The following is a 121327-nucleotide window of genomic DNA, read 5'->3' as shown; positions in this document are numbered from 1 at the left end:
TCCTGCATTTGTCCCGTTTACTGTGCTCTTTGTCTCTCTCTGTGACCTGGCTTCGCTTCTAGAGCGCTCCCTTGTCCTACTAACCGAGCTGCATGCACGTCCAATAGCAGAAGTGCCGGCTGGGCTCTTCCAGAGTCTCCCTGAAATGCTTATGGTGTCAGGACGTCAGGCACAGTCTGGAGGCGAGAGCGACCCAGATCTGAGAATGGGTAGCTGCTTTCCCACCTCATTAGTCGGCATGATGTCAAACGACAGGCAAGATGACCTCCCTGTAACTCAGGTCAGGAGTCATGTCTCAGTGCCTGTGATCTATTGGGCTGAACTGTCCTGGACTTGCTAATGTTCTGGTTTCTTGTTGAGTGGCTAGGATATTTATAAGGCTTTCTCATTGAAACTTCTCTGTTGAAATGTGCATCAATCCCGATATGATTAAATTTGGTAAGGTAAAAGGCGTGTGGAAGACTGGTCCCTTCCGTGAGCAAAAGAGGGTAAATTTAACTTCCGTTCAAAGCAAGCCGGGATTTGAAATGAGGGCTTTCAGTATTTCAAGGTGGACCGTCAGGTACCTCAGGCGTATGTCCCCAAGGGCTTGTGTCTGTGCCATAAACTGGATGAGGTGAAAACGGGGTCAGCCACGCCAGGTCCCTTTCCATTCTAGGGTCCTCCAACAGTTCCTCCTCTGCTTGAGAGAACAGATTGGAAATGTCCTTGTGGCTCTGCTCTGTCCTACTTTTGTCTTTTGGGTAAAAGTTACACAGCTCAGTGTTTCCCGCCCCGGGGGGGGCAATCCTTAGAAGAGTCATCTGGGAGGGTTGGTACCAATCAAGTTCACAGTCCTCACTTGTAGCGATTCTGATTCAACGGGCGGAGGTGGGGCATGCAATGGATTTGCTGAAGTCGCTCAGATGTGAAACAGGTTGAGGGCCCACTGCTGTCATCGACCTTCCTCACAGTTTGGGATGATTATTTCAGATACATTATTAATTCTAACCTTCACCATCGACTTGTGAGGAAAGCATTACATTTCCCTGGTTTGCGGATGAAGAAACCAAGGCACAGAGAGGGTGTGTAACTGGCCCAAGGTCTCCTGGCTGTAAGGGCTGAAGCCAGGGGTCAGGTAGTCCCCCTCTGCCCCCAAATCTTCTTCCCACATTTTCCAGTTCATTCTCGTGTCATGTCTTCCCTAGGAGGTACTTTCTTCGCCTATACCTCATTGCTACCAAAATTTTCCTGAGTTTAATTTTTTCATCCAATATATTGTTCACAAAAGGCTAACAGCATCATATTCTGGCCACTGGTTATTCATTTGAGACACATTGTTTCACGAAAATACAGGGCATGGGACTGTGCAAAGTCACATTGCTGCCTTATTATCATCATCAGGGCATAATTCATAAACAGTAAAATTCAGCATTTTGTGTACAAAGCAGTGACTTTCAGTCTATTTGGAAGGTGGTGAAACTCTCACCACTACCTAATTTCTGAATGTTTTCATTACCTCCAGAATGAAACGCCATACCTATTGGCAGTTACTGCCTATTCTCCCATTCTCCCAGCCTTTGGCAACCACTTCTCTACCTGCTCTCCCTATGGACTTGCCGAATGTGGACATTTCTTGTAAAACGAACTATTCAACATGGGTCTTTTGTGTCTGGCTTCTTAGCATACTGTTCTCAAGGTTGACCCATGGTTTGGCATGTATCAGTACTTTTACTATTTTCATGCCTTAATACAATTTCATTTATGGCTATGCTACATATTGTTCATTCATCAGTTGATGGCTATTTGGGTTGTTTCTACTTTGGGCTGCTATGCATAATGCTGCTATGAATGTTCATGTGCAAGTTTGTTTGTGACCACATGTGTTCAGTTCTCTTGGATGTATACCTAGGAGTGGAATTGCTATGTCTACATCAGCTCTATATTTAACCTTGAGGAAGTGACAAACTGTTTGCCAAAGCAATTGTGCCCTTTTACGTTCCCACGAGCAACGCACGAGGATTCCAGTTTCTCCACATCCTCCTCAACACTTGCTATTCCTGTCTTTTAATACATCATAGTAGTGGTTGTGAAGTGGTATCTCATTGTGGGTTTGATTTGCATTTTCTTAATGACTAACGACGTTGAGCGTCCTTTCATGTTCTTATTGACCATTTGTGCATTTTATATGGAGAACTGCCTATTCAAATGCTTTTTCCATTCATAGATTATTTGTCTTTTTACTGTTGCATTGTAAGAGTCCATTAAATATTCTGGGTACTACACACTTACCGGATACATGTTTTGCAGCTGTCTTCGCTGATTCTGTGGGTTGTCTTTTCACTTTCTTGTTGGCATCCCTTGAAGCACAGAAAATTTTAATTTTGGTGAAGTCCAGTCGATCTACTTATTTCATTGATTGTTTTTGCTTTAGCTGTCAGATCTCAGCAATCATTACCTAATCAAAGGTCACAAAGATCGAAACCTCTGTTTTTTTCACCACACTGCTTTGAATTAGAACTTTCCTGGGTTAGTATAGGGGGACATTTTTGAATTTTGATTCCTATAAATTGATATATATTTATATCCTTCTTGATTGATATTCACAGGCCTGCCCACCACTCCGATGGAGCATCCATGTACTAGAACAGAGATCTGGGGGGCCGGCCTGGTGGCGTAGTGGTTAAGTTCGCATGTTCCGCTTCTCGGTGGCCCGGGCTTCGCCACTTCGGATCCCAGGTGCAGACATGGCACTCCTTGGCAAAAGCCATGCTGTGGTAGGCGTGCCACGTATAAAGTAGAGGAAGATGGGCATGGATGTCAGCTCAGGGCCAGTGTTCTTCAGGCAAAAGAGGAGGATAGGCAGCAGTTAGCTCAGGGCTAATCTTCCTCAACAAAAAAAAAGAACAGAGATCTGGGAAATGGTATTTATTGACATCCTGGCATTGATTCAGGAGAGAGTTCTGGTTCTGTGCTTCAGCTTCTCCTTGACTTCTCCTAGTTTCAAAAATTGTTCAATATCTTTAGATTGGAGCAACTGATTGTTTTTGTGAGAAACCCTTGGGAGCCCTGATTGTTCTGGGGCTAGAGTGGACGCCCAGTGGTTCCAGGCTTCTGTCTCCATGGCAGGGTCCGAGCAAGAACTGAGGGCTGGCCAGGATGCATCTGGGCAGTCTGTCACTTCCCTCTCACCCTCATAGGTGCCAGCAGCTGGTTTGGTGCTCTCCTCAGGCGCTCTCCATGGCCTGGGGACTGCCTAGCACCACCAGTCTGGCGCGCTTCTGCCAGAAGCTGAACCGGCTGAAGCCACTGGAGGAATCCACCACGGAGACGTTGCAGCAGCGCCACCTGACCATGCTGGATCTGATCCTGCTGGGCATGGGTGCTACGATGGGCTTGGGCCTCTACATGCTCACGGGCACTGTGGCCAAGGAGATGGCCGGCCCTGCGGTGCTCGTGTCTTTCAGTGTAGCTGTCATGGCCTCCCTGCTGGCAGCCCTATGCTACGTGGAGCTGGCAGCACGTGTGCCCCGCAAGGGCGCTTCCTATTTGTTCACCTATGTGTTCATGGGTGAACTGTGGGCCTTCCTCATTGGCTGGATATTGCTCATCCAGTGTCTCATTGGTGGGATTGCCATGGCCTGCACCTGGAGCAGCTCACCTGGACGCCATCTTCAGCCACCACATCCGCAGCTTCACCATGACCCATGTGGGCTGCTGGCAGGTGCCGTTCCTGGCCCAGTACCCGGACTTCTTGGCTGCTGGAGTCATACTTTTGGCCTCCGCATTTGTCTACTGTGGAGTCCACATCTCTTCCTGGCTCAACCGCACCTTCTCTGCCATCAGCTTGGTTGTCATCCTCTTCATCGTCACCCTGGGGTTTGTCCTGGCCCGTCCGGAGAACTGGAGCACTGAGGAGGGCGGCTTTGCGCCGTTTGGCTTCTCTGGCATCATGGCTGGTGCTGCCACCTGCTTCAATGCCTTCTTGGGCTTTGGCGCTATTGCTGCCTCCAGCGAGGAGGGCCAGAACCCCAAGCGAGCTGTGCCTATGGCCATCGCCATCTCAGTTGGCCTGATGGCTGGTACTAACATCCTCGCCTCCACTGTGCTCACCCTCATGGTGCCCAGGCACAGCCTAGACCCTGACTGGGCACTCGCTGATGCCTTCTACCAGCGGGGCTACAGCTGGGCAGGCTTCATCGTGGCGGCTGGCGCTGTCTGCGGTAAGAGGCCCTTCTGGGTAAGGTGGGAGAGGACAGGGTGGTGGGGCCCTGCCCATAGCCTCCCAAGATGACATCTCCATCTGGGCCTGTGTTCCCAGTTGTGTCCTGGGCCCAGGAAGGTGCTAGTGATTAGACTCGCCACCCAGGCTTTTTGGGAGGGACCTGCTCACCACCCCTCCCAATCGTACACAGAATGTCAGTTCTGGGCATGTGCTGCCAGGTCCTTTCCTGGTTTAAGGACTCAGCCTTCATCAGATTCTCCAGTGGGTCTGTCACCTGAACTGGGCTGTCCCATTCCTGGGTGGTGGGGGGGAACAGTTCAGTACCCTATCTACACTCAGGCTCACTCTGAGAGCCCAGATAAACTCATTCCCCTGTTACCAAGGGGTCACCCATGCTCTGGCCCCGATCAGCGACCACAGGTGGGCTTGTCCACCATGCTGACTGGTCTCCCACCCTCTGCCATAGGCATGACCACTGTCCTGTTCAACATTCTCTTTGCTGTGCCACGCATCGTATATGCCATGGCCACTGACGGGCTCTTCTTCCAGATATTTACCCGTGTGCACCCTCACACACAGGTGCCCATAGTGGGCATCCTGGTGTTCGGGTTCCTCATGCCCCTCTTGGCGGTGCTGCTGGACCTTGAGGCACTGATCCAGTTCCTGTCCATTGGCACCCTGGTCACCCGCCCTGTTGTGAACACCAGCATTATTGTGCTACGCTTCCAAAAGTCTCCTCCATCTAGTCCCTTGGGCTCAGTCAGCCCTGGCCCTGTGGCTGAGGGGTATGAGGACTCCTCAGGACACAGACAGCTGGAGGACACTGAGCAGCCCTCAGCCCCTGAGCCTGGGCAGCTGCGACCAGCCCTGAGGCCCTTCCTTGGCTTCATGAGTGGATGCAGACCTGGAGTCGCTGTGGCCTGGGCACTCCGTGTCCTGGTGGTGTCAGCCATCATTCTGGACTGCGTGCTGATCTTTGGGAAGTCGGCCCTGCACCTCCCACCCTGGGGCCACACCGTGCTGCTCCTGCTCAGCTCCGTCATGTTTCTGCTCAGTCTCCTCGTTCTGGGGGCCCACCAGCAACAGCGCCGGGAGGACGCCTTTCAGGTACTTCCTCCAGCCAGCACCCCTCACTCTCAGCCCAGCCAGCTCCCTTCGCCCCTTCCTCCTCTGCCGTGCCAGGATACGCCAGGGTTCACGGAGTGGGGGCGGCCAGTACCCCATTCCCCTCTTTCTACATGGCGAGTGGTCCCTTGTCTCTGGAACCTCCACAGGTGGAGAAAGTCTCTGTGGACTCCCAAGAAATCATGCCCTGGCCCAGCAGCCCTTCCCTGCAGCCCAGCAGCCCTGCCCTTGCCCCCTCAGGTTCCCATGGTGCCCCTGATTCCAGCCCCGAGCATCCTCCTCAACGTCTTCCTTATGCTGCAGCTGAGCTCCCTGACCTGGCTGCGCTTCTCCGTCTGGCTGCTGATTGGTGAGTAGGGACCAGGCTGGGACCCTGGGTTGGCTGCAGGAGGAAGCAAGCAGGGAAGCTGGGCTGGGACCTGGCCCTCAGGCCTGTGCCATCCTTACAGGACTTGTGGTGTATTTTGTCTACGGCATCTGGCACAGCAAGGAGAATCAGCAGGAGCTGCCGGGGTTGACTGCCACACGTGGCAGCCTAGAGGAGACGGTGCAGGCCCTGCCGCCCCTCAGCCAGGCCCCTACCCATGAGCCTGGCCACATGGAGCAGCCTGCCAGTCTATGAGGACCCCTGGGGGCCTGCCTGCCCTCCCCTATCTCCTCAGGAGGCTGGTGGTGGTGGTGGCATCCCCTTCTATCCGGGGCAGCTCAGGTTTGCAGGCCTGTCCGTGCCAAAGGGTCCTCAGGACCTCAGACCTTAGTCCAGGTGCTGAACTTCGAGTCTTTGGGAGTGGGCCACGGCCACTTCTGGTGGTGGACTCTGTCCAGCACCTTCCAGTTTATGACCAACTCCATCTACCTGGGCAGGTGGAGTAGGGTGGGCAGGGAAGAGGCCCGCAGCCCTAGGCACCCAAAGTAATAACTGCTCAGCCACCCACATGGCCTGCTGCTGTGTCCACTGTGGCATCTTTTGTGGCACTGAGTCCTCACCTGACCTCGGGAACCAGGTGATTGTTCCCAATCCACTGCAAATGTACCAAGGTTCTATAAGGGGGAAGCACCAGTACAGGGAGAGCTCAGAGTCAGGGACATGGCCAGTCCTGGGACCCAGGGTCCTGCCCTCAGGGCAGTGCCACTGTCTAAGCTCAGAGGGGACCTAACACACGCCAGACACAGACGGGTCCATGACAGGGCAGGTGCAGGCTCCCCACATGTCCACTTGGGAGTGGATCCAGAGAGCAGAGCCTAGACCCCAAGAAGGCCGCCTAGAAAGGGCAGCGGAGTTCTGGGGTTCCATGAGTTTCCCAGGGCTCCTAGACTGCAGGGCATGTGCCTGAGGCCCCGGGATGTAGAGGCCCACCTGCCCAGGTACATGCATACTCAGGCACAGGCCCACATGGCCCACACGACTTCCCTGGGGGTGCACACCCACCTGCAGACTGAGGCAACAGCTATTTCCAAGCTCAGGGCCCACAGCTCCAGCTGCCTCTCTCTCTGCCACCCCGTCAGAGCTTTGTGATAACAGCGTGGGGTTGGTGCACGAGCGCCTGGGCCCCACCTAGTGGCTGTAGAGCCTGACCCTGGGGGAGTCCCCAGGCCCACCCTGCACCCTCTCACCCTTCACCCTCACTGGTCTCTCCAAGGCCATGCTACGTCTACCATAGACGCCTCCAACTCCCTGTTCCTGCCTGTGAGGACTACACAGGAAGCTGCTGGCTCTGGAAGCTTTACTCCTCGACTCTCTGCAGTCTTGACATCAGCTTTCTCTGGACCCCGAAGACAACCAGGCACACGTCATCTCGCTCCAGTAACCAGGCCTCAGCGCTGTGATATCTCACCCCAGCCCTTCTGACCCCACCTCCCATGGACACTGCTCTGGGGATTGAGAGGCACTAGGGACCCCAAGGTTTTGCTAGGCTCCAGGTTCCAGATGATTCCAGGTGCTTCCCAGCCTGGGCTCCAGCCTTAGGCCTCCCCAACCTGGCCCATGTCACCCCACCAGCAAGCTGCCAGCATGACCTGGTCACCAGGGACCCATGAGAAGGCAGCCCCTTGTCTCCCTGGGTTGGGTACCCCCCCAAATCCCCACCCCTCCCTGGGACCAAGAGAGGGCTGGACTCCTGCAGCCCCCGTCCCTCCCCTCCTGACCGTGGGCCTGGGGACATGGGGAAATTCTCCAGCATGCAGGACTCAGGCCCCCAGGAGGATGCCAGAGCCAGAACCAGGCCAGCCTGCTGGGGGCTTCCATGGGCTCTATTACAGGCATTGTCTCTGGCCCCTGGTCTGCACATGGTGTCTTGGTCAGAGCATGGTCCCTGTGCAGTTGCCTCAGGCTGGGGTGGCCAACTGCCCAGACACGCTGTCGTGTGTGACCTTGGCCAGCAGTGACATGTGCAGATATACAGCCTCCCCATCCTATGGCTCCCAATAGCTTGGTGAGCAGCTTCCTGGGCATTGGGTTGGGAGTCACAAGGAGACAGATAGAAGGTCCCAAAGGACCCCATGCCCACCAAGTCAGCCCCTCTACCCTCCTCCCCATTCAGCCCCCCACAGCCCAAGGGCTGCCACCAGGAAGGCCCAAGGGCTGCCACCAGGAAGGGGCTGGTGCTCATAAGCTGAGCAGGTAAGGGCCCAAGAAGTGCCTGGTATCCTAGTGGGGGTTAGATCATCTGCTCCCTGCACTCGTCATTCCATGGATGAGGCCCAGAGCTGGGAGGGGCCCTGCCCTATGACACCAGGACCAGAACAGCTGTGACAACTCTTGTCAGGCTTCTTTCTCCCCCACCTTGGACTCTGGCTGCACAGACCCCCGTGCAGGGTAGCTGAGAGGGCAGGGGTTCTACCTGTGGTGGCAGTGCTGGGGGGGGGGGGAGGGCTGGGAGCCAGGCAGGGCCGGAGTTAACCACAGCCAGGGTGGTGGACAGCTGGAGAGCAGGGAGCTGTTGGGAACACTGGAGACAGAGCCCGGGAGAGCGTTTTCCAGCCCCAACAGGAGCCCTACTGTTTCCCTGCAGGTCTCCATACAAAACTGGCTTCTGTGATCTCCAGGGAGCACCCCGCCAAGGCTAGAGCTGGGGGAGTGACAGTCTGTGTGGGAGCTGAAGGGTAGGATTTTTCCCCCACCCCCTGCCCTGGGCCTGCTAGGGCTTCATCCATGAGTCCGCTAGGCAGGGCCCCCACCCTTGCCAGCCCCTATCTCTCCCCCCAACTCTCAACCCCCAACCAGCAGAGAAAGGCTACAGGCCTCAGGAAAGGGTGAATGAGTGGGTGCCAGGGCCACCCTGGTGACAGTGTCCAGCTCCCCGCAGGTGGGGGTAGGTAAGGGGCAGGCTCTGCTGGTCCTGGGACCCTGCCCTGGGTGTCAGGGACACTTACACTGGCACAGTGTCACACTCCACACGGCACCAGCCCCGGATCTCACAGGTCCTGCGGGTCCCATTGAGCACCACACACTGGCCCGTGTTTATGCCTTGAAAACACAAGGCAAACTCCGGGCCCTTCAGTCTCCACAGGGTCTGGGAAGGGAGTGGCAGGGGGCTGTTGGAGAAAGAAGAGATGCAGAGGCACCACCAGACCTGCACGCTGCAGCCACCCGGGGTCCCAGCATGCCCCTCTGAACCCCCATCCCAGTGAAGGTGCCAGAAGACAGGGCCCCCAGCTATGTGGCTGTGCATTCCCGTCTCCCCTTCAGAACAGTCCTCGTCAGCCCGGCAGGTCCCCAATGGATGGAGGGTGCTGAGGTGGTGAGAGAGCAGAGCTGTCCAGGCCCAGGAAGTGTCTCCCCTTTGTGACCCAGCCTTGCAGTCCGCAGGGACATGCCCCTCCCCTGCTTAGCCCCCAGGGTTCCCTGAGTTTGGGGCACATGGGAAATCTGGAGGGTGCAAATAAAGGGAGATGGTTAGATGGGGAGGGCAAGCAGCCCCTGGCCAGATAGGGGTGCAGTGCTGTAGCCCTAGTCAGAACGAGACTCCTCCTCCTGATAGTTGTCACTCCGGTGGGGGCGAAAGTGATTCCTGGAGGCCCAGCTCTTCTAGTCCAATTCGGACAGCAGAAGAGGGAAGGTGGAGGGACTCGAGGGTGGGGGGGGGTGCCTTTGTGCCAGGGTAGAGGTGCTGGGTGTGGCAGGCAAAGCATGGGACCATTGTCACAGGGGTTGTAGGGAAGTGGGACCCCACACACTGGCCAAGGACCACAGGCTAGGCCCCTCCTGGCTTGTTCTGCTATCAAATAGGACACTGGTACCTGCCCATGGTCACAGAGTTCTGGGTATCAGCCAGTAGGGGACAGTGGCGAGCTTTCTGGGAGTCCCAGACCCTGGAGAGGGAGCACCCTCAAGCATCAGGCACTTCCACAGACGTGGTTCTGCAGGTGGAGGCTGGACGCCGCTGTCCAGGGCTCCAGGGAACACAGCACTAGGGTGACAGGAGGGGCTGGGGACTCTGACAAGCCAAATGAGATCATGGCACTTTGTGCAGGATGGGACTGTGAGAAGTGAACTGAGTTAAGCGTAGGCTACTGGCTCTGCCTCACTGTCCTTACCTATGTTCTGAGTCTGCCCCTCCTTTTCACCTGGCTGGGCCGCTGTCATCTCCAACTGGGTCCCATGTTGACCACTGCGGGTCCCACCTCTGCCCTCATCCACACCTTCCCGCAGCCCGCGTGGTCCATCCCAATGCACAGACGATTGAGCGCCCTCCCCGGAGCCCATCTGTGGCTCCGCTGATGCTGGATCCACTTCAGCTCCTCAGAGGGGCTCACGGGGCCTCTGTGACCTTCGGCTACCCCTTCCCTGGCCCAGTCCCAATCTAGGGACAACCCCACTCAGTGCCAGGAGCCCTGGAGGGGGCCTCATCTCGCACTGCTCACGGCCTTTGCCCACGCAGCCCCCTCTGCCTGCACATCCTCAACATCCGGCTCCAGCCTCACACCCTGCGGGAAAGCTTTTCTGAGGCCCTGGGTTGGCTGTCGAGCCTCCCTGGTTCTCCCAGCTGCAGCTTCTGTCCCCATCACAGGCCCCCCCACCTGGCTGGGCTGTCTGTGCAGGAACTCCCTGAGGTGGGGAGGGTGGAGTTTTGCAAGCCTGGTCTGGGGGAGGCTCGACAGGTGTTTGCTGGAGGCTGTGACACCACAAGGACACAGTGCATGTGCTTGGAGGGGCCAGATGACCAGGACCCCTGAGGAGCTGGCAGGAACTCTGCTATTTAGGAACTCAGGAAGCCTGCTTGTCAGACCTGATGAGTTACTTCACAGCCCCAGCAGTTTCGAGGGAAGGGCGAGAAGGCAGGGCATGGGCAAAGAGGAATCAGATTCCAGAAAACACAGAACCGTAGTCCCAGCACAATTTCAGGACAGTCTACAAACCAAATATTAAATAGACGTCTTACGAGCTTTTAGAAAAGGAGGGACATTGTGTGTGTTTGCTGAACGCCAGCACATGCTTTGTGCACGTGCCTCACCTCGTTTGTGCACAGGGCCAACCAGAACATGTGGCACCCCCAGCAACTGAGGTGAGACCAGTGACCAGGACCCAGGGGACAGGGACCCACACAGTTACCTTCCAGCCCAGTAAGCGATTCAGTGTTGAACTCAATTAAAGAAAGATGTCACCATGGAGGTAGGCTTCCCGGTCTATGTCCTGGGACCGAACTGTTCAGAGAAAATCCACAACTCAGGGGAGGACAGCCCAGTAATGTAGTGGTTCAGTTCAGTTTGCTCCATTTCAGCAGCCTGGGTTCAAGGGTTCAGATACCAGATGTGGTCCTATACCACTCATCCAGCCATGCTGTGGTGATGTCCCACATACAAAGTAGGAGGAGATGGGGGCAGACATTAGCTCAGGGTCAGTGTTCCTTGCACAAAAAGAAAAGTGGGGAACTCTACACATAAAAATGGTTAAGATGGTAAATTTTATGTTACGTGTATTTTATAGCAATAAAAGAAATTGGAAAAAAGTCCATTGCTGAGGAGGAGAACAAGTGTGCTCTGTGACAGACACTGGATTCCTGGGACATCCCCAGGAAGAGGAAAAGGTGAGATTTCAGAGAATAGTCTGCATTTCTGCATGAACAGGCAAGAAGAGGGTGGGGCACTCTGGCTTGACCACACTTGTGAAAAAATACCCAGAGATCATAAGTGACCCTGTGCTTCGCAAAGGAAGGAGTGTGCTGTGTTTGGAAAATGGAAGCTGTCCTGGGAGACGTTAACAGACGCTGGGCATAGAGAAGGGGAGGTGATCTTTCAGCTTGGCCTTGCTATTAGAGCCCAGCTAAGCACTGTGCCCAGTTCTAGGTGTTAAACTGACAACCTGGAGAGTGCTGAGGAGGGACCAGGATGGGGAGGGGCCTGGACACCTCACGGAGAACAACAGTAGAAGGCTCTGGAAGCAGACTGCTCAGGGGGACAGAGTCCCGTCACCCACAGGCTGGAGGCCTCGTGGAAGTGACTCAGCATGGCTGAGCCCCAGTCTTCTCCTCTTCAATGGGGCCTGCAGTACCTCCTGCCAGGCAGGGTGTTTGTGAGACTAATGAAATTATTCATGAGAAGGCTTCAGCTCAGTGCCTGGGCTACAGCAGCACATGCTGAGCCCTCAGTCACCTGGGAAGGAGGGGGGACATGGCTGGTGACCCAGGGCTGGTGGAGGAACCAAGGACCCACTGGGAGGCTCCCAGGCAGCCTTGCCTCTGGGCATCTGCCCTGAACTTGATCTGGCGTCACAAGGAGATTGGTCGCCGAGAACACGTTCTCCACCTGGAAGGCAGGTGTCAGGGTTGGCCACCGCTCAGCTCCATCGAGGGGAGAGGACAGGCTGGCAGCTGGGTTTGTGAGGGGAGGAGGGGTCCTGCCCCATCGAGCCATCAACCCTGTGCCCCAGGAAAATGCCCCCAGTGAGGTAAGTTGAGGCAGAGACAGGAGGTGGGCTGGCTTTCGGGCCATTTCTGAGCCCTGTCTGCCCATCCAGTGACTGCACGTACACCCAGGGGCAGGGGAGCAGGTGGCAAGCTCTGCCTGGGACAGAGGGAGGGTGGCTGTGCGGAAGAGGAGCTAGCACCGTGTGCTGCCTGTGACAGCTCTGCACGTTTCGGGGGATGCACACCCAGGAAGCAGAGGGCAGGGCTGGGCAGAGGGCACAGGGGGTGGCAGCGGTCAGGATCTGTGGGGACTTGGTGGCCACCATCAGGGAAAGGGAGCTTTCCAAGGTGGCAAGCAAGGGCTGGCAGGCTCTGATGGTGTCACCTGTGAAAGCTCGGCCTGGCTGCTGCATAGAGCACAGCTGGAGACCCACAAGAAGACCACAGGGACAGCATGGGCAGCACGGAAAACCTTCAGGAGGTGGAACGGACAGGAGGGAGGGACAGGGAGGTGTTGAACCGGGTCCACCTTTGGCACTGGGAGATGTCATGGCCTCATTGGGTGAAAAGAGGCCACAGTGGGAGAAGGAGGTTTCTCTTTGGACGTGGTGGGAGTGCTTCAGGACGCAGCCATGCTGTGGGCAGGTGGTCACTGGGCTACAATTTGGGCATCAGCAGAACAGAGGTGTACCCTGGGGCTGTAGAGGATGTGGGTGAAGGGAGAAGGGGCCGGAAGTGCAGCATTGGAGGCACAGAGGAGGAGCCAGACCGCAGGATGCAGGTGATGGAGGGGAGCATTCAGGAGCCCCAGGCCCTGGCCCCCAGGCTCCTCCAGCCCTCCCTCAAGCTCAAGCCTTGAGTGCCGAGACCCTCCGCTCTCCCGGATGCACCTGCATAATGCGGTGCCTCTGGCCTGTCTTCCCGCCCCGCCTCTTTGTCCTCCTGGAAAGCTCTTACACACCCCCTGAGAGCCCTGTCCAGGGCCACTCCTCTGTCAGGCAATTCCTGAGCCCGGCCCTGTAACAGTGCCCATACTCCCTCTGTCATCACATGTGCCCCTGCACACACACGCTGCATGGGGGCGATTAGAGGTGGCAGCGCCTGGCAGCAGCACCAAGGCACCACCTGTGGCGGCTTCATGAAGTCGGCCACCTCCCACAGCCGGTTCCCCAGCTCCTTCCTCTGGGTCTAGGAAACCCCATTGAGTTTGGAGATGATGGAAACCTGGGGGTCCAGGTCCTGCTCCCGGTAGCCTTTTTTGGTGAGGAAGGCCCACCTGGGGAGGAGGCGATGGGCAGTGTGGTGTGTCCCCAGCACATGGTGAGCAGTGGCTGAGTTGGGCCCTACCCACTAGGTCCCTACACACCCTATAGGCTCCCAGCACAGCGTCTAGGGCCCCCACCTCTTCTGCAGCCTCATTTGCCACCCCAGACACCCTGCACAGACCAGAAGTCCCGGCCACGCATCGGAGAGCCCATGCTCTCAGACTGAGGTGCCTGCCACCACCTCCTTCACCGGCCTTCACCCGCCCCCTGCAACAACCATAGCCAGCTCCTCCTTAAAGGGCCCTCTGACCCAGCCACAAGTGGTGGTCTTTCTCGGGGGCCTTAGGGCTCCAGCTCTCACAGGTGTCAGGGACTACCTCCTGCTCCTCCTGGGGCCTCCTGGACTGGGCTGAGACTCATCCTGCTCCATGCCCAGAGCCCAACACGGGGCTGGGGACCAGGCCCAGGAAAGGAGGCAGGTGGGCGCACAGGAGGAAAAAAGCACATGGCTTGCTCTTGTCCCTGCTGGCCTCTAGACAGACGGAGATCCTTCCTTCTGTCCCTACCCTGTCCCAAACTGCCCCCTCCACCACCACCAGCCCCTGGAGAGTCAGACCCCAGCCCTCAGCCCAGCAGGACCAGTCAGGATACCTGCAGCCAACCTGCCCAGGTGCCATTCTCTCACCCACCACATAGGCCATGACCCCGAGCTGCAGCAGCCTCTGCAGGGCGCCCAGCCACCAGTCCTGCTCATCACACGCTTCTCAGTTTTGTAATCCAGAAGCCCCCAGCCTGTCCCGGCCCCTGGGGAGCCAATGCTCTCAGCTCCTGCTGACTGCCCGGGTGCAGGAGTCAGCACAGCAGCTGCAGCCCCAGCTCAACAGGAGGTACAGCAGGCGCCCAGGCCAGGCCAGGCCAGCAGCTGCTAAAGGGACACTTCTACTCAGGGTAGGAGCCAGCCCACCCCAGCCCTGGGCTCAGGCCAAACCCCCAGCTGTCCTGGGCCTCCCTCCCCCTCCAGACTCCCTCTACTGGGTCGTAGGGCACAGAGAGGAGCAGCTCCTCTCCCCTGCCCTTTGGCCTCACTTCCTTGGGGACACAGGGGATGACAGTGTTGTAGGTACTTTGAGAGGGCTGTGGGAGCCCAGAGGAGGGCCTAAGGAAAGCTTCAGGAAGTAGGGACCTCTGAGCTGACACTTGTAGATTGTGAAGTTCCACAAGCAACGCTGAGGAGGAAGGTTCCTGGTGGAGGAAGCCGCACTTGCGACACTAGAGCATGAGAGAGACCTGGGACCCACAGAGTGACAGCCTGACTCTGGCTCCAGAGAGGAGGGTGGCTGGCCCTGCAAGGTCCCCCAGGCCCTCCTGTGTGATGCCCGGTAGAGCTGGCCCACCCCACAAACGCAGAGACTAAAGCACAGCTGTGGAGTCAGGCACGTTCCCCAGTCCGCGGAGGGGGCCGATGCGGGACCCACACGGATGGCAGCGGGAACAGGCCCCCTCAAGGAACCCAGCCTTGCGCCTGGCCCGTGGCGCGCGTCCTTCTGCGCTCTCCCAGGAGCAGGCTCAAGGTCAGCACAGGCCAGCAGCGATTTCACAGCAACCAGCAACACGGGGTTGCCAGGCGACAGCCGCCAGGAGGGAGTGTCTCCTGGCTGCGGAGGGGCCTGTTCACTGTCCGCAAAATTCGGTTGGTCCACCCAGCCGGCGGGTCCGCCCACATCCCCGGCTGTGCTCTAGGTGCCCCTGGCTCAGTCCCAGCCTCAGTGCTTGTGACTGCGAAATGGGTGTAACCATGAGGGGTCCTTGCGAGAGGTCTGGGGAGAATGACCAGCAGGAGGGGAAGGAGGCAGCGGCCGCTGGGTGTCCTGCAGGAGTCGCGGAGCCCCAGGAGGGTTCGGATGCAGATTGAGACTCGCACCTGAAGACAGAAGATACCGTGGGCAGGGGGTTCAGTTCTGTCCCATCACCTTGGGGGCTTCTAGGCAGAGGTGGAGGGGGCAGGCTGAGGCCGAGGAGGCAGGGGACCCCAGTCCAGCAGAGAGCACATCCCTCTGTGGGACACCTTCCGGGCAACCCCTCCAGACCTGTGCCCTTCTGGAAGTGCTCTTGGCAGCATCACTTGTTCCACCATTAGCACAAGCTTCCAGAAAGATGTTACAATGCAAAAACCTAGCCAAAGAGTCTCAGAAGGGGTTTCCCACCCCATCCTGAAATGGGATCAGGGCTAGGTTTTCCCAACCCTCAGGAAAAACTAAGCTAATGGATGTATAGAACTCAGAATTGTTTCAGGATTTTCCTCTATAAAATGCTCATAAAACACATGTGGTCTTCGATGCAATAGAAAAGACACAGCATGCGCTTCAGTGTCAGACAGGCAGGGCCCTCAGTCTGGCTCTGCCGGGATCAGCTACTACTAGCTGTGTGACTTTGGGGAAAGGATTTGCTTTCTCTGAGCCTCGATGTCCCCATCTGGATATGGGGGCAGGATTGCTACTAGCACAGAAAGAAATGCCTCTAGAGGGGAAACAGGCTGGGTGGTGACAGAGGGCAGTGGAGGAGGCAGGCGGCTGTCCCTGGGGAGGGAGCAACATTTACTCCCTGTCACCTATCCATGGGCTTGGAGAACTGGTCAAGGACACCCTCCCCCTGAGGTCTTGCCGGGCCCATAGCATTGTGCTTGCCTCCTGCTTTCTGCACCAGGGAAGCGCCCCAGAGCTGAACCTGAGGCATTGTGGCCTGGGGACCCAGGTACCCCTGGAGGGACCCTGGGCCAGGCTTGGAGGGGGAGAACTTGGGAGTCAGCAGCCACGGGAGTGGCCCTCCGTGAGCCCATCCCACACATTCCCTGGCCTTGCTCTGTGCCAGGTATGTCCCGTCTCCCACATCTGGGCAACAGATGGGATCCAGACAATGACGGAGATCACTAAAACGGCTGGGGAGCCTGCAGGAGGCCCCTAATGCACTGGGGTGGGGGAGGGTCAGGGAAGTCTCCAGGAGGTCTGGTGGAGCCCAGAAGGAGAAGCAAGTATCCCCTGGGCATGTGGGAAGAGGAAGACCTTCCAGTTGGAGGGCAGCAAGTAGACTGAGCCTTGGGAGCGTGAGCCAAGGGAGTGAGCAGCTGTGTGTGGGGCCTTTAGCCCTGGGAAGGACCAGGCCTCTCAGTCCCCTCTCTCTCCCAGGGGCCCCGGGCTCTGGCTTCCCCATTTACCTATAATCCCTATGTCAAGCAGCTGGACCTTCAGGACAATGGGCTCTGTGGGGCTGGTGCAGAGGCCCTGGCAGGTGCCCTGAGCAAAAGCAGCAGCATCTGTGGTAGTTGCGAAGCCTGGGACAGGTGGGCAGACTTGAGTTCTCCCTTTCTTGAGGGGTGTGGGCCTCCCCACTGCCAGGCCTTCTTCTGCTGGTGTTGCTGGGGGAGGGGCCTCATCAGAGGGTGGGGTGGGTGGGGGTGGATGTAGACCCTCTGGGGTGCACCCAAGGCTGGATGCCACTCCCTTCCAGTCCCATCCCACCCCTCTGCCCCTTCCTCTGCTGGCCAGCACCACTCCGTATATGGTGGCCTCCCAATGCCTGAATGCAGGATGGGAGAGTCCTTCAACACAGAGAGGCAGGGACTGGCATTGTGAGAGGAGGGAGGGCTGGGTGGAACTTTGATAGGGCTGGATCCAAATGACATCTCTGCCACAGAAGAGCATAGTGATGCTGAAAAGCCACCCAACCTCACTGAGCCTCAGTTTCCAATCTGCGAAATGGACCCAACAATAGCACTTAGCCCTTGTGGTTGTGATGAGCATTATATGCTCAGCAGAGGCCTGTGTATGTGCTCTGAGCATGGCCCCTTAGACTGTCCTTGCCAGTCCCCAGAGGTGCAGTAGTGAGGGCTTCAGTGGGGGGTTATGTTGCTTCCAGGCACGAGTCATCAACGAGGTGGCTGCAGCTCCATCATAGCATCCTCCACAGCACCACAAAGCAGGTGGCTTTAACCCCTTGACAAAGAAGCTCCTTTTCACCTGAGGTGGGGGTCAGTGTATCCAGCTGATGGGCTGCAGAGTGGCCTTGCAGCCCCAGGACAGTCCATCTGCAAAGCCCCTTCCACTGCCTCAGGCCTGGAAGTTTGGGGGATGGTGGAGGAGGGTGGTACCTGACTTTGGATCCCACCGAGTGAGAACTGGTGCCATCTCCCAGATGTGGACCTGTCGGAGAATGAGCTGGGAGTGATGGGCACCCAGACTGTGTGTGCCACTCTTGCAGTGTGCCTGGCCATGCAGAAGTACAGCTGGCAGAGAATGGCCTGGAGGAGCAGGCGGCCCAGTACCTTGCTGAACTCCCAACGGCCCACACTGGCCTGAAATCCCTGGACCTGAGCTTTAAGCAACTGAGTGACCAAGAAGGTCCCATCTGATCTGGTCCACTGTGGGGCCTATCTTCCTGGGGCAGGTGTGGGTGCAGGTTGGCAGGACCACTCTAGCAACCATGCTCTGGTGCCTTCTCCCTACTTCCCACTTTAGCCTGCCCCTTTCCCACTCCTTCCACATGGAACTCTTACTCCATTCCCTGGATGTGTCATTGCCCACTCCTGCCTGTGTGGGATGCTGATTTAGGCACTAGCGACGCAGCATGAACAAAACAGAGGCCCTGGCCTCAGGGAACACATGTTAACAAGGTTATTCTCCATAATTACTGATGCTACAATAGAAACAAACAGGGCATGATTCTAGAGAAGAAAGGGGCTCCCTGCTTTAGACAGATGGCCAGGGTGGCCTCTGTGAGGAGGTGACATTGAAGCTGAAATGTGCAGCATCAGGAGGAATCAGCCATGGTAAGGCCAGAGGGAGCACATTTCAAGCAGAGGAACAGTGAACACACAGGCTTGTTTCTCAGACTGACAGACACCGGTGTGACTGGACTATTGGGCCAGGGAGAGTAGCCAGGCTGTGGGGTGGAGAGGGGCAACAGGGGGCTGCAGGGCTACAAATCATGGCAAAAGGCAAGAAGATTTTATTCTGAGTCTATGGAAGACATCAGTGAGATTCCTTGATCTCACCACTTTCTCTCATGTCCCAGGGCCTTTGCATGAGCTATCTGCTTTGCGAGGTACATGCAGTTCTACCTGCCTATCATCGACCACTCTAATCAATTGTAAGAATCATATGGGACCATGGGTTAGGAATACAGATTCCTGGGCCTTGGACCTGCTGAACCAGACTCCTGGGGGGGGGGGGGGATGCCTGTGCATTTGCATTTTAGTGAGTGCCCAGGAGATTTGTCTGATTGAAAGTTTGGGAGTCACTGCTCCGTCTCAAACTGCGTAGAGCAACATGGGGTGGCACCAGCCTTGGCCTGTGGGAAACAGCACTGGAATCTAACTGCCAGAGAGCCGGTTCACCTTCTAAGAAAATTATTGTGAAAAGTCACTGAAATTAAAAGAGAAGCTCGTTTCAGACTTTCAACAAACCAAGTATAGGCATCCCTCTGGACGTGCATGGTCAAAGGGGCAAGCACCAGAGAGGTGGCCAGGAGGGAGGGGCTGAAGGTTAAGGCCCTGTGTAGGCTGCACAAATACAGGAGGGGGCGGTCTTCAGCCTGGAAAAGCACAGACTCAGCAGGGCCATTTTGTTTCCCCCAACTGGGGCTCTGTGGATGGGCCTGACACCCTGAAGGGGTGAAGGAGCTTGAGTCCAGTCTCCCCACCTGACCCATGGTGATTGTAGCACCTGCCACATGGTTGGCTGCAGGGGTCAGGAAGACCAAGCATTGGAACTACAGGTGGCTGATTCCTGGGTGTACAAGAACCTTGTCATCCTCGGGCTGTTCAGCAAAGAAGGGGCTTCCCTACAAAGTGGGAGACCACGGCCCTCTCATCCCCGCCCTGGAAAGGTCTGAGAGCCTGCGGGGTCAGACCCAGCGCTGTGCAAGGAGTCTGAGCCCTGTTCCCAGGGGGCGGCGCAGGGGTCGCCCCTCCTGCCGGGAGCTCTCCACGGTGCTGAAAGCGTCTGTCCAGGCGTGTCAGGCCCAGGGGGCCCGCTCAGCACTCTGCTCAGTCAGGGCATCTGTTTTCCTCTGTGCATTTCTTCAGACCAGCCTTACTAGACCTGTGCTCAGTGCTGGAACCATGGAGAAGGGTCAAATTCAGATCCATGAGTGACTGCCCAGGCAGAGAGAGGTCTAATGGCCAGATTCTAGAAGGATGGAAGCACAGTAGACATGGGGCCCAAGGCAGCCCAGCCCAGCCAAGCAGGCAAACCTTCCTGATACCGTGACCCCAGGTTAGCAGGATGAGGACCTGTTAGCCAGGTGAAGAAAGGGGTCAAGTGTTACACACAGGGGGACAGCCCAGAGGCATGTTGGTCCCAGCACTTTTGAGACCTGGACACAGGTCAGACTGGCTGAGTACTGAGGGAGTGGAGAACAGGGTGGATGGGTGGGTGGGGCTTCTGCCCATTTTACATGCTGAATATCTCTCAGGGTTTCTTAACCCCACACGGCCCGCACTTTCCTGTTCCTACAACCACAGTCTCCTTTCTACCATAGCTGCACTAGCCTTGTCACTTTTTGCCTATAGACTATGGCACAAGCCTTCCAACAGTCCCCTAGCCTCTCGTCTCTGCCCCTGCCCACCCCACTCCATCCCCTACAACTGCTGCTAAGGAATCCAGCCTTGTCACTTCTTAAAGCCCTCCCTGCCTCCTCACCACTGATACGCTCATGCCAGGTTCCTGGTTCTGGCATTCAAGTCTCTCAGCATCTCTCTGGTGCCCATAGTTCCTCCCTCATTTCACTGGCTCCCCCACCTGCCACCAGAGCCAGGCCTGTGTGCATTTCCACCAGTGCCGTGTGCTCTCTCGGCCTCCACACATTTGCTCTTTCCTGTGTCTGCTCTCCACTGTGCGTGCACATGTGTGGGGAGTCCCTCAGTCTTCAAGGTTATCTCCTCTGTCCTCACATTCCTGACCCCACCAGGCAGGGTCAGCCCCCACTCTGTTCCCATGCCTACCTTTTTGTAGTCTAGAATAGCTTACATCCCATTAATTTGTATTTATGTCTCCCCTATTAAATGTGAAATCCTTGAGGGCAGAGCAGGTCTATGTTGGGTTCAACTCTGTGACCCTTGTGCCCAGCAGAGACCCTGGCACACAGCAGACATCAGTATCATTTTTTGAAGGAATAAACAGTGAATAAGAAGGTCTCTCTTGTCGTTTCTTAATGGAAGACACTTGGACCAGCCCTGGCAGAAAACATAGGACTCACCAAGCTTAACATAACACCTGTGAGGCCCATGAGTCATGGCCTTTGCCAGGGGAATGGACATATGAGGCCCCCGCCTGTCAGCCCCTCCGGCCTGTCTTTCGGGGCAGGGCTCCCAGATGCCTGCTCCCTATCTTTGCAGCTCTTCACAAATGAACCTTGGATGTTTTCAGCAGAGCTTCAAGAATATTTCTTTAAGTGACTTTAATTTTCCCAGTTCCACTTAGTGACGACAATGTTCCATCTCTCTGTGTCCACTCTTACGTCACTTACTGAGGCGTCAGAAGCTGACTGTCACACACATTCCCCAGATGTCACAGACACTCGGCTGGTGGGGACATGGTGCAGTCTGGTGACACATGCTCACTGTTGGGCATATGCAGATGCTTCCTGAGATGATGCCCTGGCACCCTGGGGTCCCAGACACTCTCAAACAGCCCACCTACTCCCTCGGATGTAGTGGCTTGTAGGTATCAGGAACAGGTGGCTCCAGCCCCTGCCAGGATGGCAGAAGGCGCCAGCAGGTGCCAGCTCCCTCTGTGGGTCCTCCTAAGGAACAGCAGCCACTGCTTTGCCCTCTGACAGGGGCTGACCTCGGCTCCGGCCCCAGAAGGTGGCAGGTCAGGCTCTGTCTTCCCAGCACATCCATAAGCTGCACCCTTCTCCCCATCACAACCCCCAACAGCCCTTCACTGGAGCCCTCCTGGGCCCCTGAGCCACTCCGTGCCTCAGGGCCCCTGCCCTTGAGAGGCCCCCAAGTGGTCATGGGATCTGATCGCTGTGTCTCTGCGGCCTGCTGTCACATGGCAGCTCCCCAGGCTCTGAGGGTCATTCACATCCACACCCCTCTCTCCACTGTACTTCCAGGGGTTCGGCCCCGCTGCTCACCACCATCCAAGACACAAGACTCTAACCTGGACTCTGCCCTTCCACACTCGGTCCCTGCTCTTTTCACCTCGGGCCTCCTGGGCGCTGAGGCTGTGGCCCCTGACTTTCTCCATCATCACATGTGGTGCCACGGCTTCCCTCTTTTGCATTCCAGGTAAACATCTTCCTGAGATTCCTGGGCTTCTCATACAAGGGGTTGGACATCCTGGAGCCTCCATGGTGGGTGAGGCACTTAAGACCAACAACATGTTGGAGGAACTCATAATGAGGTGGGGAGCACAGGGTGCCCCCTGTGTCACAGTCTCTGGGCCCATAGCCACCCCAAGGACCAGGGGCTCTGTGATCTTGCTGCTGTTCAGCACTTTAATTCCCAAACCTACCACAGTCTACCCATGATGGGGCCTGAGCCGCAATCTGAGAGCGCCCAGCTCCATCCTTCTCACTGGAGTTCATCATTCAAACACTGGGGCTCGTAATTCCCACTGCACGGGCAGGGGGCTGGGAGCTGCAGACGTATGTGTAAAACCTCTTCAGAGGGCCTGGTGCAGGGTGGGTGCTCACATGCTCTGCTCAGCACATGACTGCTGGGGGCCTGCTGTTTGGGGGCTGCTCCTTCAGGCCCAGGCAGGGTCCCAGGCCTCAGCAGGTAACCAGAGCAGGAGCTGCATGCCAGAGGGAAGGAAAGAGGCAGAGGCCCAAGAGGTCGTGGCTGCCAGAGTGAGCAGGGCCTACTCGCTGCAATCTTGCCCAGCTCCGCTCCTCATGGAAGGAGCCAAGGCCAGAGGAGGCCACGGGAGATGCTGAAATTCAAGGCCAGAGCTGGGGTCTGAGAAGTCAGAGAGAAGTGAGACTGATTCCCAATGTGACCAAGAGCTGTGCTGAGGTCTGGTGTTCAGGTCCAGCAGAAGCAGGAGGAGGAGGAGAGGATGTGGAGAGGCAGCTGGTTCCAGAACAGAAGCTGTCATGGTGATAAGGACAGGGTGCCAGCTGGGGCAGAACACGGGGGAGCACCTGCTGAGCTCTGAGGGCCAGGGAGCAGCTGCAGGTCTCCAACAGGGGGGAGGGACACTCTGGGCGTGTTGCTGGGTGATCTCCCTGAACACTGGGAGCCTCCAGTGAAGCAGGGTCATTATCCAGCTTTTACTCACTGATCTGCCCAGGGTGGTCCCCTGCATGTGTGTGGAGGTAGGAGTATGAAGTCTGACCCTGTGGATGCACCAGCAGCTCCAGCTGGGACCCTGGGGAAATTTCATTGCAAGATAGCACAATGCAAGTGTCTTTCTGTTGCGGCAACAACTGCATCTCTGTGGTGGGAGCCATGAGCCTGGGCCTGGGGCACTGGGTCAACCAGACACTGAGGATTCTTGTTGTGAGTGCTAGCCTGATGGGGGAGGCCCCAGCACAGACCTGCCTGTGCCTGTCCACACAGATCCCTCCTCTGTCACCTCTCGCACTCCAATGGCAGCAGGGTACACAGTTTCCAGAGCCCCAATGGGAAGTGCACCTCCTGGCTTCTTCTAATGACCCCTTCTTCCTTTTGCCATCACTCACGCATTCCTGGCCTGGACGATGCACTTCTGCAGACTCCTCCCCTCTTCGTCCTTCCCTCCCAGCTGTCCTTCCTCCTCCTCAGCCCACTCGAGAGCTGCTCTGCTGAAGACGGCAAGGACACCCTTGCTTCCCCTTCCCCTTCTCCCCTGCTCTTCCTCTGGCCTTGCAGGACCCAGGCTCAGACCTACCTGAGGCCTTCTGTGCACAGCATGGTTCCTTCCCCCAGGGATGCCAGTGGGGAGGGAGTGGCTGAGCAGGGCTGAGAGCAGAAGACAGAGAAGAGAGGTGCAGTCGAGGGTGGAGCAGGTCCACAAGGACCACTGTGGCAACAGCATGTGCTCAGAGGACAGTACCACCAGCTCCAGGGGATCCAGCCCTGCATGGCCCTCAGCTCCCTCAACTGGCAGAGGAGCCCCTGTAGCACCCCGTCCCCAGCCTGAGGCTCACCCCTCTCCAGCCCTTGGCTGGAGCCCAGACTCTCTCTTAAGCTCTGGATCCCCATTTCCAGCCGTCTGCTGGACGGTCTTCAGATGGCCCTTAGGCGCATTGGATTCTGAGAGTCTGACCTGAACGCATCACCTCCCTCTCCCGGCTGCCTCTTGGTCGGGGAAACATCTTCCATCAGAAGCTGGGCCCAGTGCTTGTCCCAAATGTATACACTCAAAAAAAAAAAAAAAAAAAGAAGACCAAAAGAGCCCTTGGCGTTATTAATAATGCTTATCTCTAGGTTGTGGGTTCATGTATTTTTATCTTGTTTATATTTTTCTGCATTTTCCACACTTGCTATTCTAAGTATGCATTACTTTTAGAGCCAGAAAAATAAATAGTACTTAAGAACACAACATGGTGCATGCTACAATTCAGCTGTGTGCATGGCATGCTTGGAGCCCTGAGGAAGGAGGGTGCTACAGACTGATGGTTTCCCCAATATCTCATATGTTGAAGCCCTACTGTCAATGTGAATGTATTTGGAGACAGGAATTAATTAAGGTTAAATGAGGCCATAAGGCTGGGGCCCTGACTCACAGTAGAATTAGTATCCTTACCAGAAGAAGCACCAGAAAGCTTGCTCTCTCCCCTTCCCCCTTGTGAGGACACAGCAAGAGGGCAGTCCTGTGCAAGCCAGGAAGAGTGGCCTCACCAGAAATCAACCCTCCCAGACCTTGATCTGGGACTCCTGGCCTCCAGAACTATGAGATGTCGATGAGGAAAAGTCCTCTACAACTCAAGTAGCAGATGTTTATTTGGGCAACTAGAATTGCAACATGGGAGACTTAGACTCGGGCAGAAACCCGAAAGGTCTTCCAAGGAAGACAAAGGAGGCAAGGGTTTATAAAGGCACAAAGAGAGAAATTACACAGGATGTTTTGCAAAATTTGTGACTGATGCTTGCAACAACTGTTGCTTCTTGGCTATACGTGATTGGTTGCTAAGGCCATCTCCAAGGCAGAAAGTTCTTATCCATGGGAGTAAGCACACCTCTTGAGAGAAGGTCAAGATGACAACAATGAGGCACAGTTCAAATTGGCATTCCCTCTGAGTAGAGACATGCATAAGTAGAGGCCTGCATAAACCGCATTTCCTTAGTGGCCTCTCAGTTCTATTTTAGAAGCCTTGACATATGTTACTCCATTTTGTTGTCACGGTGCACATTTTGAACACAAAGCATTGTAGATCAACTGTTTGAAATACTGATATTTCCCTCATTGCCAGGAAGGCTCATTCCTGGGAAGTCATGTCCGTCGTGGCGGGAAGCGAGGTGCTCAATCATCAATAGGAGTAATGCAGTCAGAGGCTCCGGCTGCATCTGAGCAACAAGGAGACAGTCAGGAAATACGTCTTACGCATGGTCTCTATCTGGAGAAAGTATCAAGTCCTTTTTTTGGAGTTTCTAGATTGGTTGATCATCTCAAGTCGCTGAGCAATCATTATTCTGGAGGTAGACACATAGCATTGAGAAATGCAAATGCTTAGTAGCTTGAAGGCTACAAAGATCGTGCAAATCAGGACCATAGTTATGAGCATAACTTGGAGCAGATCTGAGTGAGTAGTAGCATAAGAAACTTAAATGCAAGTACACATACAAGAATTCCAGTAGTAATCATAAACCATGTTTGAAGTCCTGGTCTCATCCAAGCCCCTCTGCCTGAAGGAAGCCAGCTGAAAACACTGATAAGGAACCAGAGGGTGTCATTGAAAGACATTGGACAGGAGACATCCTGTGCTATTTTTATAAATTTTCCAAGTTCTAACTCAACTTCACCAGAAGAGTTGATGCAAGTACAGCAGGAGGTGTTGGCTACAAAACAGATGCCACCCTATTCTGCAAGGAGATAACTGAGTGCCATTCGATTATCTAATACAACCCTCGCTAGAGAATCCAGGGGTCAGTGTTATTGTGCTAAGGCTCGAGAAATAGAATATGCCAGTTTAGCTATAGTTAGGGATACATTTTTTATCAAGAGCTCATTACAGGCAACGTCAATCCAAGGGACAAAGCCTTTGGCAATGGCAATCAATGAAGAGAGGAAGGGGTATAAAAGGGGTCTCCAAGTCTCATCCGGACCTATGAGATGGGGTTTGGGTTTCTTTTTAAACAAGAACTGGAAATGGAATATTATGATATCCTAAAGGGATTATCTTGTCATATGCCAGCTGTCTAGACATTCATAAGCCCATGGTTCCCCACAGTAATCACACACAAAGATGTACCCAACAGGGGGCACACAGAATGCAATGCCTTCTAGTTCACTAGCAGTGTCAGTGGTCAGGAGCACGTGGTAAGGCCCTTTCCGATGGGGCTCAAGGGCTTCCTCTGATGATGCTTCCAGAACACCCAGTCACCAGGCTCTAGACTGACCAACAGGATGCTTAAATTGGAATCTGGGAAAGGGTCTTTAACCTGTTAATAGGTTGAGCATAGGACTGTAGAGACTCCCAGTAGCTGGTCATAGGTGCATAAGACAACAGGGGAGCAGCAGAAGCCTGTGTGCCAGCAGACACTGATCTGCTGGTGACTGCTTTGTGCAGTTGGTTTGTATTTTCCAAAGAGAGCACAGCGCACAGTCTGCAGGACTGAAGGCAATACCTTAGGCCAGGGGGGTCCAGTCCACAGTATAGAACAAACCACAAACACAATTAACAGGACTAGAATCTAATATGTATAAAGGTGCAAACATAATTTTTCTCTCTACAATTACCCTCAACTCTTTTTTTTTGCCGAGGATAATCACAGCAAAACTAACTCATTTATACTAAAAACTTGGCCTGATTATTTGTATAAGTGAAAATAAGAATACTGAGAGTTTCTGAATTCGGGAGGGATCAGAGAGGGAGGAAAGGTAAATGTTTCATCTTTGTTCACAAAGCTATGTCTTACCAAGTTGTTGGTAGCTTAACAGAAAAGATCTCTTTAAATCCAGAAAAACAAAACATTAGAACATCCTCCTCAGTTAATGTAGTCCCAGGTAATTAATATTTGTTCTGCTTGACCTCATTTTTTCATTAGTTTTCATGACTTTGCCTGATGATTGAGGGAGATAGGGACAGTGATAATCCCAAGAAGTTTGCAGAGTTTTCATTAAGGTTCCTATGATTGCCCAGTGAAGTGGGTGCCTTTGTCACTGGAGGATGTGGAAGGTGCATCCCAAGTGGGAAGCACGTGTTCTAACATTTTCTTTGCCATTGTGAGGGCATCGGCTTTGTGGTGAGGGAGAGGCTTTAACTCATCCAGAAAACACATCCAACAACAAGAACATACTGATGAGCCATAGGAAGTGGCAGTTGAATGAAGTCCAGCTGCAGGTGCTCAAAGGACCCAGAGGGAGGAATCCTGAGGCCTCTGGGGATGGAAATAGTTTTTCCTCTATTGGGTGAAGGAGTGTAAAAAATGAAAAATGGGACTTTTCAGAGAGCTTGGAAGAACCCAGTGGCCATCTTGGGTTTTCCTAGCCCTGACTGTTGAATTTACAGCTGTTGTTTACCCACCTTCATTTCTCTGCTCCAGGAGCAGCCTGTTACCTTGTTATAAGGACGTCAGTATGGCAAAATTCTGGCAGTGCGGGACTATTCTTTGCAGAGGCAGAATGGACTTCATCCACATGTGCCAATCTTTGTAGATTCTGTGGTTGCTGCCTTTGCATGAAAGTCAGCTAAGGAGCTTTCCTGATGTTTAGTGTCAGCCTCAATTCTGATGACAGACAGCATTTTATCCCAGGACATGTTAGACTCCCAGGAATTTCATGTAATTTCTGGAACTCATAACATATACTTGTACAGATATAACATAAAGAAGCTTAATTGCTATTTGACAGTGCTTCCAATGTAATTTAACATATCAGAGAAGCCTAATTATTTTAACATCCCTCTTTTTATATGGAGAGAAAGTCAATCTTTCGACATGTCTCAGGGATCCTCTGAAAAATTACAATGTGAGCTAGAGGTCAAAAAAGACTTCATTTAGAATCTGGTTTGGGGAAGTTTGACAAAAATATCAAAGAAGGGCTTCGAATATTTGCCTAAGTAGGATCACACATCATTATGAAACGATATTTAATTATCCATTTAACCAAGTTGACAAAAAGATTTCAAAGGCAAATATAGAAGGTTACAAAGCTGCAAAACCTTAGCTCTTTGTAATGGAAAGACTCAGCTTTTAACATAAAGCACAGCAAGTTATTTTGATAAAACATAAAATCCCTGCCTTTTGGCCAGATTACTCAAAGACCAAAAAACCCTTTTCATTATCTCTTTATCAGGAGTCGATTAAAAGCCCAAGAGACCTTGTCCTTATAACAAACACACAGAGAAAACCAAATTTCAATGTTGCACAAGATTACTTTTGATATTAAAACTTATTTGCTTAATTGAATTCATTCAATCTTAGCCAGCTTGACCACACACAAGACTCTTTCCTCAGGATTCTTCTTCCAGAAACTTTCTTTTTTACCTTCAGAATTCCACCTTTCTTCTTTCTCATAACCAGTGTTACTTTAGGACAAAATTACCATCTTACAAAAATATCTCCATTCCCTGTACCTGCTTTTACTGAAAACATATATTTCTGATAGCATAAATTTTTTTGAGGTGACATGAGATTTTTTTACTAATATATCCAAACATCGCTTATTTTTTCTGTAATAAGAAGCCAAAAGTCGGTCAACCCCTGTGCAGTAACTACCATTTTCCTGTTTTAGCTTTTCTGAAGATCTGTTTTATGTTTTCAAGATGTTCAATGAATTTCCCATCATTTACTTTCATTTAGCAAAACTCTAAGGTTTCAAGTTGGCAAAAGATTTGGAGAAGCTATTTTAAAGTACACATACCATAAAACATAATTATTGCACTTAAAATGCCTTATTTCATTAACATCTATATAATACAGTAGTTCTTAACAATCATACTTAGATTATTCATGAAAATTTCATGAGACATTAAACCAGTTAGCTATCATTTTAAGTTAATCTTTTCTTGCTGAAAAATTTTATGGGTGATAGCATGAGCTTATTTGACTAATAACCCAGGTATAATAAAAGTTGTATGTTTCCATTATGTCCAATGCTGATGATTCTGAAGACATGTTTATTTTAATTAAGCCAACAAACTTAAGCAAGCATTCATTGACCATGATTTTGAGGAATAAAAATGGCAAGCATCCTGGGGGATGCATCATACTGTGGTTTAGATTTGCATTTCCCTCATGACTAATGACCTCAAGAACCTTTCTATGTGCTTATTGGACATTTATGTGTCTTCTTTGGAGAAATGTCTATTCAGATTCTTTGCCCATATTTAAATTTTGGAATTTGTGTTTTTACTGTTGAGTTGTAAGTGTTCTTTGTATATTCTGGATAAAATCCCCTTATCAGAAATATGATTTGCAAATATTTCCTCCCATTCTGTGGCTTATTATATTTTCCCTTTCTTGATGGTGATATGGGCTTGGCAAGCCAAAGCCTTGAAAGAAATATTTCTTGGACTCTCAAGGCCTGGTAGTAGTGCTCTTTTATTCAGAGAATATCATAGGAACAGGATCCATGCGCAGTGAAGAGCTGCAATCGGTTGAGGGTAGGGCTAAATTTATAAGACATAGGTATGTGAGTTATTTATTTACAAGACAAAGGAAAGGCCAGGTAAAACAGTCATTAAAATTGTATCAGTGCAGGTGATATCTGGCTCTCGGGTGCTCTTAAAACTTTGGATATGAATCAGGTCGAATCAGGTCAGAAAGTCCTATGCTTCCTGGAGGATGATATAGATCGATATACACACCAGGACACCTTGGGCTTCTCTCCCTGGGGCAGCCTTAATCTTCCTCATAAAATCCCCCTGAACCCGTTTGGCCCCAACCTCCTTTGGGGATTTGGATGATGGTCAATCTTGTGTAACTACTTCCAGCTGTACAAGGTCATAGATCTGTCCCTAAATTGGGCCATAGGGGTACAGGCAGGAAATTCAGTGGACAGGAATGTTGTGCCCATGGAGTCCATGGCAGACAAGATACACGGATCCCCTGGAGACAAGAGGATCATTTGAGAAGAAGTGGTCCAGGAGGCGAAGATTTGTTGACATGTGGAAGACAAACAACGAAATAGACAACAAACTATAATAAGAAATACAAGCAATATGATTAATGCAATGAATAAAGTTTTGACAGTAGTCCAGAGACCTGGACCTGACCAGGAGTGCAACCAATCATTTACGGATAGGGTAGGGTCAGACATGGATTTAATTTGGTGACTCATACCAGACAGGAGGCCGGAGATATTTTGATAATAGTCAGGAATATAGACACAACATTCAGTTTTTATAATGGCACTAGTGCCTCCCTGTGCTGCTGTCAAGACATCCAGTGCCATTTGGTTTTGGTGGACTGCCTTACGCATTTGGGATGCTTCTAAATTGAGCAGCAATTGGCTATGTTGTGTATCCTTTAATGCCTTCATGGTAAATTTGTTTAAGGCTTCCATGCGCCAGATGACACTTTCAATTCCTAATTGGTGAAGGAAAATTGAGGCAAAGTGATCATACCAGTAGAAGACAGAATGAGTCCAACGTTACTGTAGATTGGGCAGGTTAGCAGCAGGAGATAGAGAAAATGTAGTTCTACCTTGCATCCAGATGAAACCTAGTGTGCATCACCCAATGCTTCCAGGCAGTAGCCAAGGCCATAAATTGGGGCCACATAACCACTAAGTGCCATTAGGGACTAACCAACGTGTGCTCGGCTTTTTATCCTGGTCAGTCCCAAACCAAATAGTATTTTTTAAGGCTATGATATGAAAACACATGTAATGGTGAATTTGTCACATGGATCGGATGCTATTAGGCCAAGTATCACAAGTGTGATTGGTTTGTCCCCAGCATAGAGTGGCCTTTTGACTGAGTTGACCACTAGGAGGAGTGAGCCTAATATATTCACTCCAAATTTGTTATAGTCCATCCTGTGTGTATCAATAGTTTGGGGACTTTACCTCAGGAGCTCATTGTTTATGACCCACCTGTGACAAGGTGAATCTAGTTAGTACTTGGGCAGTAGAGTTGAAGGAAAAGGTTCGTTTGTGGCCAGGTAGCTCCCAGGTATCAGAGACGGATGGCCACAAGGAGACATTATGATTAGTAATAAATGAATCTCGTTGAAGAGAAGAGATAGAATCTAATATCTATGAATGTGTACTATAGCTTCCACTGAAACAAAATTTTTCTCTCTAAAATCACCTTCATTTTTTTTTTTTTACAAAAGATAGACAAATTAAGAGTAACTAGGTTGCAAAAGAAGTGTAGTTTCCGTAAAACTTGGTTCAATTATTTACATAAGTGTGGCAAGAATAGCACTTGACTGTATAGGCTCTTTTAAATCTGCTTTGCAGGAATTTTTTATGAGGAATCTCAGATTGAACTGTAAAGGCCTCTCAAGGCCAGAAAAGCCAACCCGAGGACTTGCCATGAGAGTTTGCTTGCAATGTCTACAGATTTGGGTGGATTCCTGTCTTCTTGAGGTCCTGCAAAATATTTTGAGGTTCCAGGCAGCTGCCAGATAAGTGACCTTCCTTACTTACCAGGTAAAATTGCTAGAACCTCTGTAATCGAGGTACCAGGCCAATATTTCCAAGTGGCTTTGTTTCAGAAAGTCAACCATATTCCTCAGAAGCCGTCTTGTCATATCTGAGTCTATATCTTTCTCTCAAATATGACATGCCAGTCAAAGCCTTGTTTATATAACCAATGTTTCCAAATGTGTCCTGTTATAAGGAGAACAGATTCTTCATGAACTTATGCAAATAACTATACTGCGATGAAATAAACATACTCACACACTCACTGAGTTTCCAAATTTTGGAGTGTTCAGGTAGGGAGAAAAAGGTAAATGTATCAGTTCTGCTCACAAAGGTAGAATTTCACCAAATTGCTAGAAGTCATTGTTAGCATAAGAGAAAAGGATTTCCTTAAATCTGAGAAAACAAAACAAAACGTCAAAAAGTCAATGATATTTCCAACAAAATCATAAAAAATTATAATCATCCTCATCAGTTCATACAGACCTGTATAATCAATTCTTGATGTTGATCTTCTGTTAGCAGATTTATGAGGTCATCACTTTCTCTGTTAGAATTCTATAATATCTTACCCAGTTCAGTTTTATGATCTGAAAGTTTATAGACACCTGTGTGCTAGAATCCTGTGTCAGAATCCTTTGCATGAATTTCTCTGAAGATGAAACATATTTGCAAAAGCAAAAAGCATCAGGGTAAAACAGCAACTATCAGCAAGTGACGAAAGACTCAAAAGGGCAATTGACAAGGAAACCTGCCTACTTCTGTGACATGCAACACTTTAACATAATAACTAGGATTATGGCTGACAACCAGGACATATCAGAATTGTAAGAATGTTATATAATTAAAAAAATTTATATCAATAGCATTCACCCACATAATACCACCAAAGAAAGTTTATCATCTCTTATTTGACAATGTTTCCCATGTAATTTAATAGACCAAATAAGCCCAATTGGTTTACTATTCTGCTTCTTATAGGAAGAGAGAGCAAATTTCTTTGGGAAGTCTCAGGGCCCCTCTGAAAATCCTCAGAGAAATTTTCTTCCTTCTACCAGGTCAAAAGAAAGCATTCATTCAGCATTTGAATTTTTCTTTGAATGAGAAGCTTGTCTAAAATGTCAAAAGGTTTTAAAACACTTGTTCTAATAGGAAACAACACTTACTGTCAAACAATTCTCAGGTCTATATTCAAAATGAGAACGGAAACAGTCAAACATCTTAACAGAGTGACCTCAGTCCTTCTGAACATAGGAAATTATTTTAATGAACCTAGATTTTCTGTCTTTTAGGTAGACTTAAAGTTAAAGGAAAACCTTTTATAACCTCTTTATTAAGAGCAGACCAAAAGTTCAAGAAAATTATCCTTTTGAGAGAGAAAACCAAATTTTAATTTTTGCACCAGCTTATTTTTTACATTAAAACTCAGTTACTTAATTGGATCTACTTTAATCTTAGCCAACTTGACCAGGCATAAAACTCCCTTCAGAATTTCTCCTTCACAAACTTCTACAAGTGTCTTTTTACATTCAGAATTGGTCTCATGCTTGCTTTCTTCCCTACTAGTATTTTAGGACAAATTTATCTTTCTTAACCCAAAGAAACAAAAATACTTCCATTCTTTACACCTTCTTTACTGAAAACATACCTTTTACTTTGCGTGAATACAAAGATGTTCACCTTACTAAGTTCCAGTAGCTTTAATTACATATATTAATTAGAATTTCTAACCCTCACAGCCCCTAGCAAAGAGTAAAAAGTAAGCCATTACAGACTTTTGTATCAACATTCTAAACACCTTATAATTTCTAGAAACATGTTACTTCATAGTAATAAAGCACAAGCATGTTTACTAATAGACCCAAACAACCTTTAGCCTCTCAGCAATAAGAAGCCAAAAGTAGATGACTTAGATACTTTTAGCAAAAATGTTTCAACGTTCCATCCTATCCGAAAATGACTCAGATACTCAACAGATTTTTATCATTTAACTTAATTTACCAAAATTCTAAAGTTTTAAGTTGCCAAAAAGAATTTGGAAGCTGTTTTTTCCCGAGTATACAGGCCATAGAACAATTATTGTACCCACAAACTTTTACCCATTTCCATCTCTCCAAATCACTTCTTTCCAACAATTATGTTCAGATTACCCGTGAAAACAACATGAGACATTAGACAAAATTAGCTATCGTTTAAAGTTATTATTTTGCTGACAAATTTCTAATGGACAACATGAGCTTATCTGACTAGTAAACCCAGGCTGCATGCCTGCATCATATCCAAATGCTGACAACTGTGAGAACATGCCTATTTCAATCAAGACAACAAACTAGAATGAGTTTTCATCTACCAAAGATTAATCTATATCATGTTAGCTTAAAAGACATTGGGTTAATTTCTATTACATTTGGAATTTATGTAAGCACATACTTTAAGCCAATTAGACAGAGCTCTTAATTTTGGCCATATCATCCAGAGGTAAAATAATACACACATATAACATACCTATAGACACACATACACAGAGTCTCCACAGCTATTGCTTTTAAAATTACTGCCAAGAATCAGGTAGAGTATTACAAAGCTCATCACTTATGAATCCAAATTTTGTTTGAGCCTTTTTACTAATATTTGTGGAGAAGTTATTTAAGATGCCAGATTTTTTGGCAAGGGCATGCTTATGGCCATTTTTTCCTTTCTCCTTTTTTCCTTCAGTCTTAGGAATTAGTGATGGCCTAGACAGTCCCCAGAGGACTTGCAAGCTCTTTGAGATCAGGGAAATGTGTGGAACCTGAACTGCCTCTGGAGCTGCATTGCCAGTCTTACAAGGATTTTGTAAGGACTGCTGCTCTTGATTTCTCCGAAATGGGTTTGTAATTCATATGAGATTATAGGTTGATCTAGCCTGTCCAGCTACATCATAAAGGGACAGAAAACCACTCAAGTTTTCTCCAAGATGGAGTTTCTGGGGCATAACCCTTCCAATTGAAAGTGTTTCCAATTAGTTAAAATGCACCATAGGGGTGAATATCTGGGGATGCTTGGGGTGTTCCCCATGGCAGTAAAGCTGGTGTCTGACTGACAGTGGGCCTGGAGAAGGGTGCAGAGCCTGACTTCAGGCATCAACACAGTTATAAGATTTAAGCAAGTTCTGCTCAGCCCAGGCATTTAGTCCCTGAGCCAGCACAAGGTGAGCCAGGGAAGCAGGAGGCAAAGGCCTAGAGTGGGCCAGGGGCCAGGGATCCTAACACTGGAGCTGAGAGTTCAGTCCCTAGCAAAATGTTTAAAATTTTACAGAAGGTCCAGGTTCTGCTCAGGTCCAGCCTGAACTTAACCTCAATATGCTGATAACAGAGGAGGTGATGAATGAGACAGACAAAGAAAGGAAAAGAGAAGATTAGGCCTTGCCCTCGTGGCCTCTTCCCAAGGGTTATCAAGATAAGGGTCACACAACAGTTCCTGTTCTGGGGCACCCCACCCCACCAGGACAGTTCACAGAATAAATCACAGGTCTCCTGTCTTCATAAGTGACTCAGTAGGTGCCTAAAATACTCAGTGAGTCAACCGCCAAGAGAGGGCTCCCCACTTGGGGTCACTGGGGTAATCAGGCCTGGAAACCAGGAGAGGGGGTATTCTCAGGGGTGGAGCTCTGACTCTTTAAACATTTCTTTGTTTCTCTGTTGCAAAGCTCAAAAGGAGCCAAAAATGGCCACTGTAACTCTAAGAGAGATGAAAGAAAAGAGTCCATTACCTTGAAATCCCCCCAGAACCTAGGACATCGTCCTACCCATTTTTCCTCTGTGAGGTTCCTATAGCAAGGGGTGATGAGGGCATCCCCCTGCATTGCATCTCTTGTATATCTTCCCTATTATGCCTGGCAGTAATAGGTTCCTGGTGAATGGTCCCAGAGATAAAAGAATAGAGAAAAAAAGTGAAGAATTTTCTGCCATTCTGGGCAACATTCTACCCAATTGCATCCTGGAGCTGTTCTTCCAAGAAGGGGTTCCCATACTCAACCAAATGTTAGAGTTTGGTACGTACCTTGAACCAGAGTGCCGATTGTGACTTTTCCGCAGTTCAGAGTGTGGTCAGGATCCATAGGGGGGATAGCAATCCAGCCTTAGGAAAAGAAATCTGCCATGGGCGGCTTGGAGATTGGCAACTGTCCTAATGACTTAAGTGGTCAATCCACGCCCGTGTAAATTTTATATATTAGAGATAGGACTAGCAAAGAATGGATCAATTCACTCTTCATCACCCTCAGGCTTAAGGTACTGATTCTGTTTGGGCTGATGCCATGGTTGGCTCCATAGAGTAGTCATGGGCAATGTGGGGATGTGAAATTGGCCACCCCAAGATATGTCTCTTTGGCATGATGATTATTTGAGGCTAGTTACTTTGCAGAGAGGAAAGCAACTGAAAAGTAGAATTTACTTGCCCTTTGTAAGAGACATTTACATTGTAAAGGAACTCTCCATCTGTAGAAATATCTCCCTCTGTACCAGGAAGAAGGGGAGATGACCTTGTCTCTAGAAACTCTTAATCAATGGGGAAGACAGGGACTTAAATCTGCATTTGTTCATTTTGCTTGTCTGGTAACCTCCTGTACTGACTTCCCTCCCCCTCCCAACATTGGCATTTCTTTAAGCATTAAGCATATTTCCTTAGGCTAGGAACTGATTACTGCGCTCACCTGTGACCACCCAGCTTGAGACAATAGACTTGCCTCCTGCTACACCCGCTGAGATAACAGACCCACTACCTGCTATGTCCATCAAGCGCTGTGTCGACAGGGCAATCTTGTGACTATTGTGGGAGGGACATTTCAATCATAATGTGAAATAGCCTATTTGGGGGTATATAACCACTCTGTGCACCCCACTTCTTTGGTGCCCTTTCTTCCTTCAGGAAGAAAGGCCCCAGGCCATGGTCCTCATAAAGCTTTGTTTAATTTTCTCTTGCTGTTCTGTCTCATGTGAATTTAATTCGTTCTCTGGCTAGACGAACCCACATTAGGTAGAGGAAATGTCTTCCTCCCCTACAGCAGCAAACTTGGATTCATACAGCTGTCCGAGAAGGTTCCTGATGAAAAAGTGAGTTTAGATGCATCTTTGAAAAAGTAGAAGGCCCAAGGAAGTGCCAGAACTTAAGCTCACAAGCCCGTGAAGCAAGATCCTCGTATGGGCGACCAGAAGAAATGATGAGGGCTCAGGTAGCCAAGGAGTCAAAAGAAAGATTTCATGGACTCTCAAAGTCTGGTAGTAGTGCTCTTTTATTCAGAGAATAGCATGGGGACAGGACCCATGGGCAGTGAAGAGCTGCAATGGGTTGAGGGTAGAGCTAAATCTATAAGGTATAGGTATGTGAGTTATTTCTTTACAAACAAAGGAAAGATCGTGTAAAAAACGTCTTTAAAATGGTATCAGTGCAGATAGGGTCTGGTTATCAGGTGGTCGTATAACTTTGGAGAGAAATCAGGTCAAATTAGGTCAGGATGTCTTATACTTTCCAGAGGGTGGTATAGGTCGGCGTGTAGGCCAGGAAGCCTTGGACTTGTCTCCTTGGGGTAGCCTTGATCCACATCAGATGGTGTCCTTTGAAGCACACAAGTTTTTAATTTTGATGCAGTCAAATTTTTCTATATTTTTCTTAGGTTGCTTGAACTTTTGTTGTCATATTAAAGAAACCATTGCAGCGATGAAGAAAAGGGTAAAGGGGGTCAATTATATGGTGATGGATGGGAAGTACAGTTTTGGCGGTGAGCATGCTGTAGTACATACAGATGTTGAATTATAATGTACACCTGACAGCTATGCACTGTAATAAACCAGTGTTACCTCAATAAAAATAAAAAATAAAAGAAAGACAGAAACCAATACCTAATCCTTGGTCATGAAGATTTACTCCTACATTTTCTTCTAAGAGTTTGTTGGGAGTTTAGCTAAACTACTCCATAGCATTGCTGCCTCAGCATGCATTTTGTGTGGCCAAGTGGCCTTCAAGGACCTTGAAGTGACACTAGCCCCTCCCAAGAATGCACGCCCTAGATAACCACCAGCAGAGTCAGAGTTCATGTCAGGTCCTGATATGACTCCCATAACTGTGCTTGTGGGAAGCATTCTCCCTACCTCCCAGGGCCTTCCCCTTGTGTGTATCTTAGATAAGACCCCTGGGAACCTTGCCAGAACTTGTTTTTGGTTTGAATTGACCAGTCCAGACTTAACCTGGGAACCACAAAGCACTCCACCTGTGGACTCCAATAAAGGCGTATGCCCCAGGTCCCACCTTTTTCTCCGCCTGCATTTTGCCTTAACCTCCCAGTGTGGCCCCTTGAGGCGTGCTGAGGACCTTCTCCAGGAGCCGTGAGTAACAAACTTTTCTATCTCAATTCCTTTGTGGTCTGTTGTTGAAGAGAGGCTCACCATCCAACACCCCCAGGGCTCTACCTAGCAAATGTTAATTTGACATCTTGGCAACACCTATTACAGACATATGCTTTTTATTGTGCTTTGCAGAAATTGAATTTTTTACAAATAGAAGGTGCAGGGGAAGAGGGAGAAACCCCCTTTTTCCCCTCCTGGTTCTTATGGTTGACCAAAGAATTAAAGATGACCTAAGGCAGATTAGCAGGAGAAAATCAAGCCAAGTTTAATATGTGTACATGGGGAATTCACATAAGCATGAAGAATTCCAAAGACAGTCAGGCAAAATGAGGTATATGTGTCTTTCTGGACTAAGGAGAGGGAGATAGAGGTCTGAGACTTCAAAGAGGGAGAAGGCAATTTACAGGAAGATGAAAAGAGTTCACAGGTGGTAAACACATGTTTGCATTGTCCCATTTATAGACAATGGGACTTTAAAGATGTCTTTGGATAAAACGGCCCTGGCTAGTTGCCTTCCTGCTTATCACACTGAGAATTATCCATGATGAGAGCTTCTGCTTGGGACAGGCCTTTATATCTTAAATTCTTTTAGGCAATTTAGGGCAAGGTGAAATGTTTTTCCAGCATCTTCTGACCTTGATTGTCTTCAGCTTGAAATAATCTGCATACCAGTGTGGCACACCTTTGGGTAATCTTCCTTGAACCCCATCAAAGGCTGATGGTAACCCTGTATCAGGCAAATTTATCAGCGCCATTTTTCCAACAGCATTTACTCACTTCATGTTTTTGTCACATTTTAGTAATCCTGACAGTGTTTCAAACTTTTTCATTATTATTAATTTGATGTGGTGAGCTGTGACCAGTGATCTTTGATGTTAGTATTGTAATTGTTTTGGGTTGCCACGAACTGAACTGATATAAGAAGGCAAACTTAACTGAGAAATGTTGTGTGTGTACTGACTGCTCCACTGAATAGCTGTTCCCCCATCTCTCTCCCTCTCCTCGAGACCTCCCTACTCCCTGAGATACAAAAACACTGAAATTTGGCCAGCTAATAATCCTGCCGTGGCCTCTAAGTGTTCCAGTGAAAGGAAGACTCGCACAACTCTCAATTCAAATCAAAAGCTAGAAATGATTAAGCTTCCTGAGGAAGGCAGGTCGAAAGCCAAGATAGGATAAAGGCTAGGCCTCTTGTACCAAACAGTTAGCTAAGCTTTGAATTCAAAGGAAAAGTTCTTGAAGGAAATTAAAAGTGCTACTCTAGTGAACACACCAATGATAAGAAAGTGAAGCAGCCTTATTGCTGATATGGAGAAAGTTTTAGTGGTCTGGGTAGAAAGTGAAACCAGCCACAACATTCTCTGAAGCTAAAGCCTAATCCAGAGCAAGGCCCTAACCCTCTTCAATTCTGAGAAGACTGCGAGAGATGAAGGGGCTGCAGAAGAAAAGGGTGAAGCTAGCAGAGGTTGGTTCATGAGGTGTAAGCTTAGAAGCCATCTCCATGACATAAAAGCACAAGGTGAAGCAGCAAGTGCTGATGGAGAAGCTGCAGCAAGTTCTCCAGAAGATCTAGCTGAGATCACTAGTGAAGGTGGCTGCTCTAAACAACAGATTTTCAATGTCTATGGAACAGCCTTATATCAGAAGAAATGCCATCTAGGACTTCCGTAGCTGGAGAGAAGTCAATGCCTGGCTTCAAAGCTTCAAAGGACAGGCTGACTCTCTTGTTAGGACTAATGCAGCTGGTGACTTGAAGTTGAAGCCAATGCACATTTACCATTCTGAAAATCCTAGAGTCCTTAAGAATCACGCTAAATCTATTCTGCCTGTGCTCTACAAATGGAAAAAGCCTGGATGACAGCATGCCTGTTTACATCATGGTTTGCTGAATATTTTAGACCCACAGTTGGGACCTACTGCTCAGAAAAAAGATTCCTTTCAAAATGGTACGGCTCATTGACAATGTGCATCGTCAGCCAAAACCTCTGATGGAGATGTGCAATGTCCATCAGACACTGTTTTCATGCCTGCTAACACAACACGGATTCTGCAGGATCTGGACAGTGATTTTGACCATGGATCAAGGAGTAATTTACTTTCAAAAGTAAATATCCAGTTATCACAGCACAGTGTGTTGAAAAGATTATTGTTTCCCCCAGTGAGTTGTTTTGGCACTCTTGTCAAGAATCAACTGGCCATCGTTAAAGTTCAGTGCTCACTGCTTTGGCAAGCTGCGTTTGTTCCCCATCACAGAACAACACCACCTGTCTGTCAGCTGCCATGCTGTGGTGGCAGCTCACACAGAAGTACTAGAAGGACTTACAGCTAGGATATACAACCATGCTCTGGGGCTTTGCTGAGAAAAACAAAAGGAGGAAGATGGGCAACAGTTGTCAGGTCAGAGCGAATCTTTCCCCACAAAAAACAAGAAAAAAATCAATTACTCACCAAGAGAATGAGAAAACAATGCATACACCAGGAGAATATATTTGTAAAAGTCATAACTTATAAAGAATTGTTATCCAAAATATGCATAGAACTCTTAAAAATCAACAATAAGCAAACCAACAACCCAAGTAAAAATGGGCAGAAGGTCTGAGCAAACACCTCACCAAAGAAGATACACAGCTGGCAAACAAGCCAAAGCGAAGATGCTCCACATATTATGTCATTAGGGCACTGCAAACTAAAACAACAATGAGATACCACTCCACACCTGTTAGAGGGGCAAAAATCCAATTCAACAACACCACATGCTGAGGATGCAGAGAAGCAGGAACGCTCCTTCATTGCTGGTGGGAACGCAACATGGCACAGCCATTTGGGAGACAGTTTGGCAGCTTCTTACAAAACTAAACATACTTTTACCACATGATTCAGGAACCACACTCTTTCATATCTACCCAAATGAGTTGAAAACATGTTTACAAAAAAACCTGCACATGGATGTTTACAGCAGCTTCATTCATAATTGCCAAAACATGGAATCAACCAAGATGTCCTTCAGTAGGTGAATAGATAAATGAACTCTTTGTGCAGACAAGAAACATTACTCTGCTCTAAAAACAAAGGAGCTATCAGGCCATGAGAAAACATAAGACAACCTAAATGCATACGACTAAGTGAAACAAGCCAATCTCAAAAGGCTATAGACTGTGTGATTTGATTACCAATACACACCATTCTGGAAAGGCAGAACTGTGGAGACAGTGAGAAGATCAGTGGTTGCCAGGGGTTAGTGGGGAGGGAGGGATGAATAGGTCAAGCGCAAAGCATTTTTAGGGCACACCCTAACAGTGTATACACACTATACATTTGTCAAAACCCATGGAATGTACAACACCAAGAGTGAGCTCTAATTTGCACTATGGACTTTAGGTGACTATGAGGGCTCAGTGTAGGTTCATCAATTACAACACATGTACCAATCTGCTGCGGTGTGTTGAGAGTGCGGGAGGCTGTGCATGTGCAGGGGCTGGGGATATATGGGAACTCAACATTCTGCTCAATTTTGTTGTGAACCTAAAACTGTCCTAAAAAATGAAGTCTATTTTTAAAATATCAATTGACCATAAATGTAAATTGGCTACAAACTTTAAAAAGTTAACTGCCCTTATTTTTTGACTCTCAATTCTATTCCATTGATCTATGTGTCTATCCTTTTGTCAGTAACACACTGTCTTGATCCTGTAGCTTTGTAGTCTGTTAGAAATCAGAGAGTGTAAGTCATCCTTCAACTTTGTTCTTCGTCAAAATTGTTTGGGCTGTCCTGGGTCCTTTGCATCTCCACATGAATTTTAGGATCAGCTTGATAATTTCTGCAAAATAGCACTTGGGATTGTGACAGGGATTGCACTGAATCTGCAGTCCGATTGGGGAGGATTGCCATCTTGACAACATTAAGTTCTCTAGTCCAGGAATGTGGGATGTCTTTCCACTCATTTAGGTCTTCTGTAATTTTTTTCAATGATGTTTAGTAGTTTTCAGTGCACAAGTCTTGCATTTCTTTTGTTAAATTTATTCTAAGGCATGTTTATACATAAATTTATTCTTTTTTTTTAAAGATTTTATTTTTTTCCTTTTTATCCCCAAAGCCCACCAGTACATAGTTGTATATTCTTCATTGTGGGTCCTTCTAGTTGTGGCATGTGGGACGCTGCCTCAGCGTGGTTTGATGAACAGTGCCATGTCCGCGCCCAGGATTTGAACCAACGAAACACTGGGCCGCCTGCAGCGGAGCGCGCGAACTTAACCACTCGGCCACAGGGCCAGCCCCTAAATTTATTCTTTTTGATGCTATGGAAACAGAATCATTTTCTTAATTTCATTTCTGGATAGTTCATTGCTAGTCTATGGAAATACAATTGATTTTTGTATATTGATCTTGTATCCTGCACCTTCACTGAGCTTGCTCATTAGTTCTAACATTTTCTGTCTGGATTCCTTAGTATTTTCCTCCATAAGATCATGTCATCTGTGCTAGAGGTAGTCGTACTTCTTCCTTTCCAATCTGGATTCCTTTGATTTCATGCTCTCACCTAATTGCCATGGCCGGAGCCTCCAGTGAAATGTTGAGGACAAGTGGTGAGAGGACATCCCGAGGTTGTTCCCGATCAGAGGGAAAGCTTTCAGCCTCTCACCACTGAGCACAGCAGCCGAGGGTTTTCCTAGATGGTCTTCATCAGTTTGAGGGCAGTCCCTTCTACTCCAGCTTTGCTGACTGTTTTTCTCTATGTCTGTTGAGATGATCAGGTGGTTTCATCCTTCTTCTATTAGTATGGCATATACTACCTTGATTGATTTTCAGATGCTAAATCAACCTTGCATTCCTGGGATAAATCCTGCTTCATCCTTTTTATATGTTGCTGGGCTAGATTTGCTGGTATTCAGCTGAGCAATTCTGCCTCTATATTCATAAAACATGTTGGTCTGTAGATTTCTTTTCCTGTGATGTCTTTGTTGGGTTTGGTGTCAGGGTGATCCTGGCTTTGTAGGATGAGGTGGGAAGTGTTCTCTCTTCTTTTTCATGTATTTTTTAGTGCTTTCTCTTCACTGCATCTTCATGGTGTTGCTCTGTGTAACTGCCTTGCTCAGTGGGGTGCAGCGTTTGGCCCAGCCATATCCCTTGAAGTTTACAGTTTACTGCATCAACCATGCTTGGCCACAAATATCCATTGGATGTTGGTGCCTGTGAAGGGGTGTGGTGAGAGGCCCTCTCTGGGTAGATAAAGTCAGGGCTCCGAACGCCTGCACACCAGCTCTCAGGTTGTCATCAGCAAGGCCTTGGGGGAGCTCCTGTTACAAAATTGTGGAACCATCTTGCTTGGAAATGGATTCTTCTGGATTTTTGTGAGGGCATTTTAGAGCAAAGACAATCTGCTCAGTTACGTTTGGGCCACAAAAGAGTGAGCTACAGGAGCTGTCATCCCCGCAGGAAGTGGGAGCCCATCTGAGAAGTTCCTCAAGACGATGTCAGCCAAACACCAGAAGGGGGCAAGGGGGCGGGCTAAGGCAGAGCGTTCTAAGTGGCACCATCTTGTCTGGGAGTCCACCATCCTGTCACCAGCCCACTGAGCCCGACAGCCTGCAGGTGACCCTAAAGTGCTATTCCACAAACCACATGTAAACCTGACAACACGGAGAAAGTTCTGGGGGATGAGGATATCTGTTTTGGTTTTGCTTTGCTTGGAAGGATTGTCATCATTTTGCTGTAAACAAGTTAACACGCTGTCACACCAACCTTTCCACTTTCAAAGAAGTGGAAAGAGCAGAAAGACAAAGACCCCTCAGCCCCAGGAATAAATCAGCCTGAGGGGGTAGGGTTGTGATGATGGTCACGTGATGAGACCCATGATGTGGAGACTGGCATGGAGTAGATGCTCAGTCCATGGTACTTCTTACGGATATCCACAAGTGGGGAGCTGCCGTTAGGGTCCCCAAGGGTGCTCCAGGCTTGACATGTGCTCCTGTCTAGAAAGGGCTGTCATTGGTGTCTGATGGACCCTAGGGGTATCCCAAGTTGGAGGGCTGGAGGTGGTCCCCAGGAGTATGCCTGCCTCCTTTCAGGACATTGCCTGTAGCTGCGAGCTCAGAACAGCCAGCGTGAGTCCTGCCAATTCACTCCCCAAAGCTGAGCACTTCCTCATCAACAGGTGAGGATGCCTTACTGCCATCCCATTTGCCCAGAGGTCAGGCACTGCCCAGGGCCTCTCAGCCAGATTCATACCCTCATCTTACCAGAGTCTTGCCTGATGCTCACAGCCCCATAGCTCCCAGTGTTGAGGGGCCTGGATGGTGCTCAGCTGGTGGAGTACATGTGTTGGGATGAAGGATCAAGGAGCAGTGTAAAGTGGGTGGGGTCCAGACCCCCCACCCCAGACCTGGACCAGCCTCCCAAGGCCACCCCGGTGACCTGGGCTAGTCAGTTACCTGGTGGCCTGGGCTTCCTCAACTGTGAACCAGACACTGTAATAGGGTTTCCCTAGAACCTGGGGATCTCTGGTCTTGACCATGTGAGGTATGGGTAGTGTCGGCTAAATGCCTGTAAGACCAGGATATAGGGTCTGGTGCCAGATCTGGCACCAAGGAGTAGGGACCAGTGATGGTGGCAGCGGCAGCTGTGGTGGCAGTGAGGGTGACAGCAGGTGAGCTGCAGGAAGTCCTGCAGGACAGACTCAGGCCAGAGAGGAGGTGATGGCTTTGGTACCTGGGGACAGGGTACCTGGGGACAGGGGTATGGTGGAGGTGTCTCTGGCCACAGTATGGAGACAGGTCGCAGGGCCTTGGCCTCAGGCACAGGGCCCAGGGTGTCCCCGACTCCCACCAGGCACTGATACATAGCCTGGCAGGGCTGGAAGTGTGGGCATGAGTGCTGCTGTCTGAGGCCAGGTGGCAACTGGGCCAGAGTTACTCCTGTTCCATGTCCTGGAGCCCTGGCCCAGCTCCCAGGAAGCCTCGGGCTTCCACCCTGCCCTGGGATCCCAGACCACTGGAGCAGTTCCTAGTCAGACTCCCTGGGGCGGCCCCCTCCCCACCCTCATGTCTCCTCCCAAGCATGCCCAGGTCCCCCTCCACCAGGCTCCCTTCCTTGCCCAGGAGGCAGGCCAAAGAGATCTCCATGCTTCCCTGTGACCTCCTGCCTCATCCAGCCCTCCAGGCAGCCAGTGGTTCCAGGCTTCTGTCTCCAGGGCAGGGTCCGAGCAAGAACTGAAGGCTGGTCAGGATCCATCTGGGCAGTCTCTCACTTCCCTCTCACCCTCATAGGTGCCAGCAGCTGGCTTGGTGCTCTCCTCAGTTGCTCACCATGGCCTGGGGACTGCCCAGCAGCACCAGCCTTGTGTGCTTCTGTCAGAAGCTGAACCGGGTGAAGCAACTGGAGGAGTCCACCACGGAGACATCACTTCAGCGCTGCCTGGCCACGCTGGACCTGACCCTGTTGGGTGTGGGTGCTACAGTGGGCTCAGGCCTCTATGTACTCACAGGCACCATGGCCAAGGAGATGACTGGGCCTGCTGTGCTCGTGTCCTTCAGCATCGCTGCAATGGCCTCCCTGCTGGCAGCCCTATGCTACGTGGAGTTTGGGGCCCGTGTGCCCCGCACAGGCTCTGCCTACCTGTTCACCTACGTGTCATTGGGCGAGCTGTGGGCCTTCCTCATTGGCTGGAACGAGCTCCTTGGGTACCTCATTGGTGGTGCCTCTGTGGCCCGCGCCTCGAGCAGCTACCTGGACGCCATCTTCAGCCACCGCATCCGTAACTTCACCATGGCACATTTGGGCATCTGGCAGGTGCCTTTCCTGGCCCAGTACCCCGACTTCTTGGCTGCCGGAGTCATACTTTTGGCCTCCACATTTGTCTCCTGTGGAGCCCGTGTCTCTTCCTGGCTCAACCACGTGCTGCTTGCTATCAACCTGCTCGTCATCCTCTTCATCATCATCCTGGGGTTTGTCCTGGCCCGCCCGCACAACTGGAGTGCTGACGAGGGCGGCTTTGCACCCTTCGGCTTCTCTGGCATCATGGCCGGTGCCGCCACCTGCTTCTACGCCTTCCTGGGCTTTGGCGTCATTGCTGCCTCCAGCGAAGAGGCCCAGAACCCGAAGCGAGCCGTGCCTATGGCCATCATCATCACTCTCGGCCTGGTGGCTGTTGCCTACATCCTCGTCTCCACTGTGCTCACCCTCATTGTGCCCTGGCACAGCCTGGACCCTGACTCAGCACTCGCTGATGCCTTCTACCAGCGGGGCTACAGTTGGGCGGCCTTCATCGTGGCAGCTGGTGCTATCTGTGGTAAGGGGCCCTTCTGGGCAAGGAGGGAGGGGACAGGGTGGTGGGGCCCTGCCCTAGGCCACCCAGGGAACATAGCTCCATCTGGCCTGTGTTCCCAGTTGCATCCTGGGGCCAAGACGGTGCTAATGATTAGACTCTCCACCCAAGCTTGTTTGGAGGGACCTACTCACTGACCCTCCCAATCGTACACAGAATGTCAGTTCTGGGCATGTGCTGCCAGGTCCTTTCCTCATGGAGGGACTCAGCCCTCATCAGAGTCTCCAGTGGGTCTGTCACCTAAACTGGGCTGTCCCATTCCTGGGTTGTGAAGGGGAACAGTTCAGCATCCCACATACACTCAGGCTCACTCTGAGAGCCCAGATAGACTCATGCCCCTGTTCCTAAGGGGCCACCCATGCCCTGAATCCAAGCAGCGGCCCCTGGTGGGATTGTCCACCTTGCTGACCAGTCTCTCACCCTCTGCCACAGCCATGAACACCGTCCTGCTCAGTGACATCTTTACCCTGCCACGCATCGTATACTCCATGGCCTCCGACGGGCTCTTCTTCCAGGTGTTTGCCCATGTGCACCCCCGGACGAAGGTCCCCATAGTGGGCATCCTGGTGCTCGGGGTCCTCATGGCTTTCCTGGCACTGCTACTGGACCTCCAGACACTGGTCCAGTTCTGGTCCATCACTGTACTGCTGACCTTTACCTTCGTGGGCACCAGCATTATCGTGCTACGCTTCGACAACTCCCCTCCAGCCAGTTCCCTGGGCCCAGCCATCCCTGTGGGCACTGAACAGGCCTCAGCCCCTGAGCCTGGGCAGCTGCGACCAGCCCTGAGGCCCTACCTTGGCTTCCTGGGTGGGTGCAGACCTGGAGCCGCTGTGGCTTGGGCACTTGGTGTCCTGGTGTCCTCGGCCATCACTCTGGACTGCGTGCTGGTCTTTGGGACCTCGGCTCTGCACCTCCCTCCCTGGGGCCACACCCTGCTGCTCCTGCTCAGTTCCGTCGTGTTTCTGCTCAGTCTCCTCGTCCTGTGGGCCCACCAGCAACAGCACCGGGAGGACGCCTTTCAGGTACCTCCTCCAGCCAGCACCCCTCACTCTCAGCCCAGCCAGCTCCCTTTACCCCTTCCTCCTCTGCTGTGGCAGGATGCACCAGGGCTCGCAGGGCAGGGGAAGCCAGTACCCCATCCCCCTCTTTCTGCATGGCGAGTGGGCCCTTGTCTCTGGAACCTGCAGAGGCATAATAAGGCTCCGTGGACTCCCGAGAAATCAGGCCCCAGGCCAGCAGCCCTTACCTGCAGCCCAGCAGCCCTGCCCTTGCCCCTCAGGTTCCCATGGTGCCCCTGACTCCAGCCCTGAGCATCCTCCTCAACGTCTTCCTCATGCTGCAGATGAACTACCTGACCTGGCTGCGCTTGTCCATCTGGCTACTGATCGGTGAGTGGGGGTCAGGCTGGGACCCCAGGTGGGCTTCAGGAGGAGGGCAAGCAGGAAAGCTGGGCTGGGATCTGCCCCTCAGGCTTGTGCCACCCTTACAGGACTCATGGTGTATTTTGGCTACGGCATCTGGCACAGTAAGGAGAACCAGCGGGAGATGCTGGGCTTGACTGCCATACGTGGTGGCCTGGAGGAGATGGCGCAGGCCTTACAGCCCCTCAGCCAGGCGCTGGCCCAGGAGCCCGGCCACACGGAGCAGCACGCCAGTGCATGAGGACCGCTGGGGGCCTGTCTGCCCTCCTGCACTTCCTCATGGGGACAGAGGGGCTGGCAGCTCCTTTTATCCAAGGCAGCTCAGATTTGCAGGCCTGCCCATGCCAAGGGGTCCTTAGGATCTCAGACCTTACCCCAGGTGCCGAACTTTGAGTCTTTGGGAGTGGGCCGTGCCCAGTGCTGCTGGGGTGGACTCTGCCTAGCACCTTCCAGTTTATGACCAACTCCAGCTACCTGGGCAGGTGGAGCAGGGTGGGCAGGGAAGAGGCCTGCAGCCCCAGGGATCCACAATAACTGCTCAGTCACCCACGTGGCCTGCCATCGTGTCTACTGTGATGTTCTTTGTGGCACTGAGTCCTCGCCTGCTCCTGGGAACCAGAAGATTGTCCACAACCCACAGTAAAGTTGGTGAGGTTCTGTAAGGGCGAGGCACCAGCCCTGGGACAGCCCTGAGTCAGGGACATGACCAGGCCAGGATCCCAGGGTCCTGCCCTCAGGCCAGTGCCCTCTGCCCAGCACGGGGGGGGGGGCTACACACACCAGGCACAGAGGGCTCCCTGACAGGGTGGGCCAAGGCTCCCTCGCAGGTTCCCCACATGTCCCCTTGGGGCCGGCTGCAGCGAGCAGAGCCTGGACCCCAAGGATGCCGTTTGGAAAGGACAGTGGTCCTGGGTTCCCTCAGTTTCCCAGGGCTCCCAGAGCAGGGCATGTGCCTGAGGCCCCAGGATGTGGAGGCCCATCTGCCTGGGTACACGCATCTCTCAGGCACAGGCCCACACGGCTCCCCTGGGGGCGCACAGCCATGTGCAGACTGAGGCAACAGCTGCTTCCAAGCTCAGGGCCCGCAGCTCCAGCAGCATCTCTCCCTGCCACCCCCTCAGGGCTTTGGGACGAAGGCTCAGGATGGGACACACGCATGCAGGTGGGTGCACGAGTGCCTGGACCCCACCTGGTGGCTGCAGGGCAATGTCTATGGGGTTGCCAGGCCAACCCTGAACCCCCACTGGGCTCTTGAAGGCCATGTTACATCTACCATAGATGCCTCCAACTCCCTGTTCCCGCCTGTGAGGACCACACAGGAAGCTGCTGGCTTTGGCAGCTTTACTCCTTGACTCTCTGCGGCCTTGACATCAGCCTTCTCTGGGCCCCAAGGACAGCCAGGGACATGTGACCCCACTCCAATTACCAGGGCTAAGGGCCATGAACTCTCACCCCAGCCCTTCTGACCCTGCTTCCCATGGACACTGTTCTGGGGATTGAGAGGCAGCAGGGACCCCAAGGCTTGGCTGGGGCTCCAGGTGCCAGATGTTCTAGATGCTGCTCAGCCTGAGCTTCAGCCCTGGCCCTCCCCAACCTGGCCCATGTCACTCCACCAGCAAGCTGCCAGCATGATCTGGTCACCAGGGACCCATGAGAAGGCAGTCCCTTGTCTCCCTGGGGTGGGTACCCCCAAACCTCTGCCCTTCCCTGGGACCAAGAGAGGGCTGGACTGCTGCAGCCCCCGTCCCTCCCCGCCTGCCTGTGGGCCCAGAACATGGGGGAATTCTCCAGCAGACAGGACTCAGGCCCCCAGGAGGATACCAGAGCCAGAACCAGGCCCGCCTACTGGGGGCTTCCATGTGGTCTGTTACGGACATTCTCTCCAGCCCCTGGGCTGCACCTGGGGTCTTGGTCAGAGCATGGTTCTCGTGCAGTTGCCTCAGGTTACAGTGGGCAGCTGGCTAGACACGTTTTCAGGTGTGACCTTGGGTAGCAGTGACATATGTGTCCACATATACAGCCTCCCCACCCTATGGCTCCCTGCAGCCTAGCGAGCATGGTGTTGCATTGGGGTCACCAAGGAGACAGACAGAAGGTCCTAAAGGATCCCAATGCCCACCAACTCAGCCCGTCTACCTTCCTCTCCACCACCAGCCCCCAACAACGCAAAGGCTCCACCAGAAAGAAGTTGATGCTCACATGCTGAGTGGTTATGGGCCCAAGAGGTGCCTGTGCCCTTGCCTGGGGCCCCAGGGGGTCGGATCATCTGCCCACTGCACTCATTCCATGGATGAGGCCCAAAGCTTTGAGGGGACATGCCCTAGGAACCCAGCACCAGAGTAGCTGAGACAGCTCCTTGTCAGGCTGCTTTCTCCCCTGCCTTGGACTCTGGCTGCACAGAACCAAACTTCCCTGCCTGAGAGGTCTGGGCTGAGCTGCTTGGCTGTGGCTGTCACCCCTGACCACCCCTCACCCCTGCCCGCCCACACCCACCCTGACCTGGCCCCTCCCTCCCCTGTGAGGAGGATGGTGAAACAGACCTCATAGAGCTTGGGCAGGCTCCAGGCCTCTGCACCTGAGGCCTCCCCGAGTGAGTGGCTGTCCTGGGGGCAGGAGAGTCTACTGGCCTGCTCTGCCCACTCCTGGGCTGGCCCGGCCCTCACAGGCCTCATCTTACTCATCCACTGACTCCATCCACCCCCAGCCTAGTCCTGGGTCTCAGCCCTGTGTCATTGCAGAGGACACAGGGGACAAGCAAGCTGGGACCTGCCTCTCAGAAGCTCCCTGCCTGCTGAGGGGACGGGGACAGAAGGGTCCCTAAACAGACACCGGCAGTGGGGGTGGAGGGAGGTGGGTGCAGGCCTTGGCTGTGGGGTCCAGAGAGGGGACTCACTCCCCCCAGGAACCAGGGGCTTCCTGCCAGGAGACTGTCAGGCTGGTTTTCCAGGCGTCAGGAAGGAGTTCGAGGCAGAGACGTGGGGCGGGGAGAGCACAGAGGGGAGGGGGCAGGGCGTGGGCAGGTCCAGCCCCACATGGTTGTGAAGGGCTGGGGAGGTCAGCAAAGCCAGGCCAGGCCGAGCTCAGCAAGCTGTCAGGGGCCATCACCTCCAGGTTTGGTGGTTGTGTGCACATATGTGCTAGAGTGACGAGGTGACATGTGGTGGCAGAAGGATGGGAGACATCTGCTTAGGAGACTCAGACATGACATTACCTGCAACGCAAGATCCTGGACTGCATCCTGGGTCTGAAAATAGAAAGATCTAGGATTATTATTGGCACAGCTGGGGAAATTTAAATGTTCGATTTATCTGCCAATGTTAGACTTCTTGAGTGTCACAAGAGGACAGTGGTCACCAGGGGACAGTCCTCACTCTCAGGACAGCGTTGAGAGCGGTCAGTGTCCAAATATCTGCCACTTACTTTCCAATGATTTTCTGTGAAATCTATCTAAATATATCCAGGTCACTCCAGAGAGGGAGAGAGAAAGCAAATGGGGCAAAATATTGCGGGAAAAACAAAAAACAGCCCTGGTGAACCCAGATGAAGGCTATATGGGTTTTCACGATACTAACCTTTGAAGTTTTCTATAGATTTTGTAGTTTTTTAGATAAAACCTTAAGGGAAAAGTAAAAAGGAAAGCCCCCTGTGGCGTGGAGGGAGATGCTGGAGGAGGGTGGAGTGCAGGAGGGGCTGGGGTAGGGGTCCCAGCTACAGCAGGGGTGTGGGGACAGGTGGGGTGGAGGCCAAAGGGCTCAGCAGGGAGGCTGGACGTAGCCTGTGCTGGGGACCTGGAGCTGAGAGCACCCCTCCTGCCCTGGGGCCCCTCACACACACAGCAGACCGTCCAGAGGGACTGGCCAGGGTGTGGTCTGTCCCGTACGCCACGGGAGGACAGGTCGGGGAGGACTTGGCTGAGGAGCAGCAGGCGGGCAGTGGGGCCGCACCTGAAGTAGTAGCTCCTCTCCTGCAGCTGGAAGGAGTTGGGGGACTGGCAGTCAGAGCCCCTGGCGTCCAGGTCACAATCCCCGGGGCTGGGGATGCCCACAGCACCGCCCTGCACACAGTGGGTCACTGTTCCACCAGCACACAGGCCCCAGCACTCTCTCCCTGAGCCCTCTCAGAACCCTGCCCCCCAGAAGCCCACCAGCAATGCCAGGTCCTCAAGATCCCTCCAGCTGTGGCCATAAGTCCCTGATGGGGAGCACAGGGCTGTAGGGGCTGAAGCGTGGGTCATAGCAGCAGCACTTGAAGTAGGTGGTGTCCCAGGTCTCCAAGGCATTGGACCTGAGATAGGTGAGGTCAGGGGTCAGGCCCGGCAAGGGAACAAGGAGGATCTGAGGTCAGCCAGGACCAGCCGTGCTTACTTGGAGAAGTTGAACTTGCTGAAGGTTACAGGTTTTTGAAAACAGCGTGAAGGTGTCAGCCTCACCAGCAGAGGCTTCTTGCAGGTGGGGGGAGGTAAGGGACAGGTTCTGCTGGTCCTGGGACCCTGCCCTTGGTGTCGGGGACACATACACTGGCACAGCGTCACTCTCCACGGGGTACCAGCCTTGGATCTCACAGGTCCTGTGGGTCCCATTGAACACCAAATGCTGGCCCATTTTTATGCCTTGAAAACACAGGACAAACTCCAGGCTCTCCAATCTCCATAGGGCCTGGGAAGCGAGTTGCAGGGCGCTGTCGGCAGAAAGAAGAGACACAGAGGTATCACTAGGCCTGCATGCTGGAGCCACCCGGGGTCCCAGCATGGCCCCCTGAACCCTGAGGCCCCGAGTTGGCTGACGTGCCTCCCTGGGTCTCCCAGCTGCAGCTTCTGTCCCCATCGCAGGACTCCCACCTGGCTGGGCTGTCTGTTCAGGAGCTCCCTGAGGTGGGGAGGGTGGAGTTTTGCAAGCCTGGTCTGGGGGGAGGCTCAACAGCTGTTTGCTGGAGGCTGTGACACCACCAGGACACAGTGCATGTGCTTGGAGGGACCAGAAGATCAGGACTCCTGAGAGGAGCTGGCAGGAACTCTGCTATTTAGGAACTCAGGAAGCCTGCTTGTCAGATCTGATGAACTACTTCACAGCCCCAGCAGTTTTAACGGAAGGGAGAGAAGCCAGGGCATGGGCAAAGAGGAATCACAGATTCCAGAAAACACAGAACCGTGGTCCCAGCACAATTTCAGGACAGTCTACAAACTAAACATTAACTAGACGTCTTTGAGCTTTTAGAAAAGGAGGGACATCGTGTGTGTTTGCCAAATGCCAGCACATCCTTTGTGTACGTGCCTCACCTTGTTTGTGGACAGCGCCATCCAGGACCTGTGGCACCCCCAGCAATTGTGGTGGGACCAATGACCAGGACCCGGGGTGGGGGTACAGCGACCCACACAGTTACCCTCCAGCCCAGCAAGCGATTCAGTGTTGGACTCAATTAAAGAAAGATGTCACCATGGAGGTAGGCTTCCCGGGCTACGTCCCAGGTCCCCAGTGTTCAGACAAAACCCACAACTGGGGAACCTCACAGAACAACAGTGAAAGTTTCCAGAAGCAGACTGCTCAGGGGGCAGTCCCGTCACCCACAGGCTGGAGGCCTCGGGGAAGTGACTCAGCGTGGCTGAGCCCCAGTCTTCTCCTCTTCAATGTGGCCTGCAGTACTTCCTGCTGGGCAGTGTGTTTGTGAGACTAAATGAAATGACTCACGAGAAGGCTTCAGCTCAGTGCCTGGGCTACAGCAGCACATGCTGAGCCCTCACTCACCTGGGAAGGAGAAAGGGGCACATGGCTGGTGACCCAGGGCTGGTGCAGGAACCAGGGACCCACTGGGAGGCTCCCAGGCAGCCTTGCCTCTGGGCATCTGCCCTGAACTTGTTCTGGTGTCACTAGGAAATTGGTCATCAAGAAGTATATATTTTCCCCCTGGAAGGCAGGGGTCAGGGTTGGCCCCTGTTCGGCTCCCTCGATGGGAGAGGACAGAAGCTGGCACTAGGTTTGTGAGGTGAGGGTTCCTGCCCCATTGAGTCATCAACCCTGTGCCCCAGGAAAATGCCCCCAGTGAGGCAAGTTGAGGCAGAAACAGGAGGCGGGCTGGGTTTCTGGCCATTTCTGAGCCCCTGTCCGCCTCTTTGGGGCAAGTTTTTTCTCACAGTCACTCTCATTCACTCAACCAGAATGTTCCAAGAGCCTCCTGTATCTAGGCACTGAAGATCCAGAGCTAAACTGCACTGGGTGCCTGCCAAGGCTAGGGGGAGAGGTCATTTCATTGCACCATGGCCGGGGGCCAGGGGAGCGGGTGGCGAGCTCTGCCTGGGACAGAGGGAGGGTGGCTGTGCGGAAGAGGGGCTGGCACCGTGTGCTACCCATGACAGCTCTTTACATTTGGGATGCTGCACACCCAGGAAACAGAGGGGAGGGCTGGGCAGAGGTCACAGGGGGGTGGCAACAGTCAGGATCTGCAAGGACTTGGTGGCCACCATCATGAAAAGGGAGCCTTCTCCAGGTGGCAAGCAAGGGCTAGCAGGCTCTGATGGCGTCACCTGTGAAAGCTCAGCCTGGCTGCCGCGTGGAGCACAGCTGGGGACCCACAAGAAGACCACAGGTACAGCGTGGGCAGCACGGAAAACCATCAGGAGACGGAACGGGCAGGAGGGAGGGACAAGGAGGTGTTGAGCCAGGTCCAGCTCTGGCACTGGGAGATGTCATGGCCTCATTGGGTGAAAAGAGGCCACACTGGGAGAAGGAGGTTTCTCTTTGGACGTGGTGGGAGTGCTTCAGGAGGCAGCCATGCTGTGGGCAGGTGGTCACCAGGCTACAATTTGGGCATCAGCAGAACAGAGGTGGACCCTGGGGCTATAGAGGATGTGGGTGAAGGGAGAAGGGGCCGGAAGTGCAGCATTGGAGGCACAGAGGAGGAGCCAGACCACAGGGTGCAGGTGATGGAGGGGAGCATTCAGGAGCCCCAGGCCCTGGCCCCCAGGCTCCTCCAGCCCTCCCTCAAGCGCAAGCCTTGTGTGCCCAGACCCTCTGCTCTCCCAGATGCACCTGTGTAATGCAGTACCTCTGGCCTGGCTTCCCAACTCACTCCTTTGTCCTCCTGCAGACCTCTTACACACCCCCGAGAGCCCTGTCCAGGGCCACTGCTCTGTCAGGCCGTTCCTGAGCCCAGCCCTGTAACAGCGCCCATACACCCTCTGGCATCATGTGTCCCCCTGCACAAACTCACTGCAGGGGAGCGATGAGAGGTGGCAGCGCCTGGCAGCAGCACCAAGACACCAGCTGTGGCGGCTCCATGAAGTCAACCAGCTCCCATAGCCAGTTCCCCAGCTCCTTCATCTGGGTCTAGGAAACCCCTTTGGATTTTATGATGACAGAAATCTGGGGGTCCAGGTGCTGCTCCCGGTAGCCGTTTTTGGTGAGGAAGGCCCACCTGGGGTGAGGCGATGGGCAGTGTGGTGTGTCCCCAGCACATGGTGAGCAGTGGCTGAGCTGGGCCCTACCCACTCGGCCCCTACACACCCTATAGGCTCCCAGCACAGCGTCCAGGGCCCCCGCCTCTTCTGCAGCCTCATTTCCCACCCCAGACACCCTGCACAGGCCAGAAGTCCCGGCCATGCATCGGAGAGCCCATGCTCTCAGACTGAGGTGCCTGCCACCACCTCCTTCACCCGCCTTTGCCAGACCCCTGCCCCGGCCATACCCAGCTCCTCCTTAAAGGCCCCTCTGACCCAGCCACAACTGGTGGTCTTTCTCAGGGGCCTTAGTGCTCCAGCTCTCACATGTGGCAGGGACTAACTCCTGCACCTCCCGGGGCCTCCTGGGCTGGGGTAAGACCCATCCTGCTCCGTGCCCAGAGTCAAACATGTAACTTGGGACAAGGCCCAGGAAAGGAGGCAGGTGGGTGCAGAGGAGGATGCAAGCACGTGGCTTGCTCGTGTCCCTGCTGGCCTCTACACAGAGGGAGATCCTTCCTTCTGCCCCTACCCTGTCCCAACCTGCCCCCTCCACCACCACCAGCCTGGTCCCTGGAGAGTCAGACTGCCAACCCTCAGCCCAGCAGGACCAGTCATGGTCCCTGCAGCCAACCTGCCTGGGCGCCATTCTCTCAACCCACCACTTAGGCCGTGACCCCCAGCTGCAGCCGCCTCTGCAGGGCGCCCAGCTGCCAGTCCTGGTCATCACACACTTCTCAGTTCTGTAATCCGGAAATGCCCAGCCTGTGGGCCCCTGGGGAGCCCATGCTCTCAGCTCCTGCTGGCTGCCATGGGCCAGGAGTCAGCACAGCAGCTGCAGCCCCAGCTCAACAGGAGGTACAGTGGGTGCCCAGGCCAGGCCAGGCCAGCAGCTGCTAAAGGGACACTTCCAATCAGGGCAGGAGCCAGCCCACCCCAGCCCTGAGCTCAGGCCAAACCCCCAGCTGCCATGGGCCTCCCTTCCCCTCCAGACTCCCTCTACTGGGCCCGAGGGCACAGAGAGGAGCAGCCCCTCTCCCCTGCCCTTTGGCCTCACTTCCTTGGGGACACAGGGGATGACAGTGTTGTAGGTACTTTGAGAGGGCAGTAGGAGCCCAGAGGAGGGGCCAAGGAAAGCTTCAGGAAGTAGGGAGCTCTCAGCTGACACTTGCAGATTCTGAAGTTCCACAAGCAACGCTGGGGAGGAACGTTCCTGGTGGAGGAAGCCGTACATGCGACGCTAGAGCATGAGAGAGACCTGGGACCCACAGAGTGACAGCCTGACTCTGGCTCCAGAGAGGAGGGTGGTTGACCCTGCAAGGTCCCCCAGGTCATCCTGTGGGATGCCCGGTAGAGCTGGCCAACCCCACAAGCACAGGCATTAAAGCACAGCTCTGGAGTCAGGCGCGTTCCCCAGCCCGCGGAGGGGGACGATGCGGGACCCACACGGAAGGCAGCGGGAACAAGCGCCCTCAAGGCGCCCAGCTCTGCGCCTGGCCCGAGGCGTGCGCCCTTCTGCATCCTCCCGGGAGGAGACTCAAGGTCCCAGCAGGCCAGTGGCGGTTTCCACAGCAACCAGCAACACGGGTTACCAAGTGACAGCCGCCAGGAGCGAGTGTCTCCTGGCTGTGGGGGCGCCTGTTCACTGTCCGCCACATTCGATTGGTCCACGCAGTCGGCGGGCCCGCCCACATCCCCGGATGTGCTCTAGGTGTCCCCTGGCTCAGTCCCAGCCTCAGTGCTTGTGACTGCGAAATGGGTGTAACCATGAGGGGTCCTTGCGAGAGGTCTGGGGAGAATGACCAGCAGGCGGGGAAGGAGGCAGCGGCCGCTGGGTGTCCTGCAGGAGTCGCGGAGCCCCAGGAGGGTTCTGGTGCAGGTTGAGACTCGGACCTGAAGACAGAAGATACGGTGGGCAGGGGGTTCAGGTCTGTCCCATCACCTTGGGGGCTGCTAGGCAGAGGTGGAGGGGGCAGGCTGAGGCCGAGGAGGCAGGGGACCCCAGTCCAGCAGAGAGCACATCCCTCTTTGGGACCACCTTCCGGGCAACTCCTCTAGCCCTGTGCCCTCCTGGAAGTGCTCTTGGAAGCATCACTTGTTTCACCATTAGCACAAGCTTCCAGAAGGATCTTACAATGCAAAAACCTAGCCAAAGAGTCTAAGAAGGGGTTTCCCACCCCATCCTGAAATGGGATCAGGGCTAGGTTTTCCCAACCCTCAGGAAAAACTAAGCTAATGGATGTATAGAACTCAGAATTGTTTCAGGATTTTCCTCTATAAAATGCTCATAAAACACATGTGGTCTTCGATGCAATAGAAAAGACACAGCATGCGCTTCAGTGTCAGACAGGCAGGGCCCTCAGTCTGGCTCTGCCGGGATCAGCTACTACTAGCTGTGTGACTTTGGGGAAAGGATTTGCTTTCTCTGAGCCTCGATGTCCCCATCTGGATATGGGGGCAGGATTGCTACTAGCACAGAAAGAAATGCCTCTAGAGGGGAAACAGGCTGGGTAGCGACAGATGGCAGAGGAGGAGGCAGGTGGCCTTCCTGGGGAGGGAGCAACATTTACTCCCTGTCGCCTATCCATAGACTTGGAGAACTGATCAAGGACAGCCTCCCCCTGAGGTCTTGCCGGGCCCACAGCGTCATGGCTGCCTGCTGCTTTCTGCACCAGAGAAGTGCCCCAGAGCTGAACCTGAGGCACTGTGGCCTGGGGACCCAGGTACCCCTGGAGGGACCCTGGGCCAGGCTTGGAGGGGCAGGACCTGGGAGTCAGCAGCCACAGGAGTGGCCCTCCATGAGCCCATCCCACACATTCCCTGGCCTTGCTCTGTGCCGGGTATGTCCCGTCTCCCACATCTGGGCGACAGATGGGATCCAGGCTATGATGGAAATCAGTATAAGGGCTGGGGAGCCTGCAGGGGGCCCCTAATGCACTGGGGGGGGAGGGTCAGGGAAGTCTCCAGGAGGTCTGGTGGAGCCCAGAAGGAGAAGCAAGTATCCCCTGGGCATGTGGGAAGAGGAGGGCCTTCCAGTTGGAGGGCAGCGAGTAGACTGAGCCTTGGGAATGTGAGCCAAGGGAGTGAGCAGCTGTGTGGGGGGCCTTCAGCCCTGGAAGGACCAGGCCTCTCAGTCCCCTCTCTCTCCCAGGGGCCCCGGGCTCTGACTTCCCCATTTACCTCTAATCCCTATGTCAAGCTGCTGGACCTTCAGGACAATGGGTTCTGTGGGGCTGGTGCAGAGGCCCTGGCAGGTGCCCTGAGCAAAAGCAGCAGCATCCGTGGTAATTGCCAAGCCTGGGACAGGTGGGCAGACTTGAGTTCTCCCTTTCCTGAGGGGTTGGGCCCCACTACCGCCAGGCCTTCTCCTGCTGGTGTTGCTGGGGGAGGGGCCTCATCACGGGGTGGGGTGGGTGGGGGTAGATGTAGACCCTCTGGGGTGCACCCAAGGCTGGATGCCACTCCCTTCCAGTCCCATCCCACCCCTCTGCCCCTTCCTCTGCTGGCCAGCACCACTCCGTATATGGTGGCCTCCCAATGCCTGAATGCAGGATGGGAGAGTCTTTCAACACAGAGAGGCAGGGACTGGCATTGTGAGAGGAGGGAGGGCTGGGTGGAACTTTGATAGCGGCTGGATCCATATGACATCTCTGCCACAGAAGAGCATAGTGATTCTGGAAAGCCACCCAACCTCACTGAGCCTCAGTTTCCAATCTGTGAAATGGACCCAACAATAGCACTTAGCCCTTGTGGTTGTGATGAGCATTATATGCTCAGCAGAGGCCTGTGTATGTGCTCTGAGCATGGCCCCTTAGACTGTCCTTGCCAGTCCCCAGAGGTGCAGCAGTGAGGGCTTCAGTGGGGGGTTATGTTGCTTCCAGGCACGAGTCATCAACGAGGTGGCTGCAGCTCCATCACAGCATCCTCCACAGCACCACAAAGCAGGTGGCTTTAACCCCTTGACAAAGAAGCTCCTTTTCACCTGAGGTGGGGGTCAGTGTATCCAGCTGATGGGCTGCAGAGTGGCCTTGCAGCCCCAGGACAGTCCATCTGCAAAGCCCCTTCCACTGCCTCAGGCCTGGAAGTTTGGGGGATGGTGGAGGAGGGTGGTACCTGACTTTGGATCCCGCCAAGTGAGAACTGGTGGCATCTCCCAGATGTGGACCTGTCGGAGAACGAGCTGGGAGTGATGGGCGCCCAGACTGTGTGTGCCACTCTTGCAGTGTGCCTGGCCATGCAGAAGTACAGCTGGCAGAGAATGGCCTGGAGGAGCAGGCGGCCCAGTACCTTGCTGAACTCCCGACGGCCCACACTGGCCTGAAATCCCTGGACTTGAGCTATAAGCATCTGAGTGACCAAGAAGGTCCCATCTGGCCTGGGCCACTGTGGGGCCTATCTTCCTGGGGCGGGGGTGGGTGCAGGTTGGCAGGACCACTCTAGCAACCATGCTCTGGTGCCTGCTCCCTACTTCCCACTTTAGCCTGCCCCTTTCCCACTCCTTCCGCATGGAACTCTTACTCCATCCCCTGCATATCTCATTGCCCACCGCTGCCTCTGTGGGATGCTGATTTAGGTACTAGTGACGCAGCATGAACAAAACAGAGGCCCTGGCCTCAGGGAACACGTGTTAACAAGGTTATTCTCCATAATTATTGATGCTACAATAGAAACAAACAGGGCATGATTCTAGAGAAGAAAGGGGCTCCCTGCTTTAGACAGATGGCCAGGGTGGCCTCTGTGAGGAGGTGACATTGAAGCTGAAATGTGCAGCATCAGGAGGAATCAGCCATGGTAAGGCCAGAGGGAGTGCATTTCAAGCAGAGGAACAGCGAACACATAGGCCTGTTTCTCAGACTGACAGACACCGGTGTGACTGGGCTATTGGGCCGGTGAGAGTAGCCAGGCTGTGGGGTGGAGAGGCAACAGGGGGCTGCAGGGCTACAAATCATGGCAAAAGGCAAGAAGATTTTATTCTGAGTCTATGGAAGACATCAGTGAGATTCCTTGATCTCACCACTTTCTCTCATGCCCCAGGGCCTTTGCATGAGCTATCTGCTTTGCAAGGTACATGCAGTTCTACCTGCCTATCATCGACCACTCTAATCAATTGTAAGAATCACCTGGGACCATGGGTTAGGAATACAGATTCCTGGGCCCTGGACCTGCTGAACCAGACTCCTGGGGGGGATGCCTGTGCATCTGCATTTTAGTAGGTGCCCAGGAGATTTGTCTGATTGAAAGTTTGGGAGTCACTGCTCTGTCTCAAACTGTGTAGAGCACATGGGGTGGCACCAGCCTTGGCCTGTGGGAAACAGCACTAGAATCTAACTGCCAGAGAGCCGGTTCACCTTCTAAGAAAATTATTGTGAAAAGTCACTGAAATTAAAAGAGAAGCTCATTTCAGACTTTCAACAAACCAAGTATAGGCATCCCTCTGGGCCTGCGTGGTCAGAGGCAAGAACTAGAGAGGCGGCCAGGAGGGAGGGGCTGGAGGCTAAGGCCCTGTGCAGGCTGCAAAAATACAGGAGGGGGCGGTCTTCAGCCTGGAAAAGCACAGACTCAGCAGGGCCATTTTGTTTCCCCAACTGGGGCTCTGTGGGTGGGCCCGACTCGCTGAAGGAGTGAAGGAGCTTGAGTCCAGTCTCCCCAACTGGCCCATGGTGATTGTAGGACCTGCCACATGGTTGGCTGCAAGGGTCAGGAAGACCAAGCATTGGAACTACAAGTGGCTGATTCCTGGGTGTACAAGAACCTTGTCATCCTCGGGCTCTTCAGCAAAGAAGGGACTTCCCTACACAGTGGGAGACCACGGCCCTCTCCTCCCAGCCCTGGAAGTGTCTGAGGAAGAGGAAAGTCCCCGATTCTGAGAGCCTGCGGGGTCAGACCCAGCGCTAGGCAAGGAGTCTGAGCCCTGTTCCCAGGGAGGCGGCGCGGGGGTCGCCCCTCCTGCCGGGAGCTCTCCACGGTGCTGAAAGCGTCTGTCCAGGCGTGTCAGGCCCAGGGGGCCCGCTCAGCACTCTGCTCAGTCAGGGCATCTGTTTTCCTCTGTGCATTTCTTCAGACCAGCCTTACTAGACCTGTGCTCGGTGCTGGAACCATGGAGAAGGGTCAAATTGAGATCCATGAGTGACTGCCCAGGCAGAGAGAGAGTGTAATGGCCAGATTCTGGAAGGATGGAAGCACAGTAGACATGGGGCCCAAGGCAGCCCAGCCCAGCCCAGACAAACAGGCAACCCTTCCTGACACCGTGACCCCAGGTTAGAAGGATGGGGACCTGTTAGCCAGGTGAAGAAAGGCGTCAAGTGTTACACACAGGGGGCCAGCCCGGAGGCATGTTGTTCCCAGCACTTTTGAGACATGGACAGAGGTCAGACTGGCTGAGTGCTGAGGGAGTGGAGAGCAGGGTGGATGGGTGGGTGGGGCTTCTGCCCATTTTACATGCTGAATATCTCTCAGGGTTTCTTAACCCCACACGGCCCGCACTTTCCTGCCCCTACCACCACTTCCTCCTCTCCACCATAGCTGCGCTGGCCTTGTCACTTCTTGCCTATAGACTATGGCACAAGCCTTCCAACAGTCCCCTAGCCTCTCGTCTCTGCCCCTGCCCACCCCACTCCATCCCCTACAACCGCTGCTAAGGAATCCAGCCTTGTCACTTCTTAAAGCCCTCCCTGCCTCCTCACCACTGATATGGTCATGCCAGGTTCCTGGTTCTGGCATTCAAGTCTCTCAGCATCTCTCGGGTGCCCATAGTTCCTCCCTCATTTCACTGGCTCCCCCCACATGACACCAGAGCCAGGCCTGTGTGCATTTCCACCAGTGCCCTGTGCTCTCTCGGCCTCCACACATTCGCTCTTTCCTGTGTCTGCTCTCCACTGTGCGTGCACATGTGTGGGGAGTCCCTCAGTCTTAAAGGTTCTCTCCTCTGTCCTCACATTCCTGACCCCACCAGGCAGGGTCAGCCCCCACTCTGTTCTCATGCCTCCCTTTTTGTATTCTAGAATAGCTTACATCCCATTAATTTGTATTTATGTCTCCCCTATTAAATGTGAAATCCTTGAGGGCAGAGCAGGCCTATGTTGGGTTCAACTCTGTGACCCTTGTGCCCAGCAGAGACCCTGGCACACAGCGAGCATCAGTATCATTTTTTGAAGGAATAAACAGTGACTAAGAAGGTCCCTCTTGGCGTTTCTTAAGGGAAGACACTTGGACCAGCCCTGGCAAAAAACACAGGACTCACCAAGCTCTACATAACACGTGTGAGGCCCATCAGCAATGAGCTTTGCCAGGGAAATGGACATATGAGGCCCCCACCTGTCAGCCCCTCCAGCCTGTCTTTTGGGGCAGGGATCCCAGATGCCTGCTCCCTATCTTTGCAGCTCTTCAGAAATGAACCTTGGATCTTTTCAGCAGAGCTTCAAGAATATTACTTTAAGTGACTTTAATTTTCCCAGCTCCACTTAGTGACGACAATGTTCCATCTCTCTGTGTCCACTCTCACGTAACTTACTGAGGCGTCAGAAGCTGACTATCACACACATTCCCCAGATGTCACAGACACTCGGCTGGTGGGGACATGGTGCAGTCTGGTGACACATGCTCTCTGTTGGGCATATGCAGATGCTTCCTGAGATGATGCCCTGGCACCCTGGGATCCCAGACACTCTCAAACAGCCCACCTACTCCCTTGGTTGTGGTGGCTTGTAGGCCTTGGGAACAGGTGGCTCCAGCCCCTGCCAGGGTGGCAGAAGGCGCCAGCAGGTGCCAGCTCCCTCTGTGGGTCCTCCTAAGGAACAGCAGCCACTGCTTTGCCCTCTGACAGGGGCTGACCTGGGCTCCGGCCCCAGAAGGTGGCAGGTCAGGCTCTGTCTTTCCAGAACATCCATAAGCTGCACCCTTCTCCCCATCACAGCCCCCCAACAGCCCCTCACTGGAGCCCTCCTGGGCCCCTGGGCTACTCTGTGCCTCCGGGTCCCTGCCCTTGAGAGGCCCCCAAGTGGGCATGGGATCTGATCGCTGTGTCTCTGCGGCCTGCTGTCACATGGCAGCCCTCCAGGCTCTGAGGGTCATTCACATCCACAGCTCTCTCTCCACTGTACTTCCAGGGGTTCGGCCCCGCTGCTCACCACCATCCAAGACACAAGACTCTAACCTGGACCCTGCCCTTCCACACTCGGTCCCTGCTCTTTGCACCTTGGGCCTCCTTGGCTCTGAGGCTGTGGCCCCTGACTTTTTCCAGCATCACATGTGGTGCCATGACTTCGCTCTTTTGCATTCCTGGTAAACATCTTCCTGAGAGTCCTGGACATCTCATACAATGGGTTGGAGATCCTAGAGCCTCCATGGTGGGCGAGGAACTTAAGACCAACAACACGGTGGAGGAACTCAACATGAGGTGGGGAGCACAGGGTGCCCCCTGTGTCACAGTCTCCAGGCCCATAGCCACTCCAAGGACCAGGGGCTCTGTGATCTTGCTGCTGTTCAGCACTTTAATTCCCAAACCTACCACCCTCTACGCATGATGGGGCCTGAGCCGCAATCCGAGAGCGCCCAGCTCCATCCTTCTCACTGGAGTTCATTAGTCTAACATTGGGGCTCCTAACTCCCACTGCATAGGTGAGGGAGCTGGGAGTCCCGAATGTATGTGTAAAGCACCTTCAGAGAGCCTGGTGCAGAGTGGGTGCTCACATGTCCTGCTCTGCACGTGGCTGCTGGTGACCTGCTGTGTGGGGGCTGCTCCTCCAGGCCCAGGCAGGGTCCCAGGCCTCAGCAGGTAACCAGAGCAGGAGCTGCACACCAGAGGGAAGGAAAGAGGCAGAGGGCCAAGAGGTCCTGACTGCCAGAGTGACCAGGGCCTGCCTGCTGCAATCTTGCCCAGCTCTGCTCCCTATGGAAAGAGCCAAGGCCAGAGGAGGTCATGAGAGATGCTGAATTTCAAGGCCAGAGTTGGGGTGTGAGAAGTTGAAGAGAAGTGGGACTGGCTCTCAGACAATGTGGCCAAGAGCTGTGCTGAGGCCTGGCATTCAGGTTCAGCAGAAGCAGGAGGAGGAAGGAGGAGGAGAGGATGTGGAGAGGGAGCAGGGTGTTTTTCTAGAACAGAAGCTGTCATGGTGATAGGGACAGGGTGCCAGCTGGGGCAGAACACAGGGAAGCACCTGCTGAGCTCTGAGGGCCAGGGAGAAGCTGCTGGTCTCCACTAGGTGGGGAGGGACGCTCTGGGCGTGTTGCCAGGTGATCTATCTGAACACTGGGAGGCTCCAGCGAAGCAGGGTCATTATCCAGCTTTTACTCACCGACCCATCCAGGGTCCCCAGGGTGTGTTTGGAGGCTGGAATGTGAAGCCTGACCCCGTGGATGCACCAGCACCTCCAGCTGGGACCCTGAGGAAATCTGTGTGCAAGACAGCACAAGGCACATGTATTTCTGTTGCAGCAACAACCGCATCTCTGTGGGGAGCCGTGAACCTGGGCCTGGGCCTCCGGGTCAACGAGACACTGAGGATTCTTGTTGTGAGTGCTAGCCTGACGGGGGAGGCCCCAGCACAGACCTGTCTGTGCCTGTCCACATAGATCCCTCATCTGTCACCTCTCCCACTCCAGTGGCAGCAGGGAACACATCTTCCAGAGACCCGAGGGGGTGATGGGATCCTGGCTTCTTTTTGTGACCCCTTCTTCCTTTTGCCATCACTCACCCATCTATGGCCTGGCCCATGCACTTCTGCAGACTCCTCCCCTCTCCATCCTTCCCTCCCAGCTCTTCTTCCTCCTCCTCAGCCCACTGGAGAGCTGCTCTGCTGAAGATGGCCAGGGCATCCTTGCCTCCCCTTCACCTTCTCCCCTGCTCTTCCTTTGGCTTTTCTGGACCCAGGCTCAGACCTACCTGAGGCCTTGTGTGCACAGCATGGTTCCTTCCTCCAGGGATGCCAGTGGGGAGACAGTGGCTGAGGAGGGCTGAGAGCAGAAGACAGAGAAGAGAGGTGCAATCTAGGGTAGAGCAGCTCCACGAGGACCACTGTGGCAACAGCATGTGCTCAGAGGAGAGTACCACCAGCTCCAGGGGATCCAGCCCTGCATGGCCCTCAGCTCCCTCAACTGGCAGAGGAACCCCTGCAGCACCCCGTCCCCAGCCTGAGGCTCACCCCTCTCCAGCCCTTGGCAGGAACCCAGACTCTCTCTTAAGCTCTGGATCCCCACTTCCAGCCACCTGCTGGATGGGCCCAAGATGGCCCATAGGCACATCGGATTCTGAGAGTTTGAACTGATTGCAGCATCTCCCTCTCCAGGCTTCCTCTTGGTCAGAGAGACATCTTCCATCAGAAGCTGGGCCCAGTGCTTGTCCCCCCATCTTCCTCCTTCATCTCACCTCCTACAGAGAGTCAGGCTGCCTGCTCCTCCTTCTCACCTCCCCTCCTCTAGGTCTGTGGTCCTGCTAGTTTCTCTTCTCTGGCCCTTAATTCCTACCTACTCCAAGGTGATTTTTCTAACCCAGAAACGTGCCCCTGTCCCTCCCTGCTTTAAACTCGTCAGTGACTTTCCTCTAGATGAATCCAAGCTTAGCGGTGTGTCATTCATAGTTTGTCCCCAGGATCTGGGCTCTGCCAACCCTGCTCTTCTCTCCTGTTCTGAAATCCATCCTCTCCCTCCAAGCTGCCTGGAAGTATCCATGCACAGGGGGCGGTTTCTCTCTCTGTGGTTGCTCCTGCTGCTCTTCTTGCTGAAATGCCCAGCTCTGCCCACCTCACCTGTAGAAGTAAGATCAGGGGTTCTGTCCCCACCTAACCTTTACTCCCAGGAGAGCTGGTGCACACTCCCTCGCTGCACTCATCACACTGCATTTTTGTGATGTTCCTTTTCCTCTCTTCCCCGCAATGGGTGAGATCTTTACGGGAAGGAGTGTGTCTTGTGTGTCTGCATCCTTGTCCTTGGCACAGAGCCGGGCCCTGGGTGGGCACACATCCAGCACCCACTCCCTTCCTCTCTCCTAGCCCTGCAGCCGCACCCAGGACATTCTGTCCCATGGAGACACCTTCTGAGCGGAGGCAGTGGGGCTGTGCTCGGCCAGGTCAGCAGAGATGAGGAGTCCCTCCTTCTGTGTCACGCTGCTCTCCGGGACTCCCTGGGCTCAGCTGGTCTCAGTGTGTGTGCGTGTGTGCGTTTCTTCCATGTCCAGGAATCCCAGGTGAAGTGAAGGCTGCTTTGGTGTTCTCACGTCTGTACAGGAGGATCCATGACAGACCGCCCTGGAACTGCTGGATTTCTCTGTAGGAGGTTTTCATGAACCCTCCCTCAGATTCTCCCAACAGCCATTTGAGGGGTTTTACAGGGAGAAAGTGGGGATTAGGGAAACAGTGTGCCCTGCCCAGGTACACAGCCTGACGGAGTCAAGTTGCAGCCCAGGACTGAAGTGGCTTCTGACGCCCCTCCAGCTCCACTCCTGCTCCTGAGTTGGGTCCCGCCCTGGCCTCACCTTGGACCCCTGCCTGGGTTCTTCATCAGCTGGGAGAGAAGAGCCGGCTCGGAGGCAGGATGCTCGCTGTTCACTGACATTTGGATTTGCAGGGTCAGCACTTGCAAGGCGGCCGCCTCCCCCCAGCCTGTCCTGCCTGCCGAGGGATCCTGGTGCTGGAAGATTCACTGTGTGGCCGAGGGGGAGATCAGGACCCCTTTCCATTCAATTTTACCTTTTTAATACAGAAAAAAATGTCATTTTTTTCTAAGGCAGTTAAACACTAAGGAGAGACTTGCCAAATACAAAATACTTTTATTAAAAGAAAGTCTAGTCACAAATCACTGCTTATTCTAACCCTGCTTTCTTTGAATCCAGACTTGAGTCAAAGCCTCTCCAGAGATGTGTTTTCACAGTTCCAGTCTTCAGGCTTGAGGCACCTGGTGACAAATATCCTTGTTTAGTATAATGGAAACCCAACAGGAATTGGAATCAGACAGGCCTGGAAGCAAATCCTGATCCATCAATGTTAGATCCTGGATTCTGAATCCGAGATCAACACTAGTCTAGACACAATGTTCTACTTCCTCTTCCTTCCCTGTTATCATTAGTCTCCTCTGCCTGGCCCAGATGCTATCCTCAGCTTTAAGGGAAATACTTCTGAATCCTTACAGTCCATGTAAAAGCCTTCCCAGGAGTCAGCCCTGTGTCCATGTGAAACATGGCTGATACCTACCAGGCAGGGTCACTGTGAGCGGGGATGACATGACAGAGCCCACAGAAAGGGCCTGTGCAGAGACAGACTCAGTGCTGGTTCTCTTCCCCCAACCTCTCTGGTTTTCATTTTTTACTGAGGAACAACATTTATGCTGCAAAGTGCACATGGATTAAGGGCAGGGTCTGGTGAATTTTCACAAACAGCATCCACCTAGGTAACCAGCCCCTAATCAAGAAATAGAGCAGGCCCCCAGAAGCCCCCTTGTGCCCCTTCCCTCCTCTGTTTTAACCGTTTGGGGAGTAATGACGTTGTCATCCATAGGAGAGAAGCTGTCCTAAGGAGCTTCTTCGAGGCCCTGTGTGTGTAAGTGAAAGAAGTCAGGTTCTTAGAAAGTGACGATGTGCTGCCTGGTCCTGGGTGTCTCCTCAGGACGTCCAGGTGAGCAGAGGGTTTGAGGACCTCACCAGCTCAGTGAAGGTCATTCTTCCAGGGCTTTGCATAAAGACTGCTGCCTACAGAGTGGAGTGCCAAACAGAGTTTCTGCCAGTCTTCAGACCGTCCCCACCAGCGTCTGCCCCTAAATGACTGTGGAGTGTGGCTTCCTCATCTTCCATTGGCCACTTCACTTTCACACAAAGGGTTCTGGCCCTCGCCATGCCTTGTTACTACTGAGTCTGCCCTGAGTTCCAGTGTCAACTGCTGGTAAGTCCTATTGAGCCAGACTTCATGATGACTCAGACACCCGTACGCTCCTCAGCCCCCATGGTCTGTATAGTAACCAGGGCCATCCTCTGCTCTCCCTTATTTATGTAACATGAAGTCACATGATGTGCTGCACATTGGGCTGGGCACAGGGTCAAGATGCCCAAAGTCCCTGCCCTGGTGACCTCAGGAGACAAAATAAAAGCTGGTGTGCCATTGGTATTCCCACACTCAACATGTGGGAACATAACTGACACAACTTTTTGGGAAGGCAATTTGTCCTTATGCACTGAGAGCCTTAGAACTGCCTGTGACCTTTGACCCAATGGTCTGACTAATCTGCTCTACAGAAATAACCAGAGACACAGAAAAAGATTGATGCCCAACGACGTCCACTGAAATACTGTTTATAACACGAAAATTGGAAATAATCTAAATGCCCACTAACAAGGATTGTTAACTGAGATTTGGAGGTCTGCAAACACTAAAGCCAAGTTGTCAAATATCATTTAAGAATTTGTGATAGTGCACATGATTAATAAACTGGGACACTTTGGGTAAAATTCACATGGTTTGTCTGGCAGGTCCTCAAAAGGGTAAACATGGAGGTGAGCATGTGACCCAGCAATTCCACTCCCAGAGAAATGGAAACATATGTCCCCACCAACACCTGTACTCAGATGTTCATGGCAGCGTTCTTCCTAATAGCCTCAAGGTGCAAATGTCCACGAGCTGATGAAAGGATAAATACTGTGGGACATCTATGCAATGGAGTATGATTTGGCAATAAAAAGGAATGAAATTTGGGGTGATGACAATGTTCTAAAATTGATTATGGTGGTGGTTGCACACCTCCATGACAACACTAAAATAAATCGACTTGTGTGTTTTAAATAGGTGAATTGTATCTCAGTATAGATGTTTAGAAGACAATGGAATGAAGCAGCATGCTACTGCGGGAACGGATCATGTAGTGAGGGGCATGTGTCATGCTATAACATGGATGGACCCTGAAAACATTATGCTGAGTGAAAGGAGTCAGTCACAAAAGAACATCTTGTACCATTCTGTTTATCCAAAGTGTCTAGAATAGGCAAATCCACAGAGACAGAAAGTAGAGTAGACGCTGACCTGGACTGGGGGAGGGGAGGGATTGGAGACTGACAGCCAAAGGGTCTGGACTTCTTTTGTAGGTGATAAAAATGTTCTAAAATTGATTGTGGCGATGGTTGCACAGCTCCGTGAATGCACTAAGACCTGTTGGTTTGTCCACTACTTTAACAGGGTGAATTGTATGGTATGTGAATTACATCTCCAGAAAGTTGTTACAAAAAAAGTCATATTGTTTGATCCAAGTTGTGTACAAAAAATGTATGAATGTATACACTCAATAAAAAAAAAAAGACCATAAGAGCCCCTGGCGTTATTAATAATGCTTATCTCTAGGTTGTGGGTTCATGTATTTTTATTTTGTTTATATTTTTCTGCATTTTCCACACTTGCTATTCTAAGTATGCATTACTTTTACAGCCAGAACGATAAATAGTACTTAAAAACACAACATGGTACAGGCTACAATTCAGCTCTGTGCATGGCATGCTTGGAGCCCTGAGGAGGGAGGGTGCTACAGACTGATTTTTTCCCCAATACCTCATATGTTGAAGCCCTAACTGTCAATGTGAATGTATTTGGAGACAGGAATTAATTAAGGTTAAATGAGGCCATAAGGTTGGGGCCCCGACCCACAGAAGAGTTAGTATCCTTACGAGAAGAAGCACCAAAAAGCTTGCTCTCTCCCCTCCCCCCTTGTGAGGACACAGCAAGAGGGCAGTCCTCTGCAAGCCCGAAAGAGAGGCCTGACTGGAAGTCAACCCTCCCAGACCTTGATCTGGGACTCCTGGCCTCCAGAACTATGAGATGTCGATGAGGAAAAGTCCTCTACAACTCAAGTAGCAGATGTGTATTTGGGCAACTAGAATTGCAACTCGGGAGACATAGACTCGGGCAGAAACCCGAACGGTCTTCCAAGGAAGACAAAGGAGGCAAGGGTTTATAAAGGCACAAAGAGAGAAATTACACAGGATGTTTTGCAAAATTTGTGACTGGTGCTTGCAACAACTGTTGCTTCTAGGCTCTACGTGATTGGTTGCTAAGGCCATCTCCAAGGCAGAAAGTTCTTATCCATGGGAGTAAGCACATTTCTTGAGAGAAGGTCAAGATGACAACAATGAGGCACAGTTCAAATTGGCATTCCCTCTGAGTAGAGACATGGCATGCCTGCATAAGCCCCATTTCCTTAGTGGCCTCCCAGCTCTATTTTAGAAGCCTTGACATATGTCACTCCATTTTGTTGTCACTGTGCACATTTTGAACACAAAGCATTGTAGATCAACTGTTTGATATACTGATATTTCCCTCATTGTGAGGAAGGCTCATTCCTGGGAAGTCGTGTCCCTCGTGGGGGGAAGCGAGGTGCTCAATCATCAATAGGAGTAATGCAGTCAGAGGCTCTGGCTGCATCTGAGCAACAAGGAGGCAGTCAGGAAATAAGTCTTAGGCATGGCCTCTATCTGCAGAAAGTATCAAGTCCCTTTTTTGGAGTTTCTAGATTGGTTGATCATCTCAAGTCTCTGAGCAGTCATTATTCTGGAGGTAGAGACAGACACACAGCATCGAGAAAGGCAAATGTTTAGTAGCTTGAAGGCTCCAAAGATCATGCAAATCAGGACAATAGTTCTTAGTACAACTTGGAGCAGATCTGAGTGAGTAGTAGCATAAGAAGCTTAAATGCAAGTACACATACAAGAATTCCAGTAGTAATCATAAACCATGTTTGAAGTCCTGGTCTCCTCCAAGCCCCTCTGCCTGAAGGAAGCCAGCTGAAAACACTGATAGGGAACCAGAGGGTGTCATTGAAAGGCATTGGACAGGAGACATCCTGTGCTATTTTTATAATTTTTGCAAGTTCTAACTCAACATCACCAGAAGAGTTGATGCAAGTATAGCAGGAGGTGTTGGCTACATCACAGATGCCACCCTATTCTGCAAGGAGATAACTGAGTGCCATTCGATTATCTAACACAACCCTCACTAGAGAATCCAGGGGTCAGTGTTATTGTGCTAAGGCTCGAGAAATAGAATATGCCAGGGAAGCTATGGTTAGGGATACATTTTTTATCAACAGCTCATTACAGGCACCGTCAACCCAAGGGGCAAAGCCTTTGGCAATGACAATCAATGGAGAGTAGATGGGGAATAAAAAGGGGTCTCCAAGTCTCACCTGGACCTATGTGATGTGGTTTGGATTTCTTTTTAAACAAGAACTGGAAATGGAATATTATGATATCCTAAAGGAATTATCTTGTCATATGCCAGCTGTCTAGACATTCATAAGCCCATGGTTCCCCACAGTAATCACACACAAATATATACCCAAAGGGGGCACACAGAATGCAGTGTCTTCTAGTTCAGCAGCAGTGTCAGTGGTCAGGAGCGCATGGTAAGGTCCTTTCAGATGGGGCTCAAGGGCTTCCTCTGATGATGCTTCCAGAATACCCAGTCACCAGGCTCTAGGCTGACCAACAGGATGCTTAAATTGGAATCTGGGAAAGGGTCTTTAACCTGTCGATAGGTTGAGCACAAGACTGTAGAGACTCCCAGTAGCTGGTCATAGGTGCATCAGGCAACAGGGGAGCAGCAGAAGGCTGTGTGCCAGCAGACACGGATGTGCTCGTGACTGCCTCGTGGAGTTAATTCATATTTTCCAAAGACGGCACTGTCAACAGTCTGCAGGACTGAAGGCGATATCTCAAGCCAGGGGAGTCCAGTCCACAGTATATAAGAAACCTCGGAGACAATTAACAGGACTAGAATCTAATATGTATAAAGGTGGAAACGTAATTTTTCTCTCTACAATTACCCTCAACTCTTTTTTTTTGCCAAAGATAATCATAGCAAAACGAGTTCATTTTTATTAAAAACTGGGGCTGATAATTTATACAAGTGAAAATAAAAATACTGAGAGTTTCTGAATTCTGGAGGGATCAGGTAGGGAGCAAAGGTGAGTGTTTCATCTTTGTTCACAAAGCCATGTTTTACCAAGTTCTTGATAGCTTAACAGAAAGGATTTTTTTAAATCTAGAAAAAGAAAACATTATAACATCCTCCTCGTTTAATGTAGTCCCAGGTAATTAATACTCGTTCTGCTTGAATTCATGTTTTCATCAGTTTTCAGGACTTTACCTGATGATTGAGAATGATAGGGATGGTGATAATCCCAAGAAGTTTGTATTAAGGTTCCTATGATTTCCCAGTGAAGTGGGTGCCTTTGTCACTGGAGGTTGTGGAAGAATCCCAAGTGGGAAGCACGTGTTCTAGCAGTTTCTTTGCCATCATGAGGGCATCAGGTTTGTGGTGAGGGAAAGGTTTTAACACATCCAGAAAACATCCAACAACAAGAACATATTGGTGAACCATAGGAATTGGTAGGTAAATGAAGTCCAGCTGCAGGTGCTCAAAGCACCCAGAGGGAGGAATCCTGAGGCATCTGGGACAGAAATAGTTTTTCCTATAGTGTGTGAAGGAGTGTAAAAACTGAAAAATGGGGTTCTCAAGAGAACTGGGAAGAGCCCAGTAGGTGTCTTTGGTTTTCCATAGCCCTCACTGTTGAATTTACAGCCATTGTTTACCTGCCTTCATTTCTCTGCTCCAGGAGCAGACTGTTGCCTTGTTATAAGGACGTCAGGATGGCAACTGTCTGGCAGTGAGGGACTATTCTTTGCAGAGGCAGAATGGACTTCATCCACATGTGCCCATCTTTATAGATTCCGTGGTTGCTGGCTTTGCATGAAAGTCAGCTAAGGAGCTTTCCTGATGTTTAGTGTGAGCCTCAATTCTGATGACAGACAGCATTTTATCCCAGGACATGTTAGACTCCCAGGAATTTCATGTAATTTCTGGAACTCATAATATATACTTATAAAGACATAGCATAAAGAAGATTAATTGCTATTTGACAGTACTTCCCATGTAATTTAACATATCAGATAAACCTAATTATTTTAACGTCTCTCTTTTTATATGGAGAAAACCAATCTTTTGAGATGTCTCAGGGATCCTCTAAAAAATCACAATGTGAGCTAGAGTCAAAAAAGACTTCATTTAGAACCTGATTTGGGGAAGTTTATCAAAAATATCAAAGAAGGCCTTCAAATACTTGCCTAAATGGTATCACAGATCATTATGAAACATATTTAATTATCTACTTCACCAAGGTGACAAAAAGATTTCAAAGGCAAATATAGAAGGTTACAAAGCTGCAAAACCTTAGCTCTTTGTAATGGAAAGACTCAGCTTTTAAAATAAAGCACAGCAAGTTACTTTTATAAAACATGAAATCCCTGCCTTTTGGCCAGATTAATGAAAGACGAAGAAAAACGTTTCATAATCTCTTTATCAGGACTAGATTAAAAGCCCAAGAGAGCTTGTCCTTATAACAAACACACAGAGAAAACAAAATTTCAGTTTTGTACCAGCTTACTTTTGATATTAAAGCTCATTTACTTAATTGAATTCATTCCATGTCAGCCAGCTTGACCTCACACAAGATTCTTTCCTCAGGCTTCCTCTTCCACAAACTTTCTTTTTTACCTTCAGGATTTGTCCTTTCTTCTCTCTCATAACCAGTGTTATTTTAGGACAAATTTAAACTCTTACAAAAATATCTCCATTCCTTGTACCTTCTTTTACTGAAAACATATTTCTCATAGCATAAATTTTGTTAATGTGGCATGAGATGTATTTACTAGTAGATCCAAGCATCATTTATTTTTTCTGTATTAAGAAGCCAAAAGTAGATCAACGTCTGTTCAGTAATTACCATTTTCCTGTTCTAGCTTATCTGGAGATCTGTTTTATCTTTTCAAGATGTTCAATGAATTTCCCATCATTTATTTTCATTTAGCAAAACTTTTAGCTTTCAAGTTACCAAAAGATTTGGAGAAGCTATTTTAAGGTACACTTACCATAAAGCGTAATTATTGCACTTAAAATGCCTTATTTCATTAACATCTATATAGTTCATTTTCTCTTAACAATCATACTAGGTTATTCATGAAAATTTCATGAGACGTTAAACCAGTTAGCTATCATTTTAAGTTAATCTTTTCTTGCTGACAAATTTTATGAGTGATAACATGAGCTTATTTGATTAATAACCCAGGTAGAATAAAAGTTGCACGTTTCCATTATGTCCAGTGCTGATAAGTCTGAAGACATGTCTATTTTAATTAAACCAACAAACTTAAGCCAGCTTTGCTTGGCTATGATTATGACAAACAAAAATGGCAAGCAACAGGATATGTTGGAGAATATGAGGGAGCCATTTGTTGTAAACCTAATTCAGCCTGATCTTGTTTTTCCAAAAGGGCCTGACATGGCCATTGAGCATGCATTGTATATCTGCTTTCAGCATTTGCTATGTCCCAAAGAGAAGAACAAATGGCCTTAAGATAGATGTGCAACTTCCCCCACATTGGCATTTCCTTAAGGATCAGCATCTCTCCCTAGGCTAGGAACTGATTGCTGTGATCACCTGTGACCACCCAGTTCAAGGCAACATACCTGCTCTGTCCACTGAGACCACAGACCTACTACCTGCTGTGTCCATCAATCGCTGTGTCGACAGAGTAATGTCATGACTATTGTAAAAGGGACATTTCAATCGTGTGAAACATGCTCTTTGAGGGTATATAACCACTCTGTACACCCCATCTCTTCAGTGCCCCTCCTTTGTTGGAGAAGGAAGGCCCTGGGCTACATGGTCCTCACATTTGGCTCAGAATAAACTCACCCCCATTTTCATTAATAGATTGGTTGTGGATTATTTTCATCAACAATTATTTTATATCATGTTAACTTGAAAAACATTTGGGTCAGTGTCTATTATATTTAGGAATAATTTATGTAAGTTCTTACTTTAAGTTGATTAGCTAGAACTCTTTTTAGAAATCAATTTTTTGTTTATACCATCTGGTGGTACAGCAGTATCACACATGTATAATGTACGTACATGTATATGGACCAACACAGACAGAGGTCTTAGAGTTTTCATTTGAAAAATTACAGCCATGAATCAGGCACAATTCAAAACTTTAGGATTGTGTCTCTAGCAGATGGAACAAGTTAAGGTCATCTGCTTAAAAGGTTCTGTTGTTGTTAATATTTGTGGAGAAGACGTTGAAGATTTATCTTTGCTGGAGATAAGGAGGCTATGAATTATATTTAGGAGAGAGAGCCTCTCTAGCAGCCTGCATTTCAAAGGAAACATTTTTCCTTTTTGTTCTTTAGCCTCAGGCTTTACTGATGAGGAGCCAGGTTCAGTCTCAGGAGACTGTGGGCTGTTATCTCTTTGGGTGTTTACACTCGAAAGACATGGAAAAATTTACAACTTTAAATGACAAAGAGAAACAAATGCAAGTATTTTCCTAGGAGTTTCAGGGTAATTGGGGTTTAAAATTTTCCTTCAGTCTTAGGAATGGAGGATGGTCTAAATAGGAACGTTCCTGGAGAGGTTCCTAGGCTCTGAGTCAGATGGTGGGGGGGAGGGTTAGGATGGTGAAAGGGAGTGGGTGGAATCTGAACTGCCCTTAGAGCTACATTTCAGATTTGCAAGGATTTGTAAGATAAAGATATTTGCTCTCAATGCCTCAGAAATTGGATTATAACTTAAATGAAAACATAGGTTCATTTACCTGACCAATTATATTATCCATAATTTACTTCTTTCTTTCTGGGTACATAGTTTTTGTCTTTTTTTTTTAACTTAGAAAAGAAAGCCTGTTTAAAAAATTCTTATCAGGCTCTGAATATCAGCTTTGAATTTGGCCAATTTTTGACCAGAGAGCTAGTAAAAAAAAAGAAAATATCCTTGTAAAAATCTTGCTAGTTTTTGGCTTAGAAAAACAGTAAATAATTCTGGCAGTATTAAATAACTCCATTAATTCTAATTTTAGTTTCCCCTAGGCTGTTTAAGAGGATAACATGACAGTTTACTAGGAAAATCCTCAGAGTCTCATTAACTCTGGAGGGGCCTATCCAGGGACTCTCCTACAATAGTAGAAATGAGGGTGTCAGTCCGCTAACTTGGTGGACTTCTGTTTATGGTTGTGTAGTCTTTTCTTTTAGGTCCCTCTTATATCTTTAATTTTTCACTAGCTTTTGGCAACAGAACTTTCAATGAAGCCGAAGCTGGGTACCTGAGGGTTACTATAGATATTCAATAAGAACATGACTTCTTCCCATCAAAGACATGGCTGAATCTTATCAATTTGCTGTTTTCTTGTTTAACCTGAAGGCTGACTTAAGGGTCTCAAGGATTTGTTAGCTTGTTTTCCAGAAGAAACAGAATGCATTTGCAGAGGCTGTGATCACAGAATGGCTGGCCCCCAGCTGCTGTTGATGCCCACGTCAGATTGCCCAGGAACTTATTGGGAGTGAACCCTTTGTTTCTCCAAAGCACCTTTGCTCTATAAAACCTCCTGTTTCCTGCTCTTAAGGTGGATTTGAGTGAACCCATGCTCCCACTTTCTCATTTTGGCCAATTCAAATAAACCTTTCTCCATCTCCAAGCACTGATGTCTCAGTGTTCAGTTTACCGTGCATTGGATGCACAAATTTGAGATTAACAGGTTCAATATCAAAGCCATTTAGAATTTTGAAGCCTTTCCTTTTTTTTTCTTTTTGGTGAGGGAGATTGGTCCTGAGCTAACATCCATTGTGAATCTTCCTCTTTTTGCCTGAGGAAGATTGTCCTTGAGCTAACAACTGTGCCAATCTTCCTCTATTTTGTACGTGGGACTCTGCCACAGCCTGGTTTGATGAGTGGTGTGTAGGTCTGTACCCAGGATCTGAACCTATGAGCCCTGGGCTGCTGAAGTGGAGCACCTGAACTTAACCACTATGCCACTGGGCTGGCCCCTTGAAGCTTTTGCTTTTAAGTGCATCTTTTAAATGATCTTGTCTAATTAGAACGTTCCCTTTGCTGGCCATCTGTTAAGTCATCTTTAACAGTTCTGGTCCTCTGATCAAGAAATTTACAAGAGAATAAACCTCAGTTCTTAAACATAAAACAAGCTGGAGTTCCTGAGGGAGAGAATTCTTGGGAAACTTTAGAAAATGAAATCTCATGTGAAAGAAAAACACAGACAGGAATGGCAATAAAGAAATTCCTGAAGTCAGTGAAAGTGCTCACCGACCAGAGAAAAAAACTCTGCTGAGGGATCCCCTTCTGTGGCAATGGCCACCACACAGGACTGAGACAGTCACCTCCTGGTTGGTCACCCCTGATCCAAAAAAAGGACTGACCTCGACCAAATGGAGGGAGGTCAGAACCTGAGAGGACCCACAATTGGAAGAGTCGCTGATTCATGAAAACCATGAACCCCAGGTGGCTTGTGTAGTTACCGTACCTGGTTTCAGGAGACGCTGGTCTACGAAGGTGAGATCACTTCAGGTCCCACTTTCTGACACCATGTATGTTAACCTAAAAGTCAAAAAGCCAAAATGAGAGGCAGAGAGGTGTTTATTAGGGGATCATAGAATTGCAATCCAGGGAGCACAGATTCAGGTAGAAACTCAAGTAGTGTACCACTAGAGAGTCAAAGTCAGGGGCTTTGAAAGGCACAGAGGAAGATTTGCATTACAAAGAATGTTAACTGGGAATGGAGGCAGAAAACTGATCTTGGCTAAAAATAACCGATTGCTAAGGCTAGCCAGAGGGAGGCAAAAGTCCATCAGTGTGAGGAGCTGCAGGTGTCTTGCAGCGTTACTCAGTTCAGAGGTTCATGTTCTGACCCATGAGGACGTGCGTAAGACCCATGCCCTTCATGGCACTCTCTCTGGCGCTCAGCCCTTCCTGCCCCTGGAGTTCTTTCTAGGAAACAGTTTGGTGCTTTATCTTTTATTTTCACAACAACTTTATTTACACACCATAATACTCACCAACTGAAAATGTACACTTCAGTGGGTTGTAGTGCATCCACAGAACTGTGCAACCATCACCACTGTCTAATTTCACAACATTGTCATCACCCCAAAAGGAAACTCTGTCCCCATTAGCTGTCACTTCCCATTTCCCCTCCCCCATCCCCTGGCCACCACTAATCTCTCTGTCTCTATGGATTTGCCTATTCTGGACATTTCATATCAATGAAATCATTCAATATGTTGTCTTTTGTAACTGGCTTCTTTCACTTAGCACAGTGTTCTCAAGATTCATCCATGTTGTATCACCACTTTATTCATTCTTATAGACCAATAATATTCCATTGTATGGATAGTTCACATTTTATGTTTCCAACATGAGTTGACGGACATTAGATGGCTTCTCCTTTGGGGCTATTAAGAGTAATGCTGCTTTGAAAGTTCACATACAAGTTTTTGTGTAGACATGTCTTGGGTACATACCTGGGATGAAATGGCTGGATCACACGCTAACTTCATGTTTAACTTTTTAAGGAACTTCCCAGTACTTTTCCAAAACAGCTGTGCTATCTTACCTTCCCACCAGCAGTCAATGAGGATTCCAATCACTCCACATCATCTTCAATGCTTGTTCTTATCTGACTTTTTGGCTGTAGGCATCCTAGGCAGTACATCGCTCTGTGGTTTTGATTTGCATTTCCCTAATGACTAATGATGTCAAGAATCTTTCCATGTGCTTTTTGGACATTTGTATATATTCTTTGGAGAAATTTCTATTCATATCCTTTCTCCTTTTTTTTTTTTTTTTTGGCTGAGGTAGATTCACCCTGAGCTAACATCTGTTGCCAATCTTCCTTTTTTTGCTTGAGGAAGATTAGCCCTGAGCTGACATCTGTGCCAATCTTCCTCTAGTTTGTATTTGGGTTTCTGCCACAGTATGGCTGATGAGTGGTTTAGGTCTGCACCTGGGATCTGAACCCACGAACTCAGGCTGCCAAGGTGGAGCATGCCACACTTCAATACTGTGCCATGGTGCTGGCCCTCATTTGCCCATTTTTAAATTGGGCTATTTACCTTTTTACTGTTGAGTTGTCAGAGTTCTTTATATATTCTGGATACAATCGCCTTATCAGATATATGCTTTGCAAACATTTTCTCCCATTCTGTGGATTATTCTCCTCTCACTTTCTTGATGGTATACTTTGAACCACACAAGGTTTTAATTTTGATGAAGTCCAACTCATTTATATTTTTATTAGGTTTCTTGACATTTTGGTCTCATATTTAAAGACACCATTGGGGGGAGGGTGAGATGGGTATGGAGGTCAGCTATATGGTGATGGATGGAAACTACATTTTGGTTGTGTGCACACTGTACTACATGCAGATGTCGAATTCTAATGTACGTTTGAAACTTATACAATGTTATAAACCAATGTTACCTCAATAAAAATAAAAAATAAAAGAAAGAAACCATTACTTAATCCTCGATCATGAAGATTTGCTCCTATGTTTTCTTCTACGAGTTTGTTGGGAGTTTAGCTAAACTACCCCACAGCATTGCAGCCTCAGCTTCCATTTTGTGTGGCCTAGTGGCCTTCAGGGGCCTTGAAATGACACTGGCCCCTCCCAAGAGTGCACACCCTAGATAACCGCCAGCAGAGTCAGAGTACATGTCAGTTCCTGATATGACTCCCACAACTGCCCTTATGAGAAGCACTCTCCCTGCCTCCCAGGGCCTTCCCCCTGTGTGCCCCTTAGATAAGACCCCTGGGAAGCTTACCTAAACCTCTTTTTCATTTGAATTGGCCAATCCAGTCTTAGTCTGAGAACCCCAAAGCGTTCCACCTGCGGATCTCAATAAGGAATATGCCCCAGGTCCTGCCATGCTCTGCCTGCCCTCTGCCTTAACCTCTGATGTGGCCCAACAGGGTGTGCTGTGGACCTTCTCCAGGAGCCGTGAGTAACAGACTTCTCTATTTCAATTCCTTCGTGGTCTTTCGTTGAACATAGAACAGAACCATCCAATACCCCAGGGCTCTACATAACAAATGATAATTTGACACAATCTCAACACCTATTTTATTGTGCTTTGCAGATACTGGACTTTTTTACAAATAGAAGCTGTAGGGGAGGAGGGAGAATTCCTCCCCTTTTCCCCTTATGGCTCTTATGGCTGCTCAAAGAATTAAAAATGACCTAAGGCCGGTTGGGAGGAGAAAATCAAACAAAGTTTAATACATGTACATGGGGAATTCACATAAGCATCAAGAATTCCAAAGACAGTCAGGCAAAATCAGGTATATATGTCTTTCTGGACTAAGCAGAGGAAGATAGGGGTCAGAGACTTCAAAGGGAGAGAAGGCAATTTTCAGGAAGATGAAAAGAGTTCATATTTGTTAAACAAATGTTTCAATTGTCCATCTATAGACAGTGGGCCCTGGACAAGAGATCTTTTGATAAAATGGCCCTTGCTAGATGCCTTCCTGCCTACAACACCTAGAATCATCTATAAGAGCTCCTTCTGGGACAGGCCTGTCTATCTTAAATTCCTTTAAGCAATTTGGGGGAAGGTCAGGTGTTCTTCTGAGCCTTGAATGTCTTCAGCTTGAAATAATCCACATCCCAGAGTGGCACCTCTTGGGGTGTCCTGCCCTGAACCCCATCAATTCCCTTCTCTGAAACTTCCCTGGAAGTTTCACATATTAAAAGCTGAGTAAATGACTGTGGAGAGAGAAAATGAGTTAGTAGCCAAGTAGTAAGAAACCTGCAAAGGGAGACAAGAACATGGATTAGAGTGAGGATGAACAATCAGAAAGGAAGAGATTGGAACCCATCTCCTCACACACCATTAAACCAGTTCCCGATCCTAGGAATAAGTCAGTCCAATAAAATGGGTGAGCTTCATTCATCTGACGGAAAATGTGAATCTTCTCTTTTAATAGATGTAAGTTAGATACTACTTGCCCTGTTTGGTTCACATAAAAGCAGCTTTCTCACTGATGATGCACAGGCTCCTCCTCGCTGGGCAGTCAGTGTCCAGAGCAGGTGGATTTTGGAGGACCACAGAGGCTAGGCTGTTAATCTCTGACTGGAGTATTTTCAAAGTTTGCAAGGTGGGTTTGAACTCTTGTTACATTACCATGGAGAGATTTAAGATTGCCTTTTCCAACTCACACCTTCGTTAGCTGCAGAATAAAAACTCAATGCTGAAAAGAATTTGGAGTTGTGATACACAAGTGGATTCTCTACGATTTCACAACTGGCATGTTTATGTGGCACAATCTTATGAACAAAGGAGCCCAAGTTTTCAATTAGGCTGGTTTTTAGGGTGGAGTATCTGGTGACAGAAGGGGCCAGATATCCAAGTCCACATTGTCCTGACCAATTAGGTGGGAACCCTTTCCACACTTCGTTGCCGCTTGAAATAAAAAGACCAACGTGGTTTACAGACAAGGTTAGAACTAAAACTGTAGGTCCCAGGATCTGGAATATTCCCTCACCCTTGCCACTGGTACTGTTAGTGCCTAAATAACATCACTTTCCATGCACTTCTGTCAATCTTGGAGAACAGAGTGGACTGCAGGATCATTGGTATGGGAGGCCTGAAGCCTGATTTTGGTGGCTATAAAGCCTGGTCTTGTCACCTGAACATGTGAGTCCAGTCTTTGGGTCCACCCATATGTAGTTTGTGGTATGGGGCAGCTTAACCATGGGGGCAGCTGCATTACCCCAAGTTGGACAAGGGTGGCTCATAAACCATCCAGAGCATTTAGCGATTTGCAAATGTTTGTGCCAAAGGGAGTAGTGTTAGTCACTTACAACTTCCTTGAGTGGTGAGAAGATGCCACCTGTGGATTCAAAGCACAGAATTTGAGTGAAATATCATCCAGGTATGTCACCCAGGAGAGGTCCAGGGTCAGGTTTACTTTCAATTTGAAGGGGAAAATTTTCATCTGTTGTCTTTATCTGGGCAAGGGACAGTCCTTGAGCTTCTATACAGGTTTTCAGGGGTCTTAATGACTCACCAGAAGAAGAGGCAGAGTGATGCTGTCCTTGTCGTGGACACCATACCCTGTCATTCATGCATCTTCCATATTTAGTCCGCCAGGTGTTCACATCAGCAGGAACAGAGAATAGATCAGGTTCTTTGCACTCTCTGTTGACAACAGTCAGATTGATTAGTTAGCTTGGCCAGGGTTTGGTAAACTGGCATAAGAGGGTGTTTCGTCTGTGCTGGTCCCATTGAGAAAGAGAAAGAGAGGGTTAGTAAGAGCAAGACACAGTTTGGAAAAGAGCTCATAGTGGCAACTTAGAGAGGGGAAGTAGGACAAATAGAGACTAGCACTCTCCAGTCAGCTTTTGGATAAATGATTAAAAGCAATATGTATGTTCATTAGAGGAAAAGTGTTGGTTGTATGTGTGTTTTTGTGTATTGAGCTTTAAAATAAAAGGGGGAAAACAGGTGAAAGTGAGGTTTCTTGATCCACAATATTGGGAAAAGCTATCTACTGTGTGAGCCCAGCTGCTCCTGGGACCTGGGAATTGGCCCTGGAAATTCTCATTTAGGGCCACCTGTGGGGACTGTCTCTGTTATCTTGAGAGCAATGTTCTGGTTCTATTTTGGCATGACTTGCATGGATCCAGGAAGATTGTTCCTTTATTTTGATGGCAGTGTAGGTGGTCAGTAGGACTTCATAAGGTCCTTCCCAGTGAGGTGACAGCACCTGTTTTCTTCTAAAGATCTGGATGTGCACCTGATATCCTGGTCCAAAGGGATAACAAGTCTTGACACAAGGTGGGGGCCATGCCTCTTTTATCCATTGACCATATACTATATACTTCAAGTATACTAGTTAATTTTTGTCTATTGCTATTCATAGCATCAAATTGTTCACTGAAGTTCCCATAATATTCACCTAATCCAGGAATGGAAGCTTTGAAGATGCCAGTAGGACTTGGGCATCTCAAAACTACTTCAAAAGGAGTCAACCCATGTCTCCTATTTGGAGAATTACAGATCTTTACAAGGGCCAACAGCAGAGCTTCTGGCCATTCAAATCGAGTTTCTCAACAGACCTTTTCTCAAGTCCTTTGGATGTCTATATTTTTACTTTCCACTTGCCCTGATGATTGAGAATGATATTGTTAGCACCTACATCACCTGGGAGATGAAAGTGAGCCCTCACATTTGTGTTGTTTCATCTTGTCTCCCCAAAATATGGGAGGCCAGGGGTTATAAAGGTTTGTGAGGAGTGTGGCTGATGGTAGAGAGGTGGGGGGCAGTCATTGGACCTGCCTGCATTCGGCCTTGGGACACTGCTTGCAGGGAGGAGGAGGAGATGATATGGAATCCAAGTGGCTGTCCTTGGCCATGTCTATCTCCATGGTGGATAGTGGATTCCAGAGCCAGGGATCCAGGGAGTAAGCAGGGAAAGAGTGCTTTCGTTTTAACCCCATATATGCTGGGTATAACGTAGGGGAACTGATATCAAGGCCGGTATCAATTCTCCCCTATTTTATGTTCATTTCTCAATCTTGTAGGATTTGGGGCCACAACCGATCTAGCTACTTCCTGCTGAATCAGGGTCTAGGTTGTTCCATCTTGTTGAACTAGTCTTTTAGTAAGCCAGTGATGCAGATGGGCTTCCAAAGTTAGGCCTGTATCATGTAAGTAAGTAACCAAACATTTAATAAGAAGTATTTCTAGAGAAACAAAAATAAAAAACAAGGTTAATAGATGGAGCAAATTATAAGCCAGTTCCTGAGCCCAGGGTTGGGGGGTGGCCAATCAAGATTCCTAGAATTCAGAGTCAAAGTACTTTTGCAATTATAAGTGTCTCTGATGGTGTCATTGGGCACTCAGGGACCTTTCTGAGTGGATTACACAGCAGCAGACATGATTCTCTTTTAAGTTCATATTAAGTCCTTCAGCATCAGTTTGTAAGTTTTCAGGGAAAAGGGCAGGTTCAGCTCTCAATGATTCTAAATGAAAGTGATAGAAAACATTAGTTTGGAGATTTGTTATTTCAGATATTTCAGGAGACTAGAAGAATTCAGAATCAAGTCCAGTTTACATATACAAAACAAAAACCTCAAAGATAATTGACAGAACAAAAATCCAAAATTTATAAATATGTATTATAGTTTTTATTGAGACATAATTTTTCTCTCTAAAATCACCCTAATTTTTTAGCAAAGATAGCCAAATTTAGACCCACTGGTTTACAAAGTAGGTCTAGTTTTAATAAACTTGTCCCAATTATTTACATAAGTACAGCAAGAATAGCAAATGATCATATAGGCTCTTTTAAATCTGCGTTGTTGGAATCTTTTATAAGGAATCTCAGATTGAATTTTAAAGGCCTCTCGTGGCCAGGAAAGTCAGGCCAAGAAGTTGTCATCAGATTTTCCTGCAACACCTACAGATTTGGGTGAATTCCTGTCTTCACGAGGTCCCCAAAATATTGAGGTTCCTTGTACCTGCCAGAGGTTGTGACATTCTTTACTCAACCTTACCAGGTTACTGGGAACCCATAAGCAAGGTACTAGGCCAATATTTCCAAGTGGCTTTATTTCAGAAAGTCAACTTTTGTTCTTCCAAAGCTGTCTTGTCATATCCGAGTCTGTCTGTTTCTCTCAAATATGACATTCCAATCAAAGCCTTGGTGGTATAACCAGTGTTTCCAATTGTGTCCTGTTATAAGAAGAACAGATTCTTATTGAACTTATGCAAACAATTATATAGGCATGAAAATAAGAATACTTACTCATAAGGAGTTTTCAAATTCTGGAGTGATCGAATCGGGAGAAAAAGATAAATGTTTCAATTTTGTTTACAAATTGGTATGTCATAATTACTTAAGAGAAAAAGTTTTTCTTAAATCTGAGAATACATAAAAATAAAAAAATCAACAATATTTTAAAGAAAAGTCATAAAAATGATAATTATTCTCACCAATTCATTCAGTCCTGTGTAATTGATTATCTTAATCTTCTGATAGCAGTTTTATGAGGTCATCAGTTTCTCCATTACAGTTCTGTAATTTCTTACCCAGTTCAGTTTTATAATCTGAAAGTTTATCAGAAACCTGTACTCTAGTGTAAGTGTCAGAGTCTTTTCCATGAATTTTTCTAAAGATGAAACATATTTGTAAAAACTTCAGAGTAAAACAACAGTCTTCAAGTAATAAAGCATTCCAAAATTGCAATTAACAAAGAAACTTGGTTATTTTTGTGACACATAACATTCCAAGACAACAAGCAGAATTATGGCTGATAATCAGGACACAGCAGAATTTTAGTAATGTTAAACAATTTTTAAAACATTGATAATAATAATATTTACCAATACAACATCATAGGTCCGCATGAAGCAACGTTTAATTATCACTTTAACCATGGTGACAGTTAAAGAATTTTAGGCGCATGCAGAGAATTAAATAGCTGTAAGAAAAATGTTAGCATCTGTGATTAAGAACCTGATAAAAACAATATAGGAAATTAATTTTGATAAAACATAAAATCCTTATCCTTTTGGTAGACTAGTCAAAGAAAAAACTTTTTATAATTTTTTTTACCAAGATCAGTCTAAAAGTTCAGGAACATTATCCTTTTAAGAAAGAGAAGATCAAGTTTTAAGTTTGTACTAGTTTCCTTTTGACATTAAAACTCATTTAATTAATTGGATTTACTTTAATCTTAGCCAACTTGACCATGCACAAAACTCCTCTGGGTTTTACTTTCATAAACCTTTTGTCATTTTTTTATGTTTAGAATTTGTCCCGGGTTTCTTTTTTTCCCTTCTAGTACTTTAGTACAAATATATCTTTTTTTAAGCCAACAAGCAAAAACGCTTTTATTTTCTATACTTTCTTACTGAAAACATATTTTATTTTCTTTGAATACAAAGGTTTAAAAAAATCTAGCAGCTTTAATTACATACATTAATTAGAATCTTTAACCTTTAGGAACTTTAATCTCTAAGTAAAAACTAAGCAATTATAAACTTTCCTTTAAATTAGAATTCTCTTGCTTGACAAATTTATAGACACATTTTATAATTTTTAGAAATATGATACTTTGTAGTAATAAAACACAAGGTGTGCTTATTAATAGACCCAAACATTTTTTAGTCTTTTTGTAATAAGAAGCCAAAAGTAGATAAACTTAGTCATGTTCAGCAATAATGTTTTAGCATTCCATCCTATCCAAAAAGGACCCAGCTATTCAACAGATTTTGTCATTTAACTTAACTTGGTAAAGCTCTAAAGTTTTAAGTTACCAAAAAGATTTTGTAAGTCATTTTTTAAGTACACAGACCATAAAATATAATTATTGTTAAAAAGTTTCTCCAAAAACTTCCATCCTTTTACATCTATTTAGTTTACCCATTCTCAACAATTATATTTAGATCGTCTACAAAAACCTCATGAGACATTAAACAAAAACAGCTATTATTCTAAGTTATTACTCTTGTTGACAAATTTTATAACAGAGATGACATGAGCTTATTTGACCAGTAGACTCACGCTGTATGTCTGCACTATATCCAATGCTGATGACTCTGTGGACATGCCTATTTTAAATCAAACCAGCACACTTAAAAAGGCTTTATTTATCAAAGATTATTTTATATATCATGTTAAATAACTGTCTTTTAGAAATTTTTGTATATTAATTAAAAACTGCATTCCATTATGAGAGACTTTGAATCCTCTCTTTTAAGGGTGACCCTTAATGTGAACTCATCTGAAAGAGAGGCTCCCAAGAATGGCCATTGCAATTTCAAGTTATCTCAAAAATTTACTTATTTTCGCTTGCTTAATTTTATATCAGGAATTTTGGGGGAGTTGAAGTGGCGACTCTCAGGGAGAGAAGAAAGAGAAGCAGCAGATTTGGCTTCAGCCTGTGGCATGTTTAATTATTTTCTCTTAAACAGGTAGTAAACAATTTCTGATTTCATTTAGAAGTCTCAAAAGATTAAAATAGGCTTCCCATTGTTGTAGCTGGCTTTTTCCCTTTGTATATATAAATATATCAGTTTGGGTAAACTGAAATTGCCGCATTTGGGCCATTTTAAAGTGAAATCTCCTTTAACGTGTTTAATTAACATTGCCTGGGGGCCAGCCCAGTGGAGCAGCAGTTAAGGTCGCACGTTCTGCTTTGGCAGCCCAGAGTTCATCAGTTTGGATCTTGGATGTGGACCTAGCATTGCTTGGCACACCATGCTGTGGCAGGTGTCCCACATATAAAGTAGACGAAGATGGGCCTGGATGTTAACCCAGGGCCAGTCTTTCTCAGCAAAAAGAGGAGGATTGGTGGCAGGTGTTAGCTCAGGGTTAACCCTCCTCAACAAACAAAAAAACAAAACCAAAGAAAGCATTGTCTGAAGGATGGATTTATATGCTCTGTCAGGAAGGGGAACTGTTTTCCAGTGTGACACAATGTTTATCCTCACAACATAATCTATAATATGATCAAGCAAAGAGATGTAATTATTTTACATAAAGCCCATTTAAATACACCAATTTCTACAAACTTTTATCTTAACTTTTCCAACACTTATACTTCTAATTATAAGTTACATTAGAATTCCATTAACAAGTTTTTATATTGAAATATTATGTAGGGAAAGCATTCCAGCTAGACACAACATAATATTAGCTTAAACACTTTAATCTTTATAGTCTTATTAACCTGAGCAGCCTAACTGTTGCCCAAACAATTGCTGGTCAGGTTTCTCACTGTGATTTCTGCCTCCTGACCTTTTAAGTTTTTTCAGCTGGGGTGAATAGAACAGGTTTGTCTGATGTCCTTTAATGTTGGAGGCCAATGGGGGGTCCATTTAGTCCATCCAACATTAGGCATTGTTTTATTAAAACCTTTGTTTTAACTTTATTTATGTCTGTTCTATTCATCCCATTTCCCTTGTTTTTAATAACTGGTTAAGGATTTCTGTCCTGTTAGGATGAGTCCTATGACTCTTTCCTTTCTGATTTCTCTTTGTTAACTTAATGTTTTCATTAGCATCTGTAAGACCACAAGAAGAAGCTGAGACTCCAAGATTGATTAAGTTTCAAAGACTAGTCATTGTATTTCCTTTTGATTTGGTCTTTGCATAGGTACCAATAAAATAGCTGTTTATGACAAGAGCTCTCTAAAAATTTTCCAACCTAAGGATTCACTATTTGGCTATGTTCTGTCCACAGTTTAAAGAATATTGTGGCCATGCGGTGTTACAAAAGAAATCATCCCTTTTTAGACACTGGCTTATAACTATAATTAGACAATCTATCAGAATCAGCCCCAGAGGGCTCTGCTTGGGGTCAGGCAGTGTGTTTCCCATTCTGATACACAGAGACAGACACAGAAAAGCCAGACACCAGTGAATTGGTTCCTAGATTTAGGGTAGAAAGTCCTACAACTTTTCTCACTCTGAATGCACACCCAGAGGGCCCCTCCACAAACAGAAAGGACCCAAGATGGCCACTCTGGGAATAGAAAGGACCCTAAATGGCCTCTCCATGAATGGAAGGGACCCCAGAAGAGGGGAAGGAAGTTCAAAGGCATCCCCAAGATGACTTACCCTATTTAGACAGAGTCTGTCGACTCACCAGAAGGAAAAACAAACAAACAAATCTAGACCCTGTTTTCTTGCCATAAGAAAATGTGTCTAGGGTCAGTGGTGTCAGGCCAGACAGCAAGTACTGGGGACAGTCACTAGGGAAAATCACCTAGGCAGCTGCTGGACTGCTTCCCAGGACACCCCTGTCAGCCCAAGACCATGGATCCATGGACAAGAGACTCCTAGCTGGCTCGCCAAACTGATAGTGCCTACAAGCATAGGTTCCTTACCCGCCACACAAGAAGGGCTAAATAAAAACTGGAATGCCAGGCTCATGACAAGGAAGGGGATTTTATTTCAAGTGGCATCAGCCAGGAGCCAAGAGTAAGCCCTCAAATTCATCTAGTCTTGTCTCCCCGAAAGGTGGGAGGCCAGGGGTTTTAAAGGTTTGCAAGGAATGTGGCTGCTTGTAGATGGGGGGCAGTCAGTGGCCTTTCTGGTCACAGCTTTCCCACCAACCTCCTTCGGCCTTGGGACACTGCTTGCAGGGAGGGGGAGGAGATGATAAGGAATCCAGGTGGCTGTCCTTGGCGATGTCTGTTTCCATGGTGAGTAGTGGATTCTGGAGCCAGGGAGCCAGAGAGGGAAGCAGGGAAAGAGCACTTTGGTTTTAACCCCATATATGTTGGGTTTAATGTAGGGGAAATGATACCAGGGCCAGCATTAATATGGGGTATGAAATTTTAATGAGTACCTCAGAATTTCTGAAAGCAATTGGTTTATCTCTGCTGGAAAATTAGTTTCTGGGTCTGATTCAATCCATAACGGAATCCAAAACAAGGAGTAATTTCAGTTAATTTCTTTTCTGATGTTGTGGCATCAGCACGTCTAGTCAGATAATATTTGGTCCACCCACTATCCATTGCAGACAATAACCAAACAGTGAGAAGAGCCTAAAGCTGGGGGCAAGACTATAAAATCCGTATGGAGTGCCACAAGAGCAGTGTGGGCCTGGGAGGACTTCCTGGGGTACAGTGATTTCTCCCAGAAACTTGGTGACATTGGCAAGTAGTGCACTGGGAAATTATTGGGTCAGAAATTTTGTGGATGCCACGGCAGGACCAATTCTCTTTTAGTTCCTTAACTATCCCCCATCTGAACATACGCCCCATTTGGTGGGAGATAAGTCTGAGCCAAAAAGTCAAAGGAAAAGGAGCTACAGGAAGTCCTTTGGCCCAGTGTCTAATCCACCTGATCATTGTTTGGTGCCATGTTGTATCCCCTGGTCTTTTTCAGATTGTGGGACATTTGCCTGATAGTTAATAACGTCAGTCAGGAATAAAGACAGTTTTAAAAATTGGGTTGAGAAAGGAAAAGGGGGTCCATGGTGAGCCATATATTTAGCAGCTCTGCCAGCCTGTCATTTCCTGAAGAAATGACATCAGACTCCTGAGTATAGGCTGAAGAGCAAACACTGCAATTTGAGAAGGGAGGTGAATAGCTTGTAATGGGGCAGCTATTAAGTGACCATTAGCAATAGGAGTTCCTATGGAAGTCAAGAATTCAGAGGATCTCAAAATTGTGCCAACAGCATGGCAGACTCCAAAAGCATATCTGGAGTCATTGTAAAGAGTGGCAGTTTTCCCTTTTGCTCATGTGCAGGCTCTAGTAAGATTTATGAGTTCATCATCTTGGGCTGATTTTACAGTGGGCAAAGAATAAGCTTTCAGTGTTTCATGTGGGGAAACTGTGGCATAAACAGTGATTATGTTTCCCTGGAAATCCCATTTATAGGAGTCATCACAAAACAGAAGTAAGTCTGGACTGCCTAAAGGGACGTCCAAGAGATTTTCTCATGGCTCTGAGACCATTTCTATAGCTGCAATTGAGTCATGTGGAATGGAGTGGGGCTCTCCATCATCAGGGAGGGGTAATAAGGTAGCTGGATTCACAGTGTTACAAGGATGTAAGATGATGGAAGGGTTAGTTAAAAGAGTCTTCTCACGGGTGGTCTGTGGCCATGTAGAGAGGTGCTGTGTCCTATGAACTTGAAAAATAGCAGACAGAGCACGGGGAACATAGAGATTAAGGGGAGGGCCTAATATTAGAGCACTGGCTTTGTCAGTCAGCGTGACAGCTGAGGCCACCACACATAAACATAGGGGCATACCTGATGCACAGGGTCTAGCTGGCATGAGAAATATGCTATAGGATGTATCTGAGAGGAAGAGATTCTCCTAGAATGTCTGCAGCAAATCCACTATTTTCATGGTGGTATAGATGAAAAGGTTTGTCAAATTAGGTAAAAGAGCCAGGGGTGTGGACAAAGCTAATCTTAAGGCATCAAAGGAGTTGAATAGCTCTGAAGGCCAGGAAATAGGCTCTGCGGTGATATCTGGGAGAAGAGCATCCAGAGGGTTAGCAAGGGGTGCAGAATCAGGAATCCACTGGGGCTGTAACCAGCTGCCCTTAGAAATTTACGTTGCTGTTTTGTGATTTTGGGGAAGAAGGATGGACAAAATGGACTCAAGGTGTTTGGGGGTGAGCTTCTGAATGCCTTGAGATATCTCATGTCCAGTGGGTACCAGTCATTTGCACCCACTGAAGTTTAGATCTGGAAGCATTATGGCCTCGAGCAGCTCGTGCCTTCAGGAGAATGAGGAGTCTGTAAGAGCTCCCTGTTTAGTTTGATTACAGAGCAGAAGGTCATCCACATAGTGAACAGGAGTGGAGCCTTGAGTAAAGACTACAGAACCCAAGTCGGCTGAAAGGATTTGGGAAAATATTGAGAGGGACTCACAATATCCCTGATGTAGGTGAGTCCATGGGAATTGTCTCCCTTTAAATGTAAATGCAAAAAGAACTTGTGAGTGAGGGTGCAAAAGGATTGAAAAGAAAGCTGAGCAGAGGTCAATTCCTGTCACCCAGGCTGCATCAGCAGGAACTGAGGTCAGGATGACAGCTGGATCAGGGCCCACAAGATCCTGAGGATTTGTGAAAGACCTTATGGCTCTGAGGTCTTGCACACATCTATAGATTTCGTTCCCATCTCAGTCAAACTCACCTGTTTTTCACTGGCAAGATTAGAGTATTACACGGTGAAGAAGTAAAATCTAATACACCCTGTGCAAAAGGGAGTATGTTATAGATTCAATTCCTCACTCTGCATCTCTGGAGAGCAGGTATTGGGCTACTGATGTACACGGTTCATTCTTTTTCCTAGTAATGTGCATGGGTTCTTCACTCAGTATCAATCCTACATTATTTGCATGTGTAGCCCAAAGACTAATGGGGACATCCTTTAAAGATTCATCTTCTTCAGAAGAATTTAAATCAAGATGAGTTTCCAGGAAGGAAATTAGGAGACTTAGGCTTTGGTCTGAGGACAGAGAGATAAAATTTCCTTTCTCATTGCAATCTCTAGTGGCATTAAATTTACATAACAAACCTCTGCACAAAAGATTTGCTGCTGAACAGTAAAGACTAGCAAGGCATGATGAGTGTAAAGGGTCATAAAGATGTTGGAGTGGGCTGAGCTATGGGCCATGAAATAGGCTGCCCAGAGGCTCCAACAGCTTGAACAGAAGCAGAGGTGACAAGTAGAGATAGATTCTCTGAACTGATAGTAGAGAAAATCACATCGGTATCAATTAAGAAATCCAGTTCCTGAGTCTCTATTTTAAGTTGAATGGTAGGCTCAAGGTTGGAACTGAATCTTGGATGACCCACCAAATAAGGAGGAAATGCCCCTCAGGAGGAGGAAATCAAGCTTTCCAGAGGCGTTGGGGCCAAGGGAGGGTATTTTTTAACCTTTCCCTTCTTTTAAGAGGACAATCTCTTTTCCAATGCTCTGGTTTCTCAGAAGACCTGCAATTGTCTGGAGTCAAATAGGGAGGCCTCTGAGTGGGCTTTAATTACTCTCAGTTACATTTTTTCTTCTCAAATGATTCAAGTTTTAAAACCATAAAAGTTGCTTTTAATCGTCTTTTACCTTCCTGCTATTTTCAAAGAATTGTGTAGCAGCCTCCATTATTACACTTAATGGTTGCCCTGACCAAGCAAGCACACTATTTGGAATTTGTTTTTTTATAACAGGAAGACGATTTTCTACTAAATCAGAAATCAGGAGATTCCTGTGCTCTGGGGCTTCTGGGTTTAAGGCAGTGTGCCTTTGAACTTTTGTATAAACCTTCAATAAAATGTTTTGGATGTTCTCCTTAATTCTGAGTTCATAATTCAATTTTTGATCAATTAGTGATAGGAGGAAACACCTCTAAAACTACTCTTATTAAACCTTGAATATCAGGCACCAGCAGAGCCACTTCCTGGTCATTTGCAGGAGGGCCTGAGGGAGGGTCTGGCCATCCATTTCCTCTATGAGGGATGTTTTTCCAGGGGTCCCTGGCCAAGCCAAAGATTTGTCATCAGATTCTGCCTACAATACCTACAGATTTGGGTGGATTCCTCTCTTCTCAAGGTCCTCCAAATATTCTCAGGTTCCAGGCACCTGCCTGAGAAGTGTCCTTCTTTACTCACCTGGTAAGACTGCTTAGAACCCTGTAAGCAAGGTACCAGGCTGATATTTCTAAGTGGCTTTATTTCATAAAACTCACTCTTTGTTCCTCAAAAGCCATCTTGTCATATCTGAGTCTGCATATTTCTCTCAAATATGACATTCCAGTCAAAGCTTTGATAATATAATTAATGTTTCCAATTGCATCCTGTTATAAATGGAACAGATTATTATTGCCATGAAAACAACACTCACTCATTAAGAGTTTCCAAATCCTGGAGGTATCAGATAGGGAGAAAAAATAAATAAATGTTTCAGTTTTACTTACAAAAGTATAATTTTACAAAATTGCTATAAGTCATAGTCAGCTCAAGAGTAAGAGAAAAAGGTTTTCTTAAATCTGGAAAAAAGAAAACATCACAAATCAGCAACATCTCAAATAAAAGTCACAAAAACTATAATCATCCTCATCAGTTCACTCAGTCCTGTGGAATAAATTCTTGATCTTTATCTTCTATTGGCAGTTTCATGAAGTCATCAGTTTCTCCATTAGAGTTCTGTATTTCTTACCCAGTTCAGTTTTATCCTCTGAAAGTTTATCAGAAACCTGTACTCTAGAGTAAGTATCAGAGTCTTTTCCATGAATCTGAAGATGAAACGTATTTGCAAAACCACCAGAGTAAAAGAGCAACTATCTGCAAATGCCAAAGACTCAAAATGGCAATTGACAAAGAAACTTGACTATTTCTGTGACATACAACATTTCAAGATAATAACTAGAATTTTGGCTGACAATCAGAATTTTAGGAATGTTATATAATTTTTTGAACATTTATATCAACAACATTTACTCCCATAATACCACCTAAGAAGGTTTATCATCATTTATTTTACAATGTTTCCTGTGTAATTTAACATACCAAATAAGCCTAATTATTTCAGTATCTTCTTCTTCATGGGAAGAGAGAGGATGTATTTCTTTGAGTAGTCCCAGGCGTCCTCTGAAAATTCTCAAAAAAAAAAAAAGAGGTTTTCCTTAGGTCAAAAGGAAGACTACATTTAGGTTTTGAATTTTGTGGGAAGCTTTTCAAAAATATCAAAAGGTTTGAAATATTTGGTCAAATAGGAAACAATGTTCACTGTGAAACAATGCTCACCAACTTATCCATTCAATCAAAGTGACAACAGAAAAAGTCAAGGTCAAATAGAGAGTTAAAATAGTCAAGAAAAACCTTAATAGAGAGACCTCAGTCTTTTTGAACATAGGTAATTATTATCCTTTTTTTTTTGAGGAAGATAAGCCCTGAGCTAACATCCACTGCTCATCATCCTCTTTTTGCTGAGGAAGATTGGCCCTGAGCTAACATCTGTGCCCATCTTCCTCAACTTTATATGTGGGACACATGCGTGGCTCAATAAGTGGTGCATAGGTCCATGCCCAGGATCCAAACCAGGGAACCCTGGGCTGCTGAAGTGAGTGTGCAAATTTAACCACTGCACCACTAGGCCAGCCCCATAAGAAATTATTTTAAATCATTTGCATTTTAGGTAAACTTACTCAGAACCAAAGAAAAGCCTTTTATAACCTCTTTTTCAAAATCTGACTAAAAGTCCAGGAAAATTATCCTTTTAAGGGAGAGAGAACCAAATTTTAATTTTTGCACCAGCTTATTTTTGACATTAAAACTCATTTACTTAATTAGATTTATTTCAATCTCATGCCTTCCTCTTTCCCTCCTACTACTTTGGGACGAATTGATATTTCTTAACAAAACAAAAATATTTCATTATTTATACCTTCTTTACTGAAAACATACATCTGACTTTCCTTGAATACGAAGATGTTTTCTGTATTAATTTTTAGTAGAATTTTTAACCCTTACAGACCTTAGTGAAAACTAAAAAGTAAGCAATTATGAACTGTCTTTTACAATAGTATTCTGTGGCTTGGCAAATTTATAAATACTTTTTTATAACTTCTAGAAACATGCTACTTCATAGTACAATCTTTTAATAAAAATACAAGACATGTTTACTATTAGACCCAAACATCTTTTAATTTCTCTGTAATAAGAAGTCAAAAGTAGATAAACATAGACATGTTTAGTGATAATGTTTCAGTAAACTATTCTATTTGAAAATGACCCAGATATCCCATGAATTTTTTTTTAAAGATTGACACCTGAGCTAACAACTATTGCCAATCTTTTTTTTTTCTGCATTTTCTCTCAAAATCCCCCCAGTACACAGTTGTATATTTTAGTTGTGGGTCCTTCTGGTTGTGGCATGTGGGATGCCGCCTCAACAAGGCCTAATGAGTGGTGCTATATCCGCACCCAGAAACCAAACTGGTGAAATCCTGGGCTGCCAATGCAGAGCATGCAAAATTAACCACTCAGCAACAGGGCCAGCCCCATCCAATGAATTTTTAATCATTTAAATTCACCTAGCAAAACTTGAAAGTTTCAAGTTATCAAAGAGATGCTAGAAGTTATCACAAATATGCATGCCAGAACACACAATTATTTTTCAAAGTTCACCCAACACTTTTATCTTTTTCACATCTATTTAGTTTACTCGATCCCAATAATTATTTAGATTGCCTACAAAACTTCATGAGACATTAGATAAAATTAGCCATCATTTTGTTATTATTTTTACTAACTAGTTCTGCAATAGAGATAACGTAAGCTTATATGACCAATAAAAATACAATAGAGGCAGAACGTCTGCATTATATACAACGCTGATAACTTTGAGGACATGTCCATTTTAATCAAGTCAACAATCTTAAATAAGATTTCAGTTACCAAAGATTAACTTATATCATGTTAACTTGATAGACATTTGGGTTTGTTGCATTTAGAAATAATTTATGTAAGTGCTTACTTTAAGCCAATTGACTAGAGCTCTTTAGAAATTATATCATCTGGAGGTAAAATATCACACATGTAACACATATAAACATACATACAGAGAGTCTCCACACCTATTGTTTTAAAATTACTGCCCTGAATCAGGTACAATAATACAGTAGTTATGAATCCAAATTTTGTTTAAAGTCTATTTTACTAATATTTGTGAAGACATTAAAGATGCTAGATTTTTAGCAAGGGTGATCTTATGGCCGTTTTTCTTTCCTTTTTTTTTCTTCAGTCCTAGGAATTAGTAATGGGCTAGATATTCCCTGGAGGGCTTGCAAGCTCCTTGAGATAAGGAAAACGGGTGGCACCTGAACTGTCTCTACAGCTGAATTTCCAGTCTTTTGTAAGGATATTTTTTCAAGGACAATTGCTCTTAATTTCTCAGAAACTGGGTTAGAACTTACGTGACATTACAGGTTGATGTACCTGTCCAACTACATCACAAAGGCACAGAGAAACCACTCAAATTTTCTCCAAGATGGAGTTTCTGGTGCATATTTGCCTTATCTGTTTTTAACATCCTAATACCTACAAGCATTTTGAGAGGAACAGGGGAGGCTTTGGAACTGGAAAAGGACAAGTGAACTTTGAACTGCTTTCTAGAGCTGGACTGCTGGCCCTACAGGGATCTGCAAGACAAAGATGGTTGTTTACAGTTCCCCAAAGAACTGGAAAGAGGTTGATCCACACTTTAAGCTATATTTTTTCAATTTAGAAGTTTTTCCCGTTTAAGGAACCATTCTCTGACCTTTGACGAGTAGGATCCTAATAGTAACTCAAACTAATAAGAAATTATCGATTAACTCTGGATGCAACAGACATCCCCAAAAGAGAGTGTAAAAGAAGCAACCCTCAGAAGATCCAGAAAGGTCACTCCCAAAAATAATCAAAGAAAGCAAAGGCTTCTGCTGCACAGGTGGTAGTGCACTAACAAGCAATGGAAGTTGAGATGACAAAGGCCCCCAATGGCCTGGGACCCCTCATGACCAAAGAGGTCACAAAGCCAAGCTCTCAAGATAGAACAAGACAAAAGGAAAAAAACTCACCCTATATGCACATTAACAGCTTTAGCTATGCTTTACTGAGCCAGACTAATACATGGGTGGGGAGGTGCCACAGGGTTGGGGATTGTGTGTGCTTTACAGAGTACCTCGTCATTGCATGGACACTTTCTTGAGGTTCGCAGGAGACCTGTTGTCATCAACCCCCTTCTGTGACCAACTCATCCTATCAAGGGAGTCTTCTTGAGGTGGTGACTGCCTAATGGCTCTCAATTGCTTGACCTGTGCCCATCAATATTGAAGCTTTTTTGGATTCCAAGATGTCCCTTAGCAACAGCTTCCAGCTTATGTGCATACTCTATAGGTGTCCCTATAGCAACGTTTACTGTGGGCCTGCCCACACAACAGGCTTATGGAGATGCCTGCATCTTACCCTGTGGTCTTTCCCTTTTTATGACAAAGGACACAAAAGACAGAGACAAGGGAAAATAGTGACTGTCTCTGGGAGCAGAAGGATCAATAAACCAATGAGTACTCAGTAGCTCATACTACATACTCATAGCTAAAAGGCACCCAATTTGGGAAACTTCAGCCTAAGACGCTACAGGTGGGGCTCAAATTAGCACTTCTGATTAAGAATTTAGACATGCAAGTCAAAAGTATATTTATGCTGCAGCTAGAGTCAGATCGTGCAAATTTCAAGTGTCCCCAAAATGAAGACCCTTACAATGAAGGCCTAACCAAGTCTTCCTTCTAACGGCCAATATAATTTTCCCCTGAGGCTGATGGCAGTTTGGTAGGACCCTTAGCCACGAACAGGAGTGCAACCTGCATTTCTGTCTGACCATCTCAGGCTGAAAAATGCAGTGCAACCTCATTCTTTTTCCTGCCATAGTTTTGAGATTCCCCCAACCTGATGATTATCAAGCCAAGCCCTCAGGACACAAAACAAGCTTGATAAGAGTCTGCACTCCTTTACAAACATTGACCGCTTCTGGAAACTTTAGGTCAAAAGGTGGAGACTTTGAACCTTTGAAGGTTTGTTTCTTGTTTGAAAGCTCAAAAGGAGCCCAAGGTGGCCACTGTAATTCTAAATTACCCCAGGTTATCTTGTCAGCTGTTTACACTTATCCCCATTTTAGGGGGTTTTGCCCGATGTAGTCACAACACCACAGTAATTTCTAAAGAGAGTTTATTACAGTTACTGAGAAACTCAGTCCCCAGAACAGCCAATTCAGTTCAGACAAACACTAATACATAATACAATTCTACACATAATACAGACCATAATACTAGCTAGGGTCCCAGGAGTAGCTCAGAAACATAGCCAAGAACTACTCAAAACCAGATTTCCAAGGGAACGTCAGAACCAGCACCAGGACTTGCCCAGACCGAGAAGCAGCTTCATGAGTGAAGCTTTCTTTCCTATCTCTAAATATCTTGGATGGTTTAGGCCCAAGGTTCAGGTCTCAGCCCACCAGGATTCCCCAGAACACAAGCCAAACTTATATTTCCAGGACATCAAACCAGAGAGACAAGGTAAAGGATAGTCAGTTTCTTAGAGATAATTACCCCTAGTCCAGAGACATCTTGATCCAGAAGCTGTTTCTTCTCCCAAAGGGAAAACAACAATGCCTTCGGGCCTGGAGCACCACAGTGGGGAGACAGGAATCCAATCAGTGAAGGCTCTGGAGGAAACTGCTCAAGTCCCACTTAGGGTGGATGGAAATGATGTTGGGCCGGTGAGCTGAGGAGTCGAAAGAAAGATTTCTTGGACTCTCAAGGTCTGGCAGTAGTGCTCGTTTATTTAGAGAACAGTATGGAATAGCATGGGGACAGGACCCAGTGGCAGTCAGAGCTGCTGCTGCAAACATGGGTTGAGGGTAGGGCTAAATTTAAGGCATAGGTATGCGAGTTACCTCTTTACAAGACAAAGGAAAGAATATGTAAAAAAAAGTTGTTAAAATGGTATCAGTGCTGGTGGGGTCTGGTTATTGGGTGGTCTTATAACATTTAGATAAGAATCAAATCACATTAAGTAAATGGCAGAAGCCACCATCTTAAATATTATCTTCAGCTAAAGACAAAGGAGGATGTGGGTGGTGGTGGTTGGGGGAGTCAGCTACATGAGGTTACCAGACAAGCACAATAAATAAGATTTAAGTCCTTGCCATCCCCATTAAGAGTTTCTAGAGATAAGGTCATCCCCCCTTCCTCCTGGTGCAGAGAGGGAGACATCCCCACAGATAGAGACTTTGGAGACTTTCTTCACAAATGCAAATGTCTCTCATCAAAGGGCAAGCAATTCCACTCCTCAGAGCCTCCTTCCCGTCTGCAGTAACCAGCCTAAAATAATCCTCACCAAAAAGACCCCACACCCTGCCAGGGGCTGCAGGGCCTTGGGCGGGTGGTCGCAGGACCTTGGTCCCTTCGTGGTCACCAATTTTTACCACACAAAATTGGGTTTCTCTTCTGATGTGCATAAACAAGCCAATTAATTATGGCATCCGACTCTAGGGGGAGAAATCAGCTTTTATTCTGTGAAATCAACCTGCAGGGACACAGGGGGCAGGTGCCCTGAGAACTGTCTCCCCAGTTCAGGATTTTGGGTGGAATTTAAGAGGTTAGGGAGATTATGCTGGCACACAGAAATGCTGGTGGGACAGGTTCTGACTGGTGGGCTTCAAGCATTTATGGTAATGTTTTGAAAATTTATGACAGGGTGGGGAAGGAATCTTAACACCAGATCTTCCTGAAGGAGGGAGCCTTCACTTCTGACAAGAGTCCGACTTTCAAGTTCCGGTCACGTCCTCGTCCTTGGGATCTGTGGGGGTGGAGGTATTCAGTTCTGAGGTCGTTTCAGGTCTTGATTTCTTCATTTACTCATGCTCTGGCTGTGCGGCTTTCCAGTTTTTCTGAAAGACAATCCTTAATCACTTTGTTGAACTGGTCCTGGAGGGCCTGTGGTTACATTTACATTAAATTTGCTGTTTAATCTTTGTTCTAAGTCAGACTTCCGTTCCTTCATTTTATTAAGAGATTCCCTAAGGCTAGCCATTATATTTTGTGGGATTTTCTTTTCCATTATTCTTCCCATAAATACCAATGTCAGCTGCTTGTGATAAGAGCTCTCTCAAATAGTTTTCAAATATAAAATTTACTCCAATTCAAAAGATCCATCGTTTGGCCCTTGACGAGGAGGATCTCCATTGGTGTATTTATTCCAATAGTGACTCAGTCCAATGAGACTTTATAAAGAAAGACCTGGAGGTAACTTTCCAGGCTTAGAGTAAATCTTTACCATGGATGCAAGACGTGTCCCTGGAGAGGGCACAGGTGATGCATCCCCCATGATCCAAGAAGTTGACTCCTCAAACCCTCAGGAGGAGTAAAGAGCTTCACTGCACAGGCGGTAAGGATGGTGTAATGAAAATGGTCCCTCTGGCCTCTCACGAGAGCATGGGAGGCCTTTAGTCACAGACCCACTCATCTGTGACACCAGGCAGGAGCCACAGGAATGGGACTTTTCCAGAACTAACAAACAAGGAAGGTTGAGATGACAAAGGTCTTCATGGACTGGACCCTTTATGACAAACTCCCCTGAGAGCCTGGCACAGCCAGACAGAGGATGCTTGGAACCTCAGTCTGTTTGACTGGCCACCAAGGTTTACTCCAGCAAATGCACCTTCCAGATGCTGGAGATCAAGGAAAATATTATCACTGGTCAGAAAGCTAAGTTCTCGGGACATAGAATAAAGTGGAAGGAAAAAGCTCATCTGGTTGTGGTTTTTTCCTTACATACACAGTGACAGCTTTAGCTCTGCCTTGGGTCCCTTGGAGCCAAACTAATAGGTAGGAGGGATGTGCCATGGGGTTTGGGATTGTGTGTGTTTTACAGAGCACCTCATTGCACAGAAATTTTCTCGAGGTTGGCAGGAGACCTGTTGTCATCTACCCAGTACCATGACCAACTTTTCCTATCGTGGGAGTCTTCTTTAGGCAGCAAGCACCCCAATGGCTCTGGACTGCTCGACCCATGCCCACCAATATTGCAGCCTTTTGGCTTCCAAGATATCCCTCAGCAACAGCTGTGACCTCATGTGCATATGAACCTACAGCAAAGTTTGTCTCAACAGACACTGCTCTGGTGAGATAGCAAACTCACCAGCCTGTGCCTGTGGGCCATCCCAGACAACGGCCTTATAGGGCCTATGTCTGCATCAACTCTATGGTTTTTCTTTCTTTCTTATCTTTTTAAAGATTGGTCCTGAGATGACATCTGCTGCCAATCTTGTTTTTTCTCCTTCTTCTCCCCAAAGCCCCCAGTACATAGTTGTATATTCTGCCTGTAGGTCCTTCTGGCTGTGCTATGTGCGATGCTGCCACTGCCTGGCTTGTTGAAAGGTCTGTGCCCAGGATCTGAACCAGCGAAACCCTGGTGCACCAAAGCAGAGCACGCAAACTTAACCACTCAGTCACAGGGCCAGCCCCTGGTTTTTCCTTTTTATGACATATGACACAGATACAGAGACAAAAAAGAAAACAAGTCGTGACTATCTCTGGAAGGAAAAGGACCAAAAAAAGCCAAGAGTACTCTACCAAATTTATTGGAGTCATTAAAAAGCACAAGAAAATAGTTCCCCAAGTATCTTCTCCTGCCAATCTAAATTTAGAAAGAAAGAAAAAAATTCTCACTATTTCCCTCCACCAGACCCCACAGATAGAGGTTCCTGCAGGCTGATGTGGTCAGAAACCTTACTTCTTGCCGTCCTTGTCAGATGACCCAGAATCTCCGCATCTGCGATCGTTCCAGGAAGAAAGCACTTCTTCCAGCCAGAGAAGGCAGCTTGCCAGCCAGTGCAGAATCCTGATGGCTCCACCAAAACTGTAGGGTATGAGGGAGAATTCCCCCTTTTCCCCTTCCTGTTCTTATGGCTGGTCAAAGAATTAAAACTGACATAAGGCAGGGCAGCAGAGAAAATCAAAGTTTAATATGTGTACCTATTGACTTCATAAGCATGAGGAATTCCAAAGACAGTCAGGCAAAATGAGGCGCATTGTCCTTCTGGACTAAGGAGAAGGAGATAGAGGTCTGAGACTTCAAAGGGGAGAAGCCAATCTAGGAGAAGGTGGGAAGAATTAATATTTGGTAAAGAAGTGTTTGCATTGTCCCATCTACAGACAATGGGAACTGAATGAGGTCTTTGGATAAAATGGCCCTTGCTAGATGACTTCCTGCCCACCACACCTAGAGTTATCTATAGTAAGAGCTCCTTCCTGGGACAGGCCTGTCTATCTTAAGTTCTTTTAGGCAGTTTATTGGAAGGTGAAATGTTCTTCCAGAGTCTTCTGAGCCTTGATTGTCTTCAGCTTGAAATAATGCACATACCAGAGTGGCACATCTTGGGGCAGTTTGCCCTGAACCTCATCAAAGGTTTACAGCAACCCTGGGTCAACCAAGTTTATTGGCACCTTTTTTCTAACACCATTGGCTCACTTCTTGTCTTTGTGTCACATTTTAATATTCACAATGTTTCAAATGTTTTCATTATTATTAATTTGTTACAGTGATCTGTGACCAGTGATGTATTTTTTCTTCTTCTTCTTTTTTGAGGAAGATTAGCTCTGAGCTAACTTCCACCACTAATCCTCCTCTTTTTGCTGAGGCAGATTGGCCCTGAGCCACCATCTGTGCCCATCTTCCTCTATTTCATATGTGGGACACCTGCCACAGCATGGCTGCATAAGCGGTACGTAGACCTGCACCGAGGATCCAAACCACTGAACCCCAGGCCACAAAAGGGGAGCACTTGAACTTACTTAACCACTGTGCCACCAGGCCGGCCCCTGTGATCAGTGGCCTTTCATGTTAGAATTGTAATTGTTTTGATTGTTTTGGTTGCCACAAACTGTGCTCCCATAGGAGGGCAAACTTAATTGATAAATGTTGTGTGTGTTCTGGCTGTCCCACTGACTAGCAGTTGCCCCATCTCTCTCCCTCTCCTCAGGTCTCCCTATTCCCTGAGACACAACAATACTGAAATTAGGCCAGTTAATAACCCTACGATCGCCTCTAAGTGTTCCACTGAAAGGAAGAGTTGCGCGTCTCTCGCTTTAAATGAAAATCTGGAAATGATTAAGCTTACTGAGGAAGGCAGGTAGAAAGCCAAGATAGGACAAAGGCTAGGCCTCTTGCACCAAACAGCTAGCCAAGCTGTGACTGCAAAGAAAGAGTTCTTGCAGGAAACTAAAAGTGCTGCTCCAGTGAACACACAAATGATAAGGAAGGAAGACAGCCTTATTGCTGATATGGAGAAAGTTTTAGGGGTCTGGATAGAAGATGAAACCAGCCACAACATTCCCTTAAGCCAAAGCCTAATCCAGAGCAAGGCCCTAACTCTTCAATTATAGGAAAGAAGAGACAGGCTAGGAGGCTGCAGAAGAAAAGAGTGAAGCCAGCAGAGGTTGGTTCATGAGGTATAAGGAAAGAAGCTGTCTTCATAACATGAAAGTGCCAGGTGAAGCAGCAAGTGCTGATGGAGAAGCTGCAGCACGTTATCCAGAAGATCTAGCTAAGATCACTAGTGAAGGTGGCTGCTCTAAACAACAGATTTTCAATGTAGATGAAACAGCCTTTTATTGGAAGAAGATGCCATCTAGAACTTTCCTAGCTAGAGAGGAGGAGTCAATGCCTAGCTTCAAACCTTCAAAAAACAGGCCGACTCTCTAGTTAGGGGCTAATGCAGCTGGCGACTTTAAGTTGAAGCTAATGCTCATTTACCATGCCAAAAATCCTAAGGACCTTAAAAATTGTGCAAAATCTACTCTGTGCTCTATAAATGGAACAACAAAGCCTGGATGACGGTACACTTGCTTACAACATGGCTTATTGAATATTTTAAGCCTACTCTGGAGACCTACTGCTCAGAATAAAAGAGTCCTTTCAAAATATTACTGCTCATTGACAATGCACCTGGTCAGCCAAGATCTCTGATGGAGATGTTCAATGTCCATCAGATATTGTTTTCATGCCTGCTAACACAACATCCATTCTGCCTGATCAGGGAAGTCATTTTGATTATGGACCATGGAGTAATTTTGACTTTTAAGTCTTATTATTTAAGAAGTAGTTTTCATAAGGATATAGTTCCCATAGATAGTGGTTCCTCTGAGGATCTGGGCAAAGTAAATTGAAAATCTTCTGGAAAGAATTCACCTTTCTAGATGCCATTAAGAACATTTGTGAATCATGGGAAGACGTCAAAATATCAACATTAACAGGAGTTTGGAAGAAGTTGATTCCAACCCTCATGGATGACACTGAGGGATTCAAGACTTTAGTGGAGAAAGTCATTGCAGCTGTGGTGGACAGAGAAGAGAGCTAGGATTAGTAGTGGAGCCTGAAGATGTGACTGAATGGCTGCACTCTCATGATAAAGCTTTAATGGATGAGGAGTTGCTTCTTATGGATGAGAAAAGAAAGTGGTTTCTTGAGAAGGAATCTACTCCTGGTGAAGACACGTGAAGATAGTTGAAATGACAACAAAGGATTTAGACTATTACATAAACTTAGTTGATAAATCGGTGACAGGGTTTGAGAGGACTGACTCCAGTTTTGAAAGAAGTTCTAGTGTGGGCAACATGCTATCAAACGTTTCATGTTACAGAGAAACTGTTCAAGAAAGGAAGAATCAATCAATGCAGCAAACTTCACTGTTGTCTTATTTTAAGAAACTGCCACAGCCACCCCAGCCTTCAGCAACTGCCACCCTGATCAGTCAGCAGCCATCGACATGGAGGCATGACCCTCCCCCAGCAAGAAGATTACAACTTGCTGAAGGTTCAGATGGTGGTTAGCAGTTTTTAAGTAATAAAGTGTTTTTTAATTAATGTATGTACATTGTTTTTTTTAGACATAATGCTATTGTACACTTCATAGGCTATAGTATGGTGTAAACATAACTTTCATATGCACTGGGAAACAAAAAACTTCATGTGGCTCACTTTATTATGATATCCACTTTCTTGCAGTGGTCTGGAGTTAACCCCTAATAACCCCAAGGTATGCCTGTGTAATTTCAGCACTTAGATTTAGGTCTTTGATGCATTTTGAGTTAATTTGTGTGCGTGGTGTGAGATGGGAGTCTGACTTCATTCATTTGCATGTGGATATCCAGTTGTCACAGCACAGTGTGTTGAAAGATTATTGTTTCCCCCAGTGAGTTGTTTTGGCGTTCTTGTCAAGAGTCAATTGGCCATCATTAAAGTTCGGAGCTCACCTCTTTGGCAAGCTGGGTTTATTCCCCGTCACAGAACAGCACCTCTCTGTCAGTGGCCTTGCTGTGGTGGCAGCTCACATCGAAGCACTAGAAGGACTTATGACAAGGATATACAACCATGCTCTGGGGCTTTGGTGAGAAAAACAAAAAGAGGAAGATTGGCAACAGTTGTTAGCTCAGGGTGAATCTTTCCCCACCAAAACAGAAGAAAAAATCAATTGGCCACCAAGAAAATGAGAAAATGAAACATACACTAGGAGAAAATATTTGCAAAAGACATATCTGATAAAGAATTATCTAAAATATGCAAAGAATTATCAAAAACAACAATAAGAAAACCAACAAGTCAATTAAAAATGCGCAGATCTGAGCAAACACCTCACCAAAGAAGATGTACAGTTGGCAATAAACCTATGAAAAGATGCTCCACATCCTATGTCATTAGGGCATTGCAAACTACAACCACACTGAGACACCTCTCCACACCTGTTAGAAGGGCAAAAATCCAATACACTGACAACACCACATGCTGCTGAGGATGCAGAGCAGCAGGAACGCTCTTTCATTGCTGGTGGGAACGCAACACGGCACAACCATTTTGGAAGACAGTTTGGCAGTTTTTTAGAAAACTGAAGATACTTTTACCACATGATTCAGCAACCACACTCTTTGTTATTTTCCCCAAAGAGTTGAAACTTATATCCACTCAAAAGCCTGCACATGGATGTTTACAGCAGCTGTATTCACGATTGCCAAAACTTGGAAGCAGCCAAGATGTCTTTCAGTAGGCGAACAGATAAATATACTATGGCCCATCCAGACAAGAAATGTTACTCAGTGTTAAAAAGAAAGGAGCTATCAAGACATGAGAAGACATCAGACAACCTTAAATACATGTGACTCAGTGAAAAAGGCCAATCTGAAAAGGCTACATACTGTATGATTCGATTCCAGCTACATGACATGCTGGAAAGGCAAAACTGTGACAGAAAAAGATCAGAGGTTCCCAGGGGTTAGTGGGGAGGGAGGGATGAGTAGGTGAAGCACAGAGGATTTTTAGGGCATACTGTAGTAGTGGATACATGTCATTATACATTTGTCAAAACTCATGGAACATACAACACCAAGAGTGAGCCCTAATGGAAACTATGGGCTTTAGGTGATAATGATGTGTCAATGTAGGTTCATCAATTACAACAAATGTACCAATCTGCTGGGGGATGTTGAGAGTGCTGGAGGCTGTGCACGCGTATATGGGAACTCCACCTTCTGCTCAATTTTGTTGTGAACTTAAAACTGCCCTAAAAATGAAGTCTATTTTTAAAAAATCAATTGGCCATAAATTTAAATTGGCTAAAAATTTTTAAAAATTAATTGCCCATATTTTGGGACTCTCAATTCTATTCCATTGATCTATGTCTATGCTTATTTCAGTAACACACTGTCTTGAATGCTGTAGCTTTCTGGTCTGTTTAGAAATCAGAAAGTGTAAGTCCTCCAACTTTGCTCGTTGTCAAAATTGTTTGGGCTATTCTGGGTCCCTTGCATCTCCACATGAATTTTAGAATGAGCTTGATAATTTCTGCAAAACAGGCAGCTGGGATTGTGATAAAGATTGCACTGAATCTGCAGACTGATTGGGGAGGATTGCCATCTTGACAATATTAAGTTCTCCGGTCCATGAAAGTGGGATGTCCTTCCACTCATTTAGGTCTTCTTTTACTTTTTTCAATATGTTTAGTAATTTTCAGTGCACAAGTCTTGCATTTCTTTTGTCAAATTTATTCTAATGTACGCCTATACATACACTTATTCCTTTTGATTCTATGGAAGCAGAATTGTTTTCTTAATTTCATTTCTGGATACTTCATTGCTAGTGTATAGAAATACAATTGAGTTTTGTCTAGTGATCTTGTATCCTGCACCGTTGTTGAACTTGTTTATCAGTTCTAATAATTTTTTGTGTGGATTCCTTAGCATTTTCTCTCCCTAAGATCGTGTCACCTGTGCTAGAGATAGTCGTACTTCTTCCTTTCCAATCTGGATTCCTTTGATTTCATGCTCTCACCTAATTGCCATGGCCAGAGCCTCCAGTGAAATGTTGAGGACAAGCGGTGAGAGGACATCCTGAGGTTGTTCCCGATCAGAGGGAAAGCTTTCAGCCTCTCACCACTGAGCACAGCAGCCGAGGGTTTTCGTAGATGGTCTTTAGCAGTTTGAGGGTGGTCCCTTCTGCTCCAGATTGCCTGACTCTTTTTCTCTGTGTCTGTTGAGATAACCATCTGGTTTTGTCCTTCTTCTATTAGTGTGGCATATACTACATTGACTGATTTTCAGATGCTAAATCAATCTTGCATTCCTGGGATAAATCCTGCTTGATCCTTTATACGTTGCTGGATTCAACTTGCTGGTATTCAGTTGAGTAATTATACCTCTATATTCATAAAACATATTGGTCTGTAGATTTCTTTTCCTGTGATGTCTTTGTTGGGTTTGGTGTGAGGGTGATCCTGGCTTTGTAGGATGAGGTGGGAAGTGTTCTCTCTTTGCGTATTTCTTGGTGCTTTCTCTTCACTGCATCTTCATGGTGTTGGTCTGTGTAACTGCCTTGCTCAGTGGGGTGCAGCGTTTGGCCCAGCCATATCCCTGGACATGTACAGTTTACTGCATCAACCGTGCTTGGCCACGAATATCCACTGGATGTTGATGCCTGTGAAGGGGTGTGTAGTGAGAGCCCCTCTCTGGGTAGATAAAGTCATTGCTCTGAAAGCCTGCACACCAGCTCTCAGGTTGTCATCAGCAAGGCCTTAGGGGAACTCCTGTTATAAAATTGCCCAAGCCTCTTGGTTGGAAATGGCTTTTCTGGATTTTTGTGAAGGCATTTCAGAGCAAGCAACATCTGCTCAGCTATGTTTGGGCCACAAAGAGTGAGGTACGGGAGCTGTCATCCGTGCAGGCAGTGGGAGCCCATCTGAGAAGTTCCTCGAGACGATGTCAGCCAAATATCAGAAGGGGGCAACGGGGTGGGCTAAGGCAGAGTGTTCTAAGTGGCACCATCATGTCTGGGATCACATCATCCTGTCCCCAGCCCACTGAGCCAGACAGCCTGCTGGTGCCCCTAAAGTCCTATTCCACAAACCACATAGAAACCTGACAACATGGAGAGAGTTCTTGGGGAAGAGGATATCTGCTTTGGTTTTGGTTTGCTTGGAGGGATTGCCATCATTTTGCTGTAAACACGTTCACACCTGTCACACCAACCTTTCCACTTTCAAAGAGGGAGGGGCAGAAGGACAAAGACTCCTCAGCCCCAGGAATAAATAAGCCCAAAGTGGGGGTTGTGATGGTCACATGATGAGACCCGTGATGTGGGGACTGGCATGGACTGGACGCTCAGTCCATGATACTTCTCAGATATCCACGGTGGGGAGCTGCTATTAGGGTCCCCAAGGGTCCTCCAGGCTTGACAGGTGCTCCTGTCTAGAAAGGGCTGTCATTGGTGTCTGAGGGGCCCTAGGGACGCCCCAAGCTGGAGGTCGTCCCCAGGAGTCTGCTTGCCTCCTTTCAGGACATCGTGTGCAGCTACAAGCTCAGAACAGCCAGCGTGAGTCCTGCCGATTCACAGAACAGTCCCCAGAGCTGCGCACTCCCTCGTCAGCGGATGAGGGTGGCTTACTGCCATCCCGTTGTGCCCAGAGGTCAGGCGCTGCCCAGGGCCTCTCAGCCAGGTTCATACCCTCGTCTTACCAGCGTCTTGCCTGACGCCCACAGCCCCACAGCTCCCAGTGTGGAGGGGCCTGGATGGTGCCCAGCTGGTGGAGTACCTGTGTTGGGATCAAGGGTCAAGGAGGGTGTCTGCAGCAGTGGAAAGCAGGTGGGCTCCAGACCCCCCCACCGCAGACCTGGACCTTCACCTCCACAGGCCTCCAGAGGCCACCCCAGTGACCTGGGCTACTCTGTTACCTGGTGGCCTGGGCATCCTCATCTGTGAATCAGGCATAGTAATAGGGTTTCCCTGGAATCTGAGGATCTCTGGTCTTGACCGTGTGAGGTCTGGGTAGTGTTGGCTAAATGCCTGTAAGACTACGATATAGGGTCCAGCGCCGGATCTGGCACCCTGGGGTAGGGACCAGCGTAGAGTGATGGCGGCAGCGGCAGCTATGGTGCCAGCAAGGTTGACAGCAGGTGAGTTGCAGGAAGTCCTGCAGGACAGACTCAGACCAGAGAGGAGGTGACGGCTTTGCTACCTGGGGACAGGGGTATGGTGGAGGTGGCTCTGGCCACAGTGTGGAGGCGGGCTGCAGGGCCTCAGCCTCAGGTGCAGTGCCCAGGGTGTCCCCCACTCCCACCAGGCACTGATATACAGCCTGGCAGGGCTGGGAGTGTAGGCATGAGTGCTTCTATCTGAGTCCAGGTGGCCTCTGGGCCAGAGTTGCTCCTGTTCCAGGTCCTGGAGCCCTGGCCCAGCTCCCAGGAAGACTCGGGCTTCCACCCTGCCCTGGGATCCCAGACCACTGGAGCGGTTCCTAGTCGGGATCCCTGGGACGGCCCCCTCCCCACTCTCAGGGCCCCTCCCAAGCACGCCCAGGTCCCCCTCCACCAGCCTCCCTTCCTTGCCCCGGAGGCAGGCAAAAGCAATCTCCATGCTTCCCTATGACCTCCTGCCTCATCCAGCCGTCCAGGCAGCCAGTGGTTCCAGGGTTCTGTCCCCAGGGCAGGGTCAGAGCAAGAACTGAAGGCTGGTCAGGACCTATCTGGTCATTCTGTCACTCCTCTCTCGCCCTCGTAGGTGCCGGCAGCTGGCTTGGTGCACCTCTCAGCTGTCCACCATGGCCTGGGGACTGCCCAGCACCACCAGCCTGGCACGCTTCTGCCAAAAGCTGAACCGGCTGAAGCCACTGGAGGAGTCCACCACGGAGACATCACTTCGGCGCTGCCTGACCACGCTGGACCTGACCCTGATGGGTATGGGTGCTACAGTGGGCTCGGGCCTCTACGTGCTCTCAGGCACCGTGGCCAAGGAGATGGCTGGCCCTGCTGTGCTTGTGTCCTACAGTATCGCTGCTGTGGCCTTCCTGCTGGCAGCCCTCTGCTACGTGGAGTTCGGGGCCCGTGTGCCCCGCACAGGCTCTGCCTACCTGTTCACCTACGTGTCCATGGGCGAGCTGTGGGCCTTCCTCATTGGCTGGAACGTGCTCCTCGAGTACCTCTTTGGTGGCGCCGCTGTGGCCCGCGCCTCGAGCAGCTACCTGGATGCCATCTTCAACCACAGCATCCGTAACTTTACGATGGCCCATGTGGGCATCTGGCAGGTGCCTTTCCTGGCCCAGTTCCCTGACTTCTTGGCTGCTGGGGTCATACTTTTGGCCTCCACATTTGTCTCCTGTGGAGCCCGTGTCTCTTCCTGGCTCAACCACATGTTGCTTGCCTTTAACCTGCTCGTCATCCTCTTCATCATCATCCTGGGGTTTGTCCTGGCCCGCCCGCACAACTGGAGTGCTGACGAGGGCGGCTTTGCACCTTTCGGCTTCTCTGGCATTATGGCCGGTGCCGCCACCTGTTTCTATGCCTTCCTGGGCTTTGGCGTCATTGCTGCCTCCAGCGAAGAGGCCCAGAACCCGAAGCGAGCCGTGCCTATGGCCATCATCATCACGCTTAGCCTGGTGGCTGGCGCCTACATCCTTGTCTCCACTGTGCTCACCCTCATTGTGCCCTGGCACAGCCTGGACCCTGACTCTGCGCTCGCTGATGCCTTCTACCAGCGGGGCTACAGCTGGGCAGCCTTCATCGTGGCAGCTGGTGCTATCTGCGGTAAGAGGACTTTCCGGGCAAGGAGGGAGGGGACAGGGTGGTAGGGCCCTGCCCTAAGCCACCCAGGGAACACAGCTGCATCTGGGACTGTGTTCCCAGTTGCATCCTGGGCCCAGGAAGGTGCTAATGATTAGTCTCTCCACCCAGGCTTGTTGGGAGGGACCTAATCACTGCCCCTGCCAATCGTACACAGAATGTCAGTTCTGGGCATGAGCTGCCAGGTCCTTGCCTGATGGAGGGACTCAGCCCTCATCAGAGTCTCCACCTAAACTGGGCTGTCCCATTCCTGGGTTGTGAGGGGGAACAGTTCAGCATCCCACATACACTCAGGCTTACTCTGAGAGCCCAGATAGACTCATGTCCCTGTTACCAAGGGGCCACCCATGCCCTGAGTCCCAGCAGAGCCCCCTGGTGGGATTGTTCACTGTACTGACCCTCTCACCCTCTGCCACAGCCATGAACACCGTCCTGCTCAGTGACATCTTTACCCTGCCACGCATCGTATATGCCATGGCCACCGACGGGCTCTTCTTTAAGGTGTTTGCCCATGTGCACCCCCGGACACAGGTCCCCGTAGTGGGCATCCTGGTGTTTGGGGTCCTCATGGCTTTCCTGGCGCTGCTGCTGGACCTCCAGACACTGGTCCAGTTCCGGTCCATCAGCGTACTGCTGACCTTTACCTTCGTGGCAATCAGTATTATCGTGCTACGCTTCCACAAGTCCCCTCCAGCCAGTTCCCTGGGCCCAGCCAGCCCTGTGGGCAGTGAGCAGGCCTCAGCCCCTGAGCCTGGGCAGCTGCGACCAGCCCTGAGGCCCTACCTCGGCTTCCTGGGTGGGTACAGACCTGGAGCTGCTGTGGCTTGGGTTCTCCGTGTCCTGGTGGCCTCGGCCATCACTCTGGACTGCGTGCTGGTCTTTGGGGGCTCGGCCCTGCACCTCCCACCCTGGGGCCACACCCTGCTGCTCCTGGTCAGTTCCGTCGTGTTTCTGCTCAGTCTCCTCGTCCTGGGGGCCCACCAGCAACAGCGCCGGGAGGACGCCTTTCAGGTACTTCCTCCAGCCAGCACCCCTCACTCTCAGCCCAGCCAGCTCCCTTCGCCCCTTCCTCCTCTGCCGTGGCAGGATGCACCAGGGCTCATGGGGCAGGGGAGGCCTGTATACCATCCCCCTCTTTCTGCATGGTGAGTGGGCATTTGTCTCTGGAACCTCCAGAGGTGGAAAAAGGCTCTGTGGACTCCCAAGAAATCAGCCCTTCCCTGCAGCCCAGCAGCCCTGCCCTTGCCCCCTCAGGTTCCCATGGTGCCCCTGACTCCAGCCCTGAGCATCCTCCTCAACATCTCCCTCATGCTGCAGCTGAGTTATCTGACCTGGCTGAGCTTGTCCATCTGTCTGCTGATTGGTGAGTAGGGGCCAGGCTGGGACCCTGGGTGGGCTGCAGGAGGAGGGCAAGCAGGGAAGCTGGGCTGGGACCTGCCCCTCAGGCTTGTGCCATCCTTACAGGACTCCTGGTGTATTTTGGCTATGGCATCTGGCACAGCAAGGAGAACCAGCGGGAGCTGCCAGGGCTGCTGGCTTAGAAGAGATGGTACAGGCCCTGCAGCCCCTCAGCCAGGCACCGGCGCAGGAGCCTGGATGCACACAGCAGCCCACCAGTCCCTGAGGACCGCTTGGGGCCTGCCTGCCCACCTGCACCTCCTCATGGTGAAGAGGGGCTGGCAGCTCCTTTTGTCCAAGGCAGCTTGGGTTTTCAGGAATGTCACTGCCAAGGAGTCCTCAGGACCCTAGACCTTAGCCCAGGTGCCGAACTTAGAGACTTTGGAGTGGGCTGTGGCCGGTGCTGGTGGGGTGGACTCTGCGCAGCACCTTCCACTTTATGACCAACTCCAGCTACCTGGGCAGGTGAGCAGGGTGGGCAGGAAAGAGGCCCACAGACCCAGGGATCTGCAATAACTGCTCAATCACCAACCTGGCCTGCCATCGTGTCCACTGTGGTATTCTTTGTGGCACTGAGTCCTCGCCTGCTCCTGGAAACCAGAAGATTGTCCACAGTCCACAGTAAAGTTGGTGAGGTTCTGTAAGGGTGAGGCACCAGCCCTGGGACAGCCCTGAGTCAGGGACATGGCCTGGCCTGGGTCCTGGGGTCATGCCCTCAGGCCACTGCCCTCTGCACAGCACAGGGGGGAGCTACAGACACCAGGCACAGAAGGGTCCCTGACAGGGTGGGGCCAGGCTCCCTCCCAGGTACCCTACATGTCTCCTTGGGGGCGGATGCAGAGAGCAGAGCCTGGACCCCAAGGAAGTCACTTGGAAAGGGCAGTGGAGTTCCTGGGGTCCCTCAGTTTCCCAGGGCTCCCAAAGCAGGGCATGTGCCTGAGGCCTGTCCCAGGATGTGGAGGCCCACCTGCCCGGGTACACACATCTCTCAGGCACAGGTCTACATGGTTCCCCTGGGGGCGCACACCCACGTGCAGACTGAGGCAACAGCTGTTTCCAAGCTCAGGGCCCTCAGCTCCAGCTGCCTCTCTCCCTACTGTCCCCTCAGGGCTTTGGGATGAAGGCTCTGGATGGGACACACTTGTGCAGGTGGGTGTACTATTGCTGTAGGGCCCCATCCTCGGGGTCTCCAGGCCCACTCTGCACCCCCCACTGGTCTCCCCAAGGCCACGCCGCGTCTACCATAGACACTTCCACCACCCCATTCCTGCCTGTGAGGAGGACACAGGAAGCTACTGGCTCTGGCAGCTTTACTCCTCGACTCTCTGCAGCCATGACATCCGCTTTCTCTTGGCCCCATGGACAACCAGGGACACTTGACCGTGCTCCAATAACCAGGCTTCAGGGCCGTGAACTCTCACTCCAGCCTATCTGAACTTGCCTCCAATAGACACTGCTTGGGGTTTGAGAGGCAGAGGGACCCCAAGGGTTGGCTGAGACTCTGGGTTCCAGATGATTCCAGATGCTGCCCAGCCTGAGCCCCAGAGCTGGCCCTCCCCAACCTGGCCCATGTCACTCTGCCAGCAAGCTGCCAGCATGACCTGGTCACCAGGGACATGTGAGAAGACAGCCCCTTGTCTCCATGGAGTGGGTACCCCCAAATCCCTGCCCCTCCCTGGGACAAAGAGAGGGCTGGACTCCAGCAGCACCCGTCCCTCCCCCCTGCCTGTGGGCCTGGGGACATGGGGAAATCCTCCAGCAGGCAGGACTCAGGCCCCTAGGAGGGTGCCAGAGCCAGAACAAGGCCAGCCTGCTGGGGCTTCCATGTGTTCTGTTAAGGACATTCTCTCCAGCCCCTGGGCTGCACCTGGGGTCTTGGTCAGAGCATCGTCCTCGTGCAGTTGCCTCAGGTTATGGTGGGCAGCTGGCCAGACACGTTTTCAGGTGTGACCTTGGGTAGCAGTGACATATGTGTCCAGATATACAGCCTCCCCACCCTATGGCTCCCTGCAGCCCAGTGAGTTGGGCTGGGGGTCACCAAGGAGACAGACAGAAGGTCCCAAAGGATCCCAATGCCCACCAACTCAGCCTATCCACCTTCCTCTCCATCCCAGCCCCCCACAGCCCAAGGGCTCCACCAGGAAGATGCTGGCACTCACAAGCTGAGTGGTTATGGGCCCAAGAGGTGCCTGTGCCCTTGCATGGGGTCCCAGGGGGTCAGATCATCTGCCCACTGCACTCATTCCATGGATGAGGCCCAGAGCTGGGAGGGGACCTGCCCTAGGACCCCAGCACCAGAGTAGCTGAGACAGCTCCTTGTCAGGCTGCTTTCTCCCCTGTCTTGGAGTCTGGCTGCACATATCCAAACTTCCCTGCCTGAGAGGCCTGGGCTGAGCCATTCTGGCTGTGGCTGTCACTGCCTCCCACCCCTCTGCCCTGTCTGCCCACATGCACCCTGGCCTGGCCCCTCCCTCCCCAGTGAGGAGGGTGTTGAAGCAGACCCCATAGCACTGGAGCAGGCTCTGGGCCTCCGTGCCTGAGGCCTCCCCCACTGAGTGGCTGTCCTGGGAGCAGGAGAGTCTAGTGGTCGGCTCTACCCACTCCTGGGCTGGCCCGGCCCTCACAGGCCTCATCTTACTCATCCACTGACTCCATCCACCCCCAGCCTAGTCCTGGGTCTCAGCCCTGTGTCACTGCTGAGGACACAGGGGACAAGCAAGCTGGGACCTGCCTCTCAGAAGCTCCCTGCCTGCTGAGGGGATGGGGACAGAAGGGTCCTTAAACAGACACCAGCAGTGGGGGTGGAGGGAGGTGGGTGCAGGCCTGGGCTGTGTGGTCCAGAGAGGAGACTCACTCTCCTGGGAACCAGGGGCTTCCTGCCAGGAGACTGTCAGGCTGGTTTTCCAGGCGTCAAGAAGGAGTTCCAGGCAGAGACCTAGGGCGGGGAGAGCACAGAGGGGAGGGGGCAGAGTGTGGTTGGGGTCCAGCCCCATATGGTCATGAAGGGCTGGGGAGGCAGTGAAGCCAGGCCCGGACAAGTGAGCAATGTCAAGGGGCGTCACCTCCAGGCCTGGGGGCTGTGTGCACATATGTGTGAGTTTGTTGAGGTGACATGCGGGGGCAGAAGGATGAGGAGTCTGCTTAGGAGACTCAGACATGACATTGAATGCAACGCAAGATCCTGGAGTGCATCCTGGGTCAGAAAACAAAAGATGTATAAGTATTATTGGCACAGCTGGGGAAACTGCAATGTTAAATTTTCTGAGTGTGATGAGAGGACAGCAGTCACCTGGGGAAGGTCCTCATTCACAGGACAGCATTGAGAGGGGTCAGTGTCTGAATATCTGCCACTTACTTTCCAATGGTTTCCTGTGACATCTATCTAAATATATCTGCTCCCTCTAGAGAGGGACGAAGAAAGCAGATGGGGCAAAATAGTAAAAAAAAAAAACCAAACATAGTGAACCCACACTAAGTCTATATGAGTTTTCACAGTACTAATCTTTGAAGTTTACTATAGATTTTCATAATTTTTTAGATAAAATATTTAGGGAAAAGTAAAAAAGAAAGCCCCCTGTGGTGTGGAGGGAGATGCTGGAGGCAGGGTGGAGTGGAGGAGGGGCTGGGTGAGGGGTCCCCATGTTCCCTCTGCTCGGAAAAACAATGGAATGATATATGAAATTGTCCTGCAAAACATGCTTATTCAATATGATGAATGGTTATTATCAGAAGCTTTAGTGTAATGGAAATTCCTCAGGGTTTGCAGTCTGACGGGCCTGGGACCAAATCCTGATCCATCAACATTAGATCCTGGATTCTGAATCCGAGATCAACACTAGTCTAGACACAATGTTCTACTTCCTCTTCCTTCCCTGTTATCATTAGTCTCCTCTGCCTGGCCCAGATGCGATCCTCAGCTTTAAGGGAAATACTTCTGAATTCTACAGTCCATGTAAAAGCCTTCCCAGGACTCAGCCCTGTGTCCATGTGAAACATGGCTGATACCTACCAGGCAGGGTCACTGTGAGAGGGGAGGACATGATAGACCCCACAGAAAGGGCCTGTGCAGAGACAGACTCAGTGCTGGTTCTCTTCCCCCAACCTCTCTGGTTTTCATTTTTTATTGAGGAACAACATTTATGCTGCAAAGTGCACATGGATCAAGGGCAGGGCCTGGTCAATTTTCACAAACAGCATATACCTACGTAACCAGCCCCCCATCAAGAAATAGAGCAGGCCCCCAGAAGCCCCCTTGTGCCTCTTACCTTCTCTGTTTTTAACAGTTCCGAGAGTAATGACATTGTCATCCATAGGAGAGAAGCTGTCCTAAGGAGCTTTTTCGAGGCCCTGTGTGTGTAAGTGAAAGAAGTCAGGTTCTCAGAAAGTGACAATGAGCTGCCTGGTCCTGGGTGTCTCCTCAGGGCGTCCAGGTGAGCAGAGGGTTTGAGGACCTCCCCAGCTCAGTGAAGGTCATTCTTCCAGGGCTTTGCATAAAGACTGCTGCCCACAGAGTGGAGTGCCAAACAGAGTTTCTGCCATTCTACAGACAGTCCCCACCAGCATCTGCCCCTAAATGACTGTGGAGTGTGGCTTCCTCATCTTCCATCAGCCACTTCACTTCCACATGGAGGGTTCTGGGCCTTGCCATGCCTTGTTATCACCTGAGTCTTCACTGAGTCCCAGTGTCAACTGCTGGTAAGTCCTATGGAGCCAGACTTCATGATGACTCAGACACCTGTACCCTCCTCGGCCCCCATGGTCCATATAGTAACCAGGGCCTTCCTCTGCTCTCCCTCATTTATGTAACAGGAGCTCATATGATGTGCTGACATTGAGCTTGGCACAGGGTCAAGGTGCCCAAAGTCCCTGTCCTGGTGACCTCAGAAGACAAAATAAAAGCTAGTGTGCCATTGGCATTCCCACACTCAACTTGTGAGAACCCAAGTGACACAACTTTTTGGGAAGGCAATTTGTCCTTATGCACTGAGAGCCTTAGAACTGCCTGTGACCTTTGACCCAATGGTCTGACTAATCTGCTCTACAGAAATAACCAGAGACACAGAAAAAATTGATGCCCAATGATGTCCACTGAAATGCTGTTTATAAGACAAAAATTGGAAATAATCTAAATGCCCACTAACAGGGGATGGTTAACTGAGATTTGGAACTCTGCAAACACTAAAGCCAAGTGTTCAAAGAACATTTAAGACTTTGTGAAAATGCACATGATTAATACACTGGCAAAATTCGGATAAAAATTCCCATGGTCTGTCAGGCAGGTTCTCAAAAGGGTAAACATGGAGATGACCATGTGACCCAGCAATTCCTCTCCCAGAGAAATGGAAACATATGTCCCCACCAACACCTGTACTCAGATGTTCATGGCAGCGTTCTTCTTAATAGCCACAAGGTGCAAATGTCCACCAGCTGATGAAAGGATAAATACTGTGGGACACCCATGCAATGGAATATGATTTGGGAATAAAGAGGAATGAAATTTGAGGTGATGAAAATGTTCTCAAAATGATTATGGTGGTGATTTCCCACCTCCATGGCTACACTAAAATAAATCGAATTGTGGACTTTAAATAGGTGAATTGTACCTCAATACAGATGTTTAGAAGAGAATGGCATGAAGCAGCATGCTACTGCGGGAATGGATCATGTGGCAAGGGGAATGTGTCCTGATACAATACGGACGGAACTTGACAACGTTATGCTGAGTGAAAGGAGTCAGTCACAGAAGACCATTTTGTACAATTATGTTTATACAAAATGTCCAGAATAGGTAAATCCACAGAGACAGAAAGGAAATTCGAGGTTGCCCAGGGCTGGGGAAGGGACAGATTGGAGGTTGACAGCTAAGGGGTATGGACTTCTTTTGTGGATGATAAAAATGTTCTAAAATTGATTGTGGCGATGGTTGCACAACTCTGTGGGTATACTATAATCTGTTGTTTGTCCACCACTTTAACAGGGTGAATTGTACGGTATGTGAATTATATCTCAAGAAAGTTGTTAGAAAAAAGTGTCATATTGTTTGATCCAAGTTGTGTACAAAAACATGTATGAATGTACATGAAAATAAAAAGACCAAAATCGCCCCTGGCATACTGATAATGTTTATCTCTAGGTTGTGGGTTCATGTATTTTTATTTTGTTTATATTTCTCTGCATTTTCCACACTTTCTATTCTAAGTACTCATTACTTTTAGAATCAGAAAAATAAATAGCACTTAAAAACACAACACGGTACAGGCTAAAAATCAACTGTGTGCATGGCATGCTTGGAGCCCTTAGGAAGGAGGGTGCTATAGACTGAATTTTCCCCCCAAAACATCATATGTTGAAGCCCTGTCAGTGTGAATGTGTTTGGAGATAGGAAGCAATTAAGGTTGGGGCCAGCCCTGTAACCAAGTGGTTGAATTTGCCTGCTCCGCTTTGGAGGCCAAGGGTTTCAAGGATTCAGATGGACATGGCACCACTCATCAGGCCATGCTGAGGCGACGTCCCACATGCCACAACTAGAAGGGCCCACAATTTAAAAATATACAACTGTGCACTGGGGGCATTTGGGGAGAAAAAAGGAGGAAAAAAAAAGGAAGTAATTAAGGTTAAATGATGCCCTGTGGGTGGGGCCCTGACCCACAGTAGAAGTAGTATCTTTATAAGAGGAAGGACCAGAGAGCTTGCTCTCTCCCCTGCCCCCATATGAGGACAAAGCAAGAGGGCAGCCCCCTGAAAGCCAGGAAGAGAGGCCTCACTAGAAATCAACCCTCCCAGACCTTGATCTGGGACTCCTGGCCTCCAGAACTATGAGGGGTCAATGAGGAAAAGTCCTCTACAACTCAAGTAGCAGATGTTTATTTGAGCAACTAGAATTGCATCTTGGGAGACACAGATTCAGGCAGAAACCCAAAAGGTGTTCCAAGGAAGACAAAGGAGGCAAGGGTTTATAAAGGCAAAAAGAGAGAAATTACACAGGATGTTTTGCAAAATTTGTGACTGATGCTTGCAACAACTGTTGCTTCTTGGCTATACGTGATTGGTTGCCAAGGCCATCTCCAAGGCAGAAAGTTCTTATCCATGGGAGTAAGCACACCTCTTGAGAGGTCAAGATGACAACAATGAAGCACAGTTCAAAAATGACATTCCCTCTGAGTAGAGACATGGTGTGCCTGCATAAGCCCCATTTCCTTAGTGGCCTCCTAGCTCCATTGTAGAAGCCTTGACATGTCTTACTCCATTTTGTTGTCACTGTGCACATTTTCAACAGAAAGCATTGTAAATCAACTGTTTGATATGCAGATATTTCCCTCATTGCCAGGAAGGCTCATTCCTGGGAAGTCATGTCCCTCATGGGGGAGAAGTGAGGTGCTCAATCATCAATAGGAGTAATGCAGTCAGAGGCTCTGGCTGCATCTGAGCAACAAGGAGGCAGTCAGGAAATAAGTCTTAGGCATGGTCTCTATCTGGAGAAAGTATCAAGTCCTTTTTTGGAGTTTCTAGATTGGTTGATCATCTCAAGTCACTGAGCAATCACTATCCTGCAGGTAGAGATAGACACACAGCATCGAGAAAGGCAAATGTTTAGTAGCTTGAAGGCTCCAAAGATCATGCAAATCAGGACAATAGTTATTAGTATAACTTGCAGCAGATCTGAGTGAGTAGTAGTGTAAGAATCTTAAATGCAAATACACATAGAAAGTTTCCAGTAGTAATCTTAAACTATATTTGAAGTCCTGGTCTCATCCAAGCCCCTCTGCCTGAAGGAAGCCAGCTGAAAACACTGATAGGGAACCAGAGGGTGTCACTGAAAGACATTGGACAGGAGACATCCTGTGCTATTCTTATAAATTTTCCAAGTTCTAACTCAACATCACCAGAAGAGTTGATGCAAGTACAGCAGGAGGTGTTGGCTACCACACAGATGCCACCCTATTCTGCAAGGAGATAACTGAGTGCCATTCGATAATCTAGTACAACCCTCGCTAGAGAATCCAGGGGTCATTGTTATTGTGCTAAGGCTCGAGAAATGGAATATGCCAGGGTAGCTATGTTTAGGGATACATTTTTTATCAACAGTTCATTACAGGCAACAACAATCCAAGGGACAAAGCCTTTGGCAATGGCAATCAATGGAGAGTAGATGGGGTATAGAAAGGGGTCTCCAAGTCTCACCTAGGCCTATGAGATGGTAGTTGGGTTTCTTTTTTATCAAGAACTGGAAATGGAATTTTATCCTAAGGAATTATCTTGTCATATGCCAGCTGTCTAAATATTCATAAGCCCGTGGTTCCCCATAGCAATCACACACAAAGATGTACCCAAAGTGGGGACACACATAGTGCAATGTCTTCTAGTTCTGTAGCAGTGTCAGTGATCAGGAGCACTTGGTAAGGTCCTTTCCAATGGGGCTCAAGGGGTGTCTTCCTCTGATGATGCTTCCAGAGTACCCAGTCACCAGGCTCTAAACTGACCAACATCATCCTTTAAATTGGAATCTGGGCAGGCGTCTTTAACCTGTTGGTCATGGGCTTGAGCATAAAACAGTAGAGACTCACAGTAGCTGGTCATACACACATAAGGCAACAGGGGAGCAGCAGAAGGCTGTGTGCCAGCAGACACTGATCTGCTCATGATTGTCTCAAGGAGTTAATTCATATTTTCCAAAGAGGGCACAGTGAACAGTCTGCAGGACTGAAGGCAATATCTTAAGCCGGGGTGAGTCCAGTCTTCAGTAAATAACAAACCTCAGAGACAATTAACAGGACTAGAATCTAATATCTATAAATGTGCAAACACAGTTTTGTCTCTACAATTACCCACAACCTTTTTTTTCCCCAAAGATAATCACAGTAAAAGTAATTTATTTATATTAAAAACTTGGCCTGATTATTTATACAAGTGAAAATAAGAATACTCACTGAAAGTTTCTGAATTCTGGAGGGATCAGATAGGGAGAACAGGTAAGCGTTTTATCTTTGTTTTCAAAGATATGTCTTGCCAAATTGTTGATAGCTTAAGAAAAAGAGTTCTTTAAATCTGGAAAAACAAAACATTAGAACATCCTCCTCAGCTCATGTAGTCCTGGGTAATTAATACTTATTCTGCTTGAATTCATTTTTTCATTAGTTTTCTTGACTTTGCCTGATGATTGAGTGTGATAGGGACAGTGATAATCCCAAGAAGTTTGCAGAGTTTTCAGTAAGATT

At 48.8% G+C, this 121327-nt stretch overlaps 2 protein-coding genes across 9 annotated transcripts; both read left to right on the top strand.

Annotated features, from left to right (window-relative positions):
* Nucleotides 1-2607: 2607 nt before the first annotated feature.
* LOC103544687 (cationic amino acid transporter 4-like) lies at nt 2608-11280 on the top strand. The gene is given in 7 exon segments (XM_070628729.1): nt 2608-2718; nt 3180-3633; nt 3635-4202; nt 4671-5311; nt 5570-5678; nt 5779-6333; nt 6970-11280. Coding segments are annotated over 5 exon segments (1905 nt in total). The 5' UTR covers nt 2608-2718; nt 3180-3219; the 3' UTR covers nt 5952-6333; nt 6970-11280.
* On the top strand, nt 7228-118211 carry LOC103543389 (cationic amino acid transporter 4-like). 8 transcript variants are annotated; one of them, XM_070628726.1, is made up of 8 exons: nt 7228-7266; nt 8341-8431; nt 11256-11355; nt 44827-45848; nt 46317-46909; nt 47167-47275; nt 47377-47790; nt 113339-118211. In XM_070628726.1, exons 4-7 carry the CDS (start codon nt 44867-44869, stop codon nt 47547-47549), a joined length of 1857 nt encoding a protein of 618 aa, XP_070484827.1. In that variant the 5' UTR covers nt 7228-7266; nt 8341-8431; nt 11256-11355; nt 44827-44866; the 3' UTR covers nt 47550-47790; nt 113339-118211. The 8 variants fall into 8 exon arrangements, with proteins under 8 accessions (XP_070484827.1, XP_070484823.1, XP_070484825.1 ...); XM_070628722.1 differs by lacking the exons at nt 7228-7266; nt 8341-8431; nt 11256-11355 and adding an exon at nt 21734-37542 and having other exon boundaries at nt 113339-116807; nt 116922-118211; XM_070628724.1 differs by lacking the exons at nt 7228-7266; nt 8341-8431; nt 11256-11355 and adding an exon at nt 21734-37542 and having other exon boundaries at nt 47230-47275.
* The last annotated feature ends 3116 nt before the right edge of the window (nt 118212-121327 follow it).

The sequence above is a fragment of the Equus przewalskii genome, chromosome 7 (assembly GCF_037783145.1).
Source record: "Equus przewalskii isolate Varuska chromosome 7, EquPr2, whole genome shotgun sequence".
Classification (NCBI taxonomy): Eukaryota; Metazoa; Chordata; class Mammalia; order Perissodactyla; family Equidae; genus Equus; species Equus przewalskii.
The sequence above is the reverse complement of the archived record's forward strand: the minus strand, read 5'-3'. Positions and strand labels throughout refer to the sequence as shown.

What these genes read in the sequence shown, in the direction of transcription:
- LOC103543389 (XM_070628722.1), top strand. Translation starts at nt 37,253, where the DNA reads ATGTCAGGTCCTGATATGACTCCCATAACTGTGCTTGTGGGAAGCATT. An exon ending in ACCGGGAGGACGCCTTTCAG is followed by an intron (nt 46,910 to 47,166) that starts GTACCTCCTCCA and finishes CTTGCCCCTCAG; the next exon opens with GTTCCCATGGTGCCCCTGAC. An exon ending in GTCCATCTGGCTACTGATCG is followed by an intron (nt 47,276 to 47,376) that starts GTGAGTGGGGGT and finishes CCACCCTTACAG; the next exon opens with GACTCATGGTGTATTTTGGC.